Source organism: Pempheris klunzingeri, chromosome 11, assembly GCF_042242105.1.
Source record: "Pempheris klunzingeri isolate RE-2024b chromosome 11, fPemKlu1.hap1, whole genome shotgun sequence".
Lineage (NCBI taxonomy): Eukaryota > Metazoa > Chordata > Actinopteri > Acropomatiformes > Pempheridae > Pempheris > Pempheris klunzingeri.
This window is the reverse complement of record NC_092022.1, coordinates 19285950-19407845: the sequence shown is the minus strand read 5'-3', so window position 1 is coordinate 19407845 and position 121896 is coordinate 19285950. Positions and strand designations below refer to the sequence as shown.

The 121896-nt window shown below is 41.2% G+C and overlaps 7 protein-coding genes across 11 annotated transcripts; 6 read left to right on the top strand and 1 right to left on the bottom strand.

Moving 5' to 3' along the window:
- Positions 1 to 233: 233 nt before the first annotated feature.
- Positions 234 to 49233, top strand: LOC139209491 (rap1 GTPase-activating protein 1-like). Of its 3 annotated transcripts, XM_070839217.1 has the most exons (26): positions 234 to 351; positions 13814 to 13849; positions 25824 to 25920; positions 30723 to 30758; positions 33569 to 33616; positions 34087 to 34125; positions 34261 to 34452; positions 35662 to 35765; positions 36235 to 36313; positions 36407 to 36460; positions 36861 to 36944; positions 37993 to 38093; positions 38263 to 38392; positions 39438 to 39593; positions 39677 to 39748; positions 39935 to 40021; positions 40163 to 40303; positions 41734 to 41865; positions 43392 to 43469; positions 44520 to 44629; positions 45263 to 45385; positions 45581 to 45716; positions 45836 to 45947; positions 46988 to 47067; positions 47166 to 47213; positions 47524 to 49233. In XM_070839217.1, exons 1-25 carry the CDS (start codon positions 308 to 310, stop codon positions 47172 to 47174), a joined length of 2280 nt encoding a protein of 759 aa, XP_070695318.1. In that variant the 5' UTR covers positions 234 to 307; the 3' UTR covers positions 47175 to 47213; positions 47524 to 49233. The 3 variants fall into 3 exon arrangements, with proteins under 3 accessions (XP_070695318.1, XP_070695317.1, XP_070695316.1); XM_070839216.1 differs by lacking the exons at positions 234 to 351; positions 13814 to 13849; positions 25824 to 25920 and adding an exon at positions 29944 to 29996 and having other exon boundaries at positions 45266 to 45385; XM_070839215.1 differs by lacking the exons at positions 234 to 351; positions 13814 to 13849; positions 25824 to 25920 and adding an exon at positions 29944 to 29996.
- A 1767-nt stretch (positions 49234 to 51000) lies between these two features.
- Positions 51001 to 53007, top strand: aurkaip1 (aurora kinase A interacting protein 1). Its single transcript, XM_070840001.1, has 4 exons — positions 51001 to 51062; positions 51714 to 51819; positions 51927 to 52390; positions 52757 to 53007. Exons 2-4 carry the CDS (start codon positions 51768 to 51770, stop codon positions 52871 to 52873), a joined length of 633 nt encoding a protein of 210 aa, XP_070696102.1. The 5' UTR covers positions 51001 to 51062; positions 51714 to 51767; the 3' UTR covers positions 52874 to 53007.
- An 838-nt stretch (positions 53008 to 53845) lies between these two features.
- On the top strand, positions 53846 to 63577 carry LOC139209844 (matrix remodeling-associated protein 8-like). Its single transcript, XM_070839715.1, has 10 exons — positions 53846 to 53935; positions 57727 to 57753; positions 57886 to 58197; positions 58293 to 58394; positions 58479 to 58940; positions 61668 to 61826; positions 61955 to 61985; positions 62074 to 62153; positions 62256 to 62309; positions 62445 to 63577. Exons 1-10 carry the CDS (start codon positions 53908 to 53910, stop codon positions 62468 to 62470), a joined length of 1281 nt encoding a protein of 426 aa, XP_070695816.1. The 5' UTR covers positions 53846 to 53907; the 3' UTR covers positions 62471 to 63577.
- An 865-nt stretch (positions 63578 to 64442) lies between these two features.
- Positions 64443 to 87300, top strand: LOC139209456 (segment polarity protein dishevelled homolog DVL-1-like). Its single transcript, XM_070839177.1, has 15 exons — positions 64443 to 64856; positions 70042 to 70111; positions 72054 to 72175; positions 74734 to 74852; positions 78664 to 78802; positions 79549 to 79642; positions 79785 to 79854; positions 80015 to 80154; positions 80713 to 80789; positions 81175 to 81242; positions 81434 to 81511; positions 81929 to 82063; positions 82635 to 82802; positions 82915 to 83130; positions 85247 to 87300. Exons 1-15 carry the CDS (start codon positions 64687 to 64689, stop codon positions 85765 to 85767), a joined length of 2187 nt encoding a protein of 728 aa, XP_070695278.1. The 5' UTR covers positions 64443 to 64686; the 3' UTR covers positions 85768 to 87300.
- A 3665-nt stretch (positions 87301 to 90965) lies between these two features.
- Positions 90966 to 94340, top strand: tnfrsf9a (tumor necrosis factor receptor superfamily, member 9a). The gene is made up of 7 exons (XM_070839817.1): positions 90966 to 91304; positions 92158 to 92277; positions 92384 to 92521; positions 92623 to 92695; positions 92829 to 92965; positions 93057 to 93245; positions 93375 to 94340. Exons 1-7 carry the CDS (start codon positions 91169 to 91171, stop codon positions 93488 to 93490), a joined length of 909 nt encoding a protein of 302 aa, XP_070695918.1. The 5' UTR covers positions 90966 to 91168; the 3' UTR covers positions 93491 to 94340.
- Positions 94341 to 95370: 1030 nt separating this feature from the next.
- Positions 95371 to 113560, bottom strand: ccdc187 (coiled-coil domain containing 187). 3 transcript variants are annotated; one of them, XM_070839814.1, is made up of 13 exons: positions 113397 to 113560; positions 112925 to 113070; positions 106880 to 106942; positions 106224 to 106362; positions 105941 to 106031; positions 100562 to 100640; positions 98657 to 100015; positions 98076 to 98197; positions 97883 to 97954; positions 97665 to 97799; positions 97401 to 97495; positions 97197 to 97291; positions 95371 to 97110 (listed from the first exon to the last, which is right to left on the bottom strand). In XM_070839814.1, exons 2-13 carry the CDS (start codon positions 112971 to 112973, stop codon positions 96962 to 96964), a joined length of 2448 nt encoding a protein of 815 aa, XP_070695915.1. In that variant the 5' UTR covers positions 112974 to 113070; positions 113397 to 113560; the 3' UTR covers positions 95371 to 96961. The 3 variants fall into 3 exon arrangements, with proteins under 3 accessions (XP_070695915.1, XP_070695916.1, XP_070695917.1); XM_070839815.1 differs by having other exon boundaries at positions 112925 to 113015; positions 113397 to 113411; XM_070839816.1 differs by lacking the exon at positions 98657 to 100015.
- A 2979-nt stretch (positions 113561 to 116539) lies between these two features.
- Positions 116540 to 117837, top strand: LOC139210274 (urotensin-2-like). The gene is made up of 4 exons (XM_070840289.1): positions 116540 to 116645; positions 117047 to 117172; positions 117585 to 117628; positions 117724 to 117837. The coding sequence occupies exons 1-4, from the start codon at positions 116540 to 116542 to the stop codon at positions 117835 to 117837; spliced, it is 390 nt and encodes a 129-aa protein (XP_070696390.1).
- The last annotated feature ends 4059 nt before the right edge of the window (positions 117838 to 121896 follow it).

Genomic DNA, 121896 nt, shown 5'->3' with positions numbered 1-121896 from the left:
CCTGGTTCCCTGGGAGACTGGCATGGTCAGCCCTCACTCCAACCCCCTCCCCCTTCCTCCCTCATCCTCATGCCGTTTCTCCCCCCCCCCCGTGTTTATGAAGGAGGCGTGTGAGCAAGGAAGAGGCAGGGCACGTTAGCTGAGGCTGTGGGAGTGGAAGTCAGACGGCAGGCAAAGCAGACAAACACACACATTCACACACATGCACACACACACGCACACACACATGCTCAGTCAGCGTAAGTGACACAAGTGCTGGCTCCATTCAGCACTGAGTTGACTGACTCACTGCTATCCATTAGCCGGTATGCCGCAGAGAAAGAGGAGTTTCACTTTTGGAGCCTATGGAGGGTAAGAATGAATATCCTAATAATTTGAAGAACAACTAAACCTCCTCACATAACACAGATCTGTTTTGTGTGATGTGTGTTAGTGTATCTGTTTCTGTCTCCCTGTTTGATGACTGTGCAGATTCTGTGTCTGTATTTGTGCCTGCATGTTTGTGGCACTGGAATGCCATCATATTTATGAGAACAGCTTTTGCCTTAAATGTTTTTATTGACATTTTTCTGTCTTTCTATCATAAATTGGACCCAAAAATACTTATGTTGCTGCTTGATGGTGAACCATTAATGGCCACATTCTGTCCAGTAATGGTGACGTATCAGATGTAGAAACATAAACAATATAAGGTGACAGGTTCAGGTTAAAGGATATTATCACTGAAGCCCTGACAGAGCTGAGGGTACAAAGGATGGGAACTGCATTAGATACTGTAGCAAACTGCAGACATACTATACATGTGTGCGTATTTGGAATAGCTTAATGTCAGCGCTACACAGATCAGTGCTGCATTTCCCATGTTGTCCATAGGCACTCATGTCCCCAGTGTTCTTGTGTGGATAGCACAATGAACACTAGATGCAGTCAGCAGGGAACTTTTTAATGCTCAAAAGGTGAACAGGTGCCCTGATGCAACCACTTCCCTGGCTGCCTTTACTCAAGCATTAGTTTTGTGTAGCCTCAAGACAAGTCTGGAAATATGCCCTTTGGCAACAACCACTAGTGGGGATAGTTCTTATAGTTAGGCTGTGCTGTAAGGCAATTTTGGCATAGTGGCCACAGCTGTAATTGCTGTCAGTGTGTGGGCTGTTGGCCAGGTAGAGCCACAGACACTAATACATATGCAATAGTGGGAGTCATGATAGAGAGTGCTCTCAGAAATGAGATAACTCAAGTAATGCTGTGTTACATGGATGCCCAATTTTGTAATAATTTCCCAGGACGTTTTCAGCAAAGAACCAAGGAATAAGTAAATGATAATAAATAATGAATGAATACTTGGTACTAATAATATGGAAAATAGAGACAGTGTTTTGTTGATGCACTTGATTTGATTTAGCATCGTCTTTACCTCGCTGAGGTAAAGCAGGCTTCACTGACAACTTTATTGGCTGCTGATTCCAAGTTGTCTTGGGGCAACAAGCTGTTACCATATAATACGTATAAGCAGTATTGGCGCCACTGTGACGCCACCCATTGGTTTGTGGACCGCTGTTCTGAAACCTTGAGTTTGGTATATTGGATGTTTTAATCTTGTTCATTCTGCGAAGACCGCCTCAGATCGGTTAGGTTTAGGCATGACCTGCCTCTGATTGTTTAGTCACAAGGCAGTTCTGCCCAAAAGCATGCCCTGCTTTACAGTCTATTTTGCTCTAAATGAGACCGTAATTTACAAAATGAACATCATGCTGTATTGAAACTAGCAATTGCTACCATAAACTCATTAGAAACATGTTTACTGATGTATTTGTTTAGTTTTGTAGCCATGATAACCGCTAACACCGTTAGGGACTGTCTCATTCACTGTTCGACAGCCCCAGATAGTTCCAGACTAAAAATAACTCTCTTATCTTGAATTAGTCTTAAAATAATTATATGTCACTAATAAGATAAGACAGCCGTCATGTCTGGATTGATCATCCACTGGTTTTTATCATCAAGAGTTGAACAGTTGAACAACTGAGGACTCTGGATGAAGCAGATCAGCTTTCTATATAAAACAAAATACTTGTTCTTCTGTTGTCTGTTTAGCAGCAGCCTTGAATGCCATTGCACTTGACATTTCGATAGGTCAGTCTGATTGCTCACATCAGTGGGTGATCTGTAGTACACTCTGCCCCCTGCATCCCATTGGCATTCACTGAAAGGAAAGCAGCCCCTCTGTTATTTGATCGTCTTTCTTTAACGCAGCATGCTCTGTAATTTTGGCATCAAATAATAATGGAGCTGACACTTAATTTGAGTTATTATGTGTTAGGTTTTTGTTTCACTTTGGGGAGGTTATGGCCCTTTCTTTTTTGCTAGTGCAGGCAGACTACTTTTAATGCATACTGGGAGCAGAAATGTGCTTAAGTCAAGTGTGACCATGATGTTGCAACACTCAGCTTTCATATCCTTTTATTGAGGAAAGGAGAAGTTTCTTCCTTCTCCTCCGCTACCATCTTAGGAAGCTCTTCCTCCGTTACCTGGCCACTCTTCTCACTCAAGGCGCCACCTCACTCAAGGCTCCGCAGAGACCGGCAACACAACCTTACCTAATTCCACCTCCTCTAACTATTCCTTCCACTTTTAAAATTGATATAATGCACTGGTCCTACATACCTGGTGTATTGTCACATGAGACATACTGTACTTACTGTATGTATTTCTGTTTGTCTATAGTGTGCTCTGTAGTTCACAGTCTGTCTCCTCATAAACTATTTATTCATGACCTGCGTCTTAAATGAACTGAATGCTATCTTAGGAACGTCAGTGGCGAGACCTTCGGGCAACATGAACAATGATGCTGTAAGTTGTAAGCTTCCATGGAAAGACTGGAAGAATGCATGTCAGTCCGGTTTCGAAACATCCGCATGGAAAGGCCCGCATTGTTTTGAAATCTGAGCTGGCCTGAATTGTTGTTCGCAATCTCTGGTCAGCTGGTTTAAAAAATGTAATTTCTTCAAATAAATAAGACTATAGACTCTTTGTGAAAAAGGTGTTTCCTCGTCTTAAACAGAGTCCTTGTTTCATAATAACATTGTGTGAATATCTTCGAGATCATCTCACCAGCTAACTTTGTGTCCAAGTTTTTGTGTAGTTTGTGACTCCAACGAAAGGCTCGAGAGGCTGCAGTATCATTTTAAAGAATTTAAGATTATACTTTTAAGTCCTTTGTTTATTTCTATACCTAGTGCTCTTAGAAAAAAGATAGGCTCCTGTCTTTGTTTGATTTTTGATTATCTAGTGTCTCAGGCTTGTTGCATTGAAAATTGTACCATGGACAGCAGGAAGACGGCACAGACAGGGTTTTTTTATTTGACTAAAGCAAATGTTTGCATGACAAAAGATGATTAGACCGCAAGGCAGGGCTACTTGAGAACAGGAGCCCATTCAAGTGCCTTTCCAAGGGCAGTGGCAAAACAAACAGGAGATGTAGGGCAACCAGAGGGCTCTTCATTGCCTACTCAGTCAGTTCACCTTGCATATTTACTTTGACATTCACATTCGCATTCATAGTCACAATGGCCAGCCATCCGCGGAGAAGAATGGGACGGGAAGGCTCTGGGTGAGCTTAATTATCTAATGTTTGTGGGGCTACCAATTGCTAACTTTTTTTTTTTTTTGCTAACATAACCAGGAAAACAGAAGGGATTTTCGTTATAGTCTTGTACTTTTTATGACCCTCTATCTCCAAACACGTCATATCGGACAGTTTTACTGCAATGTTATTCTTCTAGACAGCAAATGAGTAGTGCTGATCGCAAAATAGCATCAATAAGAGAGCAAAAACTGGGTGACTATGGCACATTGAGGTAATTTATCAAGACATTAGTAATATGAGCCCCATACAGTGTACATATGTCTACATTTTAAGCTGTGTTTGTTTTTTCCAATGGGAATAAATATCTGTCACCTGCTTTTCTCTTCATCGGACCAGTTAACATGTGGCTGCATCTTTACTAACAACGTGCCAAAAATGTCTTTATCACCACATTTGATCAGGTAACCAGCTCATTAATCTAACTATGTCAACAATTCCCGTAGCTGAAATTAAAGCTCTGCAGTGGTTTGCTGATAAAAAAGCTTTTCATGTGAAGCAGCTGGACAATTTGCTTTAACCATACATTAACACAGTAATGGACTTCATCACAGCTATAATGGCACAGCAAAGGAGAGCAAATAGTATAACAGAAATGTTCTCAGGAATCAAGGAGTGAAATTCCAAAATCTCCAAACAATCTGTCACGTTAGGAGCCACAAAACTACTGAAACCTGAACCAACACGTATGTTGAAAAAGTTTACTGTGACGTTGGCATGATGATTGAGGGCAGTAGTCATCAATATTGTCTTTATATAGTGATCGTACCATCGCCATTACAGTGTCAAAATAATGAGTTCTTGATATACCATTTAAATGATCCTAAGCTGGTGAAATATGTGTGAGTCTAAGTTACACAACATCACAGAATAAAAGGACAGTAATCATGACACCGACAGAAAAAAACATATCATATGATTGTTTTTTTTTGTTGGGTGGGTGTTTGTGACAGATATGGCAGTGCCTGCAGCAGTCGGCATAGATAGTGTGCATGTGTGTGTGTGTGTGTTTTCTTATACACTGTATCGTTCTGTACTGTAGCTAAATGAGGACATTCAACCACTTTACTCTCATTTCTCTTTCAATGGGCTCATTCAGTCCACGCTGGGCCAAGATATACAGCCTAGCTCTGGTCCTGTTCAGTCAATACAATTGGCTGTGTTTCTTATTACTATCCTGAGTGTTATATATAAAGAATTTGCTCAGCATTGCTCAAGACCTTTTATCAATTTTTGGCCGCATCCAGTTCCTATCTTGAAGCACAATGAATGACTAGAGTCAGATACAAGAATATACTGTATAATACTGTATGTAGGCGTTAATGTGAGAAAAACCTCATTCACAGTGTCTGAATAGGTGTAGATACTGTATTCATCCAAGCATCCACCTTTTTTCTTCTTCACGCTAATCAAATGTTGGTCAGTCCACCACTTTGGTCCACACTGAATTATCTCAACAACTATTTGATGGATATGCCATGAAATGTTGCACAGACACTCATGGTCCCCACAGGATGAATCCCACTGATTTTAGTCCCCTGACGTTTCCTTAGTGCTACTGGCAGTTGACGTTTTTGGCTTTTGGTGAAATGTCTTGTGAAATGTCAGCTATTGGATGGATTGCCACAAGCTGTTGTGCACACATACCTGAAGACTGTCATGTACGTGTTAGATTCTCCCGGTTCTTTTATTGACAGTCCGAGGATTTCAGCCGGAGAGTTCTGCAGTTCCCAATAGCAGTTTTATTCAAGTCACAGAAGTCACAGGTAAAGTACATACAGCGCTGGGCTCGGAGTGACAGAGGCCTCATGGACCTCTGGCAGTGAGCCCCGACTCTTTCATGCATATGCTTTTTAAAGGGTTGGCTGGACCGAGTACTATCCGTGACTGTCTCTAACTGGCCATTTCATTGTGTGCGTCACAGATAGTGCAACCCTGGTGTGATCATATAATATTCAAACACTTGTGGATGTTGTTTGCGTAGGCGTGTATCTCTAATCACAACTTTAGAATATGATTAGCACAACAAAATTATTACAATCAAGGTCCGTCTGGTACATTCTGTCTATCTTCTTCACAAAACAATACAGGAGAAGCCACGTCTGTGGAGGTCAGATTGACATATTCTGTTCACTCTCATGAGGAGAGAGTAACTTTATTTGAGAAGGCCTGAAACATTCTATGGTCATATTAAATTCTAATTCAACAATTCCCCTTTTGACATGATTTTATCATGTCAATCCAATAAGAAGTAGGAATGTTGTGTGTATTGTGCTGTATTCTTCAGCAGCGAGTTGTCTAGCAGGGCCCCAATCTGCAAACAACCAACCACATCAGAAAGCAGCACAATTACATGGGAGACTTGTCGGCGTCCCTTTTTGGTATACTTTTACTACATCAATATACAATATGTAGGAAAGGCAGTGCAGATTAATGTGACCTATATGTGGGCAAATATGTGTAAGCTGGTCTTCAATTGCAGTTAATAGCAGCAAGCAGTCTTCCTTGCACAATGCATGTGGAAATTTCTAAACAAAGTGATTAAACCATATGATTAAAAGCACAATAAGCAGTAACATCTATAAGTATCACGCCTCTAAGTGTGTGGATAGCTATATATGGGTATGTATTAAAGGTTAGCAGTTTACGGTGTGTGCAGCCAAGGGCAGGATCCTCTTCATCCTGAGAGAGAAATCTGTGGAAGAGCTTCATTAGAATAGTGGAGTAATTAATAAAGAGGTGGTGGAAATTTATCATTGATGGAAGCTGTAATACATTTTAGACAGAGGTGCCTGATGCAAGGAGTACAGCAACAACCACAGAGTTACTGAAAGAGTTACTGCAACCACAGACTAGACTAGATAAAGATAGAGCTAATCAGTGTTTTTCATGTGCCAAATGTTTTATCAAAATAAAGTACAAACACCACCTCTTTCTGCTAAAAGAAAATCCAGGGTCATTTTTGTAGTATATCAGAGTGGACTTAGTTAATCATGTCCACATTTTTTTGCTTATAGTGACCCATCAGTAGAGAGATTCAAAACCAGCGGCTAACATGTCGGCTAATTTATATTCATCAGGCACACCTCTGAGAATGTCAATTGCATCTATGTGGGTGTGTGAGTTCTAGTAAAGGTTAAATGTACTTCTCTGGGTGTGATAGTGGTGGTGGGAGGTCGTCCCCAGGATCAGGGTCAGTAGTAGAGTCTTAGGTCAGGTGTAGAGGTTCTTAAGTCAGTCTGAACCTCAGTCAACGTCCTGTCTTTTTAGGCCTTGTGTCAGGGAACAGTGGGTCTCATGGATCCAGTCATTCAGTTTGTCTGTCAGTCCTCTCTTTAGTGTGAGGCAGCCTTTGCTACCATGTGGGGTCCCTCCCAAAGGGGTGGGAACCAATTGAGCTTGTTGACCTCTCTTAAGGTCCAGTCTCCCGTTTCAACAGGAGAGTTGTCGTGGCTTTGTTCCTTTGTGAGTATTTCCGTTACCTGTTGGGAAATACTCATCACAGTGTTTTTCAACTTTGACATATTCATGTGTACTTTCATACTGTAAGAGTAATGGTGGCATGTCAGTGGTAAATGGACAGGGCATTTTTCTTCCTGTCAGTATCTCATGTGGACTAACATTCATGGTGGAAGTTTGTGTCTGCACAGACTTTCGCTAGTCCTTTTTGATAGTTCTGTTTGCTCCTTCAACCAGTCCTTGTGAGGCTGGGTGGTATGCTGCCCTTAGATGAGTGCTGTAACCTTAGAGCTAGCACAGTGGCCTCCACTGTGAGCTTCTTGGCACAACATGTTTAGTAGTCCAGTCCTTTATCTCTCCATACTTGTTTTTTATCCTTTATTCATTTGTTTTAACATAGTGAAATATTGTATGCGTATCTGTACAGAATCAGTGAATGGCACAGTGCCCCGTGCCCAAGTGTGGACCTAATCAAGAAGCTTCCACACAGACTCTTACCAGTCTTAGTGCTTGATCGGTAGGGTTTCCCCCAGTCTCACCACTCATTTTAATTCACAGTGATTCTGAAACGCCCAAGCCGAATTGTCCCCTTAGTAATCCATTGCCCCGACAGAGCTGCTTGTTGACCTGGATCAGGTGTTGGGATCCCCAATCAGTAGTGACTGATCAATGCCAAACACCTCATTCAGTTAAAACATCATCCAAGCAGGGGGTACAGCAACAGAGGAGAGAGTTACTCTGTAGTTCTTTAATGTTCTGCACACACAATTCCCTCTGTGGTTTGTCCGCAGGGGTTATGTGGATCATTTTTTTGTAGGGGTTGTACCCTGCTGTTGTCCTTGCTGCCATATCTGACAGCTTTGTGTGACATGGTGAAAAAGTTGTATAAGTGCTTTCACAGAGTCGGTGATTGCCCGAGTGAGGACCCAAACAAGAAGCTTCTACACAGATTCTATTAATCTGTGCGCTTGTTTGCTGGGGGTTCTCCCAGTCTTATCACTCGTTTTAATTCACAGTGACTCCAAAACACCTTAGTTTATGTGTCCCATTATTCAGTTGCAATATCATCCAGGCAGGAAACTGCCCACATTGTCATGGAAAATAACAAACTTGTCCCTGTGTCCTTGTTTGTTTATTATTTTCATTTTATTTACTTATTTGTTTATTTTTATTTTTTATTTATTCTTTTAATTTTATTCTATTTTTTTTAAAAAACCATCACTCTCATCAGTGGCATCACTCTCAACAGTGGCATCACTCTCAACAGTGGCATCACTCTCAACAGTGGCATCACTCTCATCAGTGGCATCACTCTCAACAGTGGCATCACTCTCAACAGTGGCATCACTCTCATCAGTGGCATCACTCTCAACAGTGGCATCGCGGCATCACTCTCATCAGTGGCATCGCTCCTTAGCGGCATCGCCCTTGCGGCATCGGTTAGCTACCCGGAAAATATATACAATAGTGTACAGTATGGAGGAAAGCAAAATGTCCTGCCCTAAAATTTGGGAGACAACTCTCAGTGGTTATTTACCCAGTGAGTTCTGTCCCTTATCAGGCCAAATTAGCTGTCCTTGGACACTTATTTTCTTTTCCCTCAACTGTGACTATGTGGTTCTGTACTTTACATGTGACTATAACATTTCAATGCGGTTTAGTTATACTCAGTTTTGGTTTACGTTTTAGCGAATGTAGGAACAACATTATTCAGACAACTTTGATTTGAGTATGGCCAATGTGCAGAAATTCTATCTCAAAAAGGTTTTCTGCTTACCCTTACTCAGGCGCGCCTTGGAGTTGTCTGAAAAAGTTTTCCTCCACTCACTCCGGGGTTCCTCAACGGGACACGTCTCGGAGTTTGCCAATCCGGGTCACGGCACCAATTGTTAGATTCTCCCGGTTCTTTTATTGACAGTCCGAGGATTTCAGCCGGAGAGTTCTGCAGTTCCCAATAGCAGTTTTATTCAAGTCACAGAAGTCACAGGTAAAGTACATACAGCGCTGGGCTCGGAGTGACAGAGGCCTCATGGACCTCTGGCAGTGAGCCCCGACTCTTTCATGCATATGCTTTTTAAAGGGTTGGCTGGACCGAGTACTATCCGTGACTGTCTCTAACTGGCCATTTCATTGTGTGCGTCACAGATAGTGCAACCCTGGTGTGATCATATAATATTCAAACACTTGTGGATGTTGTTTGCGTAGGCGTGTATCTCTAATCACAACTTTAGAATATGATTAGCACAACAAAATTATTACAATCAAGGTCCGTCTGGTACATTCTGTCTATCTTCTTCACAAAACAATACAGGAGAAGCCACGTCTGTGGAGGTCAGATTGACATATTCTGTTCACTCTCATGAGGAGAGAGTAACTTTATTTGAGAAGGCCTGAAACATTCTATGGTCATATTAAATTCTAATTCAACATACGTATATCATTCCTAATTAGCAAATGCTACCATGCTAAAGTCACTGTGAACATGTTAGCAGGTAGCATTTAGTTCAAAGCACCAAGTACAGCTTCACAAAGCAACTTTTGCTGTAGTTGAACCTAAGTGGGTGTTTAATGCTAACATAATGTGATAATGGTTATTTTTCTAGTTTATAACTTTTCTTTATTTCTTTATTCTATTTCTTTATTCTTTATTGGGTGAGTCACATATATGCTATGTGATCTTGTCATGCCTGTTTTGGTTGAAGAGTATTAAGCCCAAAACTGGACACGGATGAAGGTCTTAAGTCAGCACGCTCTGTACACATGCTGGGTGGACTGGGTGTAACTCTGACCCTGTCTCCACCAGAAATGATTGTAGCTGTAGGGAAGAGGAATATTTTCTGTGCAAGCTGGGTTCATTGGGTTAGGGTTAGTTTTTTCCCCAGTTTTTATGTGTTTTTTTCTAATGGTAAGGAATAAATTAAGACAAAAGCTTAACAAACTATATTGAATGTCTGGTATGATCGTTCAGATATAGTCCCACATCTTTTAAGAAAATTTAGCAAGAGATGGGTTTGTCTCAATCTGGATTATCCTAAATTTAGAGTCCTTCTTATATTTCAGATATAGAATTAGTACCGTAAGAACATGTTACTGTAGCAGATTGGTGGCTGAACAACAAACTTGTTTGCTTTAAGCTGGATTTCCTCCGGGCTGACTTCTCAGCCTTGTCTGGTGACCTACTTGCCATGAGCAGTGTGTTGCTGACTTGATATATACCGCAGAGGAACACATTAAAAAGTTTAGCAGGGAAGAAAGTAGGAAATTAGGAGCTGTGCTTAAAGTCAGATTAAGTTGAATCAACTAATTGTCACGGCTGCTGACGCGGTGATGCCTTAGGGTTTTTGGGACCCGCTTCAGCTTACTTATCCCTCGCTGATGTTTGTGTCCATGGAAACCAGCTCATGGGTTGATACCTAGCTAAGAGTGTAGAAGAAGCATGAAAAACAGCTTGTCAGTATTTGGATATCACCTCCTGAGCTGTAATTCCAGTTTGTGCCATGCTGTGTTTCTAAATGCGCTAGCTGATCTAGTCTTTTTTTAAAAATAACAACTAGGCTACACACACTGTTTTCACTGTTTGTTGAATGTGCAAATATGACTCATAGCCCGCAAATGCATTAGCACAGGCAAATTTGTTATAGCCTACTTTTGTCCACAACTGTTGTTCTCTCAGAGAGTGACAAAATAGTCTTTGTCCTGCTGATAAGGCTAAGAGTTTTTCGTATCTTGCTGATTTCAGCTTCTTTATCAGCATAATGTCCTGCTCAGTCCAGGTTTGCTTTTCTTCGGTAATGGAAAGTCTTTCTAATGCCTCTGATGGATGAGTTAAGTTTCTTTTTGATCATGGATGAATAATTTTTGGATTTATGATTGATTGATTTTTTTTGTGTGATTCCTTTAACTAACTTAGAAGAGCAATAATATTGTAATTATTATCAGAAGTACAATTTCTGTACTTCAAACCCCAGCTGACATGCTTCAAGTGCTTCCCCAAATGTTCAGATAAATTGTTGCATGTAAAGTAACTGATGGGAATCAAGGCAAACAGTTTTCACTGTAACGTCTGCAGTATATGCAGTTTTCATGTCTCCTATCCGAAAACAACCTTATTTTCCGTCTTAAGGCAGCTTACATGGCCTTTATTTAGCTTGTAGCGGGATGTCAGACAAGTGCAGTATTTGTATGTGCGTGTAGGCACACATCTCAGGAGCTTATAGCACAAGAAAAGAGAAGAGCATGTTCATTTCATAATCTTAACATCTTTGCCGAATTTATCCCTTATCCATCCCAGTATGTTGATAGGAGGTCTCAGCTCATTGGTGTCATGTTCTGTTTTGTAGCTAAGGGTATCTTTTATTGCAAATTTCCTGTATTGGTTTTGGTGTTTCAGTTTGGAGCCTTTATCCAATAACCTAGACACGCCCTGGTTGATTTCATTTTATGGGAATTCCATGAAACCTGAGAATGGGTGAGCAGCACAGGATGAGGTTTAGAAAATGTTATTCTTGGTGATGCAGTACATATGAAAACACTCACACTCAGCTTCGCAAGAGCAGAGCCGTTGGCCCGCAAGTGTTTTGGCTCTTTCAAGGACCAGCATTGCACTTAAGATGAAGCTCTGATTGATCTGCTCACGTATGTCTGTCAAGCTCATTGAAATCAACTCTGGGCGTAGATTTGAGATAGAACAGCACCACAAAATCCATCTCAGTGGCATCATGCGTCACATGGAAGCCTGGGGCTGAAAATGATGAGCGATCTTCTGAACTGAGGGGAGTCGGGCGACAACCTACTGTAACAACGCAAGTCTGTTGATTCGTGACTCCACAGTACAGTGAACAAACCCCCCCCCCCCCCCCCCCATCCCCCAGGGCCTGTTTCCTCTCACCAACACAGTTTTCTGAGAAGGAGGAAGCTTTAAGCTTTCAATTATCTTTTGAGAATTTCTCACAACAAAAGAAGAAGTACAAACCTTTTTACTTTTGACCCCAACATTACCTATTTGGAAATTTCTCAGAATCAGTTTTTTTTTTTATATGAATGAAAACAGAAGCTCCTTCTGTTGCCTGCCTGACACGTGGGCTTGTATTTAGAATTTTTATGTACTTGTACTTGTGTGTGCGTGTGCATGTGTATATATAACGTTGTCATGTGAGCGTGTTCGCATGCTGAAGTTTATCTTACCACTGTGTCTAAGTACAGGCTCATAGACTTACCAGTCTTAGTCTTGCTTTACCCATATTTCTGATACAACAAGAGTCAGTTCTCTTTCCCGAATTGGTTGTTTGATCCTTTGGGTGTTGCTGTGTCGTGCAAACTAATCATGTCCAGGGAAAAGATGAGCAAGAGGTCTGAACTCTGGTGGCTGTGGTAGACACGGGGTGAACAGCAGTCAGCAGCTTTGGCTTCAAGGATGAAATCAGACACGCAGTCATACGGCCAACAGCAAGGAGAAAAACAACACAAAATAAACCTTACAGCTTTGGGATTGTTTGTATTATGTACTGCCTTTGTGCTGTTTGACAGCGCATCATCCTGGGAATTTCTGAGGGGTCAATATACATACAGGAGGCAGCTGCGGGAGGCCTGAGAGACATACTAAACATTCCCTTTTCTCTGTGTCACAACCAGCAGCTATCACAAGAGACAGGCCCAGAGCCATGAGTCATTCACCGAGCCACAGTGCAGCAGCTATCAGTATTCAGTATCAACTTTGTTGCTGTCTGTGAAGTTAAGAGCTGCATCCCAAGAGAAGATGTGGTGTCGGTTTATGACTGTGATATTTTCTGATTAGAGGCAGAGAAAAATTGTTTGGTCCTTTTTGTGTGTCAGGTTGCCTTATGGACTTAAATATCATGATGAATGGCTTTTTGGTTGACCAGCAGAAGGAAAGACTTTTTTTTTTATGAATGTCATAAACAAGAATGATATTTCCCCTGCTCACACAGTGCCATCTATTGGCAGAAACTCTACTGTGCATCCACAGCTCAAGTTCTCTACGCTGCATCATCTGGTTATTGTTGCCACTGATTACGGCTCAAATCTGTTTATCCAGAGTAACTTAAGGACAGGTTATAGTTTATTCTTGACTGACAGTGAGTAATGAGCCTCGTAGTGCAGATTCAAGCCAGGAAAAGCTTTGTTTTGTCTCAGGGAATACAAGGCTAGTAATCATCCTTTCATCCTTGGAAATGCTACTTCAACAGATGGCAGGAGTTATTTCAGGGTAACCCAGCCCACTGCATAACCAACCTCTTTCAGTTCAGTGGACTTTCTGTAAGTGGAAAGGATGGTCCATTATCCCTCTGCACTTTCCACACTTAAATTAGTCTGGGAAAACTTAGATGCACGCAGGCAAGAGCATGGAAACTATTAGTTAGTGCAGGATTCAGTCAGATGCCACCTGGTGCTGATATATTCTAATTCGGCACGTCTTTCTTGCTAATATGGTAATTCAAAGTAGAATGATTGTGTTTTTGTAGCGTTATTAGCATTGACGTTCAGTTCATCATCTTGTCGTTTTCATAGGCTTTGAAACAGTGATTTGCTAAGCAGGTTTTTGACCATTTTCAGTCAGTTTTAGTTGTTTTCAACATGGAGTAACACCACAGAAAGACAAGCAGCGTGTTGCATGTCTTAACTTGTAGGTAAAACACAGTTAATTACTATTGTTTATAATATCTGTTATTTCCTTGTTCTTTTTTTTTTTAGAGTGGACAAGACATTCTCTAAGGCCAGAAGCATATGGTGAGTTTTTCTTCTGTTTTTGTTTTGCCAATAAATATGGTACAATGTGACAGCACATTGTGAAATGAAAAAGAAAAGTGGTTATCTGATAGTTATGAAGCATTTTGAGCACTTTTTGATAAACAAGCACAGTGGATTACAGTTCTTAAAGCTTGTAGCTCTCCGGAGTGGTGTTCGATGTTGCTGAATCAGACTGGCCTCGTCACTTTGTGAATGTGTGAATCGGTCCACCGAGCAGAGTGTAAGTAAGATGAATGAGCCAGCGAAAGGTAGAGCAGATGGGCAGCAGCGGGGAAACGGATACCCAGTCTGCGCTACTATATCTGCAATGCTGGCAGGGTTGGAGGGCTGCTTTGAGTGGCGTGTGGTGGCAGGCAGGGAGCTGAGCAAGCACACCTCGTGCCACTGCAGATAGACCACTCCATTTCTGAATGCTTTAAGGTGTGGTGGCACTAGTGTGTAGCCTTCAACCCTCTGTCTGACTACAGCAGGTTAAACAGTACCTCGCTGCAGTATCATCATTCCTTCCCTCTGGAATACAAACACAGGAGGATCTCTCTCTCTTTTACTGGCAAGGCCTGCACTAGTCAGCAGTGGCTGGGCTTGTTTGCAGAGACTGCAGTCTGGCCATCGAGACTGCAGCACACGAAAAAGAAGAGGAGGTGAGACACTGGAGCTAAATAAAGATGAAGAGGAGAATCTAAAAGAGGATACAAAACAGCACAGGAAATAAAAGAATTGTGGGCGTGAAGAGGCAGAAGAAGGAGAGAGGAAGTGAGAGGACGAGGTGACATGGCAGGAAGAGAGAGAACAGTCAAGTGTGATGTCTGCAAGACAATACAGTTAGAGTTCAGCAGAGTCTCAGCCTCAAAATCATTCCTTTGTCAGAGTCATGCTCTTCTTCAAAGCAAGGAGGAATTCAACAAACACTGCGTAATGAATTTAGAGCCTTCCCACTGGGTTAATATAACTTGAATTATTTTACATAATCATCGGTGTTCATACCCAGCAGGACAGATCAATTTCTGACAACAAAACCTGTGGCGCATCAGATATTTCAGCTGCTTTTAGAAAGGATTCTCCACTATTTTAAGCCTAAAGACAAAAGTTAGATAGTTAATTACATCAAAGAAAACCTGGAAGAAGCAAAGTCAAAATCTTCCCTCAGGTGCCGAATGTTGGACAGGATATGACTGGAAAATTAGAAGAGTGAGCTAAATCTCCGACGGCAAAACTGCAACAGCACGACCCAGCATAATGCCGTGCTCACCTTTCCGAATTGGAAAGCCAAGAAAATTCTGGTGAGTTTCTTTTTAACCAGCCTGAAGAGGGTTTTGATGATAACCGCATGACTCCACAATTAAATTGTACATAAAAATTCAAATTACCTGCCTGATGCATGCATTCCTCTAAAACTGCCCCCTCCCAACACTGATTATTAAAACCAGGCTGTGTATTAATTACAAAAGGCGGCAATATACTAACAATTATCTACCTCACTCAATCAAACTTTATTTACAGCACCTTTCATGCAGATTAGTGAATTCAAATCAGCTGATGATAAGACAAGAAATAAAAATTAGGAAAATGTAATAATAAAACCAAAAAAATAGTTTCTAAAATAGTACAGTAAAATTGAAGCTGCAAGCAGTAATGAACTGGCCCTCGCACATCCCTGTGTGTATGGATGTGCACCGGCCGCTGCCTTGTTGCCGGATGCTGACTGGTCTACGTGGCTCTGGATTTTCATGTGTTTCAAACGCTGCACAAAGAAGTTAAATCTGACTTCCTATGTCCCTGATGTGGTGCAAGACAATACTCACTAATCTTGGTTTATGTTCCAATATATGGTGTTGAACACACCATGAAGATCTCATGTAAATCAAATGATGGTGATGTTTTGTACAGATCTTCAACAACTTTTCATTTTTAAGGTATTATTTATATAACCTAGCATGAGGTGGATCTGATTAACCTTCTTGGAGGAGTTTGTTAAAATGTGGACACTTTCATTCCAAAAACCCAAGCATGCCTACCCCCTCATAAGCAACTATCTGCCTCATGGTGAGCAATTTGTCATCATTTAACGGCATTTGATAAAAACGCAAAAGCTTTACAATTGAACATCATCAATGTCTTAAGATTCTTCTGACCAAATTTGAGATGGATGTGGTTAACCTGGTGTGAGGAGTACGGCAAAGCATAAAATATGACATCTCCTGTTGTCAGTAGGTGGTGTTAAGACGATGATTCCAAATTGGCCAAAAGATGTCTTCAGACCAAACGTATGAAATTTGGATAAATCTGAGTCTGTGCAGTCTAGTTACAACAGTGTCTTTTTTTCATGTCAAAACATTACAATTCGCCACGCCGCGCTGGCAAAACTCATAATCTTCACAATGAAGCGCTATCAAGGTCTTAAGACTTCTCTGACCAGATTTGAGATGGTTTGACCACCTCATTAATATACAAGCCTATCAAATGGCCTCCCTGTTAGATTTAAATCTAATTTTAATACATTTTGCCATGTCCAAGACCCATATAAAATGTAATTTTCAAAGTTTCACAACTTTTCGTGCATGTTTAGATCCTTACAAATGTGTTTTGATTTTAGCCAAAAATAGTAAGTCCTTGCATTTCAATTGGGTGCTTGAACCGTTTGGTGCTTGGGCCCTAATAAATGATTGATTAAAATAAATAATGGCCATGAAGCATTCTAATCAAATGTCAAGCTAAAGAGGTTTATGTTAGAAAAATATCAACACTCTGAGCTGTTTTTAGATCCTCAGGCTTGGAGCACAAAAACTAAAAGCTGCCTCACCAAACGGTTCTGTGCTACACTTTGAAACAACTAAATGACCAGTGCCAGAGGACCTGAGGGGCTGTCCTGGTTCATAAATTCATGGCATGTCACACATGTAGGCTGGCGCTGGTGCTGTCTGAGCAATAGAACCTACTCATACATTGATCCTTTCCTCAATCATATACCGGTAATGAATTCTCAGAAGACTGTATTGTTCAGTTTTGATCCTTCAACTCTTGTTGTTGATTAAGTGTTAAATGACCATCTTCCATGTGGTCATTGTGGGTCATACGCAATAAACAGATGATCCTCAAGCACTGTCTCTGGGCCCTCCAGGGGAGGCCTGTAATTGGTTGTAATCCTGTCTTGCTAAGCTCCCCTGATGGGAGGAAATGGGAGAGGAGGGTTAGTGTGGATAATGGCCACACTGAGATGTTGTATAAGAGCCTCTCTCCCTCTCTTACACACATACATACATCCAGATGCCTCTCTGTCCCTGGAGCATGATGGATTATTGTGGCAGGTTGGCCATTGTATAACTTCCTGCCCAGTCTTTAATCCTGCTGCCATGTCCATGCCTCAGATCACCTGACCTTCATGCAAGACAAGTCTGCACTTTTTGAACCACCCCTGGGTGCTACTTTAAGCAAGGAAGATTCAGGTTAAAGAACTTGAGCAGTTAGAACACAAACCTTTAAATGCAGCGATAAACTAAAGAGAATCTTTTCTGTCTATATCTGCAGAATGATGTTTCTGTGCGGTCTTTGATGCTAGAAGGCTGCTTTCACATTCACCTGCCGAAGGAGGAAGGAAGGAATTAATCTGTGCTCATCTTAAATCTTAATTTAAAAGGAGCACGTACAAGATGATTTTGTGTCATTGCAACTATTTGGAAACCAATTAGGGTCCAACATGAAACTTGCAAAAGGGTAATGTAGAAAATTAAAACATCCAGTGCTCAAACACTGAGAAGAAGCATCTTGTGTCTGTAGTTAAACTTTTTAGAATTAGAAATATTTGTATAGTCATAGATTCTGTAAATTTCAGTGAAATTTCAAGAAGGAAAAAGAAGTAGATGTCAATTTATGATTTATTTAAACCATGTAACTGAACTTCTTTGTGGGAAAACATGAATCATTAATCAAATCATTTGATTTATCTCTCAACCATCAAACAGTATTTGTTGGTTGTGTTGGTTTTGGTTGTCCTGACCTCTGCCCTCTAGTGGTAAAAAGTTTAGAACATGCACAGTGCAGATGCAGTCTGCAATAGTCCTATTATGTCATAATAATAATAATAATAATAGCAACAACAACAATAATAATAAATTGGTAAGTTGGTTAAATTGCAAATGTCAGAAGAGATTTTTTCCTTGCTTTGCAGTTTTGACAGGGACAAAGCGTGTGCTTTTTTTAATCTATTGTTTTCTAAGTGGGTAATGACATTTCTAAAATAAGTAAATTTAATGCTGCTGAATGACCCTGCTGTTTATTCTAAATTTGCATGATGTAATTCCTCATTCTATTTTTATGATGCTTTCTAGATTCTGTCTCATCTTTGTGTCCTATTTCCAGCCATAACCACTTAAGAGGTGTCACTGTAAACACTCCTCTGTTTGTGTTCACTGATTTCCCATGAGATGTCACTCTGCATCATCCTCTGTGGGCCTCCTCTGCACATGCGCTCACCACTGCACTGTCAAGCCGGGCTGGGTGTCAGTTTGCTTGTGCATGCTCATCTGTGTACGTCAAGCTGAGCTGTCTGGAGGAGCGGACATAGTGGGAAAGCAAACTGTCAAGCTAGATCAGACTAGACTGTCTTTCTGTGAGTCTCCTGCTGTCTGACCAAATATAGCACCAAAGTGACAAGCCCGCCCCTGGTTCTACCCGTCTCAATAATCCAAATCCTAACATGTCACCCACCATCCAGCACCGGCACAAGATGTCTTAAAAAACAAATAAAGCTCAGATGACAGCAGGCTGTTGAAGGTTGAGATGAGTGCAAGGTAACTTTGACAGGACATTTCAATTTTACTTTATCTGATTCTTGAAGCTTTTCAGTTTTTTTTAAGTTCACCTCTGTGCCTTCAGACAGTCTCCTTCAGCTGCAGTATCTTCGGGTGACAGGGCCTCAGGTCTGGAAGAGGCAGCCGAGGTCTTTATTTCATGAATCTGTGGAAGGGTATATCCCTGAGTGTACATCTGGGATTGTGTATACCATGGTGTGGTAAGCCAGTGGGAGAAAGAGGACTCGACCCCCCCCCCCCCCCCCCCCCCCCCCATAGGAGGGGGGGGGGCTTTCCCATAGGAGAGGAAATTCTCACATAATCAAATGTTTCTGCACAGTTCTGCTGGGATCTCATCCCTTTGTTTTTTCAGTGAATACACTAACCCTAATATCAAACATAATAGAGCACAACATTGTCCTGCAGTGACCCTTTGTTGTTGAAAAGGCACATCTGCATGAGTGTGATTTCCCCAGGTGGAGTGTTTCCAAGGAAATCTGGACAGTGACATTGTGAGAGATAAGCAAGCTGGAAATGGGAACCTATCGGTAGAGTGAACATGCTTTATTCAAAAACACCTGCTGTACCTGGCCTTTTAATGCATACTGAATATGGCCAGGTGTCGGGGGAGTTGAGAACCCATCGAGGAGTCTCCTCACACATCAGAGCAGACATTTTATTATTTATGATTCCTAGCATGTAGCATTTCATTGTATTTTTCTCTTACAGTAGTAAATTGTGCTCATACCTTGAAACAGTTGGTGTATTCTATTGTTAATAAGAGCTGCTGAATAGGATTTCCATATCTGACTGTTTGTGTAAAAGGTCGTTTGGAGTTACAGTTCCCTGGGGAACAAACAGCTTCTCAGACGTATTGGCTTTTTGAATTTTGTCCAATGTTTGCTTTTGTCTGATTGTGGCAGCGGTAACTTTTATAGCTATAGGACAAAAGGGCCTAGAAGGTTTGCATTTTCAAAAGCAGATTGGGGAAAGTCATAAAATAGATTTTTGTTACTTCCTTCTCGAACACAGAATGACATACTTAAATAAAGGTGACTCAGGGGGGTCATATAACATGTTGTGTTATATATTATATACAGTAGTCTATATTTATGTAGCTGAACTTCCACCAAATCAGTTTTCATCTAGAGAGATTACCTTTGAGGCTTGAAGCACAGCCACATACACACACAAGACAAGTAACTGACAAAAGCGCAGCTCGAAGAAATAGTTTCACACCAGGGACAATCATCCTCCCATTTGTATGAGTGATTCAGGTCAGTCTGAGGAGGCTGGGAAGGATGGCCCTGAAACCGGGCAATTCCAGGGTCAATTTGTGAGGTAATTCATAGCACATGTGCTCCTCATATCTGTGGCTACTGAAGGACTGATGGTAGGCAAGGTGGCAGCTGTTGCTACTTCATGATGAATTTGATAGAATCCAAGAGGGGGGTCAATGTCTAATATCTGAGCTCTTCAGCGCCATCACCCAAATATATAACACAGTAGAAACAGGATCACCCAGCAGCACAGTGAAATGTGTTTATGTCTGACCTCAGAAATAAATTCTCACACATTATAGACAGCTTACTTGTTAAATAACTTGTGTTTGGGGAATGTCGACAGCGCTTAAGAATTAACTGAGGTCAAACCTTTTGGGAGTCAGGAGCATGAGAAATATCCATGTTGATTTATTCCAATATAGAATTTGATCACTTTATCTTATTTAGTTATTTACCGTTTAATCAATACTGGATGGAATGCCAAACATAAGATGAATCTACCGACATTGATGATCCTCTGACCTTTGCTGTAGTGCCACCATGAGGTTGACGTTTTTTTCATTTTTACTGGAATAAATTAACAGCTATTGAATGGATTGCTGTGAAACTCGTGGTTCCCAGAGGATGAACCCCAATGTCTCTGTTGATCCCCTGTGCCACCAGCATGTCGGCATGTTTGGCTTTTAGTGAAACATCTCAACAAATTTTTTATGGATTGCCATGAAATTTTTCCTCACAGAGCTGCTCATGTGGCTGCAGGTTAGCAGCTGTAGAAAAGTGTGGCTTTTAACAACCAATTCTCTATTTGTGGAATAGTTAAAACTGCAGTGGTTCCACTATATCAACACATTAGAAATTGTGTAACACAAACGCCTGGCTGGTAAAACTTTCATGGACCTTATTTGTCATTTACCTGTTCCTCTGTGGTCACTTCCTGACCCGACTGGGCAGGTTAAACAGGAGTGAATCTGCTGTGAGAAAAAGAGGTCATAATTAATATCATCACGAACATGCTTACCTTTCATATCTGCTTTAAGGACCCCCTAATGTAGCCCAATTACCCAGTTCAAAACAAGATCTTTTGTTAAATGCTGCATGATTATCAACCCAGTCACAATCACAGGCACAGTGGGATTCGGGTGCACTGCAGAGAGATCATGGTGGGAATGTAAAGTTTCTTCAAAAGTTAGGAAGCAGTTTGCACTCCTGCTTTGCCTTGCAAACAAACCATGGGCTTGATTAACACAGCCAATTTGTTTAAGAGTGACTGGAGGCGGGTTTTAGCAACTCTAGAACAGCATGAGAACCTTCAGACCTCCTACGTCCAACATTTTGATTGACTTAAATCTTCAGTCACAGATGATAACACTGACTGTTTTCACTCCAGATATTTCTCTTCATCAGGATAAATAAATAAATAATTTACCACTATTTAGTGTGGGATATTTTCACAATAAACAATGTGAACGGCACTGAGATTTGTGAAAAAATAAAAAATGAAAATACAGCACAAAAATATTTTTATGCTTTTACATGTATTATTTCTTATGTTTATTTCTGTGCAGAATTGCCGTGAGGACAGTAAACGCTTCTGGACTGATGCATTCATGTACAGTCATTAAACAGCCCATGAAATCAGCTCTATTTTTCAGCCGACTGTTGCCGCTCAGTGCTATTTGTAGTTCCCCTCCTCCCCCCTTCTGCCCCCTGAGGTCAACCACCGCTAATTAAATCTCAACCTGTGGGAGACACTCAATGGCTATGCATAAATAACCATTCATTCATATTTCAGAACAGCAGCCATCTTACTTGCTGGAGACCTCTGACAGTCTGCTTGTGTATAATGTGTCTGTGATTGGAGCCCTAAGCCTTTAGCTGCCCCTGGGGGTCACTGGCTGGTCACACGCAGCCTGCCCCTCACACATCAGACAGATTACATTCTTACCTGCTCGCTGGGCTTATTTTGCTCACCATGACAAATGAGTTTGAATCAGAGGGAACTTGTATACATTCTGTATAAATTTGAACATATTCATGATACTTTATGAACAATGAACGCACAATTGCTGACTCTTAATTTGGCTGGCCTTAATCCTTCAGGAATTATACGATCCAGCAAGCTTTGGCCATTATTTGAGCTTGTGTCTTGTACCTAACTCGTCTCGGTTGAAAAATCACTGCTTTAAAAGCTGAAAGTGAGGGAGGGTGGGAGATGGGGAAATTTCTGGACAGCAGGAATTCTCAGAGGATAAGAGGTGGGGGCGGGAGCGGGGAGTGACTACAGGCCATTTCACCCGGCTAATGGGATGGGAATCCCTGGCAGAGGGGGCTGGTCGGAAGGGATTTAGTGTGGGATCCTGCAGAGGACATTGGAGCAGGGAGGATACTATCAATTTAAATCCAACTATCTTCCTCCGGAGGAGATAGAAATAAAGCTCCACAGCTCTGGATTTTCTCCTTGTTCTTCTGTTATTTAGTATTATTTTGTCATCATACAAGAGTGTTGAGTCTCCAGTGAAGTCCCAGACTGCCTTTCTAAATGTTTGTGGCTTTGATTTGATAGGAACCCAACACAATGATCCGTGTTAAAACATCACTCAGCATGTGAAATCTGCCTGCTCTCATCCGATAATGTGTTTTTATCTATAAGCTTATTGACAAAACCCCTCACAGACAACAATTTCATTTTTTAACCTTGCACCTCCTGGATTTTAGCTCTTCCAAAAGAGATCGAACAGCACATTATTATCTGCAGGTTTTTGCTCAGGGATTTAAAAGAGAGATTATTGCCCCACTACAACAGGAGGCCTCAACAAATTACTGCTAATCTGGACAATGTTCAAGTTGTGTCCAATGATATAATACAATTTTTTTTTTTTTACCACTAAGCTTTGGACAGTGAGAGGATTATTTGTTTTGTTTATCACAATATGCAGCTCTAAATGGTGCACAGTGTGACGACTGTGCTGTAATCCCTTGTTATCTCTCCATGTGACACATACAGGACACACAAACAAACACACACACACTCACTTTAGTCCACAGGTAGATGCTTGTTCATTTAGCAGCTGTTTAAGGAAAGGACTCGACACTCTCCCTGCATGGAATGTTATTTAGCAGAGATTTAGTGGGAAAAGGCATTATCGGGGACATCAGTCACAGGTCTACTGGGAACTGCGGATGGTAGCTTAGTGGAGGAAACGCACATGTTCACTGGGGATTGAAGGAGACTCATTACAGTAATTAAAAAACCTTTCCACACGTGCTCTCTCATCCTGAACAACGAGCATAAAAAAGGCTGCGATGCCTGTTCACCTTTGGGAGTTTCACGTTGGACATTATCACCTTGTTCAAATCATATTATAATGAACATGAATGTGAATGTGGATGTTTTTTTTCCCACATGTGGCTGATGCAGTTGCCACAGCAACAGCCCTAGCTGGGTTGTGAGGCACTGTGGGGAGTGAAGGCAACCCCCGTTACCCTCAGACTCTCTGCTTTCCTTTCTCTTCTGGAGCGGCAGACTTCAGCTGTCCCCTAAATAGATAATGGAGGGAGGGTCTCCTGCTTTGAAGGGGATAAGGGTGGTGGTGATGGTGGATGGAGGTTGGTTTAGAGTTCGGGTTTCCAGATGAGTACCTCATGATGCATGTGCGAGCTTGAGAGCCGACAAAGAGTGGAGACAGAGGAAGTGACAACTGAAGAGCGCATATGTGTGTGTGAGAGACTGAGTGGGAGGAGAGAGAGAGAGTGAGGGAGGAGAATCAGAGGCTGAGAGGATGCTCACTGGGAGTGCGCGGCAGTCCAAAGAGCTGAGAGTGAGGCCAGCAGGTGAGCGGCTGATGGAGAGAAGCAAGTGAGCTGACTGAAGCTGGAGAGAGAGGAGAGTAGACGCAGAAAGACAGAGATAGAGACAGAGAGAGGGCATAATTGTGAAAGAGGAGGAGGGAGAGGGAGTGAGACGTTTAACTGAGGGAGAAGCGTAGACAGTGAGTCATCTGCCCGAGTGCTGGTCACTGTCCGGACTTCCCAGGGAGCTCCCAGCGTACAGCTGCCACAGAGTGGGTAAGTTTCTTGCTCCAGTCTGCGCAGGGCATCAGGCTGCCCAGATGACATGCTCTTACTTCTTCACACGGCTGATTCCGCTTGTGCATCGCAAACCAGCTGGGGAGTGTTATGTAATTTGTTGTGGGGTTGGGATGAAGCTGTGGCTTAGTGCTGCAAACTGATCTGCAGGAGGGCTTACGTGGTAACACTGCACAGAACAGGCAGGTGTGTGTTAACAGCAGTATGTCATGTGTGCTTCACAGTATGCTTGTGATGAAGGATTACTTTGTAATGGACTGGGCAGGGTTTTTCTTCTGTCCCTCTTACTCTCATGTGTGTTTTGATACTGCTAGAGAGTGATGTAGAAGGGATATGTGTGACATTATGAACTGCTGTGTGTTTTTCTACAATATTACTGTGTGAGCAACACACTGCAAATTTAGACAGACAGATGTCTCTATCTCATTTTTTATTTATATTTTGTACTTTTTGTTTGTGTGTGTGAGTGTGTGAGTGTGTATGTGTGTGTGTTTTGCATCACTCTATTGTGCATCAGTTCTAATTACGAGTTCAGGGCAGCTGATGCCCTATCGGACCCTGTTCTCCCACGGGAGCCGCTGGTGATCCTCGCCTCGTTCATGTTTATTGAGCACAGACTACCATCTTGGTCACTGTCCCTCTTGAACAGCTGTTTGTATCATCCACATCCTCAGCACCAGACCAGCACAGCTCCACACGCAGTCACACATATAACTAATTCCTGCATCAGCACAGACAGCTCCGCTATCCACTTGAAACACCATTAGTTTTGGAGTTCAAGAGTTCCATTTTGTCTCATTGAGATATTGAATGCACTCAATGATATTTCCATGCATGTGGAGCTTGGTGCCTTTTGCCCACAAGAGCACAAAGCACCTTGTAGATACAGAGATGTGGTACATATGTCATTGTGGCTGCTGTAGTCTTATTTGATCATCACATGCATTTTACAGCCTGCATTTTTCACTGCTTCATGATTATTTCAGATCAATTTTCATACTGATCGATCACTGCGTGTGTTGAAATAGATTGAATTAATTAAAGAAATTGAAAGCCCGCTGTGCAAACTGGCCAGTTGTCAGTGTCAATAGGGCTTCATATTCAGCGGGGGTATCGATCAGTGATCCTGTGGGGATAAAGCCCTCCTGGTAGAAATATTGAGTTCAGAGCAAAGGATGCGTGACAGTAGTGCTGCTCAGTTTTGCATGAGCAGTGTGCTACTCTCCTGGGTTTGAGAAGAGAGATGCTCTGTTTGAATTCATGTAAAACTATGGGTATTGCGGCCCTAGATCCCTGAAGTGTGTGAAGTGAATAGCAACGTATGCACTAAAAGAAATGAAGAATCTGCACAAAGGAATATAATTTCATGTCTTAAATAAAAAATTCAAAATAAATAAACAAATGTGAATTAAAGCTCATATTCTCTGCTTTTTGTGTCTTTCTCTGTTGAAAATTAGAGCCTTTTTTTCTCAAAATATTGCATTTTCTGTAAACCATGCCAGATTTTTACCACTTAATGTGTGTCACATTGTAGAGGCATGAAAAAAAAAAACACAAAAGATAATTAGGTTAATTTAAAAAAAAAAATGAAATCATTATTTTAATAACAAGAAACTCGCACTCTCTAGGCTTAAGGCCATTGCAATGCCTCAGACCACCAGTCCATACAAATGCATTCTGTTGCTAAATGAGACCAGCCATTTCCTGAGGCATTACCTTTTGTTGTTCTCTTGTTTGTCCTCTCAAACTGTGTGACCTTTTCTGACTGGATGTTCTCTTGCATCTGTCTGATTATAGGAAGCAAGATGGGAGTGACCCCCGAATTTCTGCAACACTAGAGCCCCAGCTGTTCCAGCCTCCACTCCCTTGCGCCACCACCTCCCCAATCCACAAGGTAGGAGGAAGACGACGGGGGCTGAGTTTGAACTTTGACCCCTGACCTTATCTGATGGCCCTCTGTGTGACCTTTCTTTCTCCAATCTTTATTAGGTGTCTCTGCACATCTTGTCTCCACACCTGCCTCTGGCTGAAAGCACTTTCTTGGTGTAATACCTGTTTTTAATCTGTCATGACTGTGACGGACATGACTGCAAGCACACTTTCTGCTTGCAGTGGCTCTTAGATTTTTAGATTTTTTCTTTTGTTTAACTTGTGTAATTAGAGTGAACAGAGCTCTGTGTCTGGGATGATTATGTTTGTCTGATTCAATTAATACAAATCTATCTTTAGCAAAAGTTTCAGCTGGATGCTGACAATGTCTCAATCCCAGCCTAACAAGTCTGATTCCATCAAAGCAGAGAAAATACAGCCAGTGTAAGCTATTGTCATTTTTACACCAAAACACAAACATCATCTAAGCTGTGTCACCAAGTTGGAAAATGTTTAATTAGTCTCTGTGTTGCATTCAGTTGTTATCCAGTTTTTTATATGCTGTATTAAGCTATGTCACAGTTTTACTTAAGTTGAAAAAAACAAACAATTCATGAAGGATTTTTCTAAGGAAAGAAAAGTGCTGATTTCTGCTCTTCCAACGTATGTTTTTTTTTTTAGCTTGCAATACAATTTCTGCCATATACTTTGTAAGATTCACTGCAGGAAGGTCTCATGAAGTTGGTCTCCAGTTCACTAAAACACTTTTGAATGATTTTTCAAGATTTTCAGCATTTATGAATCAGTGTAGCTCGGTCTATTATTCTTCCTTTCAGAGAAAATCATATGAATAAAGACTAAATTGCTGTGATTATAGATCCAGAATATGAAGGGCAGGAAGTGCAAATGACTAAGGAGGAAATAATTTCATATTTAGAGTGTCACAGTGCCGATCAAATCTTTCTTGCTGTCAGAATCTTCATGCCACCTTTTGGCACATCTTATCATTATAAATGAGTGGCTGATGTGAAAAACCTGCCAGAGATATTTTGGGAACATAGAAACTGAACAAAGCTGAGCTTTGTGGTGATTAAAAGTGGATACAATCTCACTCAGACATGTCAGATTGGTTTCATAAAGTCTCTCACACTTTGGATGGGGCTTATACTTCTTGCAATAGACTAGATCTGAGTGGAGCAGAGGGAGTGGAAAGAGAAAGGGATTAAAGGAGAATTTGGAGATTGGGTTGTTTAACCGTCACTCCTGATCCCTGCAGCACACACCATCTGTAGGTGCCTCAGACTTACAAGTCACAATTAGTCAGATATGAGGACAGGGTTTATGAAACTTCTGTGTGACTACAGATTTGCATGTCATGGAGGCAGCTACTAAAGGCACCGATGAAAGTATTCCAAACTTCACTTAAAGTACTTTTCCCATTAAAAAACCAAATGACATTACATATCTGTTTGTAACTGGACAGAAGAACAAACTTAATTTCATACACTCTAAAGACTGTCAGCAGCAATTAAATTGCAGTTTTATTTAATATTTGATCTCTGCAACCCCAACTTTATTCAACCCCTTTTGATTTGGAGCTCAGGGGAAAGGGAACACATCTGATGAGGATATTGAGGCACAGCATGGTACTGTGATGTACTGGAGTATGATAAGGGCTTAGTGGGGCAAGACTCAGAGGAGCGTATCACTTTAATCAGAGCCCTGCGAAAACCAGGTCAATCTGCAATTAACCCCACCAGGTCTTATGGTCACTGCCTAATTCAAACCACACTGCTATAGTGTCATATTAACTATGTTGAATATTTCTGCTCGAAACAGTCAGCGTTCTCAGAGTAGTTCATCACAAGCCAATTAAGAGCAAAGCACGTCTCTCAAGAAAACTCTGAGATGCTCTGATAACCCTGCTCTTAACCAAATAGCTTTGAAACAACACATTTATGACAGCTTCGAGACACACACACACACACACACACACACACACACACACACACACACACACACACACACACACACACACACACACACATAAACCGGAAATATGGTCCAATGCTTGCAGACAGTGTTGCCTGTTTGGGGTGGGGTTTTTTGTGTTACCATTCAGCTTGTTTGTCTCAGACGTTACACCAATCAGGCTGAATTCCTATAGCACTCTATAAATTTGTGACGACAGTGAGATCCTAAACAACCCTAAATTAGCTGGAATCACAAAGCAGAGCTAAGAACCAGACAGACTGTGCATCAAAGACGAAGACAAAAATATGAGCTCCTGCATCCTTCTGATATTCTTCAGTCTTCTGCAGCTGGTTGGAGTCATAATGAGCTCTGTGAGGACGCACAGAGAGAGGAGCACATTTAATTTGCCTCCTGTTATAATGGTAATCTTAACTCTCATAATGAAAGGTCTCAGCTCTGACACTTGCACTGTTTGCTCGCCTGACTCCCCATGGATCCCCATGTCACCTCCGCACTGGTCATTTCGGCAAAAGGAAAACATTTTTTTGCTTCAATGAGATGTCTTGTTTTTTTTTTTTTTCCTCTTAAGCTTTCTGTTTGTCTCCACTTTGTTTCTGCTGCAGTTTCTGTATTTATCCAGAATTCTTTTGAGAAGTCTATCTCCTTTGCTGTATCCATCTCCTTTTCTTTACAGGTGATGATCTCCTTTTTTTTTAACTGTCAGGTGCACTCATTTTGTATTTTTTGGAGTCTTGTGTAGTGGGACTGCCCATATAGTTCCTCTGTGAACAGGAGATTGTTGAGGGACAATGAGAGTCTATGGGAGTAGAAGAGTTGGACTCCACCTCTGGCTACCTGTCAGCCAAAGCCTAGATTGGGTCAGTGATAAAGACAGGTGGATAATGTGTGCATTGGATTTCTTCCTCCAGCCGCAGTCAGAGGATTAACTCTCTAAACGTCAAGCGGTGTCAGCTGCCGCTTTGCATGCAACCTGATACATACAGTACACTTGCTGATCATTTTGAATGACACTGGGAGAGCCTGCGGATGTTGCCTTCAACTTTGTCTGATTCAACACTTTCTTAGTCATGGTTAGCAGGGACGCAGCTTTACCTCGGTTGTCACAGTGGGACATAGTCAACTGTCCACCATTTGACAAAGTTACAGAGCGAGTTTAATCAAAACCTGCTGAAGTCAGTCAAGTCGAAACATCTTTTGAAGCTGCAGGACACCGAATTTAGGGAAGCTAAAAATGGCTAAAAATCATGACAACCACTTCACTGCTCCAACAGTGACAAAGGCACACTGGAAGAAACCCAGCCATGTAAGTAGCTTTACTGTAGAAACATGCTGGATGGAAAACATCACTAGACGGCAAACTGGGGAGGGACTTTGGCTGTGTTTTCAGCAGAGGCTTGGAAAACTGCCTCTCAAAATTGAGATTAAAGTTGTGTTGTGCAAAAACCTGACAGTTCATGTTACTTATTGAAGTGATGAGCTGACAAAAAAAGTATCTTTGTAGGGGAACATTTCTAGTTCTATTATTGGGTGTTTCTTTTAGTGTAAACATACATGTAACATTGCAAGATTTGGTGAGACCTCGTCATGTTTTTTGGGGCTGGATTTACAGTTTTCTGGCTAACACAGTTGTTTAAGTCCAAACATAATGTGTAGTTCAACACTGCAGCTTCTCTTGTTCTAATCTCTGGTTAACGTTGTTGAAGCCAGGGTATTTACTTTTAGGGTTTGTGGCAGACTATTGTTTGCACATGGTGGAGGACTTTACTCGCACTGAAAGCTGATACAAGATTGCTCTGTACACAAATTGTTTGACTATGTCAGGCTTTACTGGCTGAACCTTTCAGCATTCACCCAACTACTCCAGACCGACGTTTCCATGGACTGTTATGATTTTGCATTTTCTGCAGTAGTTATATAGAGTCATCAGGCTCAACTGATGCATACACGTTTTTTTTGTGTGAAAGTGTAAAGGACAATACCCCAACAGCTGTGGTTGAGATCTAAAGAGTTACGTAGCTATTTAACGAGGGAGAGCCGGTTGGTCACACAAGACTGTGTGATAGTTGACAAGCCACAAGGGAGAGGCACGCAATCACATGCAATCAGGTAAAATGTTGATTATAATATATGTAAGTCTGAACTTTAAGTCATGGGAAAAGTCTGCTATACCAACTTTACAACACCTGCTGTGCAGCACTGAGTATTGGGACAACTTAAAATAGCAATGTTCAATATTTGACTGAAATGTTTTAATCAATTAACGATAATGTTCTATTTAGGTCTGAGTTTGACAACCTAGATGTTGACAATTCTTTTTATGCAGCCCTCCAAATCCTAAATAAGTCAAAGGGATTGCTTAAGCAGATAATTTGGATTGCTGTTTTGGAGTATTTCTAAAAGGGATTTGACCTCAAACATGAATAATATGAAATACCAACTGTGTATTTCTTCGTGTGTAATGACTTTTTCACAAACAAAAGGGGACATTTGTTCATACATAATCTATATAGCATAATGAAATATATTACTATTTGTTGTAATAACAATTCTTCATGGGCATTTTGCTATTTTTAACAAATATGCACGCCCGGTTGTGGCAAAAGAAAACTTCAATATTTCTATATTATTCTACATATTAGGGTTTGATAAGCTCCAAGCATTGCTTAACAAAAAATGAAGTAAGGTCAACACAACACAAGTACTTAAACACAAATACTGTTTTTCTGTCACTGTGTTGAGAGTGTGGTACTGTAACAGTCACTGTAGGAGTAAATTAACCTCAGCCCTCAACAAATGAACTCAAAACATTTCATCTCACTCTCCTCTCTCCAGACCACAGATTTATTTGCAATGATTGAAAAGATGCAGGTAAGAGGATGCATTGGTCGTCGCATTTTGTCTCGGCTTTCTAAGCTGCACTCACCAAGCAACTAACCAGTCAGTGTGTGTCTTCCTAATGCTGCAGCCCTTTGGCCCTCTCCTCGGCTACGATACTTCTGTACATACTGTACATGAGAGGGATATTGAGTCTGGTGGTTTCAGAGGAGAGTTGTCAGAGCATTTTATGTGTGTCTCAGCGTCTCTGCTAACATTCTGGTTGTAACACTGGCTGGCAGAGCTATAAGCTTACTATCTCACCTCAAAAACTGTCTCCTGGTTTCCGAAGGCTTTGGAGGGAGATTTATTTTAATCACGCGATCCTACACATACCGGGCTAAGAGTTTTAAAAGCTTATCAAAACTTTGATTTTTTTTTTTTTGTGGATGTGTGTCAGCAGTTAGTGCTCTAGGGGTGAAGCAGACATTGCAATTGTTTAAAAAAATATAAAATTAATTACAGTCATAACAGCTTTCAGTGGCCAAAACATCTTTCATGTCTGGCTGTGTGAATATTTTAAAAACAGATGAAACCAAGTGATGTGATGTAGGACTGTGTTTCCTCCTCAATATATTGATTTGACTCCAGACGCCATCATCTAGCCCTGATTTAGTTCCACTGCATCTTTTTCTCTGCATTGTATCATTCCTGTTTACTCCGTTTTACACATACACACCTCAGGTCCAGTGGGTGTTTCAGTGTCACTTAGCTGAACATCTTTTTAACCCCTGAGATCTTATTATCACACTTGTTCTGGATGCTAACAGCCTTTTCAGTCACTCCCAAATGCCTGCTCTTTAGCCTCCTGTAATTGTCTTTTAGTATCTGCTCTCTGTGTAGGTAACATACACTCCCCTCAAAAAGTATTGGAACAGTGAGGCCAATTCCTTTATTTTTGCTGTAGACTGAAAACATTTGGGTTTGACATCAAAAGATGAATATGAGACAAGAGATCAATATTTCAGCTTTTATTTCCAGGTATTTACATCTGGATCTGATACACAACTTAGAAGTTAGCACCTTTTGTTTGAACCCACCCATTTTTCATGTGAGCAAAAGTATTGGAACATGTGACTGACAGGTGTATTTTGTTGCCCTGGTGTGTCCTGTTACATTGATTATTCAAACAATAAATAGCGCTGAATGTCTACGTTCAGTTTCAGATTTGGGTTTTGCCTGTGCAGACTGCATTTATAGTTAGAGGCATAACCAACAAGAAAACCAGAGAGCTGTCCATGGGTGAAAAACAAGCAATTGTGAAGCTGAGAGAAGATGGAAAATCAATCAGAGTCATTGCACAAACATTGACCATAGCCAGTACAACCATTTGGAATGTCCTGAAGAAGAAAGAAACCACTGGTGTACTAAGTAACAGACGTCGAATGGGTAGACCGAGGAAAACAGCAGCAGTTGATGACAGAAACATTGTGAGAACTGTAAAGAAAGACCCTAAAACAACTGTTGACATCAGCATCAACCTCCAGAGAGCAGGACAGAAGGTGTCACAGTCTACTGTACGCAGAAGACTTCATGAACAAAAGTACAGAGGCCACACCAGAAGATGCAAACCACTCATTAGCAAGAAGAATAGGGAGGCCAGGCTGGAATTTGCCAAAAAGTCCAGAGACAAGCCTAAAAATTGTGGGACAAAGTTTTATGGACTGATGAAACAAAGATGAACCTTTACCAAAGTGATGGAAAGGCTAAAGTTTGGAGAAAGAGAGGATCTGCTCATGATCCCAAACATACAAGCTCCTCTGTGAAACACAGTAGAGGTAATGTCATGGCTTGGGCTTGCATGGCTTCTTCTGGGATGGGCTCATTCATCTTCATTGGTGATGTAACACATGATGGCAGCAGCAAAATGAACTCAGAAGTCTACAGAGACATTTTGTCTGCCAATTTAAAGAAAGATGCAAACAAACTGATTGGGAGATCCTTCATGGTGCAGCAAGATAATGACTCAAAACACACTGCCAAAACAACACAGGAGTTCATCAGGGGCAAGAAGTGGGAGGTTTTAGACTGGCCAAGTCAATCTCCAGACTTCAACCCTATAGAGCATGCATTTTACCTGCTAAAGAGCAGACTGAAGGGAGAAACCCCCCAAAACAAACCACAACTGAAAGAGGCTGCGGTGAAAGCCTGGAAAAGCATCACAAAAGCAGAATGCAAAAGTTTGGTGATGTCAATGGGTCACAGGCTTGATGCAGTTATTGCAAGCAAAGGATTTGCTACTAAATATTAAGTCTTTTCACGTTAATCTATTTTAAGTCTATCTGTTCCAATACTTTTGCTCGCCTAAAAATTTGGTGTTCTGTTACAAATAATGCTATTTTCTAAGTTGTGTATCACATTCAGATGTAAATACCTGGAAATAAAAGCTGAAATGTTGATCTCTTGTCTCATATTCATCTTTTGATGTCAAACCCAAATGTTTTGAGTCTACAGCAAAAATAAAGGAACTGGCCTCACTGTTCCAATACTTTTGGAGGGGAGTGTATCTCCTTCTGTATCTTTCCATCTGTCACTGTCTGACTTTGCTTTGTTGCCTGCTGCATATCTCTTGGGAGAGCTGCGTTATTATGTAATGTTGACCATTTTCTCCCAGTTTTGTTGTTGTCATTTAGAATGTGATTATTCACATCGCTTTATGGAGATTTTTCTGTACGTCTAATCAACGACTAAGTCTTTGGATTTCGGTATTTGTGTTGACCTTTTTGAATGCAAAACCTGCCGCTGTGTTCTCTCTCTCTCTCTCTCTCTTTCTCGGTTTCTTATCTCACCCTTTCCTCTTGTAGGGCAACAGGATGGATGAGCAAAGATGCACCTTTCCTCCCCCACTCAAGGTACATTTCTCCATGTGGAGACACCGCATTATTCACATCATGCGGTCATTGTCTCATGACTGCTCTACCATATCTTGGTCTGCCAGACAAGCTGATTACTTCAACACACAGTAACACCGTATTATTTATAACGCAGTACAATGCTCTCAAGTCTTGCCATCAGTTTTAAACCAACAGAATCGGGATTCAAAATAAGTCCTCTGATGCTATGCCCTGCAGACTTAAATGGTGGAATTTTAGCAACAAAGAATTAAACAGGATATAATGATAATAATATAGTATTTCAAACCATCAATGTGACAAATAATGGCATTACTTTGATCAGGCAATGCACAGTTGTCAAACTGTTCCATTGCATAACAGTTATGCAATTACTCCGAAACAGTGTCCCTTGGGATTATAGAGTTGGACAATGTGGTTATTTTTATTCTTTGATGAGGAAGCAAATCTTTTTTTCTCTGTTTTTTCAGACGGAGGAGGACTACATTCCATACCCAAGTGTCCATGAGGTAGGACGATGACGTGCTGCAGTAGCACTTTCCACCATTAGTGTGTAATCAGTTCAGTTTCTTTGTTGTCCTAAAATACTTTCACATTTGCGTCATTCTGTTTCCCCACCCCTATTATTTTTCATTTTGGGACAGGTATTGGGCAGAAAAAGCCCCTTTCCTCTCATCCTCCTACCGCAGTTTGGTGGTTACTGGATTGAAGGCACTAACCATGAGCTGAGTGACTCAGTGGACACAGAACTGCTGCAACCTTTGTCACCGAACACCCGCACCAAGCTGGAATGTAACACAACAGCTACACTCTTCCGGAAACACTTCCTGGGCAAGGTTAGCCACTTTGCACAGCACAGAGAAAGAGATCACTTTCGCCAAGGTGTATAATTTTTACATACTTGACCTTTTTACAGTTGTTGTTGAAGAAGCTTCTATGATAACACAACTTTTAAGATTAAAACAAAAAAACACAGGAAAGGCATAAAATAGAGAAGAAGAAGAAGAACATTAAAAGAGGACAAAGAGGATTCTCACTGAATCTTTGTCCTCCATCTTTTTTTAAGGATGTGTAAATTCCCTCTTCACTTGAATGCCAGTATTTATTTTCAGTTGTGGATGCATGTGTATGACTTATGACACCATATTTTTAATACGTTTCAAAGCAGAGATTACAAAAGTACAAAAAATTATTGCATATAAAAAATAAAAAAAAATACATTTGCAAATACGTTCTTAGACAGAATTACTGTTGGCATTCTATCAAGTAACACAGATGCCATTAAATCAATTATAATCACTGCTAGATTATATTTATCTTGTTAGATTGATATAAAATAATGCATCTATATTTTCTGTGTGTTTTCCCTCCAGAAACTGGATGCAGTAGTTGTAATCTACCCAGTGCAGATTAGTTAAGCATTTTAGCCGAGGTCTTACACCTTCATCTTGTCCTTGCTTTTAATTTGATTTTTAAGATTAGTTAGTTCATTGCTTATTATTAATTTTTTATGGTTGCAATGCAATCATACCATTGAAATATGATAGGATAATCGAATAATCTTGTTTAAAGTCAGTAAGGCCTACAGTTTTTAAAAGGTGTGTCTGAAACTACTTTTAAAGTGACATTACTGAGGTCACACTCATGAAGACCTTCATTATAACAGCCTCCTTCCTCCTCAAATGAGCCTAATTACTCTCACAGAATATTTTGCAATATTTCAGTTTCACTTCTTGCTCATTAAAGTAATGAAATGAATAAGCAATAAGCAAATCTCAGTTGAGTAAACCACTTACAGTGACCAGCATCACTGCTTGGCACCTCACACACTGGTGCTAATGAAGATGCATTAGGCTTTGCCACCTGTTCTTACACACACATAATATGAACAAATGTGATCTGCTTGTAGTAGAAGGGCAACAAAAAAGAAAAGAGAAACGGTCCTGGGATTGGTGGTGACTGGACTGCATACACATGCTTCATGCACATGTGTGTGTCTGTTTATGACACATACTAATGGCTGTATCCTTGCACTGTGCCCTTAGGAACACTTTAATTACTATTCAGTGGACAGTGCCCTCGGACATCTGGTGTTCTCTCTAAAATATGATGTGATTGGCGACCAGGAACATCTCCGTCTAATGCTCAGGTAATGCCCATTATGGTGCAGCACAATGCCGCTTAATTTACAGAGAAGTCTTTTAATCTATGTTTGGCACATCAGCATCTGAAGTAATTAATGTGTAGGCTTGAACTACTACTTTTGTGATCAACGGGAAATAAATGCAGAATAGTTTCTTTTGCTCCTAAATGCCAAGTATTGAGAGGAGAAACACATCCTCCCAGCATGGCTGTTATCGTAAGAGTCATAAAGCAAGAGAGAGTGTCAACAGCACTGCCGTTTCTACCGCAGAGTAACAGATGGACTATTTAGGCCAGCGAGTGGGTGGGGATGGAGAGAGGGAGGGAGGGAGAGAAGGCAAAGAGAGGCAAGGGTGGGGACGTTTGATGATTGGCAGTACCGGATCATCTCTCTCCCATTTGATAAGTTCTGAGAAATTGTTGCATCACATTAAATGGCTTTGAAACCACACTTGGCTAACTTATGACTTTGCCAGGAACAAGCTGAAAACCTACCATGATGTAATCCCCATCTCCTGTCTGACAGAGTTCCCCAATGTGGTCCAAATGGCCAAGGTGAGAAGTCTTGTTTTTACTTTGAAGAGACTGATCTGCTGTGACAGTGTCTAACCACATTCTAACATCTCTTCTCTCTTTTTTTTATCCAAGCTTGTCTGTGAAGAGGTCAACGTGGACCGCTTTTTTCCTGTTCTTTATCCAAAAGTAAGATTTGGTTTAGGTTCTATAGTTGCAGCAGATATATTTATCTTTTCCAGTCCTACACATGTGATGATTTGAAGGATTGGGTTGTAAATCTCTCTTAATCCAATAGTCCGTGCCCATAGGAAACACTATCTGGGGAAACAAAAAGAGCAATCTTTGGAGGATACTCACTTAATTTGTCCATCTCAGACGACTTAAACGTCATCTTAGCTTCAGATAAACTATTGATGAATGTTAGTAGTAAAAGATCTCTTAGCGACCAGTAGAACAGGAGGAATGATTATATCAAGCTGTTTATGTGCTCAAATGGGCACCTGACTATTGTTTTATGACAGACTTGAAAAACTCTGAACCTATCCTTTAATGTTTTCTATATCTTAAATCTGTGTTTTTTTTACAGGCTTCAAGACTTATTGTCACCTTTGATGAACATGTGATAAGCAACAACTTCAAATTTGGGGTCATTTATCAGAAGTTTGGACAGGTGAGCTATAAAGCCTGGCTTGGTGGAAGAGCCTACATCCTGTATGCTCATTATATTCAGTCCACGAATAATGAGAATGTACTACACATTGTAATTTCTGATTTCCTCAAGGAAGCTGATTATGCTTGCCCTCTGTCTTAATTATGGCTTTCAGTTCAGCCCAGTCCACTGTGGCTGTCTTTAACGCTGCCTCTCATTTTCTGAGGCAATCACAGCCCTCTTGTTTATTATGTGTGTGTGTGTGTGTGGGGGGGGACAGAAGTACCACTGAATGCCTTGCTGAGGGCACTTGTACCTTCAAATGGACACCTCGGTGTGTAGAGATCTGCCCTGCTGATCCCTTAAAGCCTGCAGCAGTTTAAATACATTGCAAATGAGCAAAGTGCCATGTTAAGACAGCAGCGATGGCCCTCTGCTCATCCTTCAGGTTATTTTCTATTCAGTAGGGGTGCTAAGTGAAAGGCATGATGGTTAAGTAGGCATATTGCACATGAAAACAAAACAGTAGAAGCTTCTTCTCAGGCGTTGTTTCTGTGTGTTTGTGTTGAGGCAGGCTTTTGTGTTCACATCACCACATTCACCACTGCTGACAATAGATAATCAACTGTCCACTACAGCTGATCATTACTGCACAAGCTTTTCTAAAGACCTTCTCCAAACCTTCTGTTATACCTACTGTATTTATTGATTGAAGCCACCTCTCTAATCTCAAATTCAAATGCAATGTGTTTGCGTAAAAGCGCCAAACATACAGTGAATACACTCTCCTGCATCCCTTATTGACTGTAATGATCTGTTGCACTCATTGTGCATTTCTGGTTGCTTAATATGCAAATCGTACTTCTTGTCATTTTGCTTCTCAGACTTTGTCTTTACTGCTTGTTTATTCCTGATACAGAAATTAGGGCCATTATTACTGGACACTAACATTAGTGAACAGTCGGGAGTCTAAAGCACAAATATCCTCAGTGCTCTTAACTCGTAGCAGCTGAAAGCATTTTGTCCTCCAAACCGTGATGTCCCTGACTTTTTTCCCCATTGGCTACAGACTACAGAGGAAGAGCTGTTTGGCAACAATGAAGAGAGTCCTGCCTTTGTAGAATTCCTGGAGTTTCTAGGAGAGAAAATTGAGCTGCATAACTTTAAAGGGTGAGGATCTAACCGTGGTTTGAAGGCACTAAATATACTTTATCATATATTTCATAACATGATGCCAAAATCAATTTACATTATATAATACTAGCTGCAGGATTGATGGTTATACTTCTGCAGTGATGGTGGAGAATATCTTGTTAGACATGGTTCTGTGTGCTTGCAGTTTCCGTGGAGGGTTAGACGTGACTCACGGGCAGACTGGCGCAGAATCCGTCTACTGCAACTACCGAAACAAAGAGGTCATGTTCCATGTGTCCACAAAGCTGCCTTACACAGAGGGGGACACCCAGCAGGTACCGTAATGCAATACCAGACTAACACACCTTTCATGATTCACTGCAAGCAGTCAGACAGGTTCCCTCAGGGTATTGTAGTACCATATTTTGCATGCACCACCAAACAGCCGCAGCACAAATTTGAAAAAAAAAAGAAGAAAAACACTGGTAGTAACATGAATCATTTTCAATTTATGCTTTCGTGTCAGCACATAAGAGGAGCATCCCTCCCTCACAGTGATTTAAAGCTGTGAAGCTGAGATACAGCACTCCATTGCTCACACGACCGCATCCTCCTCCCTCTCCTCCTCTTCTGTCTCACATATTCACACAAACAGATTAATAAGCACAAGCTCCCTCACCATTTATTTTAGCATGGTTTGTGCAAACACAGATGAGGCCATGTCTATAGGTTCAGTCTCTCCAGCGGTAGTGGATGTTCACATTGTTATTAAGGGGAAACAGCACTCCCTGGTGGTGTTTCACAAACTCACACGCTGTCAGGGGTGAGACAGGGAGAAAGAAAAATGGGGAGCAAGTACTTCTTTAATTATACATAATTTCTATAGTCTGCATACTGCAATAGGACTGAATTGTACATTATGAAACGCAATTGCCAATTCATCATCTTTATTGGCCACAAATAATGTGGACATTTACTATCTTTCCCTACACTCCCAGTTAGTAGTTTCATACAATTTAGTAGCTGTGCTCTGCTGGGAATATGCCTAATTTTCTGGTTTTATATTGTCATTTGTGTTAAAAAAAAAAAGGTATAAAGTATTCTTTGAATTTGACAGGGCTTTATCAACAATTAAGAACCACAACAAAAGGGACTCTCACTTTCAAATTAAGTTCTGTGCAGCATTAATTATGTCCTGAAATTTTTATAAATTTGTCTTCCTGAAACCTGCAGATAACAAATACCATTCATACATAGCCTCTGTTGCTTGGCATCAGCATTTTTTTTCATCCTACAGTAACTGTTTTGAGATGAGCACACTTTTATTAATTTACATCCATGTAATTTGTCATGAGTTGTTATGTGGCTGTTGTGTTACAGTTGCAGAGAAAGAGGCACATAGGGAACGACATTGTGGCCATCGTATTCCAAGAGGAAAACACTCCCTTTGTACCAGACATGATCGCCTCCAACTTCCTCCACAGCTACATTGTTGTCCAAGTGGTCAACCCCTGCTCTGACAATGTTCTCTACAGGGTAACTTATCTCCCTCACTATGGGCTGACTTTGCTTCCTGTGATTAACACTTGATTAAACTTCATCTCACTCTTTATTCTTAGGTGTCAGTGACAGCACGGGATGATGTACCCTTCTTTGGCCCGGCCCTCCCAAACCCTGCTGTCTTTAAAAAAGTAAGACAGAGAACAGCGTGCAGACCTCACAGAGGATACACATAACATCATGCATCACTACTGTTAGTCACAAATGGGATAAAACACAATATGCATTCTTGTATGAAGAATGTCCACACTTTCCCCCTCTTGGTTATCATTTAGTTATTGATATTATACCTGGTCTTATTTCTCCACTCTCTCCAGGGCCCTGAATTCCACGACTTCCTTTTTACTAAGCTCATCAATGCAGAGTATGCCTGCTACAAAGCTGAGAAATTTGCCAAATTGGAGGTGAGTTGTTGAAAAGCATTTAAAGCATCTCTGTCATTTGGCATCTGTGGTCAGAGCCATATAAAGTGTTTTTGCTTTTGTTTCAATTCCTTCTTTGTGTGTGTGTGTGTGTGTGCGCGCGCGCGTGTGTGTGTGTTTAAGGAACGAACGCGGTCGGCTTTGTTAGAGACCCTTTATGAGGAGCTCCACTTGAACAGCCAGGCCATGATGGGTGTTGGAGGAGACGACGACAAACTGGAGAATGGGAGTGGAGGAGGAGGGGGCTTCTTTGAGTCCTTCAAGGTAACTGAAGAGGCAGCAGCGGAGGCTGGGGCTTCAAAGTGACGTTCTGCGACTCTCTGCTGCAAACACAAAAAGAAAAAAGCAACAGAGAAAAAAAGAGGGTTGAGTCCTTTTATTTAAATTGTATATTTTACTTATAGCACCATGGTAGGTATTTACATAGACTGAATTTTTAATTCAAGCTTAGACTTTTCTTCATTGAAGAAGTGGATTGACATTTTGGTTAAATGCTGTTGTTTGCTTTCTTGCTGAGTGTTATATGAGAAGATAAATGTCACTATTATGTGTGTCTACCAAATATGAAGCTGCAGTCTAGCATAAAGACGGAAAACCACATGACTCCCTGTAAAACCATAAATTGACGTTTTTTACACTTCAGCTTTTGTATTGACTGAACAAAAGAAAAATAATATGTTAATTATGGAGTTTTAGAGATGTCAGTAGCTGGATTTTGTTACTTTCTGACAGCCAGGCTAGCTCTTCCCCATGTTTCCAGTCTTTATACTAAGCTAATAAAACCTGCTGTTGGCTGTAACTCTATATTGACACATTCAAGAGTGTTTCAGATCTTCTTTGCAAGAAAGCAAACAAATATATTTACCAAAATGTCAAACTATACCTAAGTAAGTGCCATTATAAAACTATGATGATCATTGTTGCATAGGAACAGTATAAAATTGGCATCTACAGTTTTTACAGTAACCAAATTCTGCACCAGCTGTCAGATGTTATTTCTGTGGATGTAAAAAAAGATGTCGTCTCTCTGGCAGTCTTTCAGGATTGTCCTTGTCTATATGTAAGCTGTGGGCTGTCTTTATCAACGTCCGTCAAACTTTATTAATCTGAATCAAGAGAAGCTCTGCTGCTCTGTCCTGCTGGAACACACAACTCTTGGCTTCCTGGCTTTTCTTCCTCGTGCTTCCTTGCTGTTTTGTGCCGCTGTGCTCTCCGCATGCTCTGGTGGTCAGTCACTGGACACTTATTTACATGATTCTGTCATCTTTATATGCCATAATATCAAAGGGCATGACTAGATTTCTTTCACTGTCAGTTGCCTTTGGCTCCTCCACTCTGTTCCATGCCTGCAAAGAGGTGCACCGGGCTTTAAACTTCTCCTGGCTTTGTTTAAACGCAGTGTGGTCAGACATCTGTGCGCCACTTGGCCTACTTCCCCTCTCTTCTCTTACCACCTATCTACACATAATGACTCATCTGAACCCCCCCTCTGGGTACTAAAGCTTAGCAGTGTTCTCTGTCGCTTCCTTGTCTGTCAGGATTAGCATCAGGCCAGCGCTCCCTGCCTGTAGTGGTCAGCGTTCAGGGACAGCCCTGAGGCTCCTCTCAGCCTGTAACGCCGTACAGCGATGCTAAGGGGTCACAGGGGTCAGCGGCATCTGAATGTATCTCCTCCTCCTCGTCTCTCTCTGTAGCGAGTGATCCGCAGCAGGAGCCAGTCTATGGATGCCATGGGTCTTGCTTTCAAGAAGCCGCACTCAGTCTCCACTAGCCTCAGCGGCAGCTTTAACCACGACCCTGCTGAGAGTCCCAAATTCCCAGGGATAGTAAGTACAGTCCCACTCGTCCTGGTCTTGAGTGAGGCGAGTCTCTCTCCCTCAGTTCTAATAGAGTTCGTGCCCCCTCCTCCCTCACTTGCCTGCTGCATTAACTTCTCACAGAGTGGGGCTGCACACTTGGTCGGGTCCAGCATTTATGCCTGGGTCTTAAACTTGCACATTGTCTGTCACCATGACACGGGACACTCATAGACTTGAATGCTTCTAGGGCACAAGGTGCATTTCTCCCCCGAGTCAAAGCTGCTTCTAATACCTACTGTTATTAAATTGCCATGCATCTGCATTGCTCATAAGCGCTCACTTGAATTCTAATGAATGAAGGTTGAGGCCTGTGTGTGTGTGTGTGTGTGTGTGTGTGTGTGTGTGTGTGTGTGTGTGTGTATGTGTGCTTGTGTGAGCGTGTGTGTGTGCTAGGTAAGCTTGTGGATTCTTTGGTGATCACACAACATTTTTGATGGAGTGAATAATTCCTTCATGAAGTGAAAACCTTGTATCTCCAAATTGCAACCTTATTTTGCATATTAGAGTTTATATTCATAATTGTTTTATATAAGAAGTGTTTCTGAAAACACATTAAAAAGCTGAGTGTTACATAATTATTTTTCAGCTCATAGGGGAGCTTTTCATCCTTCACTTGAAAGTAAAACACTCAATTTGCAGTTACAAGGCCTTCACTTAACAGTGACTATGCTTATGGTTTCATATACTCTGTGTATTTTCAGGACTATTGGTATGGTATTACTAATGGAAATTCTCTGATTTGTATGGAAATAGAAATTCTTTTTTTTCTGTGTGAGGCACCAAACAACAATCAATACTGTATTTCTACATCACATTTAGCATTGTCTTCAGAAATAACAAACCGTTACCATCACTTGCTAAATTAATGAATATAACTCAAGCTTGCTTTGTTCTCATATCCCTGTCTTGATGTGAAACCTAGTGTAAAACATGCTGTACATACTCCTCTGCTGTTCTTATCTCTTCTTCATCCTCTCTCTCACAGGCATATGGCTCACATAACTGGCTCATCACTTCTCTCCCCAATAGACCCTTTTCACAGCAGCCATTTTGACTTGTCAAAGTGTCTTTAATAACATTAACAATGGCACTGTTCCATCAAGCTTCCCAGTAAACGGTGTCAGTGAGAGAGAGCGAACAATCCCTTGAACCGGCTCACCTAAATGGAATTCAGCCACCATGAATGCTATTAATTCTGCTTGTGCTTTACATGCTTAGACAAGTCTGCCATGAAAACGGTCTACTCAGCTGCCTGTGTTGCACCTATGGAGCCAAAATGTCCCTCTTTGTATACTCCAGTTAACCCGTGCTTTGTATTTTGTTTGACCAACATGACTTACTGCATGGAATCTCATATATATTTGTATATATCTCATGTTTTTTCTTCCCCCCTTTATCCTTTACTCTCTCTCTCTCTCTCTCTGTCTCTCTCTCTCTCCTTCTCTCTCTCTCTCCCTCTCTCTCTCTGTATCTCCTCCTCCTGTGTGGCTCAGTCATTGCTTGTCCCAGGCAAAAGTCCCAGTAAATATGGACGTCGAGGCAGTGCCATAGGGATAGGAACAGTAGAAGAGGTTCATGTCTAATTTTAACTACTCTCTATCTACTCCCCTCTCCTCTTTGCTCCCTTTTTGTCTGCATGGTACCATTGCATCATGGCCACACTTTGCTCTGTACATTGTATCACTTTGTAGTATGCATTGTATGTTACAGACAGGAGGTATTGTATAAATAGAATTATCTCAGTCTATTTTAAATCAACAGCAGATAAAGATATTCTCCTCCACATTTTTTCATTAATTGATTTTTGCTATTCCGATCTCTGGGATTTTACATAGACTCTAGAAACCAGTATTAAGTATGAATAGTATTAAGAGATAAGCCCCTCTGTGATATGAGTGTGGCACATCAATTGTAAAAGTCATATTTCAAGCAGCCACCTTTGGCTCCCTACTGGCTAATATTATAGATTTTCTTCTATTCTTGCTTTCCTATCTGCTTTCCTGCGGTATATGTTCGCCGTCTGTAGTCTTATGTGACTATTCTGTATTTTAAATCCAGTGTGCTTGATTCTCTATTTGTTTAAAAATGATAAATATTAATGATTTAATGACTCCCTTACAGAGAAATTATAAAAATAGAATCATCCTCCTGTTCTTTGAAGCAACGATGAATAATAAGGCTTTTTCAAGTTCGTATATTGAGAGCTTTAAAAGGGAGACTGAATGAACAAAGCAGTGGCTGAGAAAGCATATTTAGTGGGAGGCCCTGGAGCCTTTAAATCCATCTTTCATCTCCTGCCTTAGTGTGCTGTGCTCTGGCTGAAAGACTGGCACCGGGGCTTGACATTAAGCTGCTAAGTGCATATTTTAACTTCTCTTTTTCATCATAGTAACAACTCAAAGGGAGCAGTGTTATAATTCAGGCTGATGACTCAGGGTGACATATTATTGAATGAATACAGAAAGATGAAATTTAAATGGTTGAGTCAAAATAACCGTTAACTCTCCTCGGTAATTAATAGATAGATTGATACGCTCATGTAATGAACCTTATATTACTCAAAGATATATAAGGTATTAGAAATATTTTGACACTGAATGTTTTTCCTCTCCCCGTTGCAGTCTTTGATAATCCCAGGGAAAAGCCCGACAAGGAAAAAGTCTGGTCCTTTTAGCTCCAGACGAAGCAGTGCCATCGGTATTGAAAACATTCAAGAAGTGCAGGAGAAGAGGTGAGAAAAAAAAAATCCTGCTACTGTATTTATTTTTGTGTGCAGTGGTGGAAGTATTCACATTTTGAATCAAGTAAAAGTAGCAATACCACAGTGTAAAAATACTCTGTTACAAGTAAAAGTGCTGCCTTCAAAATCTAAAGTAAAAGTACAAAATTATAAGCATCAAAATATACTTAAAATAAGTTAAAGTATTCATTATGCAGAATGGACTATGTTAGAAGAATACATATTATGTTATTGGAAAATAATTATGGATGCATTAAAGTGTTCAACACGTTCATGTTGCAGCTGGTAAAGGTGGAGCTCATTTTAATCTCTTGAGCCTATAATGATACATCATCATCATCATCATTTAGTTAATTTATGATTTTTATCAATTATCTAAACCTGAAGTAACTAAAGCTGTCAGATATACGTACTGGAGTAAAAAGTGTAGCACGTCAGTACTCCACAGTTCTTGACAGTACAGTACAGTTTGCTTGTACCAACACACCATTTTGTATTTTCTACTTCTTCTATCTTTTGGATCTCTAACTAAGGTTCAGAATTTACTAGCTTTTACTTGCTATCAGTGCATGCACATTGTCCATTGTCCAGTTTGCTGTATTTTTTATTTTGTTCCTCATTCAGCAGTAGAGAGAGCTCCCCAAATACCCAGAAGACCCCTGACAGCGGTCACGTCTCTCAAGACCCCAAATCTGACAACTCATCCAATCAGAGCTCTCCTGAGGTGCTCACAACCGCCAAGAACAGGTGTGTATGACAGACAGGTTGCAGCCACATCACATGAATATACTCATCATAAAATCAACGCTTTGTGTAGCTGTACCTCGTTTCGTTTAACCGCTGGGCAACCTTCGGCTGCGACCATATGTTGAATGACTGTGTCCTATACATAAGATAAAATCAGGCGTGGCCGTGCTGGAGAGTGGTTAACCCAGGGTGTAGTTCTTATCTCGGTGGCAGGGCCCCGTCCATCCCTGAGGGTCAAGACCTCTCCCGCTCCTCCTCCAACGCTAGCAGCTTCGCCAGTGTGGTGGAGGAGAATGAGACAGAGGCCACAGAGGATTACGACACAGGCATGGTGAGTGCTGTATTCAGTATGTCTGCCTGTAAGAAAGCAAGACAGGTGACTGTACATTATTGGTTTACCTAATATACACGTGTTTGTTTTTTTTGGCTCTGTCTCTCTTCTGTACACAGGAGTGTCTGTCGTCTGCCGGCACGCCACAAAAGCGAGACTCCTTCACCTACAGCACCTGGCTGGAGGACAGCGTCAGCAGCACCAGTAACACCAGTCGTGGTAACTCCCCAGGTGAGGGGACAGTCGGTGTGAAAGACATTCAGTGTCAAAGGCAGGTCCAGCACACTAAGTGTAGACATGGACAGTCGATACATCAGCTTTGCTATAAATTCTACCTATATAATGTTTTTTATTGACGTTGTCAGAAATGTGTTAATGCAATTCTATGTTTATTACTGAGGTTGTAGTTAAAGCTGCCGTTGCTCTGGACTACATAATACTGAGAGAGGTTTCTACTTTTTGCTCTTCACAATTTATGTTCACAAGTATTAGAACACCTCAGAATATAATGCAGTCTGGCACAACACCACCATTAACTATGACCTCAGTGCTGAAACATATCAACAACTCAATGACAGTAACAAAAAGAAAAGCCCTTAACATTATGAGTATCATAAATGTAGACTTTATGGCATTTTGGCAGTATTCCTGTTCTACCAATGTTATTCAATATCTAAACTCACTCTAGGTTTACAGTTGTAAAGAGGAAAAACGCTGCAGCTTAAATAACCAACTTCACTTTTTGAGCTCCGATACAAGTCCATCAGAATCAGAATTAAAACATGCCACATGGCTCTTCTCTGGTGCACCGTGCATGGTTAACCTTAACAAACATTTTGACATTAAACATTATGAGGGTGTTTCCAGTTTCCTGTTAATACAGTCCTTGGAGCATTCATGTGACCTACAGATCACTCTAAATGCCAAGTTCACAAAACAACATTATCATGATCGTTTTTTAAAAATACGCTTTACATCATATTCATTCTTAGTGGATGCATGATAATATTTTTACACAACTCTGAATGAAAAAAATCAATAATACAACCACCTATTCCAAATATTGACCTGAACCTATCCATGGATAAAAAGGTTGAATATCCATTTTTCATTATAAAGCATCAAATAATGTATTATGTCTCTACCGTACTTGCTGTTTTTCAAAATTGTCATTCCAAGCGCAGTATGCAGTTAATACTTAAGAATAAGCCAAACTCAGCTCAGAGTCTATTTGAAATATACATATGTGACAATCCAATACAATCCTTCAGGGCCCGGTAAACCTGACCGAGGGAAGGGGTCTGACATCCGCATCAAACTGGAACGACCACACGATCATCAGTCCTCATCGGTGAGTCAAACCTCTCCTGCACTGAACTGAAAGCTTCTCAATTATCGGTTCTGCTGTGTTTGTTTTGTTCATTGCTGTTTATGCGTCTGTATGTGCAGAACTGTTAGCTCCACTCACTTGGTTGTGTCCTGGATCTCCATTTTCAGGTTAGACTTTCCTCTGTTTCCCCTCTCATGGTGTCTCAATCCGCAGATTTAAACTATGGACGGATGGATCAGATGTATTGTATACAGTCATATCAAACCAAATCATGCCTATGCTTGTGTACTGTATATGTACTGCATAATACAGTATGTTGTCTGTTTGACTATTTCAATCATAATGCTTGTCAAAATTACTGAGGGATAAACAAGCCAAGACATATAGATGTTTAATTAATATGACAAATGATATGAATAGAGTGCATTCTTAATTTATGTCCAGAGTTTTGACCGGACATCTCTCTTATTCCCAAAGCATTCCCATAAGTCACAATCCCTCTGGGAGATGAGACAAGTGCAGGTGTCCGCCGTGGCCAGTGATGAGAAGGAGAAAGATGAGGAAGACGAGACAGAGGAGAAAACACAGGTGGAGCCTGGCCGGCCTGCTGCTCGGTGAGGGCCAGAGTGCAGCATATCCAGAAACCTGGAGAGCACTGGAGAGGACGACGCACAAAGAGGGGCCAGCTTTTGCACAGTGTTGTTTCCCTCCACCCTTTTCTTTGCCTGTTCACACATCTGTTGCCTAACTGTACGTTTTTTTTTTACCTTTTGTTTCAATGGTGCACATTTGTATCTTGGACTTAAATAGTTTGTTTGTTTGTTTGTAAAGGATATGACTATGGTATAGTTTGTCTTGTTGAAGTCCAGGTCCGCAGGTTATTCAGGGTAATGACGGTGCCATTGAGCTCTATGTATGCGAGAAAAATGTTTTATTGCTACAACATAGAAATGATAATCGCCTGAATGGTTTTACCAAATCAACAAAGGTTTTAGCTCAATATAGACCTCAAACACAACACCAAAACCACAACATCTAATGTGTTATAGAATTGTTCTGTTGGATGCTGTTTAATGTGATCATGATCTGGATAAAATCCAAATAGAAGAACTGTATAGCTACAGCAAAGCAAATGTGTTCTTGCCTTTACCACCAAAATCTCCACAAGATTAGATTTCAAAATGAACACTACAGGTCACAGTGAAGAGAGCACTGTATTGTAGGTAACAAGAAATGGCCTTAAAACATAAAAATGCAATTTCTTTGTCTCTTTAGATTTATTTTAGCTCACTTTTTTGACTCTCACGTTCTGCAGCCAATAATGGGATTGCAGTGTTAGATCAACTGTAAAACTAATATATTCAGAATCCCTTTTAAGCGCACGTTTGTTCAAAAAAACTTGACGGTGCAAGTTATACTCCAGCACTGTCTGTACGGTTTGTATGGATATATCCATCAATGACTGATTCACCTGCTTCGTCTGTCCTGTCTGTTTGTGAGGAGACCAGTCTCTACTTTATGTTCTGACTTGCTCTTTTCCCCTCTAATTTATGTTTTTATTTATTAATTTGGTCCCTTTTGAAGTGGCATTTATGGCATACATCTGTTATACTGTACCTCTATGGTGACTACATTTGGCATCCTGTCATATACTTACACTGTGTGTGTTTCTTTGGAGTAAATTATGATATCGTTGCCATCTGTAAAGCTCTTATGTATTTCAAGGGTCAGATCTCTTTCAGTGCAGTAAATTTGCAATGCAATTAAGCTAAGACAGTGAATATTTATTTGCTTTTAAGGTGAGAAAATAACTCCAAATACAACTACTGATTTTGTAAATAGATATTTGATTGGAGTACATAATGTAAAATATATAGGATATTGATTTAAAATGGGATCAACCAACACGTTGAGATTACTGCCAAGTTTATTGTTGTTTTTATTTCTCGTACCCTTAAATCTAAATATTATTTTGAGAGGGTTTTGTAGACGAAAGCTATTTTAAAAGTAATTCAAACCGTAAAAGGGAAATCTCACAGTACATACTGCTGATCATTTCAGTTGCCTTATCATACAAACTGATGGCATAAGTATAGATAGTGAAGCAAATAGTTAATAGCCAGCAGGATTTACAATGAAATGAATGTTTTGTGGTTGTTGTTTTTATTGTAAATAAACACCCTGAGAACTTTACAATCTATTTTACTCGCACTCTTTTGACCTGCATCACTTCGCTCGATGAAACCCCACTCTTTGGTTTTAACTCACTTTCGTCAGTATCCTGTGTTTTTCTTCACTTCACAAATACAGTATTCTGCATGCCACATGGTGAAAATCCCTGCTGTGAAATTCCAACTAACTGTAGATGTTCCACTTCCCATCGTCTTACTGAAAGCTAAGAGAGAAAGCTCCATGAATAAATGATTTGATGTGGCTGCCCACAAGTATGTAAAACTAGAGCAGTCTAAATGTGGAGGCTTCTGTGGTAACTGTGCCACATGGAAGAAAGAGCCATATTCCATTTTAATGAGTCAAAAGGAAATAAAACTGAATCATGACTGAAATGCTCACAAAACATTGATGGGCCAAAAGGTCATAAAAAGGTTTAGAAATATACAATTTTTACAATGGGAAAACAACACATACTACATTAAAAATCTAGATGAATCGTGTCTTTACTATTATACTAAATCCTAAATACTCTTGGTCTTTCTGTTTTATGCTAATAAGTGCCTGAATATGTGCTAAAACATTCACACTGTGAGTAAAAAAGGTAGGTCTACTAAATGAAGGTCAGATGTCAAGCACAGCTCACACCATTTTAATGTAGGTACAGGTACCACAGATCAGAACTAAAGTTTGGGAATTTTAGAAATATAAAATATGATATATGATCTATTTAAAGCTGCAGTCATTTATGCTGCCCAGCATTAGTGTAAACTCATGGGTATGTCACAACTGTCGTGTCTAAATTAAATGTCCTCTCTATTTTACATAAAACTGCTCACACCACCACCTTTTCTCACCTCGTGTTCATGTGACCCCCGTGTGAGGAACAACACTCCCACATGTAAAATGTTCTGTGTCATTTTTTTACAGTGGTAACATGCAGCCTATGTGGTCTGTTGTCAACCTTGCAGTCATTTTGTGCATTATGACTAAAGAACATCCATTCAGCACAGTATTTACAAAATCCTCTTTAAGCTTAGATGAGTCATCTTCATAAAAGATGACAGAAAATATCAAAACTCAGAAGCTAATAAATTGTAGGCCTCCAATAAGTCATAAAAAGAGCGTAACTCAGTCATGTTTATATGTATTTATATTTATTGTTAATTTGGCTCAAACGTGGAGTTGCATTTCAGTTTGCACACGTTCTCCCAAAGGTTGTCTCTGAGTTATTTATCCTACATTTGTAATTCATCACTGAGCCGTGTTCAGACAAACTGAAGAGTGAGAACCTCTCCTGAATTCCACTAAAGGTCTGTTTCAAACAGTTAATGGTTTATTTGCACCTGCCATTGCTACTAGATTGCTAGTGCCCTCCAGTGGAGTCAATTAAGCTTTCAACTTACCACTGGATGTTGTTACACATATGTCCAAATAGTATCATAAATGATCTAATCTGGTTTACTGTTGGGTTTTATGTTTTTTTCATAAACATAACATAAAAGTAACAAAAATTCCAACAGGGCGAAAACACACAACTTATTCATTATATTTACATGTCCTTATGATTATTATTAATGTTCTTATCACTATTATTGTTATTATTATTATCATTATTGTTATTATTATTATTATTATTATTTAAAAGTTATAATTAAAAGTAAAAAGTAAAAGTAAATTATAATTAAAAGTAAAATACGTTTTCAAAATCCTTCTCAGGAGACTTTATACGGTGGAACCTTTGTCCTCTCTGAGAAACAGGAAACGCATTTTATTTGTGTTGCACAGGGCGGAAGTGGTCTTCTGGAGTCACATTGAAGACGAAAACCCGGTCACTCAATTATTTGGTAACTTAACGCTGTTCTTGAAATAAGTGAATGAATCGTGGTCGTGTTGTCTGGATGTTGGTGGCAGAAACATTATCAGCTGTCACATTATCATGAGTTTGACGTCCATGGCGAAGCTACGTTGCTTGCTAGCATTAGCATCGCCTAGAGTAGCTCTGTATGTATGGAAACCGAGAAATCACTTCAGTTTTGATAATATTGTGTTAGTATTGAATCTTTAATTTTCGCGTAGCAACGTCGGTGCATTTCATAATCTTTTTATATGATTAAGGACTCTGGCTTTGGCCGGTCGCCTAATCCAGACTTTGGACATGTTGGAAGGATTATGTGGCTGCAAATGACAATAATGTTTTAATGTCGTATTTTTTGAGCTTAAAGTAACACTTTAAGTTGCTTGTATTGCCTGGTAATAACCCAACATATATAGATAGATCGACAAGCCACATATATTTGGTTTACAGTGATTAAAAGGCAGAAAAAATCTCTCACATTCTCACGTTTGAGGAGCTGGAGTCAGAGACTATTTGGCATTTTTCTCTGACAAGCTTGACATAAACTATTACTCAGTTGACTAATTAATCAAGAAGCAGTTTCATCACCATTTGAGAGAAGAGCTATAACTAACACACAGTGCTTTTCTCATGCCCACAGGACAAGTGACCGCTCAACTCATTCCTGATGACTTTATTTGGATGATCATTAACAATGTTCACTTCAAAGGTTGTTCTTCGTCTCAGTCTTTTACGCAGAGCATCTTGTAAGTGTGAAAAAATGCCTACCAAGCTATTTCATCTCATTTTAAAACTATACTTCCTGTTCAACTAATGTTACTCAACACAATGTTACTTTTTCCTTAATAACTAGGTGCACTTCAAGGCCATGGAGACATTTTGAATGGAAGTGTGCAACCGATCCTTCCCTCTTCCTGCTCTTCACTAAAAGAGAAACTGAGACTCTACTCGACAGCAGCAGACAACACACCACCTCCTCGATGGGTCCAACTTGAGCCGGAACTGGACGAGGCTCTTGTGCCGCGTAAAATGTCAGTGAGTCCACTGGAGAGCTGGCTCTCCCTGCGCTACTCCCTTCCTCCCTTGCTGGAGTCCACTCTGCCGCAGGAGGACGTTGGGCTGCTGGAAGAGAAGGTGCTTCCGCCCATCTCTGTCCCTGTTTTGAAGGACGGGGAGGGTTCAGTAACACCTCTTCAATGTAAGAATGTTCTGGAGATACGACGGCGGATGATGAACCGGCATAAATACAAGAAGCTGCTCAAACGGACAAAATTTTTGAGGAGGCGGGTGATGGAGGGCAGGAGGAAAAAGAAGCAGGTGAGAGTTTTCTCTTTTTGGAGATTGAAACATTTCTTTCGTCAGTACGACGTGAACCTTATTTTAAAACAGAATCCCTTTTCAGAGTTTTGCTGTTGTTTTTGATAGATATAAATATGATGTGCCATAATTTGATACGACATTATACACTAATGGTAGTATTCACTGTGTTACTCGATACTGATGCTACTGATTGATTGATTGATTATTGGCAACAAAATGTTGAGTTGAATGAAGGTGTTTGGTTTGTTGAATTGTTGTCAGTCTGCCGGATGCCTGATCCGCTCTAATTACGATGTAGTTCTCCAAAACTTAATCTACTCTCCACATTGATGCTACCAGCTGTGTGTGTGTTTCCCCGTGCAGAGACGATTTGAGGAGGATCTGAAGAGGATTTGGAGACGAGCTGGACTGCGGAAGGCTCCAGAAGGATGGACTACACCTAAAATCTTCCTTAAACAGCATGGAAGTAAAAAGGACTGAGAAACAGCGACTTGAGTTTGTGTCACATCCCTCTCACTGGTCGGCCTTGTACACCACACTTCACACACCTGAGTTAAAACAGTCACCCTACTTTCTGTGCTTTGCAGCTTCATTAAAGCCTGTTTCAATGATGAGGACGTATTCCCCGTGTGAATGATTATTTTTAACAAAGCATGCATAATCTAATAAACACCTTCCCTGGTCAAGCCCAAAGCACGGTCTACTGCGGTTTTCTGACTGTCAGGCTGGTGTAGCAGCTTACATCTCTCCTGTTTTGACTGTGGATGGCAGTATCGTGCAAAATCTGAAAAAAGATGCATTCACGCTGGAATTACCAGTGCCAGTGGATAATGAGAAAGAAAAACATGGAAATCTTAGTTGACTATGTAACCATTTTAGAATAAAGTTACCTTGTATAAGAAAACCTTTTATAATAGGCCTTAGATTAAGATAACTTAATTTGAAGACCTGATTCCAAAAACCTGACTTTCTAATATCAAAAAAGAAAACGAGGAAGGAGCATCAGTAATCCCTCCTTTATGTGGAGTTCAATGTATAAAAAGTCATTTGGTTCCTATCCACCCATTTTCATTTCTGTGTTTAGAAGTCTGATGCGTGCTTTGGGTTTTGGTTCGGTTGCTTGTGGTTCCAGTATTGGTGTATAATTGGTGTCATTTTCGGATTGACTCCTATCTTGAATTTTGCAGTCCTATTCCTTTGTGTACATTTGGAGGATCGTAACTTTAAAGCATTTTTACCTTTGGTGCATTGACATAGTTTTCTCCCGAACCTCTCAGCTTTTATTACGCTTTTACAACATGTTTTCTTGAGGACCGCAGCTGCCAAAGCGCAGCAGTGTTGGATTTCATCCGCGGGTGGAGGCGGAGCGTGTCTCTGCTCCAGACTGCAGGAATACAACAAACTACATCTGAGCTGCTGCTGCTCCGTGAACTTGAAGCTTTCTTTTGTTTTACCAATTGATGCGCCCTTCACCTCCGTCAGGCTTTTCCCTCCGCTGAGGCTCTGTGAAAGAGATGCACCTCGACATGACTCTCCTCCGAAGTAAGTCTCCCTGTTGTCTTGCTCCTTAGAGAGAAAACTAACTTGAAGAAAATGTCTTTGTGCTATAATTGGATCCAGGTTAGAATTAGCCGTCGGGAACAAAAGTCAGAAAGTTCTCAGGTCTGCTCTGCTGCTCAGTTAATATCCTTTTTATTTCTTTTTAAAGAGGGATTGTTGAAAATGCCTTTTCAATGTAAGCAATAACACTGATACAACAGCTAGTCTAGTCTAACTAGTCTTAGCCGCGGGACATTTTTGAAAACTTATTTTACGTTTTTATAGGTTATTAATTTATTTGTTTATTTATTGTTAACGCAAGAACAAATCCACATTATGATCTTGTTAAAGTAGTTTTAGGTTTACTACTTTTAAAACCCAGAATTCTTCATTTTGAGTTGTGTATTTATTTATTTTTTTTAGGTTAACTATTGTTCACCTAACAGATCACATAATGTATTAACATACATAATGTAAAATGATTCATATCAATAAGACAGTTACATATCTCATCTTAAACTATATCCCCTGTGTTATCCACTTGTGTCTCTGGTGTTACTTAAGAGAGGTAAAGGGTTTCTTTCTCTTTTTCTCTTCTATCAACAACCTTTATTTTGAAACATTCTGAGATCTGAAAATGAAATGGATCGAGAAATGAAGCTTCATGGGCTTAAAAGTGAAACGGAGCATTGCACATGCAGTAAAGCTGCATGGCTTAGACTAGCCTCGGCCTGTTGATGTATGTGGGATTTTTTTATGGCTTCAGCCCAATGTGTTTCTAGTTAACTGCGGTCTGAGTAGAGGAGTCAGCACAATCCTGCAGCCAGTCATTATATGTGTCAGTAATGAGTGTTTCACTACGAGTGGGCTGCTTTGAGTCCGGACGACCTGGAGGAGAGGGATTACCTCTCCAACCATGGTTATGATTGGCTCTGTCTTAATTAAGGGCTACAGCAACAGGGCCTGGAAAAGATTAGAATTGCTGTTTTGAACAAAATAACCTCATAAACATTTTGCTGCTCATTCAAGGCAGAAAACAAGGTCGCAAAAAGATTGTTGAGCCCACTTTGCTCAGCCAAAAAGGGTTTTTTTGTAAAGAGGAAAGGCTGCCCACACACTGAGATCATGCTCAGTATCAATATATTTTTATTTAATTGCTTTTAGTGTCATGACATTTGGCATTATCCGATATACTTAAAAGATGTGCACTCAAATTGAGCTTTTTATCACTCACATACAGAAAAATATGTACATTGACCTTAATAGGCTTTACATAATATATAATGGTACAGTATATATTTATGAAGACCAGTTTTGCATATTATATGCAAATCAACATGACCAGAAATATGAGAAAATCCAGGCTGACATTTAATGTACACCTGAGTGTTTCCACAGGAGACTCAAAAGGCTCCTCAGACCTCTGAATGTATCTTTGTATGTTTAGCTGAGTCTGCAGCCGGGCAGATGTGTTTGATTTATTCTCAACCTGTGACAGGGCTGTGAGTAAACTTCACACACCCACAACATCCTCGAATCACAGACGTTATGCTGAATAAACGCGTGATTTACGTATGAGGTGAATGTATGAGATCTTGTTTTGATTGTTTTACCTTAGGGATGGCGTTCAGTTAAGCGATTCTCCGTGTGACTCCAGAGGTTGCAAATGACAATAGTGATTTCGCAGGTCATTTGGTAAATGCCTGTTATTATAGCTAGTGACTCAATAGCACATTGTTAAGTCTTTAGTGATAAACCAGCCTCCTGAGTCATGGGCCTGTGTGTGTCTGGAGGAGAGATGAGAGAAAATTACAGGGGCTGGGCCACTTTGTTTTATTAAAGTTTATACCCTTCAATAGAAAACCCACCAAAGTTTTCCAGCATGAGGCCGCCTCTCCGATGCCAGTGTGTGTGTGGGAATAATTTTCTCTCAGCTTGAATTATTGTATTATTAAATTCTGGTGCATAAGTATGAAATCCCCTTCATAAAAGCACAGTAGCGGCTCTCCAGTGAACTATAGTTTCGATGAGCCACGATGAGCAAAACACCTGGATGGAGAAGGCCCTTTAAGTCCCTGTAACTTGTATCAAACAGATTTAGATTTTTGCTTTAAGACAGATGTGGCAGATGTGTTCAGATCTTTATCTTTAAGTAGAATAACCATTATTGCATTATACTCCTCCACGTGACATTTCACTTAATATAATATCAGCATTATTATCAAAATTCACTCAAAGTATCAACAATAAAAATACTCATAATTTTTAAATAGTTACCTGTGAGTGTTATTATATGTATTACTGAGACTGAGAATTGCCATTTTGCTGTTGTAGTCATTTGAGGTGGAGCTAATTTAGCAACTTTATATACTGTTCTGTCAATTACTTTACAACAGTGCGCCATATTTTGGAAGCTTATCATATGTTTTATAAGTAAAACCTTGATAACAATAATAGCTGTCAAATAAATTTAGTGAAATAATAAGTAAAATATTATCATCTGAATTATACCAGATACACAAGTCAAGTCAAGAAATTCAAATTTAGAGGAACAATACTGTATAAATGTACTTCCTCACATTCCATGCCTTTATAATACTATATATAGTGTTATACAGCAGTTATCAGTCTCATTCAGATTTAAAACTTCCCTTCCTGCCTTGTATAGAAATCTATTGATGCACTACAGACTGTACAGAATTCAGCTGCCAGGCTTGATCAGCAGCTGTGACCACATGTTTTGGCCTCCCCACACTTTCTCCCAGTGGAGAATTTAATTTCAAGATTTTAAGATCTTACTGATAACTTGTAAGGCAAACCTGTGCGTGGTTCCGGATGCCGGGCATAAAACAAGAGGATACAGACAGTGCAGCACTCTGACTGACCTGCCTGAGGAAATCAGGTTTGCTGAGTCTTCAATATCTTCTCTAATTAAAGCATAGTTTTTTTTAACTTGATCTTTTAATTCTTTTTGTGTTACGTAACTCAAATTGGCTTTATAATTTTTTTTCCATCATAAAATCTAATTATCTTATAATTTATTGACTTTAATGTGCTCCCATGTGTAAAGCATTTTGTAACTTGTGTTTTAAAGTGCTAATCAGTCCTGGCATTTTCAGGTCTGTAATATCGGTGCATTAAAAATAATCCACTGGTTATTAGTGTATTTTTGATCTATTAAATGTATCCATACATACAGTACATTAAAATAAGTTAATAAGTATAGTTCACGGCAGCCATTACCAGTACAGTAAAAACACACAGGTGTTTGGTTTTGACACCAAGAAGTGTGACTGAAGTGAGCTGAATTAAAGCCTGGCTCTTCGTCCCCTCAGGATCATGGCCTTGCAACAAGCCAGCAGCCACCAGGATGAATAGAGGCTCTGTATGCTTTGGCTGAACGCGTCTCCACTGGTCCTTCAGTAAACAAACGACAAAATAGCACTGTGGGAAAAATGCATTAGAAATAGCAAATGTGCTCAAGGAAAATGTGCTCTCTCTGGATGAGAAAACAGCAAAATATATTTCTAGAGAACATTGTTTACATCTGTTTTTCTTTTTTTTTTTTCTTTTGCATTCTCGTGTGAGAATTCAGTTTTCCTCTGTTATAAACAGTCCTCTCACAGAACCCTCCTCTGCTCCAACACTATAATCTTTCACTGCTGAGTCAGTCCAGGTCAAATCTAAACTCTCAGGCCACTACATTTCTTATTTCTTATTGTTTCTCAAGACTTAATGATCAGGCTGATAAGATACAACTCTAATCATTCATATATGCTTTTTTTCTGTTTCAGTTCTTGCTGTGCTCCTCCTGCCAGGAGGTAAGACAATTTTGTTTCTCTATGCACTCACTAAGTGAAGGTTGAATGTATAGTAGCTCATGTTTGATGCTTCTCTTTCTGTCATTGTTGCACTGATCTTTTGAGCTGCTCCTCTTCATTTATTTGTGTCAGTGTGGGGTCAGAGCGGCAGCAGCAGCAAGATGGGTGTGGTGGTGGAGACCAAGAACATCACCCTCCCTGCGGGGTCTAAGGCCGTTCTGCCCTGCCACAGCCCTCGCATGGTGTGGACCCAGGACAGACTTAAGGACCGTCAGAGGGTGGTGCACTGGGACTTGGTCCGCAGCAGCCCAGAATATTCTGTGGAGCGAGTCCTGGACATGTCCCCGGGAGCCCGTCAGAGGGTCTACAATGGCTTCAATAAGGGTCGCATTTCCGTTCCAGACTCTGCTTTCAAAGACGGCAACTTCTCCCTCATCATCAACAGTGAGACTCCCCCGTATTTCCCAGGAGCACCATGAAGATTGCACTCCTTCATTTATAATTTCATTCTAATGTTGTTTGGATGCTTATTTTTTCAGATGTGGTCGCAACTGATAGAGGAGTTTATACTTGTAATCTGCACCATCACTACTGCCAGATTCACCAGTCCATTGAAATTCAGCTCAATGTCACTAAATCATGTGAGCCCTCCTAATCACACAGCCTAATATTATTCCATGATGCATGAAACAAATTGAATAGTAATGTAATAATTATGTTTCCAGCTCGGAAAGAGAAGCGTTACTGGGATGGAGAGAAGACTGTGTTCGTGGTCTTGTTGGGCAGCTCAGTGGTATTGCCCTGCGTGAACCGACGCTCCCTGTGGAGGGAGGGCCTCCAGGAGGACCAGCAGCAGGTGGCTCATTGGGACTTCCAGCCTCCTGGAGTGCGCCCAGATAGGGCTGACCGCCTGGTGGACCTCTATGCCTCTGGAGAGCGCCGGAATTATGGACCGCTCTTCGCCCAGAGCAAGATGAGTGTTGCGGAGGATGCTTTCACTTTAGGGGACTTCTCACTGTCCATTTCTGACTTGAAGCCTGTTGACAAAGGCCTCTACTCCTGCCACCTGCATCACCACTACTGTGGTCTGCATGAGAGACGCATCTTCAGGCTCACTGTGGGACCTCCACTTCCATCTGCCCCCACTGCAGCACCCAAAACTTTCCACATCGACCTGCCAGAGCCAAGTAAGCCTCTCCAAATTAAACACAACAAAAGAAACATCACTAGGACTTTTGTTTTTCCAGACACTAGTAATGTTAAATGTTTTTCCCCATATGGTCTTTCGGCCGAATTTTGTATAAAGTGACAAGACAGCCCCTGGGTTTTTTTTGTTATATTTATAGACATAGTTGGTCAGTTAAATCAGTTCCTCTTCTTGCCAATCCTCCCCTCAGACCTCTCTGTTTTTGTGTTTGAGTTGAAGAGGGAGGGAGGAGGTCGAAGGAATGTAGGAGCTAGTTGAGGAGGAAAGAAAGAGGGGTGGAAAGAAAGAAAGAAATCTCCCTGTTAGTTGCTGACTGTGAATTCAGAATTGCAAGCTGAAAAGTGGGATTGGAGCCTATTTGCAGTCCTGGCTTGAGAAGCTGTCTACAGTAAACAGCTTTAAATTGGTTGTAACGGAAGTGGTCTCATTTTCCTTGCCGACTTTTTTTTTTTTTTCGTTTACAGCCTTTTCGTTCACAGCTGGAGACATTTTAACTGCGCTGAGCTGAGGAGTAAGATCCATCAGCCAGTAATTTGGGGAGTGGAGAGTCATATCTCATGTTTTTTCCTCCATTTGACCCCATTTTCCAAAAGTCTCAACCACGTGTCTAGACTAGCTACACAGTATCTCAAGTTTTGTTTATGCTTCTTTTCTCCCATTCTGCTCTGTCTCTCCGCTGATGTGTATCAGCCTCTGGTAGAGGCTGGGTAACAGGAAGTCTGATACATCTGTTCAACATCTGGGCCAGCTGTGACATGAAAGAGCAAAGTAAGGGGAGGGGGTGAAAGTATGTGTTAGACTGTAGATCCTCCTGCCCTTTAAAGAAATGACAGCCCATTTACAAGCTCCATAAGGATGTTGTGAAGAAATGCACACGTGGATACAGTACATGGCATCTTGCCTGTGTCCTCCGAGTAAAACTTCTCTATGCACCGCTGGCCCTGTCTGTTAGACTAAAACCTCATTGTTTGTGGCCACACAGGCACCCGCAATTATCTGACATTACAAATGTCATGGGAGCTTTTTACTTCAATGCTGTAATCATTTATGGCAGGAACAAAAAGGACATTATTTCTTTTAATCACGAACGGGGCGTTTTGTTAGCTGTCAGCAATGTAACAGAAATCTCTATCTTTGAAAATGAAGATGCTTTCCTTCAGTTCACTGACTTGCAAATGATGTGTGTCCCGCTGGAACAATAACACAGTGTAACCTCAGCGCAGCATATGTGAAATACCCGTTAACACGTCCACTCTTGTCAGATGTGTCAAGAAAATGGAAATGGGCTACAGCTGGGACATGGCTGCAGCTCTGGTTGTGACAGTCAAGCTCTGGAGATAATGACCTTGGGCATGTCTTTGCAGTTTCATGCATATTAGGAACATTAAACAATGGCAGGTGATAATTGCCAGCTAAGCTTCGACTTCGGAGGTGGACGATTAATTTAGAAATAAATGTAGTAGTTTTTTTTTCATGATTGGATGGTTTTGAAAGCTTGATCAGAGATGGCACATTGCATATTTTTCTCATTAGGCCCTCAGTGGTGCCTGGTTTTACAAGTGTCCAACTTAGCTGCTTTAATGTGAGACCACAGAGTAATGCTACATTCAAGAGAAATATTCAAGAGGAAAAGATTTAATGTTTCTCATGATCCTTTTTTCAGTGATCAGACTGCATTCAAATTTAGGGATAAAATAATTATTTTTCCCCTTCAGTAGTTGTTTAACCTTGCATTAAAGAGTTATTCTGCAGCAGTAGCTGTGGTGCATTATGCTGTATTGTACTGTTTATAAGAGACACTATAAACAACAAAAAGGAAAATACTTACTGAGCGTGGAGCTGTAGGACTATTACAGCTCCACGCTCAGTAAGTATTTTCCGTGCTTGTCATTTCTAATAATTACTGTCAGCTGTTTAGAAAGTGTATACAAACAGTTCAGGTCAATGTGAGACTGGGAGCTGCCTGCATGTCAGACTGTCAGACTGTCGAGTTCACCGACGAGCTCTGATGAAGGTGTCACAGATTTATTTTCCATGCATGCGGAAAAGTAGACTTCTGTGCTTGTGAGAAGACGCAAAAAGGCCTAAATGGAAAACCAATACAGACACGCAGACAGACCACATAACAGAATTCGTCTCTCTTTCCTCACACTTCTCCTCCTCTTTTCTGGTCAGCCTGTGTTTTTCTGTGGAGGAGAAAAAAAAAACAACTGCATGACATCAGGTCTGGAAGTCATTACTGCCAAACAGCATTTTGACATTTAACTCCTGCTCTCTCTCTCTCTCTCTCTCTCTCTCTCTCTCTCTCTCTCTCTCTCTCTCTCTCTCTCTCTCTCTCTCTCTCTCTCTCTCTCTCTCTGTCTCTGGCATTTGGAAACAAATGAAAAAGAAGAAACCTCTGGGGAAATAAAAACTTTAAGTTATGTAGAAATATATTTAAGTTTGATCCTTGTTTATTGCCATTACGTTAATCCAATGTAAACATCCAATATATATAACAGATGGAATATGGCAATAAATCCTCTGCTGTGTGTTCCATTGTTGTTTTATTTGAACACACTTTGATCCACCATGTAACTATTTAATATTTCTCATACAAGTTCTGTCTGTGAGTGAGAAAATGTAGTGATTTATTATTTATTGGAGACATTTGATTTTATTTAGATATATCTATATATTATATTATTATTTTTTGTTCCGCCTGTAGGGACTGAAGAGGTGGAGCGTCCACGTGTGGTGAATGTCATCCTCCCTGAGCAGCGGAGTTATTTCGTGCAGCATTTGGGCTACTTCCTGGCTACTTTCTTACTGCTGGCGTTCATCGTTGTCGCTGTCATTGTGTTGACTCGACGACGCAAAAAGAGAGGTATTGTATCTGTGTATTCAACCCATAAACCCTCTCCTTGTTCTTGGCTTGTATCCGTATAGTATATTCACAGAGAGCACGCTGGAAGGGAGATTGTGTGTTAAATCTTGTTGTTTTTTTTTTTCCAGGCCTGGAGTATGAGCTGCGTAGAACTGATCGGTAAGAAATTACAGCACCATTCATTATGTACCTTTTTTTTTTTAAACAGAATCCAATAATTGTAAACAGGAGAATAATTTCTTTGCAGGGGAAATGGGATCAGTGGAGGTGAAATGTCAGTAGACTGCACAGAGCTGAAGGCCTGTAACCAAGAACCACTGAATTCAGGTAGCTAAGCCTCAACCGCACACATGCACTTAACACATTTGCGTACCTAAACAAAAAGATATACTTTGCTTTGTCATAACCTGTGTCAACTATAATCCACAGACTACAAAAACAACCTACTGAAAGAGAGAGATATGGCCAAAGACTGCAATACGGGTGAGTAGACATTGTGCAGCAATGTATTTCAGAAACTAAACCTCCAACAGTAACATTCTCACAGTTGGAGATAAGAAACATTACATTTCATTGATATGATGTGCCCCCCCCCCCCCCTCCCACCTTCTTACTCAGACTTTGATGGGAAGCTGTGGAAGTGAGTGCGATATTCTGAGATGCTGCTGGCAGGTCCAGGGCAAACACCGGAAGAGTAAAGGACCATGGAGAGAAAGATAGAAGAAAGGGGAAACCCAGGAGAGGACAGGAGGAATGCTCCCTCTGCTGTAACTCTAGCACACTCAGCTTGTTCATTAAAAGCAACAGTCTTTTTTTTTTTTTTTACATGATATTTTTTATATAACTTGCATTTTCACCAGCTCTTATAACAACACGGTTTAACATATATTTGATCCTTACTCTTTGCATTCATTGGTTGGTTTATGCTGAATATCAGTATATTGTTATTATTATTTCTAAAACAAAAATGCATGCCATTTATTAAAGTATGTTTATGTGTACTTTGCATAGAGCTGCAAGCTCACAGCTCTTTTCCATTCTTGAAATTTGATAATTTTCTTTTTTGGACATATTCTGCTGTACTGTAATTTGTAATGGTGTTTCATCATGTTTCAATGGTGGGTTTACTGTATGCAGACAGTTTCAGACAGTGTTTGGAAACAGGTGCCACACATTCCTAGCCATAAATACTAAGACATTTCAAACAGATCATGGTACTTTCTACAAAACTCTGCTGTGCTGCCAAAATGAATTTTTTTATCTGTTCAAGAGTGGCAGACTTAAACTAAATAATATGTTTTCCCAAATAGATATAAATTGTACAATATCCTCTGTTCATTAATAACTTATCAGGTGAAAATTAATGGAATTGTAGGATCACAGACTAAAGGCTCAGTGTACTGAAACTCAGGAAAAAAAACATTTTTTTTTAACCATTTATTTGTTTTTTAATGGGCTGTGCAGTACTTGTTTGCATCAAGCACGTACCCTGGTCTGCAAAACACTGAATTTTCATGACTAAATCTGCTGGTCAATGATACAGTATGTTTTAAACTGTGTGGCTATAGCTTTATGAGGTTTTCTGCGGGAAGAAGAGCGTCTGTTATGTCAGTAATGCTAAATCACTCACTTTAATCCTAAACTCTGTTTTCTCTTTTTTCTCTTAACCTCTGTCTTGCTCACCTGCACACACACTCTAATGCTGGTCTCTTCTAAGAAAAGATTTCTTCTATTAAAGCTTCACAACAGTGGCCACAGACTCATTAATCACTATTTGTTCTGGGGGGCTCCACAGACATTAACCCACATATTTGGTATTTGGCTGAAGAGGGGAAATGATATGAACTTGATTATGTATCAGTTGCCTCCTTCCTGAAATCTGAGGAACATGAGCGAAGGAACATAAGGTAAGTAAATAATCAACCATTGTTTTAAATAGCAGAGAGAGGAGTGAGACATTAACATGGTGCTCTCAGTCTAATAAAGGCCTAGTTTGTGTAACATTGTAACCAGCTGTTTAGAACAAGGCTTCACCTATTTTAGCTCCTGGGGGGGATCACTCACATCCAGCGCTAATAAAGCAGTTACGATGATAAGATTAATGCCAAACTATTATTACTGTAATTTTTTAATGATAGTTAGAAACATTACACATCAAGATTTCAATTTCAGGATTTTTCCCCCTTTATTTTATGGGTGTATTCTTTTTGTTTATTACAACTAATCATCACTTATCCAAAAATAGGTCATCATATATTTCAAGCTACATTTTTTTATTTTTTTTATTTGGTCATCTATATATTGAATTGCACTGATGTGATTAATTGCTACCGCTTGGCGCAGTAATATTCCACTGTACTATTCAGCAGTGATAATTAAAGAAGAGTGCAGTGTGCTTCATAAAGCCAGTCCAGCTCCTCTTTGTTCCAGGCTATGCCTGTACAGTACAGTGTACAGTGCGAGCGCGTTGTATAAGATGGACATATAGGCCTGCGCACAGCCCAGACACGCCACTAGATGACAGCACTGTCTAACCAATTAGCCTGTGAAAAATAGCAATATTCCCAACTCCATATCGCAAGGATGTGGACTGTCCCTTCCTGTTTTAGTGCCGAGAGAGCCACCGTACCGACTCACACCGGAGCAGGAATACAGGCACCCACAGCGCGATTATGTCTGGATTTTCACTGTGTTTGCCAAACACGCGGAGCTGCGTTTTCCACCGCGGGGTGTCCAGCTTTATGTTTTAGGGAGTGCTGTTATGTTGTTCTACGGGTAGCTGGTAACATTGCAGGCCTGTTTATTGCGCTGCCAACCCTTGTTCCTTTCCTGTGTCAATGATTGTCCTCCCCTCACTCTCATGGCGGAGACTAAAATAATATACCACATAGACGAGGAGGAGACTCCTTATCTGGTCAAACTGTCCGTTTCTCCAGAGAAAGTCACCTTAGCGGATTTTAAAAATGTCCTCAACAATCGACCGGTCAATAGCTACAAATTCTTCTTCAAATCGATGGACCAGGATTTTGGGTAAGTGGCCACCGTCTGTGATTATTATTAGCCTGTTAGTCTGGCTCACTTGCTATTTATTATCGCAGTGTGTGTGAGTGAGTGTGTGAGTGTGTGTGTGTGTGTGTATAAACAGCTTATTACAGGCCGAGATGTGCAACATCAGGCGAAGCTGGCTGCAACATTGTTACATGTGTGCAAACTACAGTGCCATGTCTGCTCCCATGCTCCTGGCACCTGCTCATTATTCCAGGCTACCCTGTGCGCAGTGGAGGAGACACACGAGTGTTGGAGGTGATACCAGATCTGTCCAGAGCCTTAATGACGCAGCCCTGCATGCACTCAGAGCCAGACCCTCACTCCCCTTATTACTGTCAGTGTATTAACCCACATTAACGTCAGTGCATTAACCATGTGGAATATCAATGTGAGAGCCATGTTGACAAAGCGTCCACATGTGCAGGCTCTCGGGTTTCATATTGTCTTGTTTTGTTTTGGTTCCCCCTGTGCCTGGTTATTGTAGCATGTGATTTTCAGGATGGACCGTAAAAGATGACCATTTAAAAATATGTGTGTACCATTTTATTTTAATCCATCTATAATAGCCCAGGAAGTTGTCTTTCTTCACAGTCACACATAAACTCACACAATGGACTGCAGGTGAATCCCAGGGGAATATGGCAACCACAAGGCAGTAGTTGTGACTATTGTGACTATTAGATGCACAATCATGTAACTACCTTTTGCATTTAGCTGCTCCAGAGGGCCAGTCAGCAGGCCAACAGCACTACATCCTCATAACTTTGTTTTTCTAATTGATATTGTATTATACATTGTGTTATTACAGTAATGCTGGACAGACTGCTTATAAATGTTTGTTTTCCCGAGGAACACTTACGTAGGTAGAATAATATGCAGTGAAGGGGACATTTTTTTGCCATCTCATCGCATCCGATGTCTACTGGCTATTCGGTTAGGCATTTGGACGTACAGTATACTGTGCTGTCATTTACTGTTATCGGGATATTAATTAAATGGTGAAGCCTTTGGTCATATTTTAACCCCTGATTATGCTTTAGCATGGGCAAGATTATTTTTTTTTACATTTTCATCAGCTGTCGACTAATTTGTGTGTGAATTTATCCTTACTGTAACTCATTTTATTATCTTTTAATGGTCAGTTTTATCTCAGAAAGTCACAGGAACTTCCTCCTCCATCCACTGGATGGAACAGAAATGATTTCTCCCTCTGTTTCGCCTGCTTTCGTCTCTCTGTTCTCTTCTCTTTGTTATCCCGTCCTGATTTTCAGGAGTTACAGCAGGTCTACAAAGCCCCTCAGCTCTCTTGGTCAGCAGTATCTTCTTGTATCACTTCTATCCTTTGCCTCCGCTCAGGATGACATATTTGTGTCAGTGCCTGTTTTGTCATTCCAGTCTGACGAGACATATGCGGGCCCACACACACATTAATATCTAGCAGTGTGATCGCAAACGTGATTGGAGGAAATGCAGAGGCAGGCTGTGTCTATAGAGCCAAACGTCATACATTTCCACTGCAGCCTGACCTTGTGAGGGAAACTGGCTCTTCCTGGTGGTAGGCTAGGCTTGGTGCGGTGCTTTGTCCCCAGCCCCGGCTTCCTGCCTCTGTTGCACTGCAGGCCAGGCTACTCACTGGGCCTCAGGTGATCGACAAGCAGATTATGGAAACAAACAAAGCATGTTTGCTCTCTCCACATGGAGACGTGGCTCTGTGTTGCTGAACACACTGCTACAGTAGGCCGACCTGCTCCTGCATGTGCATCAACAAAGCATACTAAATTATGTTGTGATGTGGACACTGTCAAGTGACTATGTGTTCACACAGAGCTGTTAAACAGGGCGGTTTCCATCAGCATTCCCACCTTTGAGTTAAGGGTGAATATTCAGGCTCCATGAGTGCCGTATGGTACTGGCACAGTATGGAAGCAAACCCAGTCAAAGGCACAGAGGATAGCAGCGCTTTGTCGTAGCCATGCTGGCTGTACTGCATACACACTGACAGTATGGCTGCTGGAGAATTAGCTAGGGAGGAATAAGACTGCTGAGCAGAGAGGGAAAACATCAAATCCCTTGCAGTTATAGACAGTGTTTGAAATGTAAATGAGCAGCCAGTGCAAGGTCCTCTGTAGTAGACCCCCTGCTGTGCAGCAAAAACCAGCCATTTTCTTAAGGGATTTCTGAACTACATTTGTACTGACCATATCAGCTCTTAAAGCAATGGCCACACAAAACTGATAAACGGTTTGTCCCCCAAATGCCTCCATTTACCGCAGTGAACAAGCCATTTCAGCTCCCTTTGGAATCACATGGAATACGTGCAACCACGGGCTGTGACATTTCCATTCACACCACAGTGCACAGCAAATTAAACGATGAACATTTCTTTGTGCGCATTTCATACCTCAGTTGTTTTTTTTTAATCGTAATATTCATTCATTCATCAATATTCATAAGACAGGAAACTAATTGAGGCTGGGTTGTTTTGAAGCCGCCCACTTGGCTTTTTCGGAGACTTCAAGGTGATGATATGGCATTTTGTCATTGCCACTGGTGGTGAGTGGGTTTGAGACCTCACTATAATGCAAGTCACAGAGGCACTCTGGAGCTGAGGATGCAGCCAAGCTGAAGGTCTGAAAGAAACAGTCTTGTTTGTGCCTTAGAAAATAGGGGGGGCTGGTAGGGGAATCTTTCTTCTGCTGAGGAAGTGATGCTAAGCCCCTGTAGGACAAAAATCTGCAGCCTTTTGCACAAACGCACCCTTGCCTCACCTCGCCTGTTTTTGTGGTTTGAGGATTGTGACCGATTTTGAAGGTTATACTGCATTTGCGTGTCTTAGCATTAACAACAATGCTCTTACTGTGATAGTGACTGCGCAGTATTTGTCAGACAGTGACATTATGAATCAAAAGGGAACTAAAACGTCTGAACTTTGTTGTTATGATGCTGTGAAGACCACAGTTACAGAGCTGAATTTGACATCAGCAGTATGCATGCTATTATTAACAGCCTTCTAGCTGTTTGAAGTTGAATTTAGCTGTTTGCTGAGTTAGACTCTGTGTCACATTGAAGTCTATCTATTCACAATCTTATTTGACTGCAAATATTTTGCTTCCCTGTTTATAGTATCATTAGCATCAGCCCACCCGAGTCCCCCGCCCAAGTCCTTGGACTGCCGGCCGGTCTTGGCTAGCTTGTCCTGCTCCTGGTTTCTGGTCAAGGCTGTAACTACCCAGCCCTCCTCTGTGTCTCACAGCATAAACAAACATGTCTAATCTTCCCCAGCTACACAAATATCCCCAGCAGTGGAATATTCAGCGATCAACAGGGTAAATCTTGTGTCATTATCCTGTGAAATCTGCTAAGACCTATTTAAGCTGTCTGCTCTAAGAAGTCAGATCTGTGACAGCAGCCCACACCAGACACATGCTTATCTAAACTGGGCTTACAGTTTGTATGTGCGTATGTATGTGTGTTTGTCTGTGCTTGTTAAGAGTTCAGGGTGGAACTAACACTGCTCCTGATATCAGATGGAAGCTGAAAAGAATGCAGACCATGGGTTTTTACCGCGTGTTAAAGACGTCATCTGTTATGGTTGGAACTGTTTCTTGGTTCTTCTGGTTTAAGTTCTTATTACGGACACAGATGTTTATTGGATTTAGTTCTTTCTCTTTCAGAAACCGTAAAAATACTGTTACACTGGTGAACTGTGTGAAACAGGCAACCTTGTCCCTGCCAACGTTAGAAAGAAGAAGCATTGCTGATATTTTATTTGTACGGGCCACTCCCACATCCTCACAAGTCACCTTACAGCTGGCCGTGCAGCTTGAGAGAGAGGATGCAAACACTTCCTACCTAACAAGCAGCCGGCAGAGTCAGCCCTCGCCTCCCTCCCTTTTCCTCCCCGAGGTGGAACAGGCCACAGCAGCAGACTCTGTGGTCGTCAGTTCCAGCCACAAGACTACGTTATCTCCGTCCACCACTCCCAGCAATACAGCTCCCACAGCAGCAGAGCACAAAAACACAACTAGCCTGGCTAATCATTTCAGAAGCTGGGACGTTCTGGCAAACAAGAAGAAGGGGGAAAAAGCTATAAAGTCGCTGTCAGAGACACCCCTGCATAAAATCTTCTTAGGCTTTCCTGCTGCTCTAAAGTCATGCCTCTCCCTTTTCATGTGCCGTGTTCAAAGCCAAGAAGCTAATGTGAGATCTCCACAAAGTCTCAGAAATGCATGGGTGTACCAATTCCAGGAAAATCCACAACAAAACAACAAACAGTGTGCACAAAGACATATGGGGAATCATAATGGAAGCTAGTAAATATATCGTGGTGTTTTAGCCCCGTGTGTGTCTATGCGCAAGTGTCAGCGTCTGTGTCAGTATGTCTGTAAGGTACCTGCAGGCTCATCTACTTCACCCCTTTGGCTAGCTCCAGGCTCCATCTACGTGACACGAGCCTAGCAGGTGTGGTGACTGGTTGTGGTTGAACTGTGTCCCAGCAGGTCAAAGGGTAACTGGGAGGTATTTTTGTAGGGAATTTACAGCCAAAGACGAACACACTGAGGAAGGCCTCAAGCACTAGATCACTCTATTAATATACAGTCCTGTGCCTTGACGCCCTTTTGTCGCAGCTCTGAGGATTTTCCTACCCACACACACACATCAAACTATCTATCTAACTATCTATCTATCTATCTATCTATCTATCTATCTATCTATCTATCTATCTATCTATCTATCTATCTATCTATCTATCTATCTATCTGTCTGTCTGTCTATCTGTGGTGGATCATTGTGAAACTTGCACACATTTGCACAGATTTACTGTCAGACCCATTCATTACTGATTTATGGCCCTCTCCTTGGCAGGTTGAGCAGCCCTTATCACATTGTTGTGCTTAGTGTTACTGGACAGACAGCCATGATGTCCATAAATCACTGATAAAGCCTCAGACTGAGAGTGTCATCGCTGCTGCTCATCGAGTTCGCCCATACAAAAGGTGGCTGAAAGCCGTGTGAAAAATGTGACTTACAAAGCGTGAATCTCTCAGCATGTGTCAACTATGGGAAGGGAAGTGTCTCCAGGCTGTACCGTGTTGTGTTGTTAAGCTGACTCTGTGTGCTTCTCCTGCTTGGTTAGCCTGACTGTGTCTGTCTGCCTGTTCCCCAGGGTTGTCAAAGAAGAGATTTCTGATGACAACGCCAAGCTGCCCTGTTTCAACGGGAGAGTAGTGTCCTGGGTAAGTCAGATGAATGATGCATCCATGCTGCCCATCGCTCCTGGATGTGCAACTTTAGCTCTAACCAACGATATGTGCAGCACTCATGGATCATGTAAATGTAGCCATGTTACGCCTCCACAGAGCTTTTCAAACACTCTTCACCTTGATCTCACTGTTCAGCTGTACTGTATAGGTGTGAGTGACTCCATTAGATGTACGGAGCTTCTGTTGCACAATACAATCAGATGTGGCTTAGTTTGACCACTAAAAGAGGAAATATTGGATCTGCTTCTGTAGTCTGATAGTGATTGATAGTGAATTATGGACGATAAACAGTACTGTCAGCCCAAGTGTCCCTACAGGGACAATAAAGTACGTTAAATCAAATCAATCTGTCATGTTAGAGCAGGATTTACCTCTCAATCATTACTCTGTCCTACAGAACAAACGCAGGTTACAGCTCTGGCTTTAAATATTAATGGAGGTGTATGTAAATTAGTTTCACAGGATACACATTCAATCTACCCGGTCAATTTTTTTACAATCCAGTCTATAAATATTGTGCTCTATTGATCTTTGTGGGAAAATTAATTATTTTGCTTGTCTCCCTCCACACGGAGGTCAGAGGTCAGAATCAGTGACACATTGGTGGCTATAGAGTTGTTGAGGACAGTCTTGCTCAATATCACTTAAGCTGTGTCGATGCTAACGGGGCTTGAAGCTTGGACTTGTGTTTAAATGTGGCCTCAGTATACCACACTGCTGCTCAACAATTAGTTATCCTTGAAGTGCGTATTTGTGATTCATTCACATTTGATTCAATAGTTCCCATTTTTCTTTAAATCAGGACACCCCTGTCATAGAGAAATTGTTTTCATGACACCCTATAGGCATAGGGATGCGCTGATCTGATCCGCTGTATCAGTATCTGGGTTAATACTGACCATGTTAAGTTGATCAGTGAATTGGAACACATGACATACAGTTTCTTCATCAATGTCATTGTAAAATGTAGTGCTTCCACTATCTGTCGCATCAGGCCATCCTCAACTCTACAGCAATCCGTGACCCTATGTTACCTACAAGAAATAATATGAGCTCAACACATTTTGATTTACAGAATTTAAATATAGGGAAAAAAAAGTACACTGATCAGTCTCAGTATCAAGGGAGAAAAAGTCAGATCAGTGCATTCTTAAAATCATGGAGATATTTTTCCTTATTGTCAAACACAGAAAGACGATAGTTTTTGTTAAGTAGTTTCTATGAAGTTGGAGACCCAAGGACCAGAGCGAAATCTGCTCATTCATAATATGTTTCAGACCAAAAGCTCAGCAGACACAGAGCACAGATGGTGATGGAAAATGCAGATGCTTTCAGTCTTTGAAACGGAGCAAAAAAAAACGTAGCCTGAAGGGTTAATTTAAGAATCTAGTGACACCACAGTGACATCTGTAAATCCCGAAGCTCACATTAAAATAATCATAGTCCATACAGTTGTTAGACTTTCCACGGCGGCCTGCTTTAACTTTCATTATTCTGGCTTAGATGAAAGGAGAATAGCTGTATCTGCGGGTCACATCATCCTTTGCACTGACACTCAATTGCGTAAAAGCATTGTGCTCTTTTTAAGTTTCTATGTTGCTTGCTGCATTTCTCAAGTAGTTTATGCGTATCCACTAGTCATCTCCAGGCCTCTTTGCAGCATCTCATTCCATAGCCTTTCCCCATGTGTACCCATACACAAGAAGAGCTTCTCTCTCCGGTGCCAAAATCACTGCTGTGTCTGTTTATCTTTGAGTGTCGCAGAGTCTGTTGAGGCTGTTTTTGATCCTCTCTCTCCTCACAATAGGGCCCTATATCATTTAGCAAAATATTTATTATTGTTAGCGTTTCTCTCAGATCTGAATATGTCTGGGCTTTAATTAATCTTTCCTTTTCTCCAACTTAACTCCTTCAGTTGGTCCTGGCAGAGAGTGCACACTCTGATGGAGGATCTCAGTGCACAGAGAGCCATCCAGAGCTGCCCCCTCCACTCGAGAGAACAGGGGGTATCGGAGACTCGCGCCCACCCTCCTTCCAGTAAGTAGACTGATTACTGCCTGTCTTATATGCACAATTACACACACACAGGCATGTAGGCAGATGTATTCAAGCACACAGTCCTGCGCTCTGGGTGACCTTTTTATTTCACAGCGTGCCATATGTGCTTAGCAGAATGTGGAAAGCTCATCAGAGAGTTGCCATCATAGGCTCATATGGGAGGTGTAGGTGGTCTGTATGCCTGTGTGTAAATATGGGATGAAGTATGTGCTAAAGCTTGAGCAAGAAACCGTGCATGGATGTGAGTATTTTCTGTGTGTATGTTCCCTCCCGCCCACTCAACCATGTAGTAAGGCGTTAGTCCACTCATCTATGTAAACATGATGCGCACGCCGGCAGTGCTGCTGATTCTTGAAATAGCCTTCATAGCATAAACATCTTCAGGCAAATACTGGCACTCAGTGAGACCCATTGTGTTCAGTCACTAAGAGCATTCATCCGGACTCGGTTAATAAAGACATGTGGCCCTAAAAACACATTGGTGCCTAAAAGCTCAGAAATGGAGAAATTTTTTCGACTCCTGGTGGCTGTTACCTGAGCCCAGAATTTAACTTCAAACTACAGAATATGACTGCACTCGCTAAGGAGAAGTCTCAAGCTAAATATAGCTGGAAGGGCTGGGGGCAGTGGGGGCAAGGGTTGTTGCCATTACAGCGCTAGAGCAATATGGCTGAGGCTCTATATTGAGAGCGTGCAATCTATCATGTCTCAGTGTATCTCTTTATCCAGTGTTTGACATCTCAGCTCGCTTTTGCCCTCTATGGGCTGCACCCTGCTGTTTTGCTGTCAGCTGTCCTGACAATTTTATTGTTCCTGGTCAGCTTTCACTAAGACTACTGCCACCTCGTGGAGCAAAAAGACATTGTGCCGGCCCCTTTTACCCCACGTCATTTCCCCCCCCGCCCCCTCCCTTACTCTCCCTTTCTTTTTCCCTTTTTGAGTCAGACAGGCAGGCCTTTCTGTTGGAGACACAGCGTGGTGAATTCCCTATGAATTCCCTATAGCAGACCTCCTCTCTTTCTGAAATGAATCCAGTCTTACCCCTCTCTGTAAATAGCTAGAATATTATTACCACTTCATTTTCTCTTTGTGCTTTATTCATGCATTTCATGTGTTTGTCGGCGTGAATGGCTCTATTTGATGAGCACACAGAATAGGTGTTTTGGGCTGAGAATGGACACAACTGATGTGCTCCTGCCTGGTAATCCGGATTAATGGACATTAAAAGCACACATCTCCATTTCCCAAGAGGGAGGGGGCGGCGATTGGCAGCACAGAGGGAGGGTTGAAAGGGGGTGGCATTTGTTCACAGCTGCAGCCTAGCGCCTTGGATAATCTCCCTCCGGATCAGCAGACCTGCCGCCCCGGCTGGTCAGCAGCCATCGACAGCCTGACAGACAGGCAGTCACCACCACATCAGTCATCACGCTGCTTTCCAATCACTATCAATAGAAATGCATCCAAACTAGGCATCTTCTGTGATATTTACATACACGCCCTGACCTGTGCTGGTGAAGCCCGGCACAGGTGCACCCATTAGTACACCATAGCAGAAGCGTGTAAGCATGCCTCATTGAGCACTTTATCCTGCTGAGTGAACACAGCAGACACAGCATCCTGTCTGCTCTTGTGGTTTTAATTTGCATTGATCATCCACACGGCTAAAGCTGAGATGTGTGAGAGCATTGTTTTTAAACAATTGCAGGATGTTATATGTGTGTTATGCCATTTTTTATTCTGTTTACACAGTATGAATATGACTCTGTCTGTATATGAGCGCTGCCATTTGAGCGTGAGCTGTTGCATGGAGTGCGATTATTTAGGCAGGTGTAAGGTACATGTTGCACACATGCCTAAGTGTGTGTGTGTGTGTGACAGACTGACAGGGAGCAGTAGAGTTCTCACCAGCTTCAGGTTTCTTAGGTGCCCAGTGGCTGTGTAAGTCCCTTAACTTCAGTGCCTGAGGCCACAGCGTCTCCAGCCCTCTGACAGAATAACAATCTGCCCTCCAGCCCCTCCAGAACCCCCAGACTCCTCCCAGACCCCAAGTACACAGGCTGGCTTATTGCTCAGCCCACACCTGATCTACCACTTCTTGCTTTTTTATGCAATCTGTCACTCTCCCCTCTCTGTCTCTCTCTCTCAATCATGCTCCAGGCACCATCTGGGCTTTCAATAGGTCTCATTAATGCCAGTATTGTCCAGAATGGCTTCCTCTCAGGGTATCTGGTCATTAATGACACTTAGTGAAAAACACATCACATACCGCAGAACAATGAAACTTCTATTTTGGCCAGAGGGATTGAATTTGAAACACAACATAATATGAGTTGCATATTCTCCTAAGGCTGAATGGCAGGCAAACAGATATTATAACAGACAGAAGTATATTGTAGCTGGGGATTATGTTCAGGAGTGTTGGTCTCAGGCTAGCTAGGAAATTAATTTGAAAGACTTTCTGTGAGAGAGACAGAGAGCGTGTGTGTTTTGTACATCATTATGAATCTGACTGAAGTTTTCCAATGTGTGTATTGCAGTGCCAATGCGGTGAGCAGTCGAGATGGCCTGGACACCGAGACGGGGACAGAGTCTCTCCTAAGCCACCGCAGAGAGCGAGAGAGGGAGCGGGCACGGAGGAGAGCGAGAGAAACCGAGCGTGAGTATTATCAGCCTGGAACAGATGGATCCTAAAAATGCAATTATCTTGTCATTTCCAAGTTATTACATTTCAGTGCCTTTCACTCAACACTTAACTTTCTCGCTCTGAACAAGTCACTCACCAGAAAAACAAGAAAGTGGACAGATAGCAGACATGTATGAAAAAAGGCCCTCAGGGACCAAATGGTGCGTGTTGAACTTAAACTATGTGAGGCCAAGACACACGTAGTTATCCAAATTCTCAGAAAAGTGAAGAAAGTAAGAAGTGAATAGGTTCACTCTATGTCAAAGTTTCTGGAATTCACTGTCTTGCCCAATAATTGTCCTTCTTCTGTTCCCCATGTGTTTCTCAGGTTTATGGTCAGAAGCTTTTTTCCACTTGGTAGTCACAATCTTGTGCAATGATTATATGCTGTCAAAGGGCACTAGTGCTTAGTGAAGTATCATAGGAAACTATTGTTGAGATATAAATGCAGCCATCTACAGTCTACCTGGAAAAGAATTTGCCAGCAACTTGATTTTAAAAGTCCCTGATAACCGTTATCAAGTGCGAACACATCTGCTTTATTGTTTGGCATTTGACTGCAGCAATTTCTAAAATCACTTTTGGAGGAGAGGGTCGGCTTTCTTCCTGCTCCTTCAAAAGAACTGCTCTCTTTTACAGGCTCAGTGATTTTAATATGAGAGCCTGCCAGGCAACATCACATGTCTGCCGATGTCCACAGCAGAGAACAGGGTATACTGGTGCTGCAGGAAAAGGTGTGTTCTGCTATCAGCATAATCATATCTGAGATATCTGCTTCATTCTATCTGTGCCGTTGCCTGAAAGACATTTTGGCAGAATTAGTTGTTTTTATGGCAGGAAGTGATAAATCAGCAGCTTCTGATGCTCGCAGACTGCCGTTGTTTAGACTCACAGCAAAGCCAGTTGTCTTTCTGTCTCCCCTCCCCTTGTCCTCTCCTCACAGCAAGCCTGGCTCTTTGCATCCTGCGCTTCGGGCTCATTATGCAATTAGTATCACAGAATACAGCATCAGGTTGGGGCTGCAGGAACAGCTGTAACTGTCTTGCACGCTGGAAGCAGATTCAGCTTTGTTCCAGCAGAACAACCGCATAATCGTATCCATAGATTTCATCACTCTCTTGCATCTTGTGTCTTTTTGACTTGGCTCAAGACGTATCGTTTATCACGCCACTGCGCTCACCGTGTCACATCCACTGCTGCAGCTGCTAACTGCACATCTGTTGTTTTGTGGGTGATGTGGAAATATCTCAAGCCTAATGAACTTTCCCTCTGTCCTCCATCCCCCTCTGTGTTGACTGACCTTGACACAAATCAGACACTTTCATACAGAAGGCAGAAAGTCAAGAATTACTGAAGGATCATATCATCCTCTCCCTTTCTCTCACTCACACACACATGCAGTCTTTCGTCATTTCTGTTTCTTAGCCTGCCATCTCCTCGCATGTTAGTCTGTTAGCTCCAATTAAGTGAAACCAATTGTGTGGGACACTCTTGGTTCACCAGCCGTTTCATGGCTCATAAAGACCCCGTATAATGTTACTGAATTTGGCCGTGTTGGCTCAGGCCTGGAAGTTAAGACATATGAAGGAGGAGCCGGTAGTCCTGCCTTTTTACCTCACAGCCTGCAGCATCAGCAGCAGCAGGAATTCCCCTGTCACATTATACACACGCTTCAAGTGATTTTCTCTCAGTGTGAATGCTAGCCGTTTTACAGTGTTCAACCCTGGTAAACATATCCCTTCTGTCTGTGCTGTAGTGTTTGAGAATGAATGGATGAATAGTGCAGTTTTAGGAGGCTGAACAGGTATAAGATGGAGTTATGGAATATGATCTGTGTCAACACCGCCAGGTGATCTGCATCTTAACCTGCTGTAAGACAAGACTCCAAAAGTTCATTTATTACAATATAGCAAAGAACATTTAATAAAAAAAAAAGAAAAACAAAAACAAAAAGCAGTTGCATTAAGAATGATGTTGTTTAGTCCTGCTGGGATTTCAAGGTTAAGGTCAAAGAAGACATGGCTTAGCCAAATCACTTATGCTCGTATTAAAGTATTACCACAAAGCACACAAAACAGCTGGTGAAACTGTCCTCCGCTACGAAAAGTATCATAAGAAAATCATATTTTGTGTTGCAATGCTGCTGAAAGCGTTGGAGTTTTTAAAAATCTGATGGAGTTTTCACCTGAGGCAGACATGAGAGAGGAAAAGCACATCATCTAAAATCCCATATTATCTCTGTTTTGGAGAATACCATCATCTGATTGGTCAGAGACAGATTAGCAGTCATTCTATAGTTGCATGCCATGTGAGGGAGGGAGGAGGCAATACTCTCCCATGACTCTCAGCTCAGTCTCTCTTTGCGCCGGATGAAGGCACACTGTCAGCTGTGGTGAGAGGGATTTGTTGTGTTATGTCTGTTGTTGATATTTGACGTTTGAATGTGTTATATGAGCCATCGTGGTCAGTTCAGCGCAGGTATTGTTTCCTGCCGTTCCAGTGTGAATATGTTAAAGTTAAAATAGCTCTTGTTTTGCAGCAAGGAGAGGGATGTATTGTACTTGTTGTGAGGGTGATGTTGTTTATGTAAAGTTTATCCACCAGCAGAGACCATACCAGTTTAAATGGCCACACCTTGACTTTATCTGCTGAGTGCATTATTTATTTATTCATGGATTAGAATTGATTAAAAAAAAAAGATATCTTACAAAAGGCTTGTCACAACTTTTGTAAAGGTCATGAGTACATTGTGTCTAAAGTTTCACATGTCTAGTCAGGAAGTGACTCAATCACTTCTTGTTTTCTTGGCTGGCTTCTTTTTTTACTACTCTTCACAGCATATCTTTATTCTTATTCCCTATTTTTGTCACTGCCTCTATTGTAGATAAGCTGCGAAGCCTGTCGGCAGCCAGCCAGTGGGCAGAGACCGTCTGGGGCTCAGGCTGGGTTTAGAGAGCGGCTAGCACAGACGGAGCAGAGCACAAAGACACAGATTTCAATCTGGCTTGATGAACCTGCACACTTGCTTCTTTTTTTCTTCTTTTTTTTTTCTCTGGCGTGGCAGTCATCTGAGCAAAGGAGGAAATATGTTTGAGTGAATCCTGACAGTGGACGTCATGTCCCTCTGGTGATTGAGTGTTTATGTGCAGTAGCTTGTCTTTCATGAAAGCACCTTCTGGGCGGAGCTAGCGATGGGAGCTACCACATTGCTGGAATGTTTTGCTTGCTCTCGGCGTATACGCTGGCTGCCGCGCCCTCTTCGCCTTATGAGGCCTTTCCAGCCAATCCGCTGTTACCCTGAGACAGCACCACCTCAATGGCAATGTACGTATGGAGATGGACAGGGCAGTCGTATACTGCTGGGAATTTTAAGAGTGGATTTATGTAGAGTTTTGTACAGCGAGACACTGAATTACAAAATAAATATCAGGTAGCTTTGTTAATTTTGCAACTTTGTGTAAGTATTTTTACCTTTTAAATATTGTACTGAAGCCTGAGTAATTGTTGATGCTTTATGTGTCATTCACTCTCCTGTACTCTCCTGTAAGGTCTGGCTGAAAACCAAGTTCTGCATTTCACTTCTTGTTTTCAATAATTTTCCAGAGGTATCAGATATTAAAACTCCTCTGTTGTTTTTGTCACTGTTGCTCAGTTTTTTTTATTCAATTCACTAACATGGACATTCCTCCCCTCCTGGTTGCTCCCACTCATTCTGATCCGACCCCGCAATGAGCAACGTGACTTCCCGCCTGACTCACTTCTGCTCTGCTCTTTCTCCCTCCAGTCCCTCGCATCAACGGTCACTCGAAATCAGAACGCACTGCAAGGGACTCAGCCATGGGCTACGACAGCGCCTCAGTAATGAGCAGCGAGCTGGAGTCCAGCTCGTTTGTTGATAGTGAAGAAGATGAGGATGCTAGCAGGTAACATACTACTTCACATCAAAATGTATTTCTGCAGCGCATAAGTTCACAAAAATCACACAAAAAATCACAAAAAAAAAATACAATATCTCACCTGTTAATGCCATTTCTGTGAGGCTCATAATTTTTCCTAACAAAACAGTTTTTGAATATATTTGTGGTAAAGTTTGTTCTCGTGATTTTTAAGATTTCTAAGTTTTTATTTTTTTTATTTTTTTTGATTAATGTGAATAATGAAAATATCAGAATTAAGTGAAAAATATCTGCCGCAATTTCTCTGAGCCCAAGATGAGGTATTCATATTTCTTCTTTTGCTTGTCCAAAGCCCAAAGTTTTTACAATTACAAAAATATAAAACACATAAAAGCAGAAGGTTTGAATTAGCAGATCTTTGGTATTTTTACTTGATAAATGACTTAATCGATGAATCAACTATCAAAATAGTTGATTATTTTTCTTTAAATCAACTAATTGATAAATTAACTAATCGTTTCAGCCCTAGTTGTGGCTGATACACCAGCAATCCAGGCTGCAACTACTTTAAATCACAATTAGAAGAGAAAAGAATGAGTCATATTAAGTTAACTACCAATTAGCAGCAGTGTGTGACTGCTTATCAGTCCCCATAGTTGATGCACTGATTATAAATATATGAACTACAGGCAGCTTTTTCTCTCTTATTCTAATATCCTATTTTTATCTCCTCTTTTTTTCCTCTCCATGTCATTATGTTCCCCCTCTTTCAGGCTCAGTAGCTCCACAGAACAGAGTTCTTCTTCACAGCTGATGCGCAGACACAAACGTCGCCGACGGAGGCACAAAGTTGCCAAAATAGATCGGGTGAGGTCCTCTAAGACACATCACTCTCCCTGCTGAATCTGAAATTGACACTGAGTATGAGAAACAGATGTGAGGGCTGACTGATAAAGACGTTATGCCACTTTGAATATTTCTGATGTGCTTTTATTGTCTGTCTTTCCAGTCTTCATCCTTCAGCAGTATCACAGACTCCACTATGAGCCTCAACATCATCACCGTCACGCTCAACATGGGTAAACCTGACATTTCCACAACTTATTTATATTTATATATATATGAATGTGTGTATATATATATATATATATATACATTTTAATGTACAGGTGTGACTATTATAATGTTTTCTTGACCTGAAACTGTGCTCATACCTATTTCTCGTTTTCTTTCCGACAGAGAAGTACAACTTTTTGGGTATCAGTATTGTTGGGCAGAGTAATGACCGGGGAGATGGCGGCATTTACATCGGCTCTATCATGAAAGGAGGAGCTGTGGCTGCTGATGGAAGAATAGAACCTGGAGACATGCTCCTCCAGGTACACTAGCAGATTTGTTTTTTTCTTTTTGGTGTCATGAAAACACCTCTGCTGCTGCTGCTGTTTGTACAGTGTTGCACTAGAACATGACACATAAAGAGATGACTGCATTTCTATCTTACGTTTTGTGGCCTATTAAGAACCTCAATGTTGTATTCACTTCCGTTATGAGGCTCTTTTGTAGAAGTCGTAATTCTGCCTCTCCTTTTCCTTCCTGTTATTGCCTCTCTTTAGATCTGTGTGCAGCAGAGCTCTATAGCTACACCCACTATAAAACACACAATGGCTCATTAAGATTTGTTGCTGCCCCAACTTTAACAATATGTGTTTTATTGTGATTGTGTATGTCATACATAAAAAAAACAGCTTAGGAATTGCAGGCATCTGAAAGCACAAGAGCACTACAGAGATTAAAGTGCACAGTTTAAGTGCATACACACATCACAGCCCCCTGTAGAGCTTCAAAATAGTATTTTTGTAATGAAAACACATTATATAATAATTATGTGAAATTTTAATATAATAAGTTATTTATGCATTTTGTTGTCTGTCAACCAGGTGAATGATGTAAACTTTGAGAATATGAGCAATGACGACGCTGTGAGGATCCTCAGAGAGATTGTTTCCAAAACTGGGTAAGAACATACAGCTTTATCAGACCAACTACTGAGCAGTGCGATCATTTAACTCAGTACTAAGATTATCACATGTAGAGCATAATTTACTGTACGTAGGGTTTAATATTACACTTCAGGCTGCTACGTGAATCAGATAGGGTGCTGTTTATATACAAAGGTATACAAAGGATTTACAGGAAAGCCTATCAGGAAAAATCATGGCTGCAGAATACAAGCATATCCCTTCAGTTTGTTTGTTGGTACAGTAGATTTGGTGACTTTAATCTGGTGACACTTAATCTGTCCTCTTGTCTGTTGTATTGATTGTTTCAACCAAATGTTGCTCTCATGTCTTTGGTCTTTGTATCTATCCAAACTGATTTTCTATTTGCTTCTTCTCCAGTCCTATTAGTCTTACTGTTGCCAAATGTTGGGACCCATCTCCCCGAAGCTACTTCACCATCCCTCGTGGTAAGACAGCCGCTAGTGCTATATTGCAATCACCTATCAAACATTCCTCAACAATCTATAGTTTAACTCAAATCAAACTAGTTTTCATTACATTTGGAGCAATTTATCTGATGTCCCTGACCAGGTTTGAACTGGATGATGTTTAAACTGTGTTTTTTATCAGAGTTGCCTGTTTTGTTTTATTTGTTCAGCTGAGCCAGTGAGACCCATTGACCCTGCAGCCTGGATTTCACACACCACAGCCCTGACAGGGCCTTACCCACACTACGGTAAAAACAACCAACCACTTCCTCAATCACGCACTACGAAACATAGATAGATAGATAGATAGAGAAAAAGAGACAGAGACATCAGGGTGAGAGGTCCCTGCTCGCAGGAGGTGAGCTTATGTAAAGAGTTATAGCTTTGGGCAGGAATGATTTCTTGTCTCTGTCCTTGTGACAGCCAGGCTGCAGCAGTCTGTTGGAGAAGGTGCTCTGCTGTCTGTCCAGCTGGTGGTAAAGAGGGTGGTCAGAATTGTCCATGATGGTTAACAGGTTGTTCAGAGTCCTCCTGTCTGCTACCTCAGTAAATGAGCCCAGTACATCCAGAAACATCTGTTCTGTGGTTGTTACCATAACCTAATAAAATTCAGCTGGAAAGTTCTGCTCGTCACTGTTTTCTTACAAACTTCTCTCTCATCCCAGAGTTTGATGACTTGCCTCTGTCTGCAAGCAAAACAGACATGGCAACCATCGTCAAGGTGATGCAGTTGCCTGACTCTGGCCTGGAGATTCGAGACAGGATGTGGTTGAAGATCACCATTGCCAATGCTGTCATTGGTGAGAAAAGCTGTGCTGAGTGGGCATGTAAAACCCTGCTTCACGCAGACTAAGATTTGGAGTTTTTGAAAGTAATTTACTGTAATTGATGCATGCAGTTTGGAGAATGCATGCATACTGCTCGGAAACCGTGGTGCTGTCTATGAGGAAAAAGGCCCCAGTAATTCAAGTGAACACCTAAAAAAGAAGAATGAAGAAATGAATGCTATTTCCTATACAAAGATGAAAAACAACAAATGTGAAATTTGAAACAGGAATTCTGAAAATGATTACATCTATAATCACATACTAGATTTTCTCAAATCCATCAAGCCATTTCTATGAGACAGTTTATTGTTCATAAATACAAGAAATAACATTCTTCCTTACCACAAAAACAAGGTCTGAAAAGTATCATGCATAGTTTTGACTCTATTCAAAGTTCTTGAAACATTGTGCTGCTTGTCTATGTAGTCTGTAGCTACTGTGGCCCCTGTGGCTGTTATGCATATTAACAGTATTTTTAGTATCTGTTCAACACATTAGAGCAGGAGTTTTCATTTCTGCGTGTGTGTGTGTGTTGCTGTGTCAGGTGCTGACGTGGTGGACTGGCTTTACTCCAGAGTAGAAGGATTCAAGGACCGGCGCGATGCGAGGAAGTACGCGAGCAGTCTGCTGAAACATGGCTACCTAAGACACACCGTCAACAAGATCACCTTCTCCGAGCAGTGCTACTACACCTTCGGGGACCTCTGTCAAAGTATAACCACCTCTCAGTGTGCCAATACAGCAGCGCCATGTGTATGTTTTTTATGAATAGGAAGGATTGTACTAAATCTTTCCCTCTCTGGTTCTGTTTTCTCTCCAATAAGACATGGCATCACTCAATTTAAATGAGGGATCCAGCGGTGGAGGCTCTGAGCAGGACACTTTGGCACCGCTCCCTCCCACCAGCAACCCCTGGCCTCTGGGCGGGCAGCCATTCCCCTACCCTCCCTTTCCCTCTGCACCCCCCAGCTTCCCGCCAGGATACTCAGACCCGTGCCACAGTTTCCACAGTGGGAGCGCAGGCAGCCAGCACAGCGAGGGTGAGCAATGAGAAAGGGGGCCAAGAGGGGCCTTTGAGTTTTCCATCAGCCTTTCATTAATTAATGTGATAATGTGACTCAACATGCAGCATGAAACTATCCCTAATCTAAGTATTCCAGACATATGACATCAGTATTAACAAGTGTCTGCTAACGTTAGCTTTTCTGGCTCACTGGGCAGGACGTTGACATTGGATTGCATTTTTATTCATTAAGTATGTGTAATCTAAAACGCGTCCTGTATTGTCAAGGTCAATCATGAGCATCTTGAGTCATGCAGCGGACAGCTCTGCAGTACTGGGTGTGTACACAAAAAATCTGATCAACCATGTGATTACAACTCACCAGCTTGAAATGATCAACACCAAGTCCATCTCTCTTCATCAGTTCTCAAACGATCTTTTGTTTTCATGAATCAGGACGTGCTAGTGCTTTGTGTTGCTGCTGCATGGTTTTTGATATCTGCATTGAGGGAGAGTGGAGACCAAGGAGGGGGGGGGGTTATACACTACATAAGTAATGGCTGTGATAGTGTGGTTGTACATTTTAAACCAGGCAGTCCAGACAGATAATGGTAAGTTACATGTTACCATCTATCAGTCTAATTTTCATTGTTTTGAGTGATTCATCCAGACATTGTCATGTCTTGCTTTCAGCCCGTTGTCACGCTTTCAGTTGGTTTATCTGCTACCTTTGAAATGTGGAAGACAGAGATGGCAACAATAGGAATAGTCACGTGCTGTACTTTATATGAAGTTTAGTTTTGTTTCTTTTGGCACTTGCAAGCAAGTGTTTGTGGGTAATTATGTGTCTGCCTGCTTGCTTGAATGAGTGCATGCGTGCGCTTTTGCATTTTTGAGGGCCAGTTTTTTTAGTTGGTTGACAAGGATGATCAAAAACAGCCGTGGGTGTCATATTAGTTATGACCATATGGGCCAGATGTACAGTAGTAGGGTACATTAGGTAGTGTGGGAAGGGGCTGGGCTGGGAGGTGTGTGTAATTCTGTTGTTCCCTCTGTTTCTGCTGGGCAACGGTAGACTGAAGGAGGAGGTAGTCCCAGGACACTGGGGGAACCGGTAAGCCTGCTAACCCCCTCTCCTCCTCTGCTGCTCTCTTTCTCTTTGCTCTCTCTATCTCACATTCATCCTCCTCATCTTATTCTATCCTCCTCTCTCTCTCTCTCATGCTCAACATTCTCCACCTATCATACTGTGGCTTTAAGGTTTTTTTTGTCCTCCGCCCGTCCCATGCGTCTTTCTTCATGTGTATCCTGTGTGTGACTCTCCTGACAGTCCATTCTCCCTCTCTGGACCCCTGGGCATGCATTCCTACTGTGCTGGGAGGTGCATGATGCAGGATGATCACTCTGAGGATTGTGCTATCTCACTGACAGGGGGCGATCATGCACCACTTTACCCAGTACTGTTGGGCTCATTGCGGAAGGGGAGGCGTGGAATGTTTGATTTTGCAACAGTGTGGTACACCTCTATCAGTATGACGCCACCAGTGTGCATTACCAGCACAGAGACCAGATACTAACCTACTTTTATAACAAATTTTTTTTTTTTAATCTGTTGTGTTATTTTGTATCATCCATTAAATGCTTCGTATCAGTGTCTCTCTGATGCAGGTGTATCATGTTTACATTTATAATCTGTGAATGTTTCAGTGTTTGTATGAATATCAGATGAAGCCAGTGGTATGAGTTGCAGCAGGTGGAACTCGGGAAAGAAATCTTTAACATGATTATGTTTGCCCTTGACTGTCTCTCTTGACTGCATAAGAAACTATCTTGTCACACCTTAAACAAAGTGCAATGTGTATTTAATAGCATTAATACAGTTTACTGTGTTTTGCACAAGAGGAGATCTTTCACTTAATAACATGCCGTGTGATGTTTAGTGTCTGTTGCAGCTCATGAAGGCTTTTTAAAGCTTTGTAATATATTTTGTTTAATGTGTGACCTTTTGCCTCATTCTTAATCAGTAGCAAAATCAGCTGGTCTTAAACAGCTACAGCTGATGAGTTGGAGCTGCTGACTGTGTTTATTGTGACGTGTACTTGTACTGTAGCAAGCCAAGCTTACATGCCTGTCTGTTTTTTTTTCCTCGACAGGAAGCCGTAGCAGTGGATCCAACCCCAGCGCAGGCAAAGGTAGACGCTCCTCCCCTCAGGAGAAGGGTCAAAGGTCAATGTGCAGCGAATCAGAGCCCCGCGCCCGTGGAGGGAGGCGCGGTGACAGGTCCGCCAGCCAAATGAGCCATCACAGCCACGCTGTCTCCAGTCACAGTCATGCCCGATCAAGTCTCAGTCACAGTCAGTCACACAGGAGTCACTCTCACTCACAGAACAGCCACCCCTCCTTCACCTACAGCCACGCTCCCTTCACCCAGGCAGGGCCAGGCTCATGTGCCCACAGCGAGCGAAGCCATGCCTCCTCCTACGGCCCCCCAGGCTTGCCTCCCCCTTATTGTCTGGCCCGTCTGGCCCCCAAGACCTCAGTCAGCAGCAGCACGCCCCCTGGAGCCCCTCCTGGGAGAGAGTTAGCAGCCGTTCCTCCTGAGCTCACCGCCAGTCGCCAGTCCTTCCAGCATGCTATGGGCAATCCCTGTGAGTTCTTTGTTGACATCATGTGACAGGACAGTGCCTTTAAAACTCATCGAGCACAAAACAATTCTCCCTGAACCCACTCAGCCCCTTCTCTCTTTCCTCTCAACCTTTTGCCTCCGACCATCTCAAAGTTCAGAATGTAGACACTGATTGGCCCTCTACCTACCCCCCTGCTATCTGTCTGTCCCTCTGATGTCTAAGCAAAGGAATACAGGTAGCAAGAGCACAACAGGAGGGAGTCCTCTCACACACACACACACACAAGCACGGGTCCTCTGTGGCTGAAACCCTCTTTTGTATTGACGTGACGTGTACAGTTTGTGAAACGTGAGTGGTATTCAGTGTGGTGATTTTTTTAAAGCTGCCACGCAGACATTCTCGGGAGTGTGTGCTCTACCTAGGATATTTTCTGTTCTGCAAGACCTTTAAGCTGGCTGGGCCTGGATCTCAATCCCCCAGACCCAGACCGACAACTACAGCCCACACTTATGAACATTTCTCTGGGCCCAGAACTTGGAAGTGATCTCCTGACTTATATCTGTGCGTACTAATTAAAATGTAGCACGTTACACCAAACCTCCAGCCCCATTTCCTTTTTACTGTGGCATTGCCACTGGCTTATTTAAGCTTGTACCTGCCAACTACTAAAACACTAACCTTGAACAGTTCACGATCCGTGGATTTCTTCAGCCTCATAAGGGAGGCCCTGTAGCCAGCCAGTAGGTTAACTAGGCTGCATATTGCATGACTGTCTCAACTGCTTTAAAGTAAAGAAATTTTATTAATACATTTTGTTTAAAGTATTACCGTTATTGGGGGGAGGGGTTACCTCTTGCCAATGTTCTAAAGGAAGAATCCGTACACTGGATGAATTTTGTGATGTTATTTATGTGATCATGTTGCATTGATGGTGTCATACTTTGTCTACTACGGCTGACTGACAGACAATCAGACATCACCCTTTGTGAATCAGTGGCCAGTTTCTACTGTCCTAGCTGTGCTTTGTCGAATGTATCATTATTCCTGTCAGCAATTAAACCCTGACATTCATATCACTTTGGTTTAAACACGTTGAAGTAAGCAAATCGACGTCTAAACAGGATTGCAAACAGTGGACACCCACCGCAGCTGTGGAAGCAAACTCAAAGGCTCAACGTGAGATAAGCCAGTTTGCTGAGTGCGCCGCGGTTGTCACCTTCTTAGCGAGTATGAGCTTCGATAAAAGTCAGCACGGTAAAAGCCAAAGCCTCACGTAGTGTGGTGGATATTTCTAAAAGATGAAGGAGCTGTTATGATGTTTATCTCTTTGTGATTATCATCTAACACTTCTTTATGACTTCAAGGGGAATCCTGACCTTCAGATTCTGATCTCCTTGCAAAATAATGGCAAACCCCTGTTGTATCTACCTAAAATATAGTTACAGGAGGGGAAATAACACACAGACGCTAGTTTTATGAGCACTTTTCCATTTTGTCTCTCCCTCCCTTTAGTATGAAACACTGTTTGCAATCAAAGCTTTCTCTTTAATTTTTTTTCTTTACAAAAGAAGAATAAATTGTACATAGAAATTTATTATATATATGAATAAAAATATATATGTTCAACATTGTGTCTACATTTTCTATGATAATGACCTGTTGTGTTTTAACTGAACTGTTTCCCGCTAAAATATACTTTTCTTTTTAAGCCAGACCACTAGATGGAGACAATTCCTTCTTACCTCACTCAAATACTAAGTTTGATATGTTAAATGTATTTTGGAAGTGACTACTGATTGACAATTTGAATTGGGCACAAGCATTTGAATGTGTGAATGACCTATGCTCTAAAAACAGTAAAAGTTTTAATAAAAAAATATATATACATAAGCATTTAAAATGTTTAATTGAGAATCAAGTGGGTGGTCATTTCTCAAGACCGATCGGTGGTCATCAAGCAGTCGTCTTAAAAAAGTTTAGAACTGTTAGACGTGTAATGTCACCACAACGCACTTCATTTGCTTTGACTCTTGACAGTTAACACCCCTGAGCGGAACTTCCGAGCACCAGCGTGTACTTTCCCAGTGGGCTGAGGTTACTCTCAAAAGGCCCTGATGCATACTAAACTCATACAAACCCCCTTGTCTGCTTGACCCACCAACCACCAACGTTTGAACACATTGTTGCTTGAAGGTGACGCTGCACTCCCCCACAGGGGAGGACGTTTGTCAGGAAGGAAGTGACGTCAGAGCCTGATTATGACGCCCTCGCCTGCGGAGGCAGATTAAAAGAAGAAGCCCCCAGAACAGAACATATTCAGTACAGAGCATTAGGTAAAGTGAAAACATGTACTCCCAGATTGAAACAGACTTCTATCACAACATAGTTAAGCATAGTTGCAGTTTGAATTTTACTGAGGCTGTCAGTCTACATGCAAACCACACGCGCACACACACACACACACACACACACACACACACACTCATTTACCAGCAGAATGATTATCATTACAACACTATTTACCGAACAACTAAAAAGTATTTCCCAAGTCAGTATGTTAATTGACCCGTTGGGGTTTACTGCGCTTCATAGCTGAATTTAGGGGGCGTTTGAAGGGTAAGTGTAGGAGGTGTTTCATGGCTTCTGACATCACAGTCTTTGGTAACATGTCTATTCTCTTAAAGTAGGCGAACCCTGGAAGGCTGAGAATAATCAAAATGTCAAGAGTGAAGTCTGCCAAATGTCATTCAAGTATCATATGAGCAGTAATAAATCATAAACCTGACACAGGCAGGTCATGTGGACATGGCATTTTATTAAAGGTTTGTGAGTCAGATGATGAGGTACATCAACCTCAAATAATGTAATAATAGTGATTTGTTACTTACCATCTCATCATTAGTCAGTAAATTTCCCATTTTCTAAAAGGCAAAGCACATATTTACAAGAAACATCAGTTCCCCTTTCAAAGGAAATAAACACTATAAACACATTTGGGAATGGACACAAATCATTCAACCAAAGTCACTCAATAAATGAATAATAATTTACCACACTTTCATTTTAGAACAATAAAGCCTTCCTGCTGCACTTTTCGTTTCTGTTTCCTTGTCTTGAGGGGGCAATGCTGTTGTAGTGCAAAGTCACAAACATAATAATGACGGCAGGTGAATTAGAGCAAAGAGGGGAAAATTTTGAACTTTACAGTGGCCTTTAATAAAACGCATGACTCCTTGTAGGAATGACTCGTACGTCTCATCTAACGTGACTAATCAGCATCACACTTGTATGACTCCAGGGATTTCAAGGATTGAACTTCCTCAATTCCAATTCCTTCTATTATATTAAAGCCAAACAAAACATCAGCCTGTTCAATGGCCTCCATTTATTCATTGGGTGTAATCTATCTCCTGACACAATGATAGTGGCACACAAGCAGGAAAAGTAGAGTTCACTTAACTTTTAATTCAATTCAATTCAATTCAATTCAATTTTATTTGTATAGCCCAATATCACAACAGAGTGTCTCATAGTGCTTTACAAAGTTCACTGAAATAAACAAGTGTAAGCGAACAAACAATCTAATAAAGAGTCCAGCAGTTGATGAGGCCAATGGATCAGTCCGGTGGATTTTACTCATATATAATAAGTAAAACTACTCCAGTACAAAAACAGCTCCTCTGGGAACTTCTCAAACAGCTAATTAGATACATAAGGCCACTGTAAAAGTGTGTGATTGTCTCTTCTTAATGGGGAGACATGTTCAAAACTAACAAAAAGGCTGTTTGTTCTTGGTCAGGAACCATAGGCTGTTTTAAGTTCTACATTTCCAAAAGTAGTTTAGTGCAATGCTTAATTAGTTGTTTGCATTATTGATTTTAAAATTTACTCAAAAAAACATTGAAATACCTTTCAGGGTCCTGTCCCTCTCCCGGCTGTTGTATCCCATTCCATATGTTTGGATCTGGATCTTTGTCCGCTTGTTGCTCTCTCTCTCTCTCTCTGTCCCTACCTCTTTTTTTTTGTTCTTTCTCCTTTCCATGTGATTGGCGTGCTTGTGCTCTTGCGTGTTTAAGTGGTCTGCCTCCTTTCCAGGTCTCTGTGGTGGAGAGGACATCATGCGTCATGCAGGTCCTACTGATTTGGCCACACATTTAAGTTGCGCGTTGATCGTCCTCCTGCATCCATATTGTTCATGTTTGACATGTATCTGTAACTTTGTCATCATAATTTGCTCATGCTGTGATTTGTTCTTTGTTGGTCTGTTACTGTACACATGACATATTGCATGTCTGTCTGTCCTAACTAGGAGAGGGATCCCTCTTCCATTGCTCTTCCTGTTGAAGGGTTTTTTGTGGGGAATTTTTCCTTTATCCAAATCACGGGTCTAATTATAGAGGATGTCGGATGTGATACAGGCTGTAAACCCCCTTGAAGCATATTTGTGGTTTGTAATACAGGACTATATAACTAAGATTAACTTAATTTGAGGTTAAATTCAGGAAACAAAAACTAGGCAATTCCTAGAACTGGACAGGTTCTAACATGTGCAGCATACCAGCGATAATAACAAAACCATGCTGGATTCAAAAGCTTTGAGTAAGTGCTTTTAAAATCTGATTTGTGGGGGGGGGGGGGGGGGGGGGGTTGAAACTGGTTTCCAGGAAGAGAAAGACAATGTGTCATCTGTCATCAAATCCCGCATCATATTTACAGGCATTTACCTTTGTGATTAGTCATCATTTAAATGAGCAAAGTGGAGCTGATTTGACAGTTTCAACATGAGCCAAGTATGTAAAACAGCGACACACATAGATTTTTATCAGCAATCTATTCTATTCAGGTTATTCTAGTCTGTTCAGGAATCAGCTGGTGCCAGGTAGTACCGAAAGAAACATGTTGATAATGTTTTTTTTTTTACCTGCTACCTAACTCTTATATATTAACATCTTGATAATGATATCTCTAGTCTTGCTGTGCATTTATTTTTACTGATACCCCTCTTTAACTTTAGAATATGGAACTTCTTAAATAGCTTGTAATTTGTAGGGCTTAAATATTTGCTGCGTAAGAGTAAAGTATTTTCTATTCATTCTATTCATGAGACACATTCTTTCAACGTGTAGTTTAGTCATCAATCAAGCCCCACCACTGGATAAGACCCGCCCCCTGAGTATGAAAGATATGCTCAGCTGGCTGTGTGGTGAGTTAGTTGCTTGACAACACTGAGGCCACAGCACAGACAGATTTTTCATTCACATTTTTCAACCCTGTGCCAGAACTGCTGTGTGACTTTAGTTGGATGTTCACGTATTTTGGAGTAAAGCTACAGATTTTGAGAAACAAAAAGATAAAGTGGCTTTTGAAAATTTATTAGGTACCTACTTTCTTGGATTGGATTACCTGCTGTGTCATCTATACAAACAAGGCTGGAGAACTGACAACAGCATGGCTGTGATCCTGTGGATGATGGGTCTCTCTCTGCTCATGCATGGCTGTTTGTGCAGTATTGGACAGGCAGACAGAGGCTGCATGAAATGGAGACAAAACGGAGAGAATGTTTGCTGTGTAACCTGTCATCCTGGTAAGTGATAAAGGATATAATAATTATTACAACTACTTATGATTTTGAACTGATGAACTGGTACTTAAGAAGATACTTGACAATAGTTCTGAGGAGATTTCTTTACCTCCACAGGTCAGTATATACACTGTTGCCCATAAAGTTGGAATAAAATGTTTTTTACCTCTTCTCATGAAATGATTGTGACAATGTGATTTAATCTTGATAAAAAAGTGTATATCTTCTCAACTTTATTGATCAAACTCTACAATTAACCTTTGCAAACTGTGTATTCAGGCTTTAACAAAATTGGGGGTATTGAACAATTATTCCAACTTTATGGGCAACAGTGTAGTTTGTATATACATTCTGTCCCTGAGGTTGCTATTTTAATTAACTGATGGTTTTAAAATTATCAAAACAAAAATAACAATGAACAATGCTTTTACAGTTGTTAAGAGTCTGCTATTGTAAAAAAAAACAACAAAAAAACAAACCATATTCCAGCCTTTGAGCAGTTCCTCCGTGGTGGTTACATGTAACCAACTATAGTTTCAGTGGTTTTTCAGCTAATACCGCAACAAAGAGAAAAAGCGTGGATGGTGCATCCGATAAATCCAAGAATTTGGATCTGTGATGCATACAAATACATGTCATTACAATTCCAAAACAGCATAACCGTAGAGCTGTTTTCCCCAAACTTCTTCCTGTGCTGCATTACAACTTCTAAAGGGGGAAAGTCACATTACTTTGTGCATTACTGTTTAGATTATTGACATAGCTTAACTCACGAAAGCTGACATCAGCTAATGTGACAGAGCTTACACTAAAACTATTAAGTGTGTGTCTCTCTTGAATGTCTTTGTGTTTGTAGGACACCACATGTTCAATCAATGTGGTGCAAACCCAAAAGATCTTTGCACTCCTTGTGAGCCCGGGACATTCACAGTGGACCCTAAAAGCTTCAGGTGTACCAGGTGTACGCAGTGTGTAGGTATGTTAACAGGTCCTATTGGTCACAACATTGCGGACATTTCTTCAGTTGTGTGCCGCAAGCCCAAAGATTTTGTAACTCTCTTGCCATCTCTTTGTATGTGTAGGTGCTCACGTCCTTGAGAAAGAGTGCACAGCCACAAGTGACACCAAGTGTGGCTGTAAAGAAGGACTCACCTGTGGCAATAGCCGCTGTTCCTTCTGTGTTAAGACGTGTGGCAAAGGTCAGGAACCCACAGAGAATCGTAAGTAAACTCATAATAAGCACAACTTTGGCACATACACAATCGCTTTACAGGTTACATTGACCTGACTTCCCAAATCACCTGTATGACTGTCTTCACAGGTTCTTGCAGACCATGTCCAGAAGGAACCTTCAATGACCAAATTCAGCAGAAGTGTAAACCCTGGAGTACCAAGTGAGATATAGCCTCCTCTAAAGACAGCATTTACCATTGCAGCCATGTTTTGTTGTTGTTGTTGTACTGATGAAAACACAGAAAAATCACTGGAATTCTTTTTTCACTGATTTATTTCTTATTATTCTCAAAGGTGTCCCAATCCAGATCAAAAGATTGTGGCCAAGGGAGATACATTTACTGACATTAAATGTGCTACTACTACTACCACTATTACTACTAGCAGTACTACTGTTTCACTTCCTACATTGGGAAAATCAAAGAAACCTGGTAGGATACAATTTTATTCCTCTAATGCACTTGTGCTTTAATTCTTATTTCTATTCAAAGCCATCAGCAATTTCTCACTGTTTTGTACCAGATCCCACAAAAGAGGCGCAGCCACTGATCTATGTGATCACCAGCATAGTTCTGATAGCCTTTAGCCTCACCATCATCATCATCAGCATCATTGCGGCCATGAAAATCATCCAGAGAAGAAGAAAAGAGACGAGAAAAGAGAAGGCAAAAACGGAAAACACAAAAATACAGATAATCAGAACCCCAACAGGTAATTACTACTGCACTTCATGATGTATTATGATCCTGGCCATGGTACATGAATAGTGATTATACAGGATGTTTATCAAACCAGTCACAAATACAGCAAAAAGTCATTTGTCATCTTTTTCTTCTTTAGATGATCCCAGGACATTAATTGCAGTTGAATGCAGCTTCCATGAGGCCCAGCAAGAGCAGGGCAGCAGCACAGAATCGCTTGACTCCAAGGACTCCTCAGACCAACTTATTGCATGAATCGAAGGCAACTGGGTTAAACTGCAACACTGAAATACCTGTTGTGTTTTTGTTGAATTCTGTGACAGGAAACAGGATATCCTCAATAAGATAAGGAGTCCTTCTTTGTGATATTGAGCCCCAAGTTTGGAGGTCTTTGTTGTGGCCATTTGCTTGGTTCTAAAAGAAAGAAACAGAACACAGTGTTCACCCAGGTCTCTTTCATCCACCCCCTTTTCATTTAACAGAATAACCAAAGCCACGGTGAAAATTTTGATAGGTCAAGTTAGACGTAACACTTTGCCATAGAATTACACCAGGATATGATTAGTTATCTTATGAGGATACAGTAAATTTACATAGAGGGGGAATTCTGGGAGGGAAAAAACAAAGTGGAATACAACAGCCTATTCATCATGTAAGCAAGAGCAGACAGTGAGGCTGTTTTTTTTCCCTTTCAGTTAAGCTTGAATGATACAGCAGTCCTAAAATTGCTGTGGAAGGTTTTGAATTATTGGATTGTGTTTGTTACCAGATAATGGTAAAACAACAATCTTACAATTTTGTAGCCTTCAGAGGCCGTTGGACAGAACCTTTCAACTACTTTCAAACCAAGCACTCAAGACTTGCACCAATGGACTGTAATACTGTAGCATCTGAATGAGAGTGAATGTGAGATATTTGCATGTCTGAGCTGTTAACCCCCTGAGCGTTGCTGTGTGAATGTACAGTGCCAGTGGGTGTACAGCAGGTTTCAGTTTCGCCTATTACTGAACCTGCATATGTCTCCCAAAACAGATGTTTTATTTTATACAACCTAGTTACCTTGTTTACAGCTGTAACCCTGGTTGGCAGCTAAAATATGACAATGTTGTCTCAATCATTATTCAAGGCGGTGAAATATGATTTATAAGGGAATAGTTTACTATTTACATGTTTTGTTTCATTATTTAATGTTTTGTCTATTGATGTGGACTACTTTGTGTGATAGTGAAAATAAGAAGATAATAGCTTTGTGTATTATTGTAAGTGCAGCTATCATGTTGAAGACAGCGTGGCATATAACCTCTCCTACCCTTCATTACAAGGAACTATATGGACTTTCCTATGATTGCTTCACTGGTGTCAAAAAGTCCAGTTTCCTTTTTTTGTCAATAGGTAATCCTACAACTCAAATGAAGTACCAGGGAGTCTACAGCACAGTAGTCTGCAGTCTGTAGCATTGTTATGGTTTAAACAACACCCTTAGGCAAGCGGAGACATGCCTCTTAAGCAAGAGTTTGGCAACACAGTGGGAGATGATTGGAATGCAGATGACTAATTACATTAAGTGGCTCATGTGGGAAATCCATGGGACAAATTCTAAACACAATGAGCAAGTATGTAACGCACTCAAGATATCAGAATAAGGCTCAAGGGTCATGTGGAAACCCCCCAGTCAGTCCTATACTCCTCTCTGCTTTCACTTATCTTCTAACACAACGGAGTGGGCAGCGAGATCAGACCAAGTGGGACTTTTTTTTTTTTTCATGTCTTTTGTCTAACGTATGTCTTTTCTGAACTGCAGCAAGCATATCTATTTTCCGAGATGGAACATTTGAGAAATGTGCTGTGTGGGCTTACAGTGAAACGTTAGCCCACACCTATAGTAATGTACCAGTGCGTAAGTATGAGTCACAGCTCAAGTGAAGTCTGTTGAAAGACCACAAAGTTCACAGGTGTTACATTGATAAGAGTTACTACAGTACAGTCTGTAAATCATACAGTAACCTTTCCAAAAGAACTAGAGCACTTTACTTCACATGTCGATTGTTACCCAATTAATGTCATGCACTTCTGGTTTGTTTGGTGCGCCAGTTTATCTTTATGCCTCATCATATTTTTTTTTAACATGACTTGTATTTTTAACATTTGTCTCAAGTACTGTATATGAGCACTGGATTACATGTAGTTTGCATTATTTTACATTGTACTTTTTAAAACAGTCAATAAAAATGTGTATTTTCTTTTTATTTGTTGCACTTTCATACAGAACAATTGCATTTATAGTGGTCCACCTAAGCAGTGGCAAACTTCATTAGAAAAATACAAACAAAAAAAATGTGGGAGTAACATGAACACACAGAAACAAACAAAAAACATAAACTAAGAACAATTAATGAGTATATGTGTGTAGAAAACAAATCAAATCTGTTTTTCAAGCAAGTTTTCTGTTTAGTGAAATATGTTAACTAGCATCATAATTACATCTGGACTGATGAAAACCCTCCTTTGAAAAATATACAAAAACATGAGTTGGATATGTATCAAATAATCTAAGCTTAAAAAGGTCCACTTACAAGCTTTCTGGAGTTTTCAACTTCAACTGAGCGAATGGAGCTGGCTCAGGTGGCTCAAGTGTGGAAATTCAGTCATGTGATAACAAGGGGTCATTCATGGGAGGGAGCCTAACTGCTGTCTCAGTTGAAGGATGGTCTTTGGTGTCTGCGATGAATGAAGGTGAGATGCAGCCGAAACCTTCACAAAGCTATTAAGTGGATCTGGACATTAGAGATTACTCTGTTACATGTACTGTCCTCAAATGACATATTTACATCTGGATATTACAAAACTATTTCAGATATACTTTGATGGAGGTTGTAATTTGGTTTTTCAACAAATGGGATTTCCATTTAATAATGGTCAGATAAGTTCATCTGATTGTCATCGTACTATTGTAAACATGGCTGCTGTCCTGCCAAGCTGCTTTGAAACAACGTTGGAAGATACTCCCAAAGTAGCTCACCTGAAACCCACTTCACTCAGGTTCAAGGGTTATCATAGTGATTGTTTCTTTGTCATTTGGATGCTCCCCGTATACTGCTTTAAAGGTTCTATGTATGAGATTCTGAGCATTAATTTATCAGCAAACATCTATTTGCTATGTAACATTGTGGTGGAGTAATGGTGTCCTGAGCAGAGGGTGAAGTCACACTCCCTCTCTGTGCGTTTTACTCCAAACATCCTGGTATTTTGCTTTGGTAGTGGGTCTGGCCACAGGTGCATGTTAGTGTGTGTGGGCTGAGTCGTTCAGTGAGTGTACCCAGTAGCAGAGTAGGCTATACAGCCGTCATCTAGTTGGTCTGAATCTCGTATATAGAACCTTTAACTAAAAACAAATAAAAGTTACAAATATAATAAAAAAGGTATACTGTTTAAATTAAACTCAAACAATAGTACTCAAACAGTACTCCAATGAACCTTAATTTTCCCTTTGAAAATTATAAAAGGCATGAGTCCAAAGTGTTTTCATTTTTCACTTGATCAAGAAATTTTAATTTATCACTTCTCTTCAGTTATCTCTTTGTTCCACTGCTTTAAAGTGCTGTTAGGGGTGGCTGATAGAAAAAACATGTCATTTTCAACATTAAAGTAATAAGTAATGAGAATAGCTGAACAGATATTTAGTGTTATAAAATGGATTTGCACTCCAACAGCACAATGCGCTGAAAATTACTGCTGCTTGCAATTTTCTTTCTTCTCTTTGGATTTAGTACGTCCTGATTTGTCTGTTTGTCGTTTTGTGGGGGGGATGAAAGTTGGCTCCTCCAGGGAGTCGTGTAGGCCAGACTGCGGCATAGGAAATGTCTGACAGGTTGGACCTATTATTGGAGGAAACAGGATGTGAGTGTCCAGCTTTTGTTTAAATGGGTTTCATTTTGAGTGCCATTTGTCCTGCTTACCGTACCTGTTTGTCCCACTCTGAGGCTCTCTGTGCCGTGCCTCCTGGCCTGGAAGGTCGGGTCCAGCTCTTCCGCAATGTTGCGGATCTGCTGGACTTGTCTGTAAATGCAACAGTTGCAAGTCAGCATACAAAGAAATTCAAAGACACGTTAGAGTGCACAATGCAGACCTTCATTGGTTTTATGTATATTCATGTAGAGACATTTACGGTATAGTAGAGATGGGGCTGGGTGGCTGGTTCTCTGGGGAACAGTCCTCAGTTGGGGAAGGCAGACCCTCTGAGTCAAGCCTCTCTCGCTGGACCTTAAACAGTGGACAAAAGAAGAAGTGCTGTGTCAAAAAGTAAAGTGGATCTTTAAAAAGACATGCATTACAAGACATGTACAGTCTTTGGATGCTGAAAGGGTTTTGAAAAGATAAATCTGTACATCCGGTGCAGCGTGAATCTAACATGCAGCATGACCACATTTACCTGTCTGTCTCTTGCAGCTCGTCTGTCGTGATGACTGATCATCGCTCTGTGCTCGCGCCAGGATGCTGGCCCTTCTAGCTCACGAGATCTACGCTTTGACTTAATTTCCTGCTTCTGCATAAAACGTGCAATTTCCTGGTGCAAAAACGCAACAATAAATCATTCAACAATTGGATGTTAAACATGGGTACTGACAACACCTCAGTTAATCATCATACCTCGTCCTGTGCGACTTGTGCTACTCTGAAGTCTCCCTGTGGGTACGAACTAGATGGGGAGGGCTGGGAGTTCTGCCAAAACAAGAAAGTCACTGTTAGCCAAAAAAACGCATGAAAGGAGCAGCCAATCTTCTGTCCCATTTCTTCTACATCTAAATGACTGTGTGACATGCCAAACTCTTTGGTCCTTTACCCTCCTCATCCGCTTTTCCTCTTCCTCCTGCAGCTTGCGAGCCAGTTCTTCATCGTGTAGGACCTGATGCAGCTCCCTCAGGTCCAGGCTTGCCTCACCAGGCTCTGGTTGCACCGACGCTCCTTTGGATGAGGTTTGAACGTGTTAAAATCACAGCTGAAGTGAATATGACAAACATATGAGAAGTGAAAAAAACATGAAACTCAAACATCAGCGATGAATCACATAGAGGTCGAGGTTGAAAGACAGATGTTATTTCAATGACACAGAGAGGATGCAGCTTTTAAAAGGCATGTTGCTAGATTTTTGAAACTACTTATTTTCAGACTCAAAGACTGATGATGAAGATGAGAATGAAAGCACACACTGAGGATGATTTCAGGACTACCAGAATTATAGATGATCAGGAAAAAGTTCCACTTCAGTAGGAGACCCCAAGTCACCACAAAAAGTCCCATTTGTCCAGAGTGGACGATGATTGAGATAAGATGAGAGGAGCAGATGTACACAGAGAGGTAGGGAGCATAGCTTGGAAAGATTATCCTCTGAAGACTGGAATTGGCTGCAGTTCTGGGTGTTACCTGCTGCCATGCGCCTTGACTTATCCCTGGTTGAAGCTCTGTTGCCGCTGAGGCTTTGGCTACGCTGTGGGGCTCTTCGGCTGGGCCGCTCTACTCTCCTCTCCACCTCCTGCTCCTCCTCTGAGCTTAACCTTTCTTCTATGGTCTTGTGCCAATGCCTGTGTTCGCTTGTTGTCCTCTTGACCCTGCAATCATTTGCATTCCTCTCCTCCTGGTCATTGTTAGTATATCTGTGCTCGCTCAATTGCCTACCCCCCTGCCCTCTGTTTACAAGATGCAAATCTCTACTACTAATCTCACTCTCTCCGTCATACCCCACATTATTTCGGTGCCTGTCTCGGCCTTCTCTCTGATCTCTCCCACAGTTCTCTCTGTATGACAATCTCCTCCTCTCCCTGATATCTCCATGGAAACTGTGCCTGGTGGTGGAAGCTCTCTGGAAGACTCTCTGATGTGGTTGGGAGCCGCCGCAGGAAACCTCACTCCCGTGAAGCACCTGGCTGTCTCTGCTATGGGGCCTTATCTGCAGTGGCACCCCATTGCTGCCAAATCTCACAGGCACACCCCTCTCTCTGAGGACCTGGCCTAACATTTCCCAGACTCCACTGACTGCACCCCGCTGTCTGTTGGTGCTCCTGGTGTCATCCTGAAAACGAACATGTTTGTCAGGGTTGTCGTTATAGCTCCAGGTTCTTGCTAGGTCTCTATTGCTTTGTCTACTCCTGTCATGTAGTCTGACAGATTCACTGCGACTACATCGCCTTTCTCTTGGCTCTAACCTAGGGTCTCGATCCTGATCTTTGCTCCTGTGCCAGCCCTCATAGTCTTCTCTGTGGTTCCTTTCCTGATCCAAATTCCTTGGCCTCCTCTTCTCTAGGATACGATTTTCATAATAGTCCTCATCACAGTCTCCTCTCTCTTGTTCACCGCCTCTGAGCTCATCTGTGACGTGGCTGCGAGAGCACAGACTTCTGTAGTTTCTCTCTTGTGGCTGATGTAAAGGTGCCCGCCATCGAGGAGGTGCCGTGTTGAGTCTTTCATACAGTCTCTGGGACAAGACAGAGAGCTGTTCAGAGAAAACTGTGTCCGAGTCCTCCGAATCCTCACTCAAAGGCTCTCTCAATTCACTCCCGATTTCCCTAAATGAATCTGTGTGTCCTTGATTTGACCCTGAAGTTGTGTTTTTCAGGGCCCTTACTCCCATGGGGGAGTCAGCCTGAGGCTCAGTTAAGTCTGAGTGGTTGTGTGAGGTAGAACACTGCCACCTGGTGGTGGTAGATGAGTACTGCTCCTCTCCGTGGTGAAGGCTGCCGAGTGTGTGCTGGTGTGGAGATGGCAGTGAAGGACCACTGGCACTGCCTTTAGTAATGTCAAACATGCAAACACAAAAGCAGGGAGGATGGGTGAGGCTGTAAGGGGGTACTATTAGACATGTGCACTTAATGATGAGGTAACACATTGCATTAAAATTAGCAGCATGATACACAAAGTATATAAATGTTATAGACACAACTGAGGCATTCCAACATAATACAGATATGCAGTCATGCATAAAAGACAATATAAAAGACATGTTATATGCACTCAACTGGAGAAGGGAATGTTTTGTTCTTTCTGTAATAGATGGAGAACGACTTACCTATAATGATAAAAAGCAGTATCAGCAGAACAAAGCATGGTTAGACAGGAGCTACGCAAGCCCTGTTTTTGTCCTACTTTAAGAATAAATGATTCTGCAAATGCATATATGACATATTTTGTTCAACATGGCAAATTCCTAAAAATCCAAACACAATCACTATTTTCTTAAAAATGATTTGACAATACTTTAGGATTGCTGACTAATGGTGTCACATAGGCATACAGCCAGTCAAAAATGAAATAAAATGGAAAAAACAACTGTACCTTCACTATGGCTCTCCTGTCCTCTGCTCCTCCTCCCGATCCTCTGCTTCTCCTCTTCCTGCATTTGTTTAGCTATTACCTGTGGAGACACAGCCATACTGAGTGTTTGTTTGTATTATAAGCCACCCAAGCCACCCAATAAGAGTTTAGGCTAAAGATTACAGAGAAACTGAGCTGCCGAATAAGCAAATAAACACAGATACATGTCAAGTCCTTTTAGGTTTTGAGAAGAAATTTCAGCTATATCTGAGTGACTATTTTACAACCCCTCGATCTTAACCTGTATCAATTGCCATTTACGAGGTCATCATCTTGGTGTATTTCTGTTATTTCAAAACCGACCTATGAAATTTGCCATTTCGTTATCAAGCTAATAATCGAATGATCTGGATAAAAGAATTACAAAATGTCAAAACAAGCTCCTGTGTAAATGGTCAGGTTATACCACTAGTGTGCAACCATGAGTTGGCATGACTGCAAGAATTTTCATGAAGACATCATGTATGCTGTGCTGTTTTCAGCCAGCAGATGGCAGTGTCACATAGACTGTGGAAAACGAAACAAGGTGACAGTTGTTTTTCATAACTAAAAAACTTGTAAAATCATACAAGAAACAAAATCTTTAGGAAACATTTTAATTAATGTCTGTGATTTCGTCTGCCAGGAGGATGGCTTTGCTTTTGCTATGCTCTTTCCATGACGTACAACAAAATATTCTTACAATGTAGGTACTACTGTGTCTGTTTAACCTCATATCATTTTTTGCCTTAAATATACTCAGCTCCCTTAATCTATATCTATATCTAATTTCCATTAAAATAAAAACATAAATGTAACATGGCCCTGTTTGGAATTGAGTTTACACAGATGAGAATCTTGTCCATTAACATCTGGCATTTCTACACCAAATGCAGAGCCACATTGGGTCATGTAGTTCTACTGACATCTCAACAGTGGTTATTTAATACAAAGCCAGCTCTAGGTAGCCAAGCTAACTACTTCAGAGTTGCTTCAGGGCTGCAGCTGACTCAGTGGAAACTAGGAGACAAGAATACTTTTCATCTCCCTGAACTCTTGACCAGAAAAACTCCAACAGAAGCAGGTCAACAGGACTGTTTCACTTGAAGTAACACCTTTTCACTGGGGAATGTCTGCCCTAACCAGTGCTGCTATACTTGTGTGCTCTTTCAAGGAGAACCCCCCACCATGTCTATGTGTTGCTTTTCTTAGAAAGCCAGAACTAATAATGTTCCCAACAAATCAGCAAATTCTACCAGTGAATTTTATGTCTCTGTAGGATGCATTTGCAACATAAATCATAACTAAAAGCAAACGCAGCTCCTTTGCTTTGCAGTCAGGGCATGTGTGTCAGCTGCTTTGCCAGCATCAGCAGACAATTAGCAGCTTGCCATGGCAGGTTAGGTGTGGGGTGCCATAGGGATCTGGCATTTAAAACAGCTCAGCCTGATGCCTTCTGTTCCTTAATTAAAGACACAATCTACAGGGAGGCAAATATTTAATCAACACCTCCGATCAGCCAGTCATTAAAGCAGGCAAGCCAACAGGAGTGTTAATAGTTCATCATTTGATCCCAACATCAACACTCAAAAGAAATTACTGCATTCACACAGGAATAAATATATTTTCACTCAATGTGCTGTATAACCTAGAATGACTTTATACCCAGTAGGTAAATGAGGCTTCCACTGAACTGAGTGTATACACCTCATGTTGGTTCCAACAGAGTTCACACTCAGCCTCTTTAATAATGATGAATGAACCCCACAGCCTCTCTGACCTCACATCCTCTAAACAAGGAGCTTTTATAAACCTGTCCAAGACAGCCTCCTCTAAAAAGGAAACTGCAGGGTAAAGGAAAATATTATGCTGGAGCAGCCTTGTGACGCAGACCTCCACTGAACCAGCTGGGGAGTTTCATGGCAAAGTTGGCAACGTTTTTTTCCCCCATAGCTCACCTCTTCATTTCTATTGACGAGTAATCATATTATTTCTTTTTTTTTGTAAAGTAACCAATGGTCAGAAATGCACGTGTGCTGTAAAAATGCACAGACATAGTGTCAAAGTGTTTGAGGGGTCGGGCCTCTGCGTGAACACTGGAACAACAAAGGAGTGGTGACTGATGGGAACCATCTGGCTACCTCATCATGTTTGGCTTGCAGGATGAATTCTGTATTTACAACATTTTGATGAGATCTGGTGGTGTACTGCAAATTAGACTACTTTAGAGTAGGGAAATGGACAACATAAAAGTCACAACAACTATCACAGCATTATTTATATAAATGTTATATTTGTATTCAAGATTAGATGGTAAAAAAGTTAACTCATGTTGTCTAAATGAAAAAAAGAGTCAACAGTCGCGCTTGTGCCTCTGTGAGTCTGCACTTAGACAAAGCGGTACTGTATTTTGAGCTAAATGCTAATGTCAGCATGCTCACAATGATGATGTGAATATAATGATGCTTAGCAGGTATTTACCATGTTCAGATCTTGGTTAAGCATGTTTGCCTGAAAACATGTGCTTGTTAGCACTAAAAACAAAAGTTCATCTGTGGCTATGAGAGTAATTTTGCAGGTATTAGGTCATATAACAACGTATTGGACAAATGAAATGTTTGACCTGATGATGGCACTAGATGGAAAGTAATGGGATCACTAAAGGTATTACAATTTATCCTGAGGTAGATGATGATGAAAAGATGAAAGTGTGTACTAATTTTCATGGCAGTCCATCCAATAGTTGTCAGGGATACACCACAGTCAGTAGGATTCATCCTCCTAGGAACATGAATTTCAGAAGCAAATTTCTTGCAATCCGTCCTCCTAAATGTTGACATTTTTCAGTCTGGACTAGAGATGGTGGACGGACTGACCAACTTTGCGCTCTATAAAGCAATGCTGCCATTTTAGTAGAATAAAACTTATTCATTTAGACATGAGAAATGTAAAAAACAACACTGAGAACTGAGACTTTGGCCACAAAATGAAAATGGAAAATGGGTAAAATAACAATGTATAAAATTATTTCTCAGCTGTAATCATAAATGTAAAGAATGATCCTTTAATCAAACGTTCAATGTCATTAGGATGACATTTGACTAAGAAAAAAGCCCTTTAAAACAGAATTCCAATGTTTAAACAAACCTGTTTGGAAACGCAGTAACAATGTTAAACCATGTATAGGAAAGGATAAACAAATGAAGGCAGAGTCACTCTCCTGCTTTAACACTGATGTTTTCACTTAACCTGCCTGGTCCTCAACCTGCATAGTTCAGATTTTACACAAGTCGTGAGTATACATGCAGTTAGACTAAATGTGCACACATTTATGCATTCTGTATGAAGAGTTCGACAGTTCATGTCTTGATCAAACACAGGAATTGGTCGAACCATCATCCAGATGAGTAGCTGACGGCCTGTGTCTCTGTTTAACAGCTGACTTGGCTCATACAGCCCTCTTACGGCACAGTGGATACATAAGAGGCTCAGAGCAGCACTTTGCCGCAACCGCCAGTCATTATGGACTCAGTTAGTCCTAAGAGAGGTTAAAGTGAACCATATGATAGTCACTGACCTGCTGGTAACAGGCAGATAATTAAATGATATACAAGTATGTCCCCAGTGCCATATAACTCTGAGTGTGGAGCGCTGAACTTAAAGGATAATGCTGGTGCTATTTTAAGGTTTGGGTTTGTCCCTCTGGATTAGTCTACACACAGAATCATTAATCTACCTTCACAAGCAGCTATTTTCTGCAGCACAAACATTCCTACAGGTTTCGACTTCAATGTACTGAGTCAGATGATCCATTACAGCTTAACCATCAACACAGTATATTATGTCTCTAAGTTTTTAACAGGTATTATGATAAAACTTGTTAAAACTTTGAAACGATTGTAACTGACATAAATTCAAGCTGAACACAGCCACTCTCTCAGTGACAGCAGAAATGATCAACTATTAACAGCCACCTTTCAGGCCAATCGGGGCTGAGCTTTTAATACTCACAAGGTTAATTTCAGGTAGGATTTATAAGTCTCACTGTGGTTTTGTTAAACTTTCTGTTTTATTGCTGCATTATGTCAAGTTGAACTTGTCCATACACCACAGTGTTTTGCTCTGCTCTGGTTACTGCCTGCAATTTGACAACCACAGGAAAGGATTTGTTCCTCTTTCAGGAGCAAATCCCTCAAAATATTTCACTTTACAAACTTTGCTGTCACGTTTGTGTCTTCTTATTAGCCGGGACAAGATTCAGTTTCAAGTTAAGCTTAATACCGTGAAGGTTTTAATTTAAAAATGACAACATGAGTGACTGGTAGAGGAACAATGATTTTCATCCTTGTTTCTACATATCAGTCACCCAAGGGGCAAGTCTACGGTACATCTCACACAACATTCTCTGCATTTCTGTGGCCAACTGTTGCTAAGAGGTTCAAAATAAAGATTTGTTTTCCAGCAATCATATCTTATAATGGACTCAGAGGCTCATGGTTTAGTTTGAGCTCCTTCCCACAGCATTGACACATACAAGTCAGATGAAGTGAGGACATGTTTTTTTTTTGTCTTATATATGTTAACTCTGTGATCATCGGGCAACTTGACCCGTCTACAGAGTTTCTCTGTACTTGGGTCAAAGCACTGTTGGCACAGATTCAGGCTCCTCTTCAAGCCTGAATGATGGCTGGACAATGTTTTGACTGTTAAATGTGACTAATGCCAATAGTAAATTGACAGTAAGTAGAGCAATTATTGTGGATGATTCACCTGCCTCTTCTCATCCATACAAAAGTAGCTACTGTTTGATTGTTGTGCACTATAAAAGAGGATCAAATGCATATTTGGGTTCGTGGTAATCATGCACAGGTCGATTTGTAATTTGTGGGCAAAGAGAGTAAAACTGAATACATCATTGTATATTGAATAAAAACATCTTCATGCATAATTGAGGCTTCATTTTTGGCCTGTTTCAGTAAGCCTACTGCCAGTGTGCCCAGTGTGGGGTCTATTCATTTAATGAGCTGAAGTAAATAATAGTAATCTGTGTGTAGCACCCTGCTGACTGATGCACTGATTTCCAAATTGAAAAGACATGTCCCATTGAGGTAGGTGGCAGGTGGCTAACTGATGAGTGGGAGCAGATTTATGTGGCGTCACAACCTTTGCACTCTTGATAGCGTGTTAAACTGGTCTGAGCACTAAAACTTGAAAACTTCTGCATTAATCTAACTGGTGCATGTTTCACTGGAAAGGCTGTGAATATTAACTCCTGTCCATACCACTGAACTAAAGTAACAGTTTTTTTTAATATTGCGTGGATGGAGACAGAATTAACTGGTTTATAACAGTTTTGCTCACCTCATCGTCCTGCTCCCTTCTCTGGGCCTCCTCAGCACAACGCAGGATCTCCTGCTGAATTACACGGGCATACTCAAAGTCTTGCTCCTCCCTACAGAGCAGACAGGGCAGAAAAGACCATCTTACACTTTGACTTACTGGCAAACTACCAACACATGACACAACAATGTATTAAAAGGGTATGTGTGCATAGTAAATCTATACAAAGTAGGGTTGGGGTATATGCAGTGGTATCTGAATAGTACAGCAGTGTAAGCTGTGCTGTAGAGCACGGTTCACCTACAGTTGTCTAGTGGCCTGTCTAAGGCTGGCAGTCTGCTGGGCCTGCTGCTCCTCTTCCTCATCCTGCAGCCTTTTGGCTACACGGATGTCATTTTGCACCAGCTGGTTCTTCTGGATGTTGGTGGTATAGAATTGCTCGACTAGGGCAAATCAGAAAAAAACACAAAAGGGTAAGGCAGTATTCAACTCTTGGAAACCAGGGAGGATGTGTGGTCTATATTATAGTAATTAATAATCACTAGATTACCTCTGTTCTAAATCTGCTGATTTACTAGTATTAATGACTGTTGTGTTGTTGCTTGTGTGTCTGTGGCTTGCCCGCCAGACTCTTAAGAGGAGGAATCCTAAAAAACTTTTCACTTTGCTTACTGCAAAGTTGCAAAGACAAACCACAACAACTGTTACAGACAAAAGCTAACCAAATAGAGGTTCAATGAAAGTACCTTAGGCTTGCCAGTCTGTCTTGGTAAACCATGAAAATAACAACATTTCACTTAAGTAGGTTAAATTCTCTAGCAGCATAGCTAACAATGACAACATAGAAAGTGGTGATCGACTGAGACAGACTGGAGAGCAGCCCACATAATACAAATGACTAGACGTGTTTGTAGTGTGCAGCTGTGCTGCTGGCACATGGTGGCTTGATATTGTACTTACTCTCCTGCTCCTGCAGGTTGTGTGCCAACGCTCCATCCTCCAGCACAGCAAAGCACTGACACACTGAAACCACAGAGGACAGCAACACTTCAGGGGGGGCAGGGATGTAAAGGTTTAATAAAGTAAGAGATGGTAAAAGATTACTAAAACAATAGAAAAATGACATGACTTGTCATGACTTCTATGGCCCTATATAGCTCCATCGAAGAGCTAACAAGAGCAGAGCTCTTGGATGGCCTGAAAAACGACAATATTGTTGAGCCTTTGGTTCAGCACTCTGTCTAAAGGAAAACAATAGGATAGGAGTGCTGTGTGTCATGACAGCTGTTTATTTGACACAGACAAAAGGCGGAGGAGTGTCCCTCCAAACTTTAGAAAAAAGCTACCATCCACCACTCTGGCATGAATTTCCTGTTAATTATACAAAAGGCTTTCATAAAATCCCCATCATAACAGGGTACCAGCATTCCAGAGCAACACACATGGCCACAGTTTTTACTGCCTCCCAAAGTTACTGTGTTTGGTAGCAGCAGAGCAACAGGTCCACCTAATTCTGGCAGCACAGTGTGGCTTTATTCTATTTGGGTGCATGTGAGTGTATGTACATGCATGCATACTTTCTATGTACACATGACCACAAAATATATAACCTTTAAAACTTTTTGCCAATCTGCTCACTATGACTACCAAATGAAGATGCAAAGTTTAGGAGCTACAGTACCATCTACAACCATTTACACTGGGAAGCCTGTGCAGACAGTACAAATGTATGTAGTGAGAACTGTAAGGCTGTCGTAAATCCAAAGGCTCTCTGTACACCAACACTGTCTGGCTCTCCATACTGAGCCACTCTGTGGCCAACTGAGTCCTCCCTGTCCCGTGATCCCATAGTCCGGCCACCTGCTGCTGGATATGGTAATAAAACAAATCGGTTTCATGTCATTAACAGTGCCTAGCCTTGTCTTTTTCTGTCAAGCTGTCAAATACAGGGACTTAAATATAGACAAAAGAACTTAAGGCGCAATTATGCAGTTATGCAAAGAAAGTGTTCCCAAACATGTGAAGTCAAACAAATGGATAGTCAACAAGAGAGGCAGTTAACTGTTCTGTTTGAATACATTTTAAAACCACAATCATAGGGTGGTAAACACACACATTTTTGAATTACACTTTGATCTGTACATTGGTGTTGGTAGCTCCAGTATGTGTGGACTGTTATTCTCATCTATAAACATGCCAAGTGTTTACAGTAGTCTTTAATGAGCCACGATACCCTGTATGTGCTGCAGCCCAAGTGTGTTTAAAGTCTGTCAAACAAACTCTAAAGTTACTAAACAGAAAATAATCAGACAGACATCAGCACCACTGTGGCCCAGCTGAGCGTTTCCACCGGTAATAATGCTCCACAAGCCTAGGATGTGTTGGTGACAGGCTCAGGAGGCCCAATTCCCGACCCCATGCATGCATTACAGAATTCAGTCGCTTCAAAAGGTAATGGCACTTATTTAAGAAATTAACTTTACTCAGGTATTTTCCAAGGAAAAGAAAAGCAGGCGAGGTAGGTAAACAGAACAGGCATTTAGTCAGTCAGACTATAATAAACACGTGTATATTATTGAGAGACATAGAATTATGTAGCTTAAATTAAAGTGACTGCAAGTGTTACCCATTGCATATATTGTGTATGTTCTAGATCAGGGGCTTCAAGCCGTAGTTGGGAGACCTCCACTTTTAGTCTATTTTAATTGCCTTTCTAACCTGACTTTCAATTGGTAACTACAATAATTCATGGAATTATTAAGTATCTGTTAACCTTGATAGACAGAGCGGGAACATGGATCGAACAAAGGGATGGAAGAGACCCCAGCCCCTCAAATAAAATGCTTTGCTACGTCACCAATTTTCTTCAGGGAACCTAAAGAGGCCGTCTTTTCCTACAAAAGTATTCTCAAAAGCCAGGAGGACAGAACACATTGTTTAATAAGGGATTTAGCTCACTGCAGAGGGAAAAGCTCCCAGCCGGAGCCAGAGGCAGGGCCAATTAAAAACACCTGTCCTACTACTAATCCTCCCACTGAGCCTGAGATCAGATCAGGTGAGGCCTGTGGACACACGGCTACACTTACATCCATGTGCTTAATGCTCAGAATACTCGAGTTGACATACATATCCGGCATATGTTGTTTACAATAACCTGCCTAAGCTCTTAACCCAGCTATGGAAAACCTAGAAACATTTTATACAGCTGTAACACCATATTTCAGATGCCTAAAGCATAGATGTTAGACATAGGCTGTGTCTATACTATCAGGAATACTGTCCCATGAAAACATGCTAATACGGCAGTAACATGCTGACTTTATTTGACAGCAGGTTCAAATAAAGGACCTTTGAGGTGCATGTGAGCCAGTGTCTGGAATAATACACATAGAAACCTGGCAGCCACTGTAAAACAGATGACAAGGCTTCATCTTCAGTTTGTTTGCTTAAGGCTTCAACTGTGCTTTTTGATCCCGTTGTCAGATTAAGTGCAAATCTAAAACAAAAAAGGATATAAGAGCAGGAGACAAGCAAAGACCCTGCAAGTTACTTACCAGCTGAAGATTTGCTGGATGGTGTCGTGAATGAATGGGAGGCCTCAAAATTCATTGTAAGAGTGACATATCCAGGCTAGAGTCTATAGTACAGTGGCTAACTGAAAACACACGAAACATCAAGCATTATCATACCAGACTATAAGAATGCTTTGCGGCATGTTTTGAACCTGTTTTTATCTCTCCAAAGACATATACATTCCTTGATCCCTGTTTTGTCACTATTTTCACATTCCTTCTCTTCTAAATATACAGAGTCTGCTTCTTTCATTATTGCTGTACCTTTCCTGAACTACAAGAGCCTACTCCAAAAATGCAATGTGAAATTTCAACATTTAGAGAAGAGCTATTTGAGTTTATATAACAAGTCAAACTGAGGATGTCTCCTCTTTGTCCAGTTCTGTAAAGAGGGAAATGAGAAAAACTCCTGTAACATTATTGTGGTAAAATGTATTCAATCTCTACTTTCTAAATGCCAGAAATGGAAAAAAAAAAAAAGGAAGTTCTTTTTGGAAAAGTCTCGAGTACGTTTCAGTCTACAGGGCCTCAGCAGTCGGAGTTCATAGAATTCACCCAGACAGTGCTAAGCCACCAAAAGTGTCTGCTTACACCATAAATGACCACATAAGTCCACCCTGAGAGTTAACCCATACCAAGACAGACGTGCATTACCACTTACACCTGTCGTGGAGCTTAAGGGACTATCCGCTAAATGGATCTCCAGCCTGCCCTTATGTGTCCAGTCTGTCAGTGAGGAGGGATTACGTCAAAGGCCTCGTTTTAATCCGACAGGACAAATTGGCCGTTCAAAATACGAGTTTAGTCCTAAATCCAACTCAGACAGCAGGGAAAATGAAAGGAGGAAAAGATTGAGGAAAATGACAGTCCTGCTTCTGTGAGCATGCAAGTGTGTGTGTGTGTTTGTGGGTGTGTCTGCACTGCGGGTTAACTTGTTTTTCCAAACTCCCTTAAACTACGGTCACATTACCCTTCAAGGGGAGGGACATGCAGACTGTGTTATTATGACTGCTAAACAGGTTTTGAGGGGCAGGGTGTGAGGCACGTGTTCAGTGTGAGTCCAGGCCGAGTGTGTTTTCAAAATCTTACAGAGACTACCTAATGTAAGCTTCTTAATAAGGGCACTGAAAAGACCCTGTTAGTCTGTGTCTGTTTGCTAAGAGGATAGTAAATCAAAGATCCAGCAGACAACAGAAACTGGCTGTGGCATTTGAACATCGGAGGCTCAGATCCACTACGGGTTAAGATTGTGTCAGAAAAAATCTAAAGATCTAAAAAGATTTAAAAATCTTAGCAGCACCCACTGTATTAGCCAGTATGTTCCCCAACAGTGTGTGCAGAGTCACTATAATTCCTACTTTAACACAAAAATTCAACATTACTGGTGGTCAAAAAAAGAAAAATGATACATAACTATCTTTTGTGCTTTTTGCTGATGTGACTAAATCTCATAAGTGAATGTTTGCACTTTGCCTTTTAGAACAGCTGAAAAACTCCCACCAACATTGGAGAACTGACAGCCAATCATCTAAAACAAAATTATGCAGATTATCTCAGGCATCCAGCGCGAGGGAGCAGCCGATCAAACACTGACAGAGATATTTCTCTTTCATCTTCGCAGCCACTTGGATAGCAGCGGTAGCAAGTGCCTGCCAAACAAAGAAACTGGCGAAAGGAGAAAATGACAAGGGTTCTATTTTCAGCCAAAATCCCCCACTGACCGCCCACACTGTCTCCCTCTCTCTCTCACTCACTCTCTCCTCCTCCCTGGTCTGTTCTGTTCTCCTGTTTGCTGCTTTTTGCAAAAAAATTCATGAAGTGTCTTTCCATCCCACGGCTCTCTGTGCTCTGTTATAAACTAGGTGAACTGGGCCAGCTATCTCATGAACTGGACCAAGCTGTCATGGACAGCAAAGGGAGGTGAGGGGTAATGGGGCTCTGGGTCAGTTGGTGAGAGTGAAATTAGGAACGGGGGTGGGGGGGGTGGGGGAATTCCTCTGGGAGCTGCATTCCCTCAGTACATCAGGCTATATCGGGAGCAGCCAGAGGAGGGACAAAACAGGAACTGATAAGGGGGGCAGTGAAAACAAAGAAAGCTGATTTGGCTCAGACTCTCGGATGGGGAGGAAAGTGAAGGAGAAGTGAGACACGGGGAACTACGTCTCTTAGGGAAATTGAAGCATAAACACCCACAATGGGACATTGAGTAAATAACCCCAGTGGCACAAAGAGAGACATCAGCACAGTTTGGCACAAATTTGTTTGGTGAAAGTAGATGATGAGCGGAAAAATGACATCAGCCAGGCAACCGATTTACATGTGGCTATTGTCTCAATGAGCAGTTTATCGCTGCTATTACTGGCTTTGTTTGTGCACTGGCCCCTGCTCGATAAAGCATGAAAATGCAAAGCTGCACAGTGTGCCCTTTGTGTATGGAAACAAGAGTGGAGTGCTGAATTATCTCCCTTGATAAAAGACATGCAGACCTATTTCTATCCTATTCATTAGTGTGGACATGCAAGGACTGAGTCAACGGTCGACACCGAGGCCACAGCTTAGACATTCCTTACCTGTAGCGTTTTCATACATACATGCAAACACAAAACTAATTTTGCTCAAAAGAGCTGTGTTAGTACACCAATAGCAAATTCTGTAGCTGCCCATGTGATCTTTTTTCCCCTGATTTGGAGATGGTTCTGCTTTGTTAAACTTCACGGTAATTCTCACTCCAACTTGCTGTTTCTTAGTATCTGAATATCCACGAGAGGCACACATCATAAATACTCTGAATAAACAAATATTGAATTTTAGTTTCAATGTTTTCCCAGTCAGTTTTGGAATTGTTTGTTCTGCATTAGCAGTTTTTTTTTTATACTGCAAGTCAGCATGTTTCAACTTATCAAAAAAGCATAAAAACAGACTTTACCTATGTTGCAGTCTTCATTTCAAATGATAGCACTTTCTTCCCCCAGAAATCGCACATACCTGCTCTGCTCTTTCTTATCTGCACCAAGCACAGCAGACCTGTTATGATAAGATCCATGTCTGTGCAGCCCTGTGACTGAACCAGTGTCTGCTGCATGTAGTCAAAACACAAAGCAAGCTACTTCTTTTCTGAGATGATAGAATTGATGCCATAGGAAATCAAGCGCAGACACACAAGGTCAGAAGAAAAAAGCAGCCATTTGGTGCCAAGGCCGTTTTAATCACAAGGCCAAATAAAAGAGAGACGATGGTAGACAAGTCTGTCTGTGTGGAAGTGTCCCTACTGGCTCCATGTCTGCGAGTCAGTAGCTGAGACCTCTGACCTCCCTGTGGGGGGGCTCAACAAAAACAACTTCTCTCCAGGACAGACCATAAACTATGGCACAGTCTGCACACACTTTTTTATGGTCAGCTGTTAAAATGGCTCACTGTGGGAGTGTGTGCTTACCTTCTCGGACACGTGGAAGGTTGGACTGGTCAATTTCCAGCTCTGCCATCACTGTCCCTGTTCTGTCACTGCCTCATGGTGAGACTGAACACTGACACCACAGAGGGGGTGCAGGAAGTTATTAACCTGGCCAAATGAAATGGGACCTAAAGTAAAGGTACAAACCAGAGTAAACCTACAAGAAACATTTGGTAAACAGCAATGTCTTTCAGTTAAACAGCTACCTGGTTATATCTCATGCATAAAAGCCAAATAATTACCCACAAACTTCAGACTTTCTAGCTGAAAACTAATGACAGCTCTCACTGGTAGCAGCCAAGCTAACTCGAGCAGCGCTGTTGTTCACATTAACTAGAGCCACTAAGGTGAAACCACATTGCAGTAGCACGAGGCCACTTGTTTATAGAAGCAAAGTCAAAAAATAAACATGAAATTAATCTGAGTAGCGAAGAGTCAGTGTTTTCTAACCCACCTGCTCCAGCACGCTGCCCACACAGGCTCCGGTGTTGTGTGTGGACGCTACAGCCTATTCAACAAGTACCAAACATGACAGCCAAGTGTCAACTTTGGAGTCGTCCGCTCCGCCGCACTTTCCCTCCGTCCTTCCCTCCCTCCTTCCTCTCTCTTTTTTTTCCTCCCCGTGGCTCTACAGATGGGACAAAATGTCACGGACGTGCTTGCCCGTTTCTAGCGCCTCTACTTTTGGTGTGAGTTTTAAGCGAAAGCGACGGTGGTTGTCCATGAATGAAACAAAGCCCGTGTGAGCGGTGATGGGAAGCCGGGGCGGACAAACTTAGCCCGCAGTCCGCCTCCTCTCTGCTCCTGTTCGGCAGCACCGGGGGCGGTCAGTGGCTGCTGCCTTCAGGTGCTCCTCCAAACTCAGACTTATCTCTGCCAACATGCACCCGCGATTAAAAAACGCCTGCTTCAGTCGACATATGAGGGAGCGAAGACGGTTTTCTTTTCTCGTTTTGAAATGTATTACACACAGAGTATACCGAGTAATGCTGGGAGCCTTGTAAAGCTGGTAGTCGGGGTAAAAGGTTAGACTACATGGATTAAGCAGCGTAAAGGTAGCATAATGGCCAGACTGCCGGACATCAGCACAATGCAGTGCTTTCCCTTTTAGTTGGTGACACTGATCCCACGTAATATTACAACTCAAATATCACCCAGGCCCACGCACCGACTTTCGTTTGTGCTCAGAGTTGCGATATTTCTAACAGTTACTGAAGGCAGCACTTAACCAGCCGACAGTGGAGCTGAAATTTCCATAGTGGGCGTGAAATGGTCTGCGTTTAATTAGGCCTGTTTTAATTGTGATCATGAAATAAAGATGGAGAATTGGCAAATCCAAAAGTTTTGAAGCCAGATCCGACAGGGGAGAAAATCATTTTACTCCTAATTCAAGAAAAGGCTGGAAAAAAAGATTTAATTAGTGGAAAATACCAACCATTATTATTTCTCCTCCAGGGTGCATTTAAATCATCCTGATGGAGCTGCAACTTAACTGATCTTACACAGATGGACAGGAGGCTTTCGTGCTCCTATGTTGAAAAATGACATCAAAAGTCTAATTTCTCAGCTTAATAATATGCTGCTTTTAAGAAGTGTCTTGAAAATGTCAATGATGATGGTAATCTAGGCTCTTTGAAATGCTCTGGCCACAGGTTTTGTGATTCAATTCGCACTCTGTCAAATTGAGAATCTCTGAAGATCAGACAGGAACCAAGAGGACTGTCTAGAGAGATATATACTGAAGAGTTTACAGTGGAAGAATGTCCTGGAAGTGTATATATACTGTGGTTTTCTACACTTACTGTTGCCCCCTGCTGGCTGCACTAAAGTGACAAAAACCTGCCAGGTCACATGGCTGAAAATAATAGAGGAGGTTTGTTGGACATGTGTAGACAATAACAGCTCGTGTCTGGTGTGTCTGTGGGGTTACTTTAGAGCTGAAGCAAACGATAACTTCATTAATGGAACCATCACACTGCCGTCGCATGTTCTGCTGTTACAATATGGAAAAAGGGTACTTCACAGTTTCAGAGAAAGATCATTTATTCTACTTGACCTCATTTTATTTTGCTTCTGGACATCCATTAAACAGCTGCAACCTAGCTGCTTATTTAGAGACTGAAATGCTTGTTTACCTTTATATTTAACATTCATATTTAACATTTTGAAAGCAGGACTGTATTTGTAATTAGTTTTAAGCGTTCCCATGGGAATTCTTGACAAATACATAGTTTTTAGAATGAAGTTTAACCTCCAGATTTCGTCTATGGCGTCTCTAACACATCTAACAAATGTTGCTCTCCAAGTTTTTTGATCGGTTGCACCAGTTCTAAAGCATGTCCTTTGAATGTATTTACTGTTCTTTTGTCACTCATCCATATTCACATCCACTCATCACATGAATCTAAAGAAACTGTAGTATGAGTCCACGTTTGTTACCTGTGCCTTGAAGAAAGAGGACCCCATATTGAAGGATAAACCTCAAGTATGGGGGAGACAACATTTATTTTAGAGGCTGGAATAAGCTGGGATTGGCAGTGGGACCTTGACTAATACAGAATATAAATCTTAATAGCTTTCTATGATATACAGCAACACTTAATGGAGTGTCTGGCCTTCTGGCCATAAAATTAAATGTCACCGTTGCTTTGTTGACACTCATTATCATACGAGAGACTGAACATTGACGTCACACTTGTAGTAAATATACAAATTATATACAGGGGTGCAAAATGTGACTTTGTAAATAGCTGTCTCCACCTGTTCCCCAGACTCTGAGCTGATAGGAACACCTTCTGACACAGTCCATCTATGCTGGACGTACCTAATAAAGTTGAGTTTTATTGCATGACTAAGAAAAGTGTAAGCACAAATCTAACATCTGAGCAGGGCCTCTAAATAATGTGCATGAATCAGACTGATTCAGCGACCCCTGAAAACTCTCTGCTGTCTTAAATTGACTTAAAATGTCAAATGGCTCAAAGGCTACAGGTCCTTGGACATTTTAACATTTCCACTGAAGCTCTGAGTTTAGTAATTATGCAGTTTTACTGGGAAGTCTCACAGCTTTGTGTGCGCTGCCTCAATTGTGGAGTTTTTTTCTCTGAGCTTAGAGAATTCAAATGGACGAAGAATTTAATGAACTGGCGGCATAAAAACATTTGTCATTCGGCTGCCCAGTTTGTCCACCTGCTCCCCAATGGGATGTTGTTGAGAGTGACATCAGAAGCACCTGCTTCGATCCCATTTACAAAGTCAGTAAAACAGTTAATCAAGCAGAGAAGCTGATAAAACATGAAGTGACCTTGAAGCACGGGCCGCGGCACTTGTCTTTTTATTGAGCCTATAATTCACCTGTGACTGCCTGTTGATTTATCACAGTTAGAAGGGATGAGACTGTGGATATTGCTGATGGCTGTTGTAGCAAAAAAACATGTGTGTGTGTGTGCTTGTGTGTGTCTGTGTGACATGCAGGAGGCGGGATAGGCTTCAGCTTGAGGTATATAACCCAGTTGGGACCTGCATCTACAAGACTTCTGTCCACCTGAGGAGCTCCATAGGACTCAGAGCCACTTCCAACAACAGCGTCCTATAATGATGAAGTGTAACCATCTGCTGTCCTGGGCCTTCCTACTCGTGGCCTCTGGCCCACTGCTGGCCCACCCCATCACAGAATCTGCCGAGATGCCCTATCCAGGACCTGGTGAGTGTAAAGTAGCATCTATGTTACAGCTGTTATTCACAGTAATTTACCAAGTCAGTACCTTGATTAGCATTTTTAGTAATAAAACTTAATTTGTGAAGATTTGTGGCAGACAACACTTTAAGGTAATTGCTTTAAAGCTGCAGTGTTGAACACTGACTGCTCTGCCGAAGACTGTCAGTGCAGTTCGACTCTGCCTTCAGAGAATATATTTAATTTTCTGTTATCGATAGCTGCTGTAGAATATGTCATGACAAGAGTGAAACTTTTTGCGTTTACTTTTTAGCATTAACTGAACAATGGATCCAATTAAATGTCATGTCTAGAAAATTTACATTTTGTGAATTCACACCTGTAAACTGTGTGTTACCAACTTTGTGTGGTTGTTTGGTTATTCTCAGTGTCGGTGGAGGACCGAGGAGTTGGCGCTCTGGATGATTTATCTCTCTCCGAGCAAACCTTCCCTCTTCAGGATGGTGCTGGTCTCAGATATTCCACTCTGATATCTGGGGAGATCAACAGAGACGGTGAGAAACACACACACGCGCCTTCTGTCATCAGCGCACACTTGTATGAGCTCACCGTATATTAAAGTGCTCAGACACTTACTTTGTTCAAGGAAAATCGCCCACTTTCTCTTTTGCAGCATCATTATGCTACAAATTTGAATTGATAAACACAATACCAGTATAACAGCAGGGTAACCATACTTTTCAGCACCACTGGAGAGGCAGGAGGTATTGATCAAGACTGAGTAGTTTGTAGTTGTGCTGATGGAGGTGCCACTAACACCCCTTCAATTTCCCCCTCCTTACTTCTTTAACTTTTTTCTCTACCACAGACCAAAAGCCTGATATGCAGCGACACACAGCTAAGGCAACATGCTGACATGATATATCTCAGACATCAGAATAATCTCATGTCTTCATATTCTCTCAGGTGTCAGAACAACAGGCCTGCTTCCTAGGGGGCTGAAAAGAGAGGTGGGTTTTCTGAAAATGTTATCCCTGAAACAGCAAAGAAAAGTGAGCTACATACTGGAAATAAATGTTTACCCCTACTTTATTCTGTCTTTCAGGTTCTACTGGAGAAACAAAGTCTCCTTAATCCTTTCAGCCATGTGTTGGGCATCCGGAAGCAGTTCAGGAAGAGAGCAGGGAATTCTGAGTGTTTCTGGAAGTACTGTGTCTAAGACTGTCAACAGACATCGAGGCTACAAACAAGAGACAGGGCTTGCACTAAAACAAAACAAAAGAATCTCTATCTTGCACTCACATAAATACATGCAGACAAAATTAGAAACATCACGCATGCATATACTGCATGTGCTCAAATGCATGCCCAGGTGCATGTCCTGACACATACACACTCACGTACATAAGCGCTGTCAGTATTCGTTCAGAGAAAGAACAATGCCATAGGTATGATTGAGACGTTATGCTTGGGGACTTGAAGACGATGTACTGAGATTTCTTTTTGTCGCGTGAATCTATATTTATGCACACGCATTTGTAAAAAGTCCGTGGTTGTCTGATGTATGACCAAATGTCTTTTAAACATGAAAGTCAATGGTTATACAGCTGTATGTTGAATAGAAATAATAATTAAAAAAACCTATATTATAAAGACCGTCTCTGCTAATTGTCTTTTCTTGATAAAAAAGGGGTTGATGAGAAACGCATTGGCAGGAGAAGAAACCACTATCCCTTCCTTAAAAGTAAAAGAGGAAACAAAAAGACATAGCAAACTTTGTTCTCGAGTTTTCTTCATTTTTTCCTTTTTTTATTATTTTACAGCAGAAAGAATATAAAGCATTCAGAAAACATCTTCCATATTTTAAGGGCAATTCAAAACGTTTTGCATGGCTTCAGCAGCTGAAATCTCTTTTTTTTAACATATCCATCGAGTCAGTGACGCTTGTACATGCACAATTACAAAAATAAAACTTACAAACAAGAGAGGGGAAGAAAAAGGAGGAAAGCAAAACACATTAGGAGAACCAAGAGGAGATGAAAGTTTTAAGGTTAAGGGGTTGGGAGCGGAGAAAAATTGGGTCACATAACAGGGAAAGACAGAGAGAAAGACAGCTATAGAGGAGAGGAAAATAGATCTAACACTAGTTCACATGCAAAGTGTCGAGGACCCATAACTTTCTATCAAAGAAGGGCCTTTTTTTTCTTCTCGGTTTGGAATTGATGAAAACGTGCAGTTCGGTAAAGGGTGCCATATAATTGCTGTCCATAAACTACTGAATGCTTGTCTTGCAATACTGGCATTTGCATAAGAGTAAGTCGACTACATGTGTCCAATCATTTTAAACTTCACTAGGTCTATAGGTCTCCACAAAATAGTTCTTTATTGCTCTGTGTCCACAAGTGGAATATGTTGTAAAACTGTTTCTGTTCTGTTGTCCTGATGTGCCTACCTTTCTCCGGTTAGGGTGCTTGGGAAAAAGAAGAGGAGGAAAGGCAGATTCCCAGGTCAATTCACAGAACGTCTTGAAATTATTAATACTGTATACTACTGAAGAGTGCCTATCAGCTAACCTGTCATCCCATTCATAAATGGCAGTAAAAACAAGATTTGCAGGTGAACTTTTCACATAACTACACTCTTAATCTTAAATATCCTCTACACTTTGTCACTTAGATAAATTAAAGGCCTAAAGAACCGGCCAGAATTATACTATGATTTGACAGGCTTCCATGACAGAAAGTCAAATCATTTATCTTAATGAGCTATATATAACAGGACTTTATTCCAGGGCTCCACTGACGTCTGTAATGTTCAACGTTACAGAGAGGAAATGGATTATATTTCATATTCACTCATTTTAAAGACTTCATTGTGGCAGCGGTGAACCTGTCTGTCCCAGATTCTTTACCAGAGAGCACTGCTGAAAGGTTTTCCTATCTCAATTTCAGCTTCTTCTGCTGTGAATCACGCGTCCTGCTCTGTTTCCTCCTCCCCATTTTGGCACCCTGAGTAAAATACAGAAGGGAGGTGAACCAGTCCCTCAGCCTGGAGAAGAGCAATGCTGCCTTCGCCGCTCAGTGTACAAATGAAACTGACACCGTGACATGTCTGCATGTGTGCTGTGCTGTGTCTTGTGCATGTGTTTGTGTGTACCGTGTGTCACTTAGTTAATACTCGCTATACATACTGTCACAATAGTCTCCAACCTTGTCCATTCGTCCTATTTGAAGTTGGGAGCACACTGATCAAATCTAAATGAATCAAAAATCTAAAGAAAAAGTCTAAAAAGTTAGAGCTTGGTCTAAAAAACAATCTTGCTGTCATGCCTTGCCACGAAAACATCAGTAGCTACTGAGTGTTAATCATTGGTTCATTTGTAGGTTTCCTGTCTGCCCTCCAGTCACATGCCCTCTGTCTTTCTGAGTTCTGTGACACGTCAAACCAACGTTCATCGTTTTACAGAACAGTAAGTCTTTTAACAAGTCTATCTGACTACCGATTCTAGGAAAATAAGCATGCTTTAGGTGCAGTTCTGTCACCCAGTTAACTATTTTACCCATGCAAGCATAATAAATCCTTCACCTTTTTGCCACGACATTGCATTGGCTATGCATTCTAACCACAGACTAGAGGATGAATGCAAGGCAACAAACCCCAGTAGTGGCATTTCTAAATGTGATTTTAACAAGCGGTCCCAGTAGAAAACAGAAAAGAAGGCATAAGAAATAAAAATAAAGCTTAGCATGTTGACAGGCTGGAGTGCTGTGCTGACACTGGTGTGAACAGGGAATATCATATTATGGTTTTAATGAATCTAAGGTGATGGTGATCATGGGTGTCCATGTAGAGGATGCAGCACTGTGTCTGTGGGTGACCGTGTTCTCTCACATTTTTTCCTCATTTTCTCACGTTTTGACACTGGATTTGTGTGATCAGGATATGAATAGGCACTTTCTACATAAAGACTTGGGAAATAAAGTTTACATATCAGGTGTGTGGAAAACAACACAACAACCAGTCAAATAAATCAGAGAAATACCAATTGAGCCTAATAATCATTTAACAAATATGACAACTCTTCGATAGACAAAACTCAAGTTTTTAAGTGGCACTTGGCTGAATAATCAAATGTCATTACTCGAATACAGAATACACTCTCTGGTAGGAATATATTATAAGAATTAGGCAGCAACCAACAGGCACCTCTAACCCAGCAGCTCTTGTGTATTCTCACTCCGATTGTTCCTGCAGCCCAATCAAAACTGCTATAAATGTATATATTATCCGATGAACAAGCCTCATAATTATAAATGGCACCAGTGCACACATTGGTTACTGCAGTCATTTTGGCTCAATGGCCCTGCATTGAGGCAAGTGACAACTTTCTGGATAGAATCGTTTTAGCACCTCTGTCAGTTGGAACAGTTTGTTTTGCAAATGTTTTCAACTGCTTGACAAAGAAATCCGGTCATGTACAGTATGCTACACGTTTTTCAACTCAACATCTTTTTTCGACATGGAATACAAGGTCTGTTTTAGATCCTGGCAGCCTTGATCAAGGGGTTTTTTGGTTTTTTTTTTTTTTTTTTAAAACCTACTATATTAGGAAAATCCTGTCACCAGTTTATCGCAGGGATCAGCCAAGAATTGATAAATCAATGCTTGCTGCAACCTACTTCACATTTACAGTAAATAGGAGAATTCAATCTTCCCCAGTGACAGAGAGTAATCACGTGGATTGCTTTACAGGGACACCATGGGCAAGGCTGCCAATCTTTAAGATCAGACAAGATACCTCAGCATATCACATTCCATTTGCAATGACAACAAAAATGAAACTCAAAGTGTATTCAGTGATGGTCAAATGCTATCCGTGGGAATGGTGGAGACATGAGAGACTTCAATGCTTTCTGCTTGAATATGACTCCCCCTGCAAACTGTGTACCTTATTGTTCTAGTGATCCTCGGCCAGTTGTGATCTTATGGTCTTCAGTGCTAGTGTGTATTTCACTGTATGATTATCTGTTCTGCAAAAATTAACTTAATTCTCGTCTTAAGCTATATAGCATTCACATACCTTGGCACCATTGGCAAAAAATTCTTGGTAGCCCAAAACAGACAAACAAACAAACAAATAAAAAAAAATGTAAACATAACCATACTTGTTTTAAGATAATTTTGCAGACTTCTCCTAACTCTAAATACATTATTTTTTTAGCTTTTTTATATTGCAATAGTATCATGCTTTAGCAAAATGTTCTTCTCAAGAACAATC

Excerpts from the sequence above, each read along its gene's own strand:
- LOC139209491 (XM_070839217.1), top strand. The coding sequence starts at position 308 with ATGCCGCAGAGAAAGAGGAGTTTCACTTTTGGAGCCTATGGAGG. Across the intron at positions 33,617-34,086 it reads CCTTTCCTCCCCCACTCAAG|ACGGAGGAGGACTACATTCC; the intron begins GTACATTTCTCC and ends CTGTTTTTTCAG. Across the intron at positions 36,461-36,860 it reads TTCCTGTTCTTTATCCAAAA|GCTTCAAGACTTATTGTCAC; the intron begins GTAAGATTTGGT and ends TTTTTTTTACAG.
- aurkaip1 (XM_070840001.1), top strand. The coding sequence starts at position 51,768 with ATGTTCACTTCAAAGGTTGTTCTTCGTCTCAGTCTTTTACGCAGAGCA. Across the intron at positions 51,820-51,926 it reads TCTTTTACGCAGAGCATCTT|GTGCACTTCAAGGCCATGGA; the intron begins GTAAGTGTGAAA and ends CTTAATAACTAG. Across the intron at positions 52,391-52,756 it reads GCAGGAGGAAAAAGAAGCAG|AGACGATTTGAGGAGGATCT; the intron begins GTGAGAGTTTTC and ends TTCCCCGTGCAG.
- LOC139209844 (XM_070839715.1), top strand. The coding sequence starts at position 53,908 with ATGCACCTCGACATGACTCTCCTCCGAA. Across the intron at positions 58,198-58,292 it reads CTTCTCCCTCATCATCAACA|ATGTGGTCGCAACTGATAGA; the intron begins GTGAGACTCCCC and ends TTATTTTTTCAG. Across the intron at positions 58,941-61,667 it reads CATCGACCTGCCAGAGCCAA|GGACTGAAGAGGTGGAGCGT; the intron begins GTAAGCCTCTCC and ends TTCCGCCTGTAG.
- LOC139209456 (XM_070839177.1), top strand. The coding sequence starts at position 64,687 with ATGGCGGAGACTAAAATAATATACCACATAGACGAGGAGGAGACTCCT. Across the intron at positions 80,155-80,712 it reads CTGGAGACATGCTCCTCCAG|GTGAATGATGTAAACTTTGA; the intron begins GTACACTAGCAG and ends TCTGTCAACCAG. Across the intron at positions 81,512-81,928 it reads AGGGCCTTACCCACACTACG|AGTTTGATGACTTGCCTCTG; the intron begins GTAAAAACAACC and ends CTCTCATCCCAG.
- tnfrsf9a (XM_070839817.1), top strand. The coding sequence starts at position 91,169 with ATGGCTGTGATCCTGTGGATGATGGGTCTCTCTCTGCTCATGCATGGC. Across the intron at positions 92,522-92,622 it reads TCAGGAACCCACAGAGAATC|GTTCTTGCAGACCATGTCCA; the intron begins GTAAGTAAACTC and ends CTGTCTTCACAG. Across the intron at positions 92,696-92,828 it reads TGTAAACCCTGGAGTACCAA|GTGTCCCAATCCAGATCAAA; the intron begins GTGAGATATAGC and ends TTATTCTCAAAG.
- ccdc187 (XM_070839814.1), bottom strand. The coding sequence starts at position 112,973 with ATGGCAGAGCTGGAAATTGACCAGTCCAACCTTCCACGTGTCCGAGAA. Across the intron at positions 106,363-106,879 it reads CAACCTGCAGGAGCAGGAGA|TCGAGCAATTCTATACCACC; the intron begins GTAAGTACAATA and ends GATTTGCCCTAG. Across the intron at positions 97,955-98,075 it reads AGGAAAAGCGGATGAGGAGG|AACTCCCAGCCCTCCCCATC; the intron begins GTAAAGGACCAA and ends TTGTTTTGGCAG.
- LOC139210274 (XM_070840289.1), top strand. The coding sequence starts at position 116,540 with ATGAAGTGTAACCATCTGCTGTCCTGGGCCTTCCTACTCGTGGCCTCT. Across the intron at positions 116,646-117,046 it reads GATGCCCTATCCAGGACCTG|TGTCGGTGGAGGACCGAGGA; the intron begins GTGAGTGTAAAG and ends GGTTATTCTCAG. Across the intron at positions 117,173-117,584 it reads TGGGGAGATCAACAGAGACG|GTGTCAGAACAACAGGCCTG; the intron begins GTGAGAAACACA and ends ATATTCTCTCAG.